The following is a 142,532-nucleotide window of genomic DNA, read 5'->3' as shown; positions in this document are numbered from 1 at the left end:
AAGAATCCCTGCCCTGCTCCTGCTGGCCACACCATTCCTGATCCAGGCCAGGAGCCATTGGCCTTCTTGCCCACCTGGGCACACTGCTGCCTCATGCCCAGCCTGCTGTCCATCAGTCCCTGCAGTTCCCTTTCTGCCTGGCTGCTGTCCAGCCCCTCTGTGCCCAGCCTGTAGAGCTGCAGGGGTTGTTGTGGCCAAAGCGCAGGACCGGCACTTGGACTTGTTAAACCTCACCTTGTTGGATTTGGGCCCTGGATCCAGCCTGTCCAGGTCCCTCTGCAGAGCCCTCCAACCCTCCAGCAGATCCACACTCAGATCCAGCTTCGTGTTATCTGCAAATTTGGTGATTTTCTATTCTTTTTCACACATGTGATAATCATTTCCCCAAAATCATTAACATATTTCCCCTCCCCTTAACCCATGTGTCCTTCTCTCCTGGGGGTCTCTCTTGTGGTCCCTGGTGCTCGTGGACCCCAATGTTCCCGTGGGCCTGGCTGAGCTGGGAGGACACTGAGGCTGCTGAACTTCCAGTTCCCTTCTCACACAATGGGCATTGTGTGGATTCCACAGGCCTGGGGCTTTGGAGAACAAGCTCCAGGTGTCAGCTTACTGGGTGTAGACAATTTGTCATCTGGTAACATGGAGTCACAGAGCGGGCGGTGATATCACAGATTGGGGATGTGAGGTCATGGAGGAGCTGTGACATCATAGGCCATCTCTGTCACATCACAGGGCAGAGGTCTGACATCACAGAGCAGACTATGACATCACAGAGTTGTCTGTGACATCAGAGACCAGCTGTGTGACATCAGAGAATGGGCTGTGACATCACAGAGCAGGCTGTGACATCCCAGAGGGGCTGTGTGACATTCCAGCAGGCTGTGTCAGGTCACTGGGTTGGTCACTCCGCCCCAGCTCCCCCTCACAGTTTCTCCCAACAAGTCCAATGCTGTTCAGGCCGAGCAGGGTCCCTGTCCCCCGGGGATCCCCCCGCCCCAACTGGAGCCACAGCCTCCACCAAAGGATGTTCCACAGGATACAACCCAGAGCCTGACAGGGGACAAGGGGCCAGGGCTGTGTGACCAGGACAGCAAGGACTGGGATTATCCAGGTCACTATGGCCTGGATTGGATTCCCCAGAGCAGGAAGGATGCCTGGCAGCTGGTGGATGGTCTGGGAAGGGCCTCCAAGGTGGGGCTGGAGCCCTTGGGCTGTGAGCAGAGGCTGAGGGAGCTGGGCTGGTCCAGCCTGGAGCAGAGAAGGCTGAGGGGCTCCTCATCCCAGCCTGGCAGTGCCAGCGAGGAGGGGATGGAGAACACAGAGCCAGGCTCTTCACAGGGGGCCTTGGGGAGACAAAAGCCAATTGGTGGAAGGGAAAAGAGGGGAGATGAGCCAGGACAGCTGGAGATGAAATGAGTCAGGCTGCTTTAAGCATTTCCTCAGCACCAAAAGCAGCCTGATCTCCTTTGTCCATCCAGGATTGACAGCTTTGCAAATCAGAAATTGTTGGAGCTGTTTTGCCCCCACTCTAGGATGAGAATCCTGATAGAATAACTAATTGTTTTTGTATCTATCATAGAACCATGTTTGTCTGAAAGTAGTTTTAGTATGGCCCCAGAGCCGAGCTCTCTTGTCCCAGAAAGTCCCTTGCGATGGAGGGATGAAGGAAACAGACAGGCTGTGGGGATCACGGGCAGGGTGGAACCAGGGAGAAGAATGACTTTTGCATTTGATGGAGCTGTGCCTTCCCTTGACTTTGTTGGCTGACAAGAAATGAACATCCCTCTGTGTCTCGGGCAGCTCCTTCTCCAAGGAAAGGCAGGTGGGAGTTGGAGCCAGGGAGCTGAAAGCTGCAGGTGCAGCCTGGGCTGGAGGGAGTTCAGATTTGCACAAGGCTGCTCTGAGTGCCAGGACTTGGATGGGGGAAATGGTGGGGTGGGGGTAGGGACAGAGTCTGATTGATTGTCAGCCATGAAGGGTCTTGATTTTCATATCTATTCAAACTGCATGAGGAGGTACTGGGATTCAGTGTCAATTGGAGACTGCACATATCAATGAATTAACAGGAAAACAAACCTAAACAGGATCTAAAGAATCTCTTCACACTGTCTTTTTTAATATCATGTATTCACATTGAATACACTACTGAGATTTACCTAACCACAAATGATTTGAAAATTAAAATCAAATTATCCCCAGAGGCTTTGCTCGGTCAGGTGTTCTGAATGTTAATGAGCGCTGGGACACTGAATTCCTGCACTGAAGAGCTGAAGGCTGAAGAAGCCTTTAGAGCAGGAAAATTCAGCAGCAGCCTCCAAGTTGCTGAGGATGTCAGCAGCCCCCACTGAGGCCATCCCTGCCCAGAGACCGTGGGGGAATGGGCAGACAAGGAGAGCGTCCCTGGGGCTGGGGCAGCACAACTCAGAGGCACCAGCGGCTCCAGCTGGGAAATGGAGTGTGGAATGTGGCTGGGAAAGCCCTGCCTGGGCTGTGCCAAGCAGGACAGACAAGCCCTGACTCTCATCTCCGAAACAACTCTCTCAAGGAGACATTTAAAAGGAAACTCAATTGTTTGTGTCCTCTGAGTTTCATGAGGCTCAGCAATGTCACAGTGCTCTCCATGATTACATGAGGCCCCAAAGTGTTACAATGGTCCCTTGGTTCCATGGCTCTGTGCTGCTGCATTCCCCCCTCCCCTTCTCAGGCCACCCTGCCAGCTGAGAAATGCTCCTTGGGCCTCGGCCTTGGCCAACAGCCCCTGGGCTCAGCTCCTCTGCAGCTCATCACAAACACTGTCTGCTCCAGCCACTGTCTGCTGCCATACCAGCTCCTGGTTCCTTTAGGAGCAGCCCTGGGAACTGTTTTTGTTCCCTCAGTGGCACAACATCCCTCTTCTCACACTGCCAAAGAAGGGTGTTGGTGCCAAGTGTGGCCAGGATGAGCCATTGCTGTGACTGAAGCCCCTCTCTTGGGGCCCTGCAAACAGCGCTCCAAAAGGAGCCCTTGGAGCTCTCCTGGGCCAGCCACTCCCTCTGAGTGGGGCCTCTCCCAGCAAGGAACTCTCCCATTTGCTGCATTCAGGGATCCCCAAAAACAACAGAGCCTGGGCTGATCTCCCTGATCCTCCAGGCTCAACCCTTCACTCACTGAGGAGGTGCCAAAGGATCCACAGTGAGCATTCCCTGCCCTCATGGGGATTTCTCACAGGTGCCTTGCACTGACTCTTGGGGTCTGTGTGCACACAGGAGTGCCTGTGCTGGGGAAATGTGGCAGAAATGCTGCTCTCTGAGGGGCTTGAGTGCCTTGGATAGCTGAGTCAGTCAGGCATAGAGGTAAGGTTAAATCATGAGGTCTAAGTGAAGTTAAATGCTGCTAAGAGTTGTTCTTTTTCTAGGTTGTTAAGTTTAATATAAGTTATAAGCTAAGTTAAATATTGTTAAGTATTATTCCTCTTTTTAATTGCTAAGTCATAGGTTATAAGTTAAGCTAAATACTGTTAAGTGCTGTTCTTCTGCTAAATTATGAAGTCAAAGGTAGAAGGTCAGAGTATAAGTTAAGTGCTGTTAAACTTGAGCTCTGAAATGTTTTAGGCCATATTCCCTTTATCATTGCCCTCACTGTACTTGTGTCACACACACACACAGGGACAGTTCTTGGTTCATTTCTGGTTTGATTGCGTGGATTTGGTTTGGTTTTGTTGTTGCTTTGTTTCCCTGGTGTGCCTGAAGTGTCCAGTCAGGAGCAGAGTGACTCTTGCCAAGGAACTTCGCAGTGCTGTCCCTTTATATTAAATCTGGTTTTTGCTGATCCCTTGCTGGGGATTTTTTCAGCGCTCTCAAGGCCTCATTGGTAACAGGGTGAAGGAGCCCTGTCCCAGGCTCTGGCCCTGGGGGACACGGGGACGCTGCCTTGGGGTCCCTGTCCCCCTGTGCCACCCCCAGGGCCCCAGCCCCCCGTCCCCGTGTCAGGCTCTGGGGTCGATCTCGTGGAACATCCTCTGGGGGAGGCTGCGGCGCCGGGGGCGGGGGGACCCGGGGGGACAGGGGACCCCGCTGTGCACGGGCAGGGTTGGACTGCTCTGGGGGGAGCTGTGAGGGGGGCCGGGGCAGAGGGACCTCCCCAGTGCCCTCACACAGCCCCTGTGATGTCACACAGCATCCTGTGATGTCACACAGCCCCTGAGATGACACATTACCCCTGTGATGTCACACAGACATCTCTGTGATGTCACAGCCCCCTATGATGCCACACAGCCCTTTTGCTATGTCACACAGCCATCTGTGATGACACATCCCACTCTGGGACATCACACAGTGCCCTTGTGATGTCACAGAGCCAGCTCTGGGATGTTACCCTGGAATGTCATGCCGCTGCACTGCGATGTCACAGAAGACTCTATGATGGCAGAAAGTCATGATGTGATGGCACAGTCTGTTCTGTGATGTTGCAGCCTGCTCTGTGATGTTACACAGCCAGCCAGTGATGTCACAACCTACTCTCTGATGTCACAGAGCCACCCTCTATTATGGGAGGGTCTGCTCCATGGCCTCACTCCCTACTCTATGATCTCACAGACAGCTGCGTGATGCCACAACCCTTCAGTGAAGTCACAAAACCCCCTCTGTGATGTCATACTGCCACTCTGTAATGTCACAGCACACACAGTTTGACTGCAAAGCCAGCTCTATGATGTCATCCAGCCATGCCATGATGTCACTGCCTGCTTTGTGATGTCACAGAATCCCCTCTATGATGCTGTAGCTGCTCAGTGACCTCACACAACAAACTCTGTGCTGTCATAGCCCTACCTGTGACCTCACACAACCCACTCTGTGCTGGCCTTGGCCTCTTGGTGGCCACCTCTCATCTGCTTTCAAAACACTGGGGGCCTGTGCTTTTCTTCTCATGGAAAAAAACATCTCTCAAATCCAGGCATCCATGGCCAAAACTGAGAATCAGCCTCCAAAATTCCTTATACCCAAGGATATATCCCAGACAAAAGCTGCCAGGCCTGTCCAGGTTCTTTTGGTTTCCTGAGGGCCAGATCTCATCTGCCTTTGAAACACTGGGGTTCTGCACTTTCCTTCCTATGGAAAAGAACTGTCCTTCTTGTCGTGATGCCTGTAGATAAAAATGGGCTTTGGCACCCCGAATTCTGTCTATCCAAGGATTCCTCCCTGACCACAGGTCTGGCTGGCCTTGGCCTCCTTGGGGCTGCCTCTAATCAGCCTTTGAAACACTGGGGCTCCACCTTTCTTTCCTATGGAGAACAGTCATGCCAGTCCAGGAACCCATGGCTAAAATGGAATTCCACCCCCAAAAGTCCCTATATACCCAAAGGCTGCTTTCAGACAAAAGCTGCAAGGACAGACAGGTCTGGCTTGCCTTGGCCTCTGGTGACTTCTTCTCATCTTCCTTCAAACCCTGGGATTCTGTGGTTTCCTTCCTACGGAAAAGAACTGTGCCTCTTGTCCAGGCACCTATGGCCTCAAGCACATGACCACTGTATAGGGACACAGGAGCTCTGCGGGCTCTCACAGGGGTGGAGACTGAGGACAACAGAGGAGAGCCCTGGGAGGGACTGAAGGGTGGTTTCAGGGATGGTGGATCTTTCTGACATAGTAGAGAACTGCCAGCGAAAGAAAGATTTATTCCATAGGCAGCTGGGGAGGCCCAGCCTGGGCAGCAGCAGAAAGGAATTTCCCTCCCAGGGCAGGGCTGTGGTGCAGCCATCCCCCAGAAGGAGCCTGGAGCAGCCCAAGGCTTTGTGTGGGCAGGTAGGGGCAGGCAGGAGGCAGAGCTGTCAGCAAAGGAAGGGGCCAGCCAGGTAGGGCAGCTGGGGGATGCCGACAGCCTGCAGGGACAGGGGCACAGGTTTTCTCAGCATCAGAAACACCTTTCCCCTGCTTGCTCCAAATTGTCATCACTGCCACCAGTTCTCTCCTCTAACTGGAACCTGGGGACCCTTTGTCAATCTTGTGCCTCACAGGGATCTACTGAAACTACAAGAAACTTCAGTGTTTCAATCTCACTTTGAGCTCTTGAGAAAATTTTGGAGCCCTCTCTGAGGGACTGAGTCTGATGCAAAGAGCACCAAAGCCCCAGAGGCTCATTAAGTCCCTCTGCTGTGTCTGTGCTGCTGAGCTGGGCCGGGCTCCTGGCCCAGAGGCAGCTCCTGGCAAGGGCAGCGCTGCAGAGAGACAGCTCTGGCCAGGAGCAGCTCCTGTGCACAGCCCAGCAGGGCTGGGACGCTGCCAGGGCCCCTCAGGGACACCAGCAGGACACAGACAGAGCTCACAGGGGCTCAGCACTGGCAGGGGCTGTGGGATGGCCCCGAGGGGGCTGTGTCACAGAAGCACCTCTGTGGCTGTGTCACAGAGGCACAGAGCAGCTGTGATGTCAGCAAGGGGCTGTGTGACAGCACAGAGTGGGCTGTGTGAGGTCACCAAGCAGCTACAGCAACATGGAGGGCATTGTGTGACATCACAGCAAGTTGTGACATCATAGCATGGCTCTATGGCTCCATGGAGCAGGCTGTGATGTCAAAGTGTGTGCTGTGACGTTACAGAGTGGCAGTATGACATCATATAGAGGGTTTTGTGACATCACTGAGGGGATTGGTACATCACAGAGCTCGCTGTGTTGTCATGGAGTAGGATGTGATGCCGTAGTCCAGACTCTACCATCATAGAGGGTGGCTCTGTGAAACCAGAGAGTGGGTTGTGACATCACTGGGTGACTAAGTAACATCACAGAACTGGCTGTGACATCACAAAACAGACTATGATGTCACGGTGTGATTGTGTGATATCACAGAGCCTTCTGTGGCATCACAGAGTGTCACGGACATATTTTATGAAAAATCCTTTGCCAGGATTTTTCTCCTGAGAAGCTGAGAGACCTTAGAAACAAAAGGTAAACAATCGTTATCTGCTGCTGTGGAATGCAACAGGTATATCTTTGGTCTCACGAGGTTGTTTCTAATTATTGGCCAATCACAGGACTGTCTCAGAATCCCTGGTCAGTCACAAGATTGTATAATCATTCCATTCCTTCCTACTCCTTGCTAGCCTTCTGATGAAATACTTTCTTCTATCATTTAAGAATAGTTTTAATATATCATTTTCTTTTAATATAATATATATCACAAAATAATAAATGAACCTTTTGAAATATGGAGTCATGATTCTTGTCTTTTCCCTTGTCCTTGGGACCCTTGTGAACACCACCAAATCAGAGCAGCTGTATCACATCACAGGGTGACATCTCAGAGTTGGGTCTATGACATCACAGGGGCTGTGTGAGGTCACAGAGATGGCAGTGTGACATCACAGGGGCTGTGTGAGGTCCCTGGGGAGGTCACTCTGCCCCAGCCCCCTCACAGCTCCCCCCAGAGCAGTCCAACCCTGCTCGTGCACAGCGGGGTCCCCTGTCTCCCCGGGTCCCCCTGGGTCCCCCCGGCCCCGCAGCCTCCCCCAGAGGATGTTCCACGAGATCGACCCCAGAGCCTGACACGGGGACGGGGCACCGGGGCCCTGGGGGTGGCACAGGGGGACAGGGACCCCAAGGCAGCGTCCCTGTGTCCCCCAGGGCCAGAGCATGGGCCAGGGCTCCTTCACCCTGTTACCAATGAGGCCTTGAGAGCGCTGAAAAAATCCCCAGCAAGGGATCAGCAAAAACCAGATTTAATATAAAGGGACAGCACTGCGAAGTTCCTTGGCAAGAGTCACTCTGCTCCTGACTGGACACTTCAGGCACACCAGGGAAACAAAGCAACAACAAAACCAAACCAAATCCACGCAATCAAACCAGAAATGAACCTCCCTCTGTGTGTGTGTTACACAAGGACAGTGAGGGCAATGATAAAAGTAATATGGGCTAAAAGCTTAACAGAGCTCAAACTTAACAGCACTTAACTTACACTTTAACCTTAACTGGTACCTTCAGCTTCACAATTTAGCAAAAGCACAATGCTTAAAGTATTTAACCTAACGTAGAAGGTATGACTTAGCAATTTAACAGAGGAATAAGAGCAATATTTAACCCAGCTTACAATTTATATTAAACATAACACCTTAGGAAAAGAACAACTCTTAGGAACATTCAACTTAGCTTTGACCTCATGTTTTAACCTTTCCTTGCAGGCCTGACTGACTCAGCTATCCAAGGCACTCAAGCCCCTCAGAGAGCAGCATTTCTGCCACATTTCCCCAGCACAGGCACTCCTGTGTGCACACAGACACAAAGAGTCAGTGCAAGGCACCTGTGAGAAATTCCCCTGAGGGCAGGAAATGCTCCCTGTGGATGCTTTGGCATCTCCCCAGCAGGTGAAGGGCTGAGCCTGGAGGAGTGTGGATATCGGCCCAGGCTCCATCGTTGTTGGGGATCCGCGAGTGCATCAAAAGGGAGAGTTCCCAGCTGGGAGAGGCCCCACTCAGAGGGAGTCGCTGGCCCAGGAGAGCTCCAAGGGCTCCTTTTGGAGCGCTGTTTGTAGGGCTCCAAGAGAGGGGCTTAAGGCCCAGCAATGGTTCATCCTGGCCGCACTTGGCACCAACAGCTTTCTTTGGCAGTGTGAGAACAGGGATGTTGTGCCGCTCAGGGAACACAAACAGCTCCCAGGGCTGCTCCTACAGAAACCAGGGGCTGGTTGGGCAGCAGCAGTGCCTGGAGCAGAGAGTGTTTGTGATGAGCTGCAGAGGAGCTGAGCCCAGGGTCTGTTGGCCAAGGCTGAGGCCCAAGGAGCATTTCTCAGCTGGCAGGGTGGCCTGAGAAGGGGAGGGGGGAATTCAGCAGCACAGGGCCCATGGAACCAAGGGACCATTGTGACACTTTGGGGCCCTGTGAGACCAAGGGACAATTGTGACACTGTGGGGTCCTGTGAGACCAAGGGACCATTGTGACACTGTGGGGCGTCATGTAATCATGGAGAGCACTGTGACATTGCTGGGCCTCATGGAACCAAGGGGTCCATATTGATGCTGTGTGGCTCCATGGAATGTAGGGATAATTGTGACACTGAGAGGCTCCATCAAACCAAGAGACCACTGTGACACTGCGGGTCCTCATGGAAGCATTGAGGCCATTGTGACACTTTGGGGTGTCATGGAACCAAAGGACCATTGTGACACTGCGAGACTCCATGGAGCCAAAGGTTCATCATGACATAACAAGGCCTCATGGAACCATGCAGACACCATTAAGAAACTTCACAGCCTCATGGAACCAAAGGTCCATTGTGACATTGCAGGGCCTCGTGTCATCAGTGGTCCATTGTGACACTGTGGAACCAAAGGAGACTATTGTGACACTGCAGGGATGCATGGAACCAAAGTTTCAGGGTGACACAGAGGGGTCTCCTGTCATCAATGGTCCATTGTGACACTGTAGAGCCAAAGGAGACCATTGTGACCTTGCAAACCCCCAGGGTCCAAAAGTCCATTGTGACATTGCAGGGCTCATGGACAGAGGAGTCACATGACATTGTGGGGGTCTGGGGTACCACAGACACCATTGTGACACTGCAAGGCCTCATGGAATCATTGGGACCATTGTGACACTGCAGACCCTTCTGGAACCTAGGGGCCATTGTGGCACTGTGGGACCGCATTGCACCAAAGGTCCGTTGTGACACTACAGGACTTCTTGTAATCAAGGGACCATTGTGACACTGTGGGACCCTATGGAAACAAGTCACCATTTTGGCACTGTGGGTTCTCATGAATCCATTTTGGCTCTATGGGGCCCAACAAAACCAAGGGAACACCGAGCAGATCTGGCTGGTTTGGCCTCCCAGGAGCCACTGGACCGGTCCAGCTGACCTTGCCATGTTAAGGGTCTCTTCTCATCTGCTGCTGAAACACTGGGATTCCATGCTTTTTTTGCCATGGAAAAGAACTCTTCTCCTCCTCCAGGCACCCATGGCCAGAATTGAGATTTTACCTCCAAATTTCCTTATATCCAGAGATTGTTCCCATAGGAATATGGCCAGGACAAGTCTGGCTGGCAGTGGTTTCACAAGGGTCACCTCAGATCGGTCCTCGAAACACTGGGGAAGGCTGCAAGCTTTCCTTCCTATGGGAAAGAACTATCCTGCTTCTCCAGGCACTCATGGCCAATATTGGGCTTCCACCTCCAAAATTCCCTATGTCCAAAGAATGCTTCCAGACAAAATCTGCCATTCATGACAAGTCTGGCCGGCCTTGGCCCAGTGAGGCTCTCAACTGCCTTCTAAACACTGGGGCTCTGTGCTATGGAATAGAACTGCCCTTCTCATCCATGTGCCCAAGGCCACAATTGGGATTTCGACCTCCAACATTGTCCATTGTGAGAGACTGGAGGAGATTGTTGGCTGAAAACGTTTCATGTGAGGGGGAGGAAGAGGCAGGTCCAGTCTTGCCCTGCCCTGGAACCCCAGCCCTGCCCTGCCCTGGAACCCCAATCCTCACAGAGCCTCTATCCCAGCCCAGCAGTGTCTGCCAGTCCCTGGCACAGCACAGGCAATGCTCCACAGCCACCTCTGCAGCCCCCAGCCCAGCTCCTGAGGGACCAAATGAGCCCAAGTCCCACCTGGGGGAAGGGCCCAAGAAGACCAAGGGGTATTGAAGGCTGACCACAAGGCAAGCACACATCTTGACTCTACCTCTTCTTGGAATTTCCATCTGAACAGTGCTGGAATCCAGGAGTTGGCAGCTGTGTGTGTGCCTCTCTGTATCTTTTTTGTATTTCTCTCTTTCTGTGTCTTCTTCTGTTTCTGTGCTCCTGCAAATTTTGATTAACAATCCATTGAACAGGCTTAGAGTTTGTGAAGTTGAATGGGCCAAGTCAATGCTTTGAGAAGTGTTTTATGTTGATTGAATGTCTGTCGTAGTTTGACATGAGAAGAATTTTAAAAAGTAGTACAAAACTTTTTGTGTAACTGACAATCTGGTTAACCACTGAGACACTGAATACCCCTCTGTGAATCACAAATGTTTAAAATGAAAAAACCGAGGAACCTCCTCTTTCTTTTCCAGTCAACAAAGAAGTAGTGAGCCCTGGTCCCACCTCCCATCTCAACCAAACCAAACCAAACCAAACCAAGCCAAAGCAGGCAACCCCAGCCCCTTCCCCCCTCCCCTGGCTGAACCCCCTTCCCATCGGCCCCACTCTAACCAAACCAAAACCAAACAACTACCAAACAGGAAAACAAGAGACTACAAAACCCCAACCAGAAATAAGGTAGCCACAGCAACTGTGAGGCTGCACAGACAGCCCTGCCCCGGGCCCTGCCGGCCTCTGGGCCAGCAGAGAGGCAGCCAGGGCTGGCCATGGACAGGAACAGGCCCTGAGCCATGCAGGAGGATGGAGCTGGGCCACAGACAAACTCAGCCCAGGCCAAAGCTGGGCTCAGCAGCCAGGGCTGCCAACACATGGGCACAGAGGCTGGTGCTGACAAATGTCCTGGGTCCCCTCCCTACTCTGTCCATGCCTCCAAGGACACAGAGCAGCCTCCTCTCTGGGCCACTTGCCTGTTTGCAATGCCTTGCACAGGCGCTGGCCCTGTCCCACAAGGCCTGGCCTGAGTCCTGCCCCTGCACGCTCAGCCAGGCTGAGATGGACACTGATGGTTTCTGGGCCAGGCTCTCTGAGCCCAGCCCAGCTCCCTGCAAGCTCTGCCAGCTGCTCTGAGCTCTGGGCAGCACCAAGGGCCTCTCCCCAGCCCAGCCCAGCCGGCTCTGGCCCCACAGCTCTGCTCAGGCCAGGCTGCTCTGGGCACTGCCCCACGGCCTCAGCCCCTGGCAAGGGCACAGCAGCAGCTGCAGCTGCCACAGGACTCAGCCCCAGCCATGGGGGAAGGTGCTTGGCCAAGGCCAAAGGAGGCTCCCTGGCTGCCCTGCTCCCCTCTGCCTAAGGTGCTGAGAGCTCTGCAGCCCTTGCTGCCATCCCATCTGCCCAGGGCAGCACAAGAGCCCCGGCCTTGGGGCCCTCAAGAGCTGCTCCTGCTCCAGGCCCAGGGCCCATACCAAAGCTGGGGCAGCCACAAAGCTGTGCCCATTTTTGTTCATTGCTGCTCTGATGGGGATGGATCCTCAGCCACTATGGGTTGCTGATCAGTTTTCCTACTCCGGAGGCCTTTTCTTTCTTGAGCTCTTCAGTTCAGGAATTCAGTGAAAAAGGCTCATAAACATTTGTTCAAAATACTCAAAGAAGAAAAGCCCATGGAAATAATCTAAGTTTTCAATTCTTCTGTGGTTAATTAGACATATTTTAGAAGTCTATTCAACTTGAATCTGCTATATTTAAAAGAAAAGCAGAGAGAACATTTTTCACCTGTTTTCTTTTCCTGTTTATAATTTGGTTTTACCAATATCCAATTGATATTGCTCCCCTTCAACTTCTAATGTAGTCTAAATAGATAAGAAGATCAAGACCCTTCATGGCTGATCATCAACCAGACTTTTTCCCCACCCCCTCCTCACCATTTCCCTCATCCAACCCCTGGCACTTCTATGGATCAGAAATGGTGTGGCCAGCAGGACTGTCACACTAGGATCTTTTCTCCTGAGAAGCTGGGAAGCTTCAGCTTCTCTGTGTTTTGCTGCTTTGAAATGTGATTTGGAGAATTGTTTACGCAGCAGGTGAAATTGTTTCTACTTGATGACCAATTACAGGTCCAGCTACATTGGTACTCTGGTCAGTTACAAGATTTTATCATTCCATTTCTTTACTTTCTAACATACTGATGAAATCCTTTCTTCTATTCTTGTAGTATAGTTTTATTTTAATATAATATATATCTTGAAAAAATAATGAAACTTATGAAACATGGAGTCAATATTCTCATTTCTTCCCTCATCCTGGGACCCCTGCAAACATTTACACTTAGGAGCAGGGCAGTGATTCTTCCTCTGTGCTTGGCACTGCTTGGGCAGCACCTCAAGTGCTGTGTCCAGTTCTGGGTCCCCTAATTTAGGAAGGACATGGAGGGGCTGGAGAGTGTCCAGAGAAGGGCAACAAGGCAGGTGAGGCGTCGGGAGCACAAGTCCTGTGAGGAGCAGCTGACGGAGATGGGATTGTTTATCCTGGAGGAGAGGAGGCTCAGGGGAGACCTCATCACTCTCTACAACTCTGTGACAGAAGGGTGCGTCCAGGTGGAGGTCAGGCTCTTTTCCCAGGGAACAGGGACAAGACAAGAGGACACAGACTTCAGCTGCACCAGGGGAATTTTAGGATGGACATTAGGCAATATTCTTCCCAGAAAGGGTGATTGGGCATTGGAATGGGCTGCCCAGGGAGGTGTGTGAGTCACCGTCCCTGGAGGTGTTTAAGGAAAGACTGGATGTGGCGCTCAGTGCCATGGTCTGGGTGACAAGATGGTGTTGGGTCCCAGGTGATGGGAGAGAGCCTTGATGCTCTCCCCGGTCTTTTGCAGTCTGGTTGATTCTCTGATGATTGTGACAGTGCAGGGCCCTGAGGAGGCAAGGGGTCATTGTGACACTGCGGGGCCTGGTGGCACTAAGACCATGGTGACACTGCGTACGACATGGCAGCACACAGCCAAGGGACCATTGTGACACTGTGGGGCAGAATGGAAGCAAGGAGTCCATGGTGACAGTCCGGGTCCTGGTGGAACCACAGAGGCCACTGTTAGCCTGCGGGGCCTTGTTAAACCAAGGGGCCATGGTGCCACTGTGGAACCAAGGAGACCCTTGAGAGAGCCTGGGGACAATGGAATCAAGGGGTCATTCCTCCAGTGCAAAGACTCTGGGAACTGAGGGAACAATTGTGACTCTGTGGTGCCCCATGGAACCAAGGGTCCCTGTAGACACTGCAGGGTCTTGTGTCACCAGGGCTCCATTGTGACATTGCAACACCAAGAAATTCATTTTGGCACTCTGAGGCCTCATGGAACCAAGAGGCCACTGTGACCCTGCAGGGCCTTGTGGAACCATGCAGAGCATTGTGACAGAGCCAGACCTGGTGTCATGATGGGGCCATTGTGACACTGCAGGGCCCCATGGAACCAAGGGGTCAGTGCTGCTCCTCAGGGACTCCTGGAATAAAGGAAACATATTTGACACCGTGGTGGCCCTTAGGACCAAGAGGCCATTGTGACACTGTGGAACCAAGGAGAGCATTGCTGCACTGCCTGACCTCATGGAACCAAGGATCCATTTCAACACTGCAGGGCCTTGGGGGACCAAAGTGCCATTGTGATACTATGAGGCCCAAGGATCCAAGGGACTTTGTGACACCAAAGAGTCTCATAGAACCAAAGGGACACTGTGACACTGGGAGGCCTCATGGAATTGTGAAAACCATTGTGACATTTTGAGGTGTCATGAAACTGTGGTGACGTCAAGTTGGCTGGGAGTGTTGACATGCTGGAGGGTAGGAGGGCTCTGCACAGGGCCCTGGACAGGCTGGATCCAGGCACCAAATCCAACAAGGTGAGGTTAAACAACTCCAATTGTCAGGTCCTGCCCTTTGGCCGCAAAAACCCCTGCAGCAATACAGGCAGGGGACAGAGTGGCTGTAGAGTGGCCAGGCAGAAAGGGACCTGCAGGGATGATGGACAGCAGGCCGGACATGAGGCAGCAGTGTGCCCAGGTGGGCAAGAAGGCCAATGGCTCCTGGCCTGGCTCAGGAATGGTGTGGTCAGCAGGAGCAGGGCAGGGATTCTTCTGCTCTGCTAGGCACTAGTTGGGCAGCACCTCAAGTGCTGTTTGCAGTTCTGGGCCCTCCAATTTTGGAAGGACATGGAGGAGCTTGAGCATGTCCAGAGAAGGACAACAAGGCTGGTGAGGGGTCTGGAGAACAAGTCCTGTCAGGAGCAGCTGAGGGAGCTGGGGTTGTTTATCCTGGAGAAGAGGAGGCTCAGGGGAGACAAGGCAGTTTCACGGCACAGGTTGGACTTCATGATCTCCAAGATCTTTTCCAGCCTTGCTAATTCTGGGATTCTTTGGAACTACCCTTGGAGCAGTTGCAGGAGGAGCCCTGGGCCTCCTCTTCAGGAGCTCCAGCAGCCCAGGTCCCTCAGCTTCTCCTGCCAGCCCCAAAGCCCATCCTGTCAGTCCTGCAGAGCCTCTGCAGCTCCTCCTCACTGCCCAGAATAGGGAGCCCCAGAGCCAGACACAGCAGCCCAGATGTGCCCCCCTGCCCTGGGGTGCCTCTGGCAAGGGAGCAGCACCAGGCACTGCAGGAGCCTGCAGACAATTCCTGCAGCACTTGTAGGAATTGTCCTGCTGCCCAAGGGATGTTCCCATGGTGCCAAGTCAGGAACTGCAATGGGGAGTGGGGCCAGAGAGGAAAGGGCAAACAGGGATGGACTGTTTGCAGGGCAGGGAACAGGGGTGGGCAAGAGGAAGAAATTTGTATCAGGAAGAGGAAAGAAAGCAAAGGTGAAGCCAAGGAAATGGTGAGGGCAGTTTGGGGGTGGCTGCCAGGCAGCCCTGGCTCTGAGCAACAGTGTCTGCATTGGGACAGGAAACTCCCAGCTGATAGGAACAAACTTTCTGGCTGACTGCAGAGCCCAGGACAAAGCTGAGTGGTTTCCCTGGTGTCCCCCAGCCCTTGCTGGCCCCAGGGGCTGATGGCATTTGTGCTCCCTCAGGTTCATGTCCCCACACCAACAGCATGGGGGTGCCCCTGCTGTGTGCAATGCAAACAGGGGCTGCTGAGCCAGTGCTGCCGTGTCTGTGCCTGCAAGGATGGGGCACCTGTGTGAGCTGGGGGAGAGGCCAGGGCTGCAGAGGGGGGATGTTGTTGGCAGCTCCATGAGGACGCTCTGGGACACTGCCCTGGGCTGTGCAGCGCACTGGGGATGGATCAGCCCCTGCTCTCCTGCTCCTTCCTGTCTGCCCCAGGGCCCTTGCAGAGCCCCAGCCATGCTGCCCACAGCCAGCCTGGGGCTGCTCACGGGGGTTTTCTGTGCTGAGCATTGGCCTGGCCGTGTTCTTAAGAGAGCCTGGACAGGAAGCCTGAAGCCCCCAGGCCCTGGCCTGAGGCGTCAGCACTGCCCCAGCAGTGCCCATGGCCTGTCCCTGCTGCAGGCCCGGCACTGCCACCCCCAGCACTATGCCTGGCCCCGAGAGCACTCAGGCCCTACAGCAACACCAGGGCCACCAGGGCAGCGGGGCAGGGCCATGGCAACACCAAGTGCTGCTGCTGGGCACAGCTGCTGGGCCAGCACTGCTCTGCCCCAAGCTCTGCACACAGACGTTGCTGCTGCAGCTCCAGAGAGGCAACAAAACGGCATCTCTGCAGAAAACTTTGCTGGGACATCCTTTGCTTCCTTTAAAGCCACAGAGAGCGCAGCCCCTTATTGACACAGTCTGTGGCCACAGGGAACGTGGAGAGATTCAAAATCAGAAGTGGCACAAACAATGACATTTATATGAGGACAAGATTAAAAAAATAAAACAAAGGAAAAAAACTAACCAAACCAACAAGAAATTTTAAGTATTAATTTTATTACAAGTGATTTGTCGAAATTGGCCAGCAGTTAAATATTCCTGAAACCATCCAGTCATGAGTGTCCTCACTGCAGCCTTGAGTTCCTGGTTCCTCAGGCTGTAGATCAGGGGGTTCAGGGCAGGAGGCACCACCGAGTATAGAACTGACAGGGCCAGATCCAGGGATGGGGAGGACATGGAGGAGGGCTTAAGATGAGAAAATGTGCCAGTGCTGAGGAACAGGGAGATAACGCCCAGGTGAGGGAGGCAGGTGGAAAAGGCTTTGTGCTGTCCCTGCTCAGAGGGGACCCTCAGCACAGCCCTGAAGATCTGCACATAGGAGAAAACAATGAACACAAAACAGGCTAATCCTAAAAGGGAGCTGACAGTCATGTGCCCCAGTACCCTGAGGTTGGAGTGTGAGCAGGCAAGCTTGAGGATATGAGGGATTTCACAGAAAAACTGGCCCAGGGCATTGCCATGGCACAGGGGTAGGGAAAATGTATTGGCCGTGAGCATGACAGCATTGAGAAAGGCACTGGCCCAGGCAGCTGCTGCCATGTGGGCACAAGCTCTGCTGCCCAGGAGGGTCCCATAGTGCAGGGGTTTGCAGATGGACACGTAGCGGTCGTAGCACATGACAGTCAGTAGATAAAATTCTGCTGAGATGAAGAACAGAAAGAAAAAGAGCTGTGCAACACATCCTGTGTAGGAGATGGTCGTGGTGTCCCAGAGGGAGTTGTGCATGGCTTTGGGGACAGTGGTGCAGATGGAGCCCAGGTCGCTGAGGGCCAGGTTGAGCAGGAAGAAGAACATGGGCATGTGCAGGTGGTGGCTGCAGGCTACGGCGCTGATGATGAGGCCGTTGCCCAGGAGGGCAGCCAGGGAGATGCCCAGCAAGAGGCAGAAGTGCAGGAGCTGCAGCTGCCGTGTGTCTGCCAATGCCAGCAGGAGAAAGTGGCTGATGGAGCTGCTGTTGGACATTTGCTGTGCCTTGGCATGGGGATCTGTAAACAATGAAATCCTGGAATAGCTGGGTTTGGAGACGACTTTAAATATCCCAGAACAGCTTGGGGGCACTTTCCCCCCACTGCCTGCCCAGGGCTCTGCTGCCTGGAGCTGTCCCTGCCAGCAGCTTCTTCCCTGTGCCCAGGGCTGGGCCCTGCCAGTGCTGCCAGAGCCCAGCCCAGCCCTGAGGGCTCAGCTCTGCCCTGCAGACCCCTCCCAGCTCTGGCACTGCCTAGGGGCAGCTCTGGCTCTGCAGGCTCTGATAGAAACTTCAGAGCAACCCTGAGGAGGCTGGAAAAGTGACACTGATGCTGCCTGTAAAGGGCCCTGTGCTGATTTCTGTCACTGCCTGCTTTATTCAAATCTGTGAGAAATTTTTTGTTTTTTAGTTTTTCAACTTGAACCGCAAGATGAATATCTATGTGCAATTTCCCATCCAGGCAACCCAGAGCATTAAAAAACAAAGGCAAGTTTTTCCCATTTATGCAGTCCCTGCCTTGCTGTGCTCCCTGTATAATCTACTTGGAAATGTTCTGCAGTTAAATGCCATCCGAAAAGCAGTCCTGAGCAATGCAGCATCCTCCCCACAAAAGGAGAACACTTCCAAGCCTTACCAGCTGTCTCCTCCCACCCAGATCTTGTTCCCCAGTGCTGGGAGCAGCTGCCAGGGCTGGCTGAGAGCTGTCCCTGGCAGGCAGCAAAGTCCCTGCCCCAGCACAGCACCCTGGGCTGCAGGACCCTGCTCTGCAGGACAGCCCTGGACACCTCTGGCTGCTCTGCACAAGAGACAGAGAATGTACTCACAGAGTCTGTAGGCAATGGGATGTTCCAGCTTTAGGAGATGGCTCCAGGAGCTGCAGCTGCACTGTCCTACAGCCAGAGGTTCCTGTGCCAAGGGCTGGCAGTGATTCTGCCCCAGGCACTTCTCAGCACCTTCCCAGCCCTGACTGATTGAAGCTCTCTGTGCCTCTGTGCTGTGCCCAGGGCGGCTGAAGGCAGTGCCCAAGCCCTGCTGGGCTGGCAGAAGAGCTGCTCATCAAGAGAAATGTGCTTTTGAACCTCTTCTTGGTTACCAGGAGCTGCCTTGGTGCCAGGAGCCCAGCCCAGCTCAGCAGCACAGACACAGCACAAGGACTTTAATGACCCTCCAGGGCTTTGTGCTCAGGCCCTGAACATCAGTCCCTGAGAGGGAGCTGAGGAAACCTCTCCAGAACTCCAAGTCAGAATCCAACTCCAAAGTTTCTTGGACTTTTAATGGGTGCCACTGAGGGACACAACTGAGAAAGTGTCCCCAGGCCCCAGGCAGAGCAGAGAACTGGAGGCAGTGATGACAGGTGGGGACAAAGAGAAGCCAAGTCTTGGTGCCCTGGGGCAAAGCAGGGTCTGTGCCACCAAGGGCTGTGAGGAGACACCTTGTTCTGAGGCACTGGAGCCTCCTGGCACAGCCCCAGCCAGGCTGGGCACTGTCAGCCCCTTGTTCTGCCCTCAGCATCCCCCCCTAGCCCACATGCCAGTGGCCTCAAGGATCTGCTGGAAGGAGTCCCTGGGGAGCCTTGCTCAGCAATGGCCCTGGGGCCTCCTTAATGCTCACAGAGTTTTTCAAAGGACTTTGGGTTTTGCTTTTGCCTTGGAGTTTCTAGGAGGTTTATTGCAATCATGGCCTCCAATTATCTGCTGTAATTAGTCCCTGGAGAGTCTTTGTCAGTAACAACAGTCAGTGGGCTCATTAATGCTTTAAGGTACTTCAGTTATTTTAAAATATTTGGTGTTTCACTTTTCATACAAACTCTATGACAAGTTTGTGCAATCATGGCCCCAATTTTCTGCTTTAATGAGTCCCTTGAGAGCTCTGTACTGACACTCAGTGGGGCTCATCAATGATTTGAGATACCCAAGGTTTTAAAGGTATTTTGGAATTTCCTTTCCACATTGAGTCTCTGAGAGCATTTAGTGCCATCCTGGCCTCCAACTCTCTCCTCCAAGGAGTCCATGAGGAGTCTGTGTTGGGGATGGACCACAGTGGGACCCATTCATGCTTTGAGACACTTCGGGTGTTTCCTCTGACTTTGGCTCCTGGAAAGATTTGTGCAATCTCTTCTCAGGCCCTGAACTTCCAGGGCTCAGTTCCAAATGCACCACGGGGCTCATCAGGATCAAGCAAGTCCTGACAAACCATGGCTCTGCCTTGATTTCCCTCTGCTCTCATGCAGTTCATCAGGAAGTTCTCTGCAGTGGTTTTGGATCACCAATATGAGATTTCTTAGCCAATGCATTAGTGTGGTGGGGTAAGTGTGGGCTAATTACCTGTGCACTCACTAGAATATTCTTATTGATTTTCTGCTGTGAGATCAAATTAGGAGGAAGGCAAAGTGGGCTCAAAACTTTAAAAGGGTATAAAGAAAAGATTATTAATAGTATCTCAAAGAAAGAGAAATAAGAATCAGAACAAAACTCTTAGAATACTTCTCCTCTCCCTTCAAACTTTTCTTTGTTGCTGACGATGTAATGAGACAAAACCTAAAAGTTTAAGTCAGTTACCACTTCTGTAAGAGCCTTTCTTCAGTTCTCCTTGGGAGAGGAGTCTGTCTTTCATTCTATGGAGACTTCTTCATAAGAAAATAATTCTCTCATTGCTCTCAATTTCAGTCAATAGCAGCTGCCCAGCAAATCTGCAATTGTGAAGTCCCTCTCATTTTTTCCACAACTTTTCCCACAGCAGTGTTCATGGGCCATGTCTGCTTATGGGGTATTAGTTTAAAGATGAGCTGTTGAAGAGCAAAGGTCCTCTTCATGTATTTCTGAAATTATCTTCATCTCTGCATACAGAGATGATCTTCGTTTCATGAGGGCACAGGGTGTCAACACTCTTCTCTCTTTCTCTGTTCAAACTTCTCATGCGATCACAGCTACTTCAACATGTGCTTACTTTAGCATGGAGGCCTGTCACGTTAAGGGCTCCCAGCTGGGTAATAATAGACATTGACTCAATGATTCACAGAAGGCTGATCAATAATCTTTATTAAGAAACCCATACTTTTATACCCTAGTTTGCTACAAGTTGACCTAATTGATCCTCCAATCCAAATACCATCACAATTGGCTAATTAAGAACCCACCCTTTGGTAAACAAATCTCTGCAACACATTCAACTTGTTTAAATACCAGGTACAGCAAGTCAAGCTGAGAATTTTTTCTTTTTTCTGATCTTCTCCAAAGGCTTTTCCAAAACAATGCCTGGGAAAGTTTTGTTTCTCTCTGTGGCCAGAGAGCTGCTGCCATAGAAGCTGAACAAGTCATTTCCTCATACTTTTCAATGCCTTATAGAGAAAAAGAGAGTCTGATGTATCAATTACATCCTTCTCCATAGCTTTACAAGAGGATTTCAGCCCCAAGATTGGGACATCTCCTCATCCCTCCCATCAGGGACTTGACTTCCTCTTCACTGATCTTGGTGTGTTCATGTTGCTCCTCTATGTGTCTGCACTTTGTCCTTTTCTCTCACTCGAGGGAGGATGGAAGCACTGAAAGAATTCATATCTCACCCGGGGCCTGCAGCTGGTTCCGTGACCCCGGCCGGGCTCGGTGCTTGTGGCCGGAGCTGTTTTACAATGGAGGTCTCTGCAGTGGCTGCGCTGGGGCTGTGTCAGGATGGGCTGCACTGGGGGGAGGGCCAGGATCTCAGCAGCCAGGCCAGAACACAGCAGCAGCAGCACGGCCGGGGGCTGATGGCTTCTCTTCCCCCTGCCCGGGGCTTGCAGGCAAGCACCAGCGGTTTTTTCATCTTTAAAATGTGTTTCCACAGAGGCATGTAAATTTTCCTTAGTGGTTTAGCAGACTGTCAATTCTGCAAGCTATTACTGATTGGATTTTTGTCAGACACGGAGGACATTCCTAGCATCTTCTCTTAGAACATCACTTCTGTGATGCAAAACCGCCACAAGAGCACAGAGCTCCTTTGTCCATATGTAGTGGTCATGTGCCCGAGGCCTCCAAATCCCTCCTTAGGAGGTCTCTGGGCCCTCTCCAAGGTGTTTTCAAATGAAAACATTCAGCTTTTACTCTAAGAAAATCACCAGAGGACAGGGCCAGCCCGACCTCTCTGTCCTGGCTACTTTTGTCTGGGAGCAATCCTTGGATATACAGAATTTGGGAGGCCAAATTCTAATTTTGGCCATGGTCCCTGGACAAGAATGCCAGTTCTTTTCCATAGGAATGAAGGAAGAGAGCCCCAGTGTTTCAGGGGCAGATGAGAGGTGACCACCAGAGGCCAAAGCCAGCCAGAGCTGGCAGATTTTGTTCTGAGAGATACCCTTGCATATAGGAAATTTTTAGGGAGAGTACCAATTTTGGCAATGCATATCTGAAAAGAGGAATGGTTCTTTTCCATAGCAAGGAAAGCACAGAGCCCCAGTGTTCCAGGAGCTGATGAAAGGCAGCCTTTGACATCCCAACATCAGCCAGACCTGTCAGGCGGCCCCTGGGAGGCCAAGTCAGCCAGACCTGTTCCATGTTCCCTCGGTTCCATGGGGCCCCACAGTGTCCCAATGATACCTTGCTTCCACAAGGCCCTGAGGTGTCATAATGCCCCCTTGGTGACACCAGGCCCTGAAGGGTCACAGTGGTCTCCATGGTTCCATCAGGCCCCACAGAGTCACAATGGTCTCTGGGTTCCATGAAGCCCCACTGTGTCACCATGGCCTCTTGGTTCCATGGGCTCCAGTGGTGCCACAATGATCCCCTTGGTTCCATCAGGTCCCCACAGTGTCACGGTGATCTCCATGGGAAGGAAAGAACCCAGCCCCAGTGTTGCAGGGGCAGCCACCAGAGGCCAAGGCCAGCCAGACTTGATTGTACTGGCAGATTTTGCCTGGGAGCAACCCTTGGAATTTTAGAGGTCCAGTTTCAGACATGGACACCTAGAGAAGAAGGATCGTTCTTTTGATAGGAAGGAAAGCACAGAACACCAGTGTTTGAGGGGCAATGAAAGGCGGCCACCAGAGGCCTAGGCCAACCGGAGCTCTCTGTCCTGGTAGCTTTTGGCTGAAAGCAACCCTTGGATATAGGGAGTTTGGGAGGTGGAATCCCATTTTTGGTCATTTCTGCAGAGATAAGAAGGACTGTTCATTGCCATAGGAAGGAAAACACTATGCCCCAGTGTTTGGAAAGCAGGTGAGAGGCAGCTCCCGAGAGGCCAGGGGCAGCCAGACCTGTCTGTCCTGGCAGTTTTACCTTGGGAGCAATTCTTGGATGTACAGAGTTTTGGAGGTAGAATGGCAGAGTTGGCCATAGGCACCTGGTCAGGATGGATGGCTTTTTCCTATAGGAAAGAAAAGTGAAAAGTCCAAGTGTTTTGGAAGAAGATGAGGGGTGGCCAACCTTAGGCCAAGGGCAGCCAGACCTGTCTCTCTTGGCACCTTTCATCTATGGGCTCTCCTTGGACATTGGGCATTTTGGAGGTGGAACATAAATTTTGGCCATGAGCACCTGGACAGGAAGAAGAGTTCTTTATATTTGGAAGGAAAGCACAGAGCCCCAGTGTTTCAGAGGCAGATGAGTGCCAGCCCTCAGGAAGCCAAGGCCAGCCAGACTTGTCAGTACTGGCAGCTTTTGTCTGAAGCTGTCCTTGGATATAGGGAATTCCAGAGGCAGTTTCCCAATTTTGGCCATGGGCACCTGGTCGAGATGGATGCTTTTTTCCCCTAAGCAAGAAAAGCACATGGTCCCTGGGTTTCAAAGGCAGATGAGAGGTGGCCCCTGGGTGGCCAAGGCAGCCAGACCTGTCTCTTCTGGCAGATTTCATCTGAGAACAATCTGTGCATATAAGAAATTTAGAGGAGGAATACCAATTTTGGCCATGGTCCCCTGGAGGAGAAGGACAGTTCTCTCCCATAGGAAGGAAAGCCAAGAGCCCCAGTGCTTCAGGGGCTGATGAGAAGCAGCCCTCCACATGCCAAGGTCAGCCAGACCTATCAGGTGATCGCCAGGAGGCCCAGCCAGCCAGACCTGTTCCATGTTCCCTTGGTTCCATAGGACTCCTCAGTGTCACAAAGGTCTTCTTGGTTCCATGAGGCCCTGGAGTGTCACAAAGTTCCCTTGCTTCTGCAGTGTCACAATGGCCCTGTGCCACCATGAGGCCTTGCAATGTCACAATGGCTTCGTGGTTCCACAAAGCCCTGATGTGTAACCATGGCCCCTCGGCTCCATGCGCCCTCGCTGTGTCACAGTGGCTCCTCCATGACACTCCGGGCTGTACAAGGTCACCATGGACCCTTGGTTCCTTGGGGCCCCCGAGTTTCACAATAGTCTCCTTGGTTCCATGAGGCACCACAGTGTAACCATGGCCCCTTGGTTCCAAGAGGTTCCATAGTGTCACCACGGAGGAGACGAAGACAAGGACAAGGAGGAGGAGGATGAGGAGGAGGAGGAGGGGGAAGAGGAGGTGGATGAGGACGAGGAGAAGGAAGATGAAGAGAGGGAGGAGGAGGAGGAGGAGGAGGAAGAGCAAGAGGAGGAGAAAGAGGATGAGGAGGAGGGTGAGGACTCTGTTCTTTGTCTCTTATGAACCAGTCTTTGTTTTAACTACCATTACGTATGTTTTATAAGATTAGATAGAATGCTTATCAATATGTGTTGTTCTATGTATGATTAGCTAAAATCTAAACTGAGATAGTTTATGTCATTCTGTAATACCCCACCTTCCCAAACATTCCCTGTAGATCAGCGAGCTGTTAACATCCTGTCTCCATTGTCTAACAATGTCTTGAAACTGATGTGCTGAAAATAAAAAAAAAAAGCTCTTCACTAGTCTAATTTGTCCAGTGTTGTCCATATCTGGACATTCTGCCGCGACAAGTGAGTTCCTTTTTTAAAACGTAAGTTCCTGACACAATTGGACATATATTTTCCCATATATTCCTAACCCCCACAGAAGAGGAAGAAGACGAGGAGGAGGAGCAGGAGGAGGAGAAGGACGAGGACGAGGAGGAGGACACAAAGGTGGACAAAGAGGAGAGAAGGAAAAGGAGGATGAAGAGGAGGAAAAGGAGGAAGACGAGGATGAGGAGAAGGAGGAGGAGGACAAGGAGCAGGACAAGGAAGATGAAGAGGAAGAGTAGGAGGAAAAGCAGGAGGAGGAGGAGGAGCACGAGTAGGACGAGGAGGGGAAGAACAAGGAGGAGGAGGATGAGGAGGAGGAGGATCAGGAGGAGGAGAAAGAGGTGGAGGATGAGGATGAAAAGGAGGACGAGGAGAAGGAGGACGAGGGGGAGGAGGTGGAGAAGGAGGAGGAGGAGGAGGATGAGGACGAGTAGGAGGACGAGGAGGAGGAGAAAGAGGTGGAGGTCAAGGAGGATGAGGACAAGGATGAAAAGGAGGAGGACGAGGACAAGGAAGAGGAGGATGAGGTCGTGGACGAGGAGGACGAGGACAAGGATGAGAAGGAGGAGGAGAAGGAGGAGGCAGATGAGGAGGAGGACCATGAGGACAAGTATGAGGACTAGGATGAGGAGAAGGAAAAGGACGAGGAGGAGGAGGAAAAGTACGAGGAGGAGGAGGAGGAAGAGTAGGAGAATGAGGATGAGGATGAGGAGGAGGAAGGAAGAGGAGGACGAGGACAAGGACAAGGAGGAGTAGGAGAGGAGGAGGAAGAGCAAGAGGAGAAAGAAATGGAGGAGAAGGAGAACGAGGAGGAGGAGGATAAGGAGGACTAGGAGGAGGAGGAGCAGAAACACGAGGAAGAGGAAGAGGACAAGGGGGAGGAGGAGGAAGAGTAGGACAATGATGTGGAGGAGGACAAAGAGAAGGAGAATGTGGAGGAGGAGGTAGAGGAGGATAAGGCAGACTGGGAAGAGATCAAGGACGAGGAGGAGGAAGAGGAGCTAGAGGAGAAGGAGGAGGACAAGGATATTGAGGTGGAGGAGGAGGATGATGACGAGGAAGGGGACAAAAAGGAGGAGGAGCAAGAGGAGGAAGAGAGGGAAGAGGACGAGGACGATGTCGAGCAGGAGGACGAGGAAGAGGAGGAGGAGGATGAGGACATGTAGGAGGAAGATAAGGAGAATGAGGAGGGGAAGAACGATGGGGAGGGGAGGAGGATGACAAGGAGGAGGAGGTCAAGGATGCAGATGAGGAGGAGGCAGTGGACGAGGAGGAGGATGAGGATGTGAACTAGCAGGAGGAGAACGAGGACAATGATTAGGACAAGGATTAGGAGAAGGACCAGGAGTAGGAGAAAGTAGATGAGTAGTGGGACAACGAAGAGGAGCAGGAAGATTTGGCGGATGAGGACGAGCATGAGGAGGATGAGGACAATGAGAAGGAGGAGGACAACAAGGAGGAGGTGGAGGATGACGAGGAGGATGGGGAAGAAGAGGAGAAGGACAAGGAGGAGGACGAGGATGAGGAAGACGACGAGGACCATGAGGAGCACAAGGTCGACAAGGAGTGGGATGATGAAGAGGAGCAGGAGGATGAGGAGGAAGAGGACGATGATGGGGAGGATGAGGAGGAGGAGCAGCAGCAGGAGCGGGAGAATCGCAGCGCTCGCAGCGCCCGCACGCCGAGCCTGCAGCACCCTCTGCCCTGGGAGCATCGCCCCCAGCCCCGAGCGCAGGGGAGGGCGGAGGCCGAGCTCGCCCCGGCTCCAGCCAGGGGTCTCCAGGAGGATTTTTGGAGAGTGTTCGGAGCCGGCAGATCCCGGACTCGAGCCCCGGATATCTCCGGGCTCCCTAAGAGGAGCTTTTTCAGGGGAAGAGGAGCCGTGATCTCCCCTCAGGAGGGTCTGAGGGGTCCACGTGGGGATGGCCCGGTACCGACGGGGCGGGACATTGGTTTTGGGGATCCCCGTGAGAGCCAGGGCTGTGGAACGGGGACCCCCGGGGCGGGGAGAGGAGAAGGGGCAATACCGGAGCTGGGGGACCCCCGGCAGCCCGGAGATGAGGTGGGGACGGGACCCCCTGACCCTGACAGGGACGTGTCCTGGGGTGACTTCATGATGCTCGTACCCCATCGGTCTGTTTAGCCCAGAAATGAGTTCTGCACCTTTAAGGCTGGTTCTGAGAGCGAAGGGGAGGAGGAAGAAACAGCAGTTTGTTTTCAGATACTGCACTCACTCCTCCACATTATGGCTCCTGGACTGTTGTGATGCTTTAAGGAGCTGAACAGAGGCCAGACAGAGCTAAGAGGAATAAAGTGAATTTTTACTAAAATGCCTTCAAAGGCCACACTCTGGCATTACCAGAGCCACAGCTGAATAGCTCCAAGATGGGAGCAAAAGAAGGCTTGGTCATGAGATCTCACATTTTTATAAGTTTTAGCCTATTTACATATAGGAGTTAACTGCCCAATTAATAGCTCCAAATTATGAAGTTTAATCCTCCTTGCTTGCTTGCCCGCCCTCCTCTTTTCATGTTGTTTATGCTTTTGGCCTGAAGTTTGAAGAGCTTGTCCTTGAGTCTCCAGCTAGAACAGGATTGTTTTGTCTTCAACACTCTGTGAAAAGATCCCAGTAACACTTAATATAAAGCTAAAAGCTGCACACCAAAACAAAACAGAAAACCTTAAATCCTAAGGTATCAGTTGTCTGCGGATGGACAGACAGCAGGGCAGAGCTCTCCTTTGCTTTCAGTTAGTTTTTAGATCTCTGAGGCAGAGAAGTTCCCTGGACTGTGATTTTTCTTTTTTCTTTGGAGCTGTTTAAACCTGCTCTGGACTGAACACCCAGAACACCACTGGCACCTTGCACCTGTGGCCCACCAGGCTGAGCCTGGACCAGGCATTTCCAGTGCCAGAGGGACTGATAAGAGACTGATAAGAGACTGAGTGAGCCGAGCTACAGCCCAAAGAGGGACTTTCTGAGTTTATAATTTCTTTTGGAGTGGCAAGAGGTTTTATTGTTTAATATTGTCCATTTTTTTTTTTTTTGTGCTGGTGAATGCTTTACCTGTTAAACAAACAGTTTTTTTCCACTTTTCTCTAAGGAAATATTTTCCTCAACCAGCTAGGGGAATCTGCTTTCAATCTTCTTTCTAGAGGAAACTCCTTTTGGGTTTTTTTTCCAAAATTTGCCCTTACATAGGACAGGGTAGTGGAGAGAAGAAGGAACCCCAAGTGGCTGGACTGGGGGGAGGCTGGAGAGGGGGACTGTGGGACCCCAAAACCCCCCAGAATCCCTAAGTAGGACCCTGGAGAGGGGAGATGCCCAGGACCACTGGGATCCCCAGCAACCCTGAGATGGGGGACCACCAGCAGCCCAGAGGGATGAGACTGGAAAGAGGGAACTCCTGGTGGCTTTGTTTTGTTTACTCTTGATTTTTGGAGGTTTTTATGGACATCAGGTGACTTCTGGAGATGGACTTGGGTGGGAGAAATCCCCAACCGAAGGCATTCAAAGCTTGTTTTTCCCCAAACCAGGATTTTCCCCAAACCATCACACAGTGACATCCCCCCGGTTCCACTCTGGGTGAGCTCAGTCCCAAACCTGATCTAATCCTAGTCTCAATCTCACTCCACGTTTAGACACACTCACAGTTCTGTATTTAATCCCATCCCAGTCCCAGACTCATCTAGCTCCAGACCCAATCCCAACCTAAAGCCCTAAAGCCAATCTCATATCAACCCTTAACCCCAATCCCAGCTCTATTCCAGGTCTCAGCCCCAACTCCAACCCAGCCCCAATTCCAGTCCCTTCCTAAATCCTCAGCCCCAAACTAAATCCCAGGTTCAGCCCTTCTGGGGGTTTGGGGGTGTCTCTGTCCCTCTCACCCTGATGATGTTTGGGTGGGGTCACAGCAGGGCTGAGAGGGACAGAGACCCCCCCCGGCCTCCCCAGGTGTGAGAAGGTCGCAGAGCCCCCCCAGCCCCGAGCACCCTCAGCGGTGAGAGGGACACAGAGCCCCTGGTCCCCAGCCCTGCACAGGCATTGCCTGAGGCCAGAGGGATGGAGACTCCCCGAGCATCCCCCAGGGGAGGGGACAGAGAGCCCCAAGCATTCCCTGGGCTAAGAGAGACAGAGACTGCCCTGAGCACCCCCTGGCACAGGGGTGAGAGGGAGGGAGACCCTCCAGGCATTCTCTGGGGTGAGAATGATGGAGATCCCCTGGGGAATGGCCTGAGGTGACAGGGACTGGGACAACCCCCTCCAGCCGCTCCCAAGCATTCCCAGGGCATGAGGTACAGAGACTCCTCGAGCATCCACTGAGCACTGTGTTATAAATAAGAAGCTTGACTAGGCCAATATTCAAGCAGCAATCAATTTATTAATTAATATGGTAAAGTATGAGCAATACAGCGCTGGGTACAGTGGGGGAAGTTTTCCCTCCAACTGCACACCAATAGTTGAGTCTTACAGGTATTTAGAGGGGTACTTGTGATAGAAGTATTCACTAAATTTAAGAATCGTATAATTATCTTTATTATTATGCAAGCGAGAGTAAGCAAGGTTCAGCGCTGGGAAGCCAGGAGTCTCCGCTCCTCTTAGACATGCACTTTCCCCTCCTTAAAGTTTGCTTTTTATTGTCTTCTTCTCTCGGATTCCTGGATGATGTGGTCTGTCTTCTGTGCTTGCTCCTCCGGTTGCTAGGGGGTCTTTTTCTGCATTCTGGTGGTCGTGGGATGAAGGCCCCAAGTCTTCTTCTTTGGCTGCTTTCCTTATAAGGCATATCTATAAGGCGAAGTTCTACAAGCCAAGCAATTCTTGCGAGGCTAAAGATTGTTACCATATGTGGTGATATCTAGTTGCATGGGGTATCCTATATCTATAGGGTAGAATTTGCAAACAAAGCAATTCTTGTGAAGTTCAAGATTGGTACCATATGTGACTGCACATAGGTACATATTATATCCTGCTAAACAAGCGGTTTAGCTATTGTTTTTATAATTTAAATTATCTAGCTATTAATGAACAAACGTATTGCTACTTATTACAGTACTCATAAGTTTTCTCAGCAGTTTCTATTCCACTTTTTACTCATCAGCAGTTTCTATTTCCCAATTTTTATGTCAAAATTCTATACACTATTGTGATTTAGTTTTCCTTAGGATGTTTCCAGAAAAGGAATATCCCAGATCGTGGGAGTCCAGCTTCCAAAAAAAGGAAGAAGTCTCCCAGATGGTGAGGTCCAGCTCTCCAGATGTGGGTCCACCTTTTAATTGCAAGGACTATAACTCTCATAACAGCAATGTCCAGCTTCCATTGGTCAAAACTATAAATCCTTGAGTTGATGTTCATTTTCCTTTCTCATGCTGCTTTTCACTGTTTTGTTAAGGTGTGAGATACACGTTTCCTTTTATATATTATAAAGCTATAGTTTCAAAGATCCTTACTACAAGCAATATTCTAAAATTGTACTTCAAAAGGTTATTATTGCAAAACTCTTTCAGGCTTAGCTACAAGCAGAAAGTTCCTGTCCAAAGCAACATCTTCAATGCTTTAATTCAAATGCTCCTAAATCAACTTAAGACTTATAAATGGTAATTATGAACAAAAGATAGGTTCAAAGGCCTTCTTCCATGCTTTACTTTCCTCAGTAATTATTAGAATTTGTCTTTATAACTGTCCCATGGTCGGTTTCCACACATCAATTACAATCACAAATACACATGTTGTCTGTATGTACCTGACACAAAACACAGCTTTGTATTTCACAGGGGGGAACAGGGACGGCTCCTGTGAGAAGCTGCTGGAAGCTTCCACCATGTCTGGAACAGCCAATTCCTGGTGGCTTCAAAGATGGACCTGCTGCTGGCAAAGGCTGGGCCAGTTACAAATGGTGGCAATGCCACTGCGATAACAGATTTAAAAAGAAATCAAAATAGAGATTGTGGCACAGTTTTAACTCCAGTCAGAGGAGAGCAGAGGGAGAACATGTGAGAAGAACAACTCTGCAGACATCGAGGTCAGTGCAGAAGGAGAGGCAGGAGGTGCTCCAGGCACTGGAGAGCCAGGCACCCTGTAGGAGAGCCATGGAGAGAGGGGCCCTGCTCCCAGGCTGGAGCAGCCTGTCCCTGGAGGAATGCACCCCCTGGAAGAGTGACCCATGCTGCAGCAGTTTGGGAAGGACTGTTGTCTCTGGCATGGACTCACACTGCAGCAGTTTGCAGAGGGCTGCTGCCCCTGAAATGGTTTTACATGGGAGAAGCTCCTGCAGAACTGTCTCTCTTGGGAGGCACCCACGGTGCAGCAGGGGAACCACTCCTCTCCCTGAGCAGGGGCAGAAGCCATGGCTGATGAACTGACCATAACCCCCATTCCCTGTCTCCCTGCACTGCTGGGGTGGGAGGCAGAGCTGGAAGGAGGGAGCTGAGGGGCTTATTTTATTTCCCCTTTTCCTGCTCTGACTTTGTTAGTAATAAATGAATTTCATATCTCTAAGCTAAGCCTGTTTTTTCCAGGACAGTATTTGATGAGTGATCTCGCCCAGTCCTTATCTCAACCTACAAACCCTTTATTAAATTCTGTTTGTCCAGCTGCAGAGGGGAGTGAGTGAGCAGCCCACATGAATGCCTGGCATTTGGCGTGGGTCAACCCACGACACCTTGGTACCACAGGGTCACAATGGACCCTTGGCTCTATGGGGTCTCATTGGTTCCACTTAATTCAACAAGGCCCCAAAGTTTCACAGTGGTCTCCAGGATTCCATGATGCCCTGCAATGTCAAAATGGACCTGTGGATCCATGAGGGCCCACAGTGTCACAATAGGCTCTTTTGGTCCTACAACTTCACAATGGCCCCTTGGTTCCATGTGTCCTGCACTGTTCCATGAATCCTTAGGTCCATGGGGTCCTGTAGGGTCACAATGGTCTCCTTGGTTTCATGGTGCCACAGTTGCCATAATTTCCATGGTATCAAAACAGCCCTTGGATCCCAAGAGGCCCCAGAGTGTGACAATGGCCCCTTGCTTCCATGACACCCTGTTGTGTCACAATGGTGTCCATGATTCCATCAGGCCCTGCAGTGTCACCATGGGCAGTTGGTTCAATGACACTCCACAATGTCACCATGGCCCCCTGGTTCCACAAAGCCCCACTGTGTCACTGTGGTCCCTTTGCTTCCAAGGCTCAGAAGTGCCAGAATGACCCTTTGGTTTCATCAGGCCTTGAAGTTTCAAAATGGTTTCTATGGTTTCATGAGCACCTTCCACTGTGTCACAAGAGACTCTTGGTTCCCTGAAGTTCTTCAGTGTCACAATGGGCCCTTGGTTCCATGAGGTTTGGTAGAGTCACAATTGACTCCTTGGTTTCATGAAGCCCTGCTGTATCACAATGCCCATGGTTCCATGAGTTTCCATGGTGTCACCGCGGTCTCCTTGGATCCCCAGTATCACCATGGTCTCCTTGGAACCATCCAGGCCTTGTAACAAGAGATAGGGAGCCATTTTGTGCCTTATCTTAAAGGCTGCAGAACTCATGGTTGTGAAGCTGTGTCACTGATAAGAAACAAAAACCACCTGAATCTGAACGCGAAATATCATCTCAAGTACCTTCAATCTCAGCCTCAACAGAGGTAGAAAATACAAACAGAGATTCCACAGTAAATCAAAAACAGGGACCATATTTTGAATGCAGGCAAAATGCATTCAAGTGCATTCAAATGCACTCTCTGTGATGGGGAGGTGATAATCCTCTATTCCAAGAGTGAACTTAAGAAGGGCTGACTATTGAAGGAACTACAGAGAACCACAATATAAGAAAAGCAGGTGGCAAAGGTAATTCTGGGATAGGCAGGCCAGAAAGCAAGAGCAGATGAACCAGTGCAGTCGCCACCAAGAAGATCACGTTCACACACTGTGGGCAGCAACCCCATCAGGCCGTGCCACGATCCCCTGGTACAAGGGGGATCACGATGGTTCGTTTCACTGATCTCAGGATGCAAAGACACACTGCAGGACACTTTCAGTATTAACCAAAACAAATGCACCTTTTATTGAGTGCCCACAACAGATGCAACACAAGGATTAGAAAGAAGATAAAGGATAGAGAGACAGAGAAAAGGAGGGGGAGAATAGCTACCAACAGAGAGATTAAATCCTCGTGCTCTGGCCAATAGATCCGTCTGGTCACATTGGGGAGAGTCTCAAAGCCTTTGGTTAACTCAGGGCTCTTTTATAATCTACCGCCAGGAGGGGACCAGGATGGCACATGGAGGGAACAGTGGAGAATAAATCCATTGGGAACAGGTACAGACAGTCCAGTTCTGAATAGCACAAACCGGTGCCAGCAGTGAGCGGGGCCCGTTGTTTCAGGACTGGTTCCTATGGGAAACATCCCGCTTCCCATGGCAGACATCCCGCTCCAGTCAGGCCAGCACCCCTGGGTTAGAATTTGAAGGGTCTCAGTCTCAGTCCTTGGGGAGGGCTCCAATCTCCATCCTTGACGGCGGCTGTGAGGCAGAGGAGGGATCTTTGGACCTCGTACAGACTGACATCCCAAAACATAAAAATAATTATGCATTTCCCCTTAAAAATAAAATTTACTGAATTAATAAAATTATAATTATTTTTCTTATTTAGTAAAGAATTATTCGACATTTGTATTACCAAATTTGAATGTTTATATTAAAAATCCATACCTTTTTAGCAAGCAAAAAATATATTGGTCATTGGTTCTAAGTAACACAATTCCCTTCATTACTTCATTGACCAGTGTGGCTATTGATTTCTCCTTCTTAATGCTAATTGTTACCATTTAAAATACTTTTGTCATCTTTTTATCATTTTCACAGACAGGGTTAAAGGGGCCACTTTGGGGTTCCTGGAGAACTTTCTGGGGCACATTTGGGGCAGTTCTGGGTCTGGGGAGGGAATTCAGAAAGAACTTGAGGGCCTAGAGGATACTTGGGGGAGCCAGGTGGGCACTTGGAGGGGCACAGGGATTCTGAGGGACAGTTTGGGGTCCGGGACAGCACTTGGAGGTCCAGGGGGAGCCCTCAGAGGTCAGGGAGGGGAATTTGGGGCCCTTCGGGGTCTGAGCTGGCCCTTGGGGGGCCCTGACGGGCTTCTCTGGGGCGCGGGGGGTGATGGGAGTTGTAGGCGCGGGTTTAATACTGTTTAACAAGGCCGCGGAGCATCACAAGAGTTCGAGGTGCAGCTGCAATAGCTCTCGGTGGGAAGCGTGGGGCATGACCTGAGATGAAGTCCCGGCTAGAACGGCACAGGACGTGTGCCGCGAAATAAGATGGGAGCCATAGTCCCGGAAGTGGCTTCAACAATTTGTTTGGGGGTCTGGGAATGCTCCTGGGGGACACTTCTGTGTCCGAGCCAAGACTTGAGGTCCACAAGGGAACGTAAACATTCGGGAGAACTTCAGGGAGCTCGGGAAGCTCTAACTGGGCTCTTTAGGGCACGGGGCATGGCAGGAGTTTTAGGCACCCAACTGTGTTCTGAGGGGCTCTGGGGCTGCGGGGGAGGAGATGAATTCCCAGAAGTGGCTGTACCGGGCATCTGTGGGGTCAGGAGCACTCAGGAGATCCGGGGACACTTTTGGGGCATCCCGAACGGGCACTGAGGGGGCACTGAGGGATCCTGGAGGGTCTGGGGGATATTAAGGGACAAAGGGGTGGCGGATCCCGGCGTTCTGTGGAGCACGGGGCATGAAGGGCATTGTAGTCCCGGCTCCAATGGGGCTCAATCGGGCCCCGGGGCATGACGGGAGTTGTGGCTACCGTAGGCACCATCCCCGAGTCTCCCATCTCTGGCGCTCATTGGCTTTGGGCGATGATGGGCGGGAGTCTCGGCAAATGGGATACATTGGAGGCGGGAACAGCTCATTCAACTTCTCCAGTCCCTCCCAATACCGCCCAGTTCATCCCCAGTACATACCAATACAACACCAGTATAGCTCAGTTCATCCCAAGTAGAACTCAGTTCAACCCCGGTGCCCCTCCAATCCCTCCCAGTACAGCCCAGTCTCTCCCAATTCACCTGAGTTGATTCCCAGTCCCTTCCAATTCACCCCAATGTCATCCACAGGATGCCCCAGTGTCCCCAGTCTTCTCCGCAATGGCCCCAGTGTTCCCCAGTATGTCCTAGTCGTCCCCACTGTCACTCCCAGTATGTCCCAGTGTCTCCCACAGTGTTCCCAGTCTCCCCAGTATGTCCCAGTCCTCCCCACTGTCACTCCCAGTATGTCCCAGTGTCTCCCACAGTGTTCCCAGTTTGTCCCAGTCCTCCCCAGTGTTTCCAAGGACAGTTTCATTTCTCTCGGTGGCCGTGGCAACCAAACCCAGCAGTGGGGTCAGTGCAGTGCCCATGGCCACAGCCCCTTGCAGTGGCCCAGTGCAGCTTGGGCTGATGATCCACCCTCACAGCTGGCCCAGGGCAGCTCTGCAGTGGCTTTGGTGGCACCTGGGGCTGGCACACACCTGAGCAGTGTGTCTGTTTGTTGTGGTGTGGAGAGTCTGGTTCAAGCATGGCTTAAAGAAAGAGGCCATGAAGGTATACAGCTGAGGGAAAAGTAAAAGGTAGCTGTAAAGCAGCATTTCCCAGGCTTGATTCTTTAAATAATTAGGCTCTCAAGCACCACTTTATAAACAATAAGATTCTCAGATGGTCTTCCCATAACAGGCAAAACATTCTGTCCTTGGGCTCTCTGGGAACAGATAGCTGCTCTGGGAACAGATATGAAGGTGTTGAGAACTTTTCATATCACAGTGAGAACGCTGGTCCTGTTTTCAATGAACAAACCACAGGTATTGTAAAACAAAAGGAAGGGTTAGAGTTTTCTCTGTAACCTATCGTGAGCTCAGATTTTGCAATATGCATGAAGTTAATTAACACCATTATAAAAGATGACTGATTTGATCAATAAATCGGAGTCAATGCTCATCAATCAGATGGTTGTCTCCCTTCACTTCAATATATGGTGACCTCGCCGTGATACTGCGACACCATGGGAAGTGAAGAACAGGTCGGGTTCCGAAGTTCGAAGTAGCAGCCGGGACAGCAGAAGCGCGAAGGAAAAAAAAGCGCAGAAAAAGCTGACGAGACGCGCCATGCTCTGGGTGATCGTAAAGACGAGCCTGGCCAAAATGTGCAGCCGAGACCTTGAGGAGCTGCAAAGCGCGCTTACGATTTATAGGTATGGAAAGGCAAGCCGCATATGATCTTTTTATTGCTTTCTTGCAGAAAAGGCAGATTAAGGGGATAGATTTACAGAAAGAATTACCGGGACTTTTGGCTTATGGTTTGGAAAGGGGAATTTTTGTAAACCCCCACATGGTTCACAAGCTGTCGGAATGGCGTAAATTCGGTGATATATTTTGCCAGGCTACATTAGAGGATGATAAAGCTGCCAAGAAGTTGGGTAAATTATGGCGTGTCATTAATACCGAATTATTGCAGTTTCAGGCTGAAAAAAAGGCTGCTCACCAGGCTACTGCCGCTCATGACCGTAATAAAGATTACGACCAAGGTAGGGAATTTGATAAGGAGTCGGAAACTCCTCTCAGCCCGGCAATGAGGATGGTTTTATTACCTGCCTCACCACCCCCCCTCGACAAGCCAAGCTGCAAGCCAGGCTACAAGCCAGGCTTCACAGACCGCTTTATTACCCGCTTCGCCAACCCCTTAACGAGCCAAGCTGCGCAGGGTGCCTTATTGCCCGCCTCGCCGCAGGCTACACAGAGCACTTCTGAGTCTCCTGTATCTGCTGTATCACAACAGCCATGGCCAAAAACGCATACTCCGTTCCCGAAAAGCAATCAGTCGATCCCTGGGGCGGAAAACGACCTAGCGGCGGCTATTGCGAGGGAAAGACGAGACGCGTGGGCTGCCTTGACTAAAGATGCAATGGAAAAGGGAGATCAAGAGCTTATAAGTGTGGCTAGTGAGCTGGCTTGTCCGGTTACCTTCAATCCTCAGGACGGGGGGGGCATCCAGACAACAATCACTGCTATTGATTGGAAATTGTTGTCTCAATTACGAGCTACTGTTAGTCAGTTTGGAGTTAAAAGCGAACCAGCCAAACAAATGCTCGATTATATTTTTGACACTAGCATCCTTCTCATTAATGATTGTCGTGGATTAGCCAAATTGATTTTTACCCAACATCAGCAATTGCTGTTTAATGCTCATTGGCAAGCGCTTGTTAACGAGTGTGTGGCAGTTCAGAGGCAGCCGGGTGACCCTCTCTATGGCATTACTGTTAATGAGCTTATGGGCCTGGGACCTTTTCTTCGTACTGAGGCACAAGCTCTACTGGGCCAGGAGATATGCCGAGAGGCTATCAGGTTAGTTAGGCTCGCTATAGAAAGGGTGAAAGAACCAGGAGGGATACCCATGTATATGGGAATTAAGCAAGGGGCAGAAGAATCATTTGGCTCATTTATTGATAAGGCTGCTGCAGCAATTGAAAGAGCTGGGGTGCCAGAATATCTTAGGGAGGCATTACTCAAGGAGTGTGCTCTCCAAAATTGTAACTCTACTACTAGGAGAGTACTTAATACTCTGGGTGCCAATTGGACTATAGAGGAGGCATTAGAGAGGATGGCTTTGGTGCCAACAGGAGCAGAAGCCTTTGTAGTAGATGCAATCAAACAAGTAGGGCTAGACCTACAAGAACGGGCAAAATTCTCTCAAAGTAAGGTATTAGCTGCTCTTGCACCTCTACAAACATCAGCAGCACTGCCTCCGATTGCTAATTGGGGCCAAAAATGCCGCTCGGACACCCACAATACTAGTGCCTGCAAGCAGAGACCGGGAAGTACGAACCACAGTGACCAGGCACCAATAGAAGTCGTCGCTGCAGCATCGGCACCCTCTCCTGTCTCCAACCTGACACCACAGGGAGCCGCTGCAGGGGGAGCGGGGCCGCCGCAGAGGGAGTGACCTGCAGCGCAGAGCAGGGGGGGGCCCGCCCGCTCTGGCACAAGCGGCGGGGGACCGGAGTGCTTTTCCAGCACCAGAGCTTGTCTCTCCACCCCGCAGCTGTCAAAGAGCCTCGGTTTTGGACCTAACAGCCTAATGGATGTGACCTTTTGTCAACAAGGGAGGGGACCCTGCTGAAAGTGAGAAACCAGTGATGGTAAACAAGTGAAGTTAAAGGCACTTTTGTTCTTCCTGGCAGAGACTGAAACAGGAATCAGCGTACTGAATGCGTGGGTCAAATTTCGGCCGGCATTGGTTATGCTGTCAGAATCACCTGCATTAACATAGACTTTAACATCAGAAGCCCGGATGGCTCAGTTGGTGGAACATCAGACTCTAAAATTATATTTTGAGAAATTTAAAAATGTTAAGATGTGTGGAATGATTGTATGAGTGAGATATTGTGAGTGTGCTTTTTGGTATAGAAATGCTATAGCAAACAGGTGAAGAAGGTTTTTTTAGCTTAATATTTTAGAATCAGGCCTGTAAGTAAGTTATAGTAAATGCTATATTTTATGTCTATAGTAAGTTTTATCTGTTATTAAGTAGTTTAAGTTAAATTATCTATTAAGTGCCATTAAATGCTAAATACTATTAAGGTTAAGTTTGTTAAGTTTATTTTCTGTTAAGTTCGAGGTCTGTTAAGTTTAAATTGTATTTAGGTTTAAGTTATGTAGGATTTGAAGCCGGTTAAGTTCTGTTGATTTGAAAATAAGTCTGCTAAGTTAAATATTTTAAGTGCTTTAAGTGCATACTACTTTCCCACCACTCCAAATCAACAAAGGACTGAGAATCACCCCGCTGATGCCATTTGAGCCAAATGACTAAAGGATTACAGACTGAAAACTGATTTTGAACTTTTCTGAGAAACCCAAGAAAAGGGTGGATGTGAAAATCTCAAGGACAGAAAGGATCATTTTCAGGCTTGCCGTTCGCCTCCTCTCCAGGTTCACATGAATGAAAACAGCTAACAGCCTTATTTTCTTAGTCCAATTACCACCTACCATGCAATGCCTGATAAGGCCGGACATTATGGCTCAGCTGGGGGTGGTTTTAACCCTTTGGGGTAAAAGCCATTGCTCGGACCGTGGCTGGGGAACCTTATAGAGATACTGAGTGTGCTTTAAAATACTTTTATTTGTTTTACCTTGTTTTTCTGGTTGTATCCAAGATATGGTTGGTGGGATGATGGGGAAAACTTGGCAGGCTGGCCTCCTTTCTCAAAAAGAAAAAGACGGGGGAAGTGTGGAGAGTCTGGTTCAAGCATGGCTTAAAGAAAGAGGCCATGAAGGTATACAGCTGAGGGAAAAGTAAAAGGTAGCTGTAAAGCAGCATTTCCCAGGCTTGATTCTTTAAATAATTAGGCTCTCAAGCACCACTTTATAAACAATAAGATTCTCAGATGGTCTTCCCATAACAGGCAAAACATTCTGTCCATGGGCCATCTGGGAACAGATAGCTGCTCTGGGAACAGATATGAAGGTTTTGAGAACTTTTCATATCACAGTGAGAACGCTGGTCCTGTTTTCAATGAACAAACCACAGGTATTGTAAAACAAAAGGAAGGGTTAGAGTTTTCTCTGTAACCTATCGTGAGCTCAGATTTTGCAATATGCATGAAGTTAATTAACACCATTATAAAAGATGACTGATTTGATCAATAAATCGGAGTCAATGCTCATCAATCGGATGGTCGTCTCCCTTCACTTCTATACAGTGGGGAAACTCAGCAGTTTGAGATTGCTGCAAAAAGTACAAAAAGGGAAAATCCCTCTTAGGCTGGGTGCAGCCAGCTCAGTGGGACCCATTCAAACTTCAAGAAAATTTGGGGTCTAAATTTAACTTTGAGTTCTTGACTAGTTTTTTCAAGACACTCTCAAGGACTGAGTCTGATGTAAACAACAGCAAAGCCCTGAGAGGTTTATTAAAGTTTTCCTAGTCCTGTTATGGAGAAAGATTTCAAAGAGCAGTAATAAAAGATACATTCCTATTTTAAAGGGTGTCTTTTATTAAATTTCTCTTTAGCGCAGAGGTGGTTGCAGCATTCTGTGATTGATATTGACCCAGGGTCTCTCTTCAGCAGCTCTGGCCTGCCCACAGAAGCTGTGCCTGGAGTTCTGACCCCATGTGGACAACCTTGCTCCACATTGCTCAGCCCCATCCTGTGTGTCCTCACTGCCCTGGGACCTGCTGTGCTTGCAGAGCTGGCTGCACCCAGCCTAAGAGGGATTTTCCCTTTTTGTACTTTTTGCAGCAATCTCAAACTGCTGAGTTTCCCCAGTGCAAACAGACACACTGCTGAGGTGTGTGCCAGCCCCAGGTGCCACCAAAGCCACTGCAGAGCTGCCCTGGGCCAGCTGTGAGGGTGGATCATCAGCCCAAGCTGCACTGGGCCACTGCAAGGGGCTGTGGCCATGGGCACTGCACTGACCCCACCGCTGGGTTTGGTTGCCGCGGCCACTGAGAGAAATGAAACTGTCCTTGGAAACACTGGGGAGGACTGGGACAAACTGGGAACACTGTGGGAGACACTGTGACATACTGGGAGTGACAGTGGGGAGGACTGGGACAAACTGGGGAACACTGGGAACGCTGTGGGAGACACTGGGACATACTGGGAGTGACAGTGGGGACGACTAGGACAAACTGGGGAACACAAACTGGGGCCATTGCGAAGAAGACTGGGGACACTGGGGCATCCTGTAGATGACATTGGGATGAACTGGGAGGGACTGGGAATCAACTCAGGTGTATTGGGAGGGACTGGGCTGTACTGGGAGGGACTGGAGGGGCACTGGGTTGTTACCGGGTTCTACTTGGGATGAACTGCCTTTAACTGGGGATGTACTGGTCTGTACTGGGGATGAATCGGGCTGTACTGGGAGGGACTGGAGAAGTTCAATGAGCTGTTCCCACCTCTGCCGCATCCCATTTGCCAAGGCTTCTGCCCATCACCGCCCAAAGCCAATCAGCGCTGGGATTGGGGCCTCCTGAGCAGTGCCTAGGATGGGTGACATATTTTCGCCTACAGCTTCCATCATGTCCCGTGGCCCGATTCAGCCCCATTGGAGCCGGGACTACAACGCCCGGTATGCCCCGCACTGCACAGAACGCCGGGATCCACCACCCCTTTGTCCCTTAATATCCCCCAGACCCTCCAGGATCCCTCAGTGCCTCCTCAGCACCCGTTCAGGACCCCCAAAAATGTCCCCAGACCCCTGAGTGCTCCCGACCCCACAGATGCCCGGTACAGCCACTTCTGGGAATTCATCTCCTCCCCCGCGGCCCCAGAGCCCCTCAGAACACAGTCGGGCGCCTAAAACTCCTGCCATGCCCCGCGCCCTGAAGAGCCCAGTTAGAGCTTCCCGAGCTCCCTCAAGTTCTCCCAAACGTTTACGCTCCCCCGAGGACCTCAAGTAGTGGCTCGGACACAGAAGTGTCCCCCAGGAGCATTCCCGGACCCCCAAACAAAGTGTTGGAGCCACTTCCGGGACTATGGCTCCCATCATGCTCTGCGGCGCACGTCCTGTGCCGTTCTAGCCGGGACTTCATCTCAGGTCATGCCCCGGGCTTCCCACCGAGAGCTATTGCAGCTGCGCCTCGAACTCTTGTGATGCTCCATGGCCTCGTTAAACAGTATTAAACCCGCGCCTACAACTCCCATCACCCCCCGCGCCCCAGAGAAGCCCGTCAGGGCCCCCCAAGGGCCAGCTCAGACCCCGAAGGGCCCCAAATTCCCCTCCCTGACCTCTGAGGTCCTGGACCTCCAAGTGCTGTCCCGGACCCCGAACTGTCCCCCAGAATCCCTGATTTCCCCTCCAAGTGCCCACCTGGCTCCCCCAAGTGTCCTCCAGACCTTCAAATTCTCTCTGAATTCCCTCCCCAGACCTGAAACTGCCCCAAATGTGCCCCAGAAATGTCACCAGGGACTCCAAAGTGCCTCCCTTGACCCTTTCTGAGAAAAAGATGATAAAAAAGATGACAAAAAGACTCAGATATTACTAGTTACCATAAAGAGGAATAAATAAATAGCCAATGGAGATTAAGGAACCAATAAAGACAATTGTGTTACTTAGAACCAACGACCAATAATATTTTTGGCTCCTAAAAATGTATTTTTTTTAATATAAACTAAATAAATCAGGCAGGAGTTCTTTCTCCTTTTTAATGTCTTCATTAAAAATCAGCTCAGGTGGGGTGATCTGATGGGTCTCACACTGCCACTGCCCCCAGGATTGGCACAGAGGAGGAGAAAGAATCCAATTTGTCCACTGGTCTGCAGGCAAAGCTGGGGGTTCCTTCCTCACCACAGCACCAGGAGATTCCCAGTATTTTGGTTTGACATTCGAGGTCCTCTTTCCAGCCAACATGTTTATAGGTTAGGATGAGGGGTAAAAAGGGTCTTAGTGGAACTTGATTCTGTTCTTCAGAATCACTTTGATCCCTCAATTCCATGTTGGTTTGTTGTTTTTAGGGGTTTTTGGCTAGGTTTCATGAGGGGCTTCCTCATTTGCATGCCAACCCCGATGTCATTTGCAAGCTAACTTGGTTGTCCCCTCCTCTTCAGCATCCTGAGTGCCATCCTCCTGAAAGCAGCAAGGTGCCACTCGACAAAAAGGGGAATTCTCAACCATCAACAACAGGTAGTAAACGAAAAACTCTTAAAAACAACAACAAACAGTTTGATTACAACAACAAACAGTTAGAACTCCTCCCTGGCAGGAAATGGCCCAACCTGTGAACTCTGCAACCTTTTAATAAAATGGGCAACTTTTCTACTTATAACAGTATGACATCACAGAGAGGGTTTTGTGACATCACTGAGAGAGTTGTGACATCATACAGCTTCTGTGACATCATAGAGCAGGGTGTGAGGCCATAGAGGAGATCCTGTCATCATAGAGGGTGGCTCTGTGACATGAGAGAATGTGTTGTGGCATCATTGGGTGGCTGTGTAACATCATAGAGCAGGTGGTGACATCACAGAACAGATTCTGACATCACATTGTGGCTTTCAGACATCACAGAGTCTTTTATGACATCACAGTGCAACTGCCTGACATTCTAGGCTGACATCCCAGAGGTGGCTGTGTAATATCACAAGGGTGCTGTGTGACATGCTAGAGTGGGCTGTGACATCACAGTTGGCTGTGTGAGATCACAGGTGGCTGTGTGACACCGCAAAAAAGCTGTGTGTCATCACTGGGGGCTCTGTGACATCACAGGATCTGTGTGACATCACAGGGGCTGTGTGAGGTCACTGGGGAGGTCATTCTGCCCCGGGCCCCTCACAGTTTCCCCCAGAGCAGTCCAATCCGGCTCGTGCAAAGCAGGGTCCCCTGTCCCCCCGGGTCCCCCCGCCCCCGGACCCACATTCCCCCAGAGGATGTTCCACGAGATCGACCCCAGAGCCTGACACGGGGATGGGGGGCCGGGGCCCCGGGGGTGGCACGGGGGACAGGGACCCCCCAGCAGCGTCCCCGTGTCCCCCAGGGCCAGAGCCCAGGCCAGAGCTGCTTCACCCTGCTACCAACGAGGGCTTGAGAGTGTTGAAAAAATCTCTGGCATGGGATCAGAGAAAAACAGATTTAATATTAAGGGACAGCAGCACAAAGTTCCTTGGCAAGAGTCGCTCTGCTCCTGACTGGACACTTCAGGCACACCAAGGAAACAAAGCAACCACAAAACCAAACAAAATCCAGTCAAGTAAACCAGAAATTAAGTGAGAACTGTCCGTGTGTGTGTGTGTGTGTGTGTGTGTATGTGTGTGTGTGACACAAGGACAGTGAGGGTAAGGATAAAAGGAATATGGCCTAAAGCTTAACAGAGCTCAAACTTCACAGGACTTAACTTATACCTTAACTTTAACTGATACCTTTAACTTCACAATTTAGCAAAAGAACAGCACTTTGCACTATTTAACCTAACTTAAAACCTATGACCTAGCAATTTACCAGAGGAATAACATTTTACAGTCCTTATCACGTAACTTAAATTAAACTTAACAACTTCGAAAAGAACAACTCTCGGAAGCATTTAACAGCTTATACCTCATGACTTAATCTTACTTACTGATATCTGGATAGCTGAGTGACTCAGCTATCCAAGGCAATCCAACCCCTCAGAGAGCAGCATTTCTGCCACATTTCCCCAGCACAGGAACTCCTGTGTGCACACAGACACAAAGAGTCAGTGCAAGGCACCTGGGAGAAATTCCCCTGAGGGCAGGAAATGCTCACTGTGGATCCTTTGGCATCTCCCCAGCGGGTGAAAGGTTGAGCCTGGAGGAGTGGGGGGATTGGCCCAGGCTCTGTCATTGTTTGAGATCCCCGAGTGCAGAGAATGGGAGAGTTCCCGTCTGGGAGAGGCCTCACTCAGAGGGAGTCGCTGGCCCAGGAGAGCTCCAAGGGCTCCTTTTGGAGCGCTGTTTGTAGGGCCCCAAGAGAGGGGCTTCAGTCCCAGCAATGGCTCATCCTGGCCACACTTGGCATCAACAGCTTTCTTTGGCAGTGTGAGAACAGGAATGTTGTGCCACTGAGGGAACAAAAACAATTCCCAGGGCTGCTGCTAAAGGACCCAGGAGCTGGTTGGGCAGCAGCAGTGCCTGGAGCAGACAGTGTTTGTGATGAGCTGCAGAGGAGCTGAGCCCAGGGGCTGCTGGCCAAGGCTGAGGCCCAAGGAGCATTTCTCAGCTGGCAGGGTGGCCTGAGAAGGGGAGGGGGAATGCAGCAGCACAGGGCCCATGGAACCAAGGGACCATTGTGACACTGTGGAGCCCTGTGAGAGCAAGGGATCATTGTGACACTGTGGGGCCCTGTGAGACCAAGGGACCATTGTGACACTGTGGGGCCTTGTGAGACCAAGGGACCATTGTGACACTGTGGGGCCTGTGACACCAAGGGACCATTGTCACACTGTAGAGCCCTGTGAGACTGAGGGAACAGTGGGACACTGTGGGGCCTCATGGAGTCATAGAGAGCCCTGTGACATTTCTGGGCCTCATGGAACCAAGGGGAATGTACTGACGCTCTGTGGCTCCATAGAGTGTAGGGATCATTGTGACACTGAGAGGCCTCATGGAACTATGGAGAACATTGTGACACTTTGGTGTGATGTGGAACCAAGGGGCCATTGTGGCACTATAAGACCTCATGGGCCATAGGTCCATTGTGACATTGCAAGGTGTCATGGAATGATGAAGACACCAATAAGACACTTTCACAGCCTCATGGAAGGAAGTGGCCATTGTGACACGGAGAGGACTCATGGGATCATGGAGACCATTGTGACACTGTGAGGCCCCAGGGAATAAGCAAAGCATCATAACACTATGAGGCCTCATGGAACCAGTGAGACAATTGTGACCCTGGGGTTCCTTACAGAATCAAGAGGACCATTGTGATACTCTGGGGCGTCATGAAACCAAGAGGCCTTTGTGGCACTGCAGGGCTGCATGGAACCAATGCTCCAGGGTGACACAGAGGGGCCTCCTCTCATCAATGGTCTATTGTGACACTGTGGAGCCAAAGGAGACCATTGTGACACTGCAAACCCCCAGGGTCCAAAAGTCCATTGTGACATTGGAGCACAAGCCGTATGAGGAACGACTGAGGGAGCTGGGGTTGTTTAGCCTGGAGAAAAGGAGACTAAGGGGTGACCTTATCACTCTCTTCAACTTGCTGAAGGGTGGCTGTGGTGAGCTGGGGGTCGGTCTCTTTCTCCGGGCAACAACTGACAGAACAAGAGGACACAGTCTCAAGCTGCGCCAAGGGAGATGTAAGCTACAATTAAGGAGGAAGTATTTTACAGAAAGAGTGGTCAAAAACTGGAATCATCTACCCAGGGAGGTGGTGGAGTCATGATCCCTTGAAGAGTTTAAAAAAAGACAGGATGTGGCACTTGGTGCCATGATCTAGTTGAAGTGTTAGAACATGGGTTGGACTTGATGATCTTACAGGTCTCTTCCAGCCTAAAATTTCTGTGATTCTGTGATTGCAGGGCTCATGGAACAGAGGAGTTCCATGACATTGTGAGGCCTGGGGAGCCATGGAGACCATTGTGATACTGCAAGGAATTATGGAATGATTTAAGACCCCTGTGACACTTTGGGGCCTTCTGGAACATAGGAGCTATTGAGACACTCTGGGACTCCATTGAACCAAGGGTCCATTGTGACACTGTGGGTCCCCATAAAACCAAGGGAACACAGGATAGATCTGGCTGGTTTGGCCTCCCATGGACTGCCTGACTGGGCCAGCTTACCTTGGCATGTTGAGGGTCTCTTCTCATCTGCTCCTGAAACACTGAGGCTCCATGCTTTCCCTCCTACGGAAAAGAACTGTCCTTCTTATCCAGGTGCCCATGGCCAGAATTGGGAATTCACCTCCATCCTTCCCTATTGTGACAGACTGGAGGAGATTTTTGGCTCAAAACATTTCGTGTGTGGGGGAGGAAGGGGCAGGTCCAGCCTTGCCCTGCCCTGGAACCCCAATCCCCCCAGAGCCTCTCTCCCAGACCAGCAGTGTCTGCCAGTCCCTGGCACAGCACAGGCAATGCTCCACAGCCAACTCTGGAGCCCCCAGTCCAGCTCCTGAGTGACCAAATGAGCCCAAGTCCCAGCTGGGGGAAGGATCCAGGAAGACCAAAGGGGTATTGAAGGCTGATCACAAGGCAAGCACACATCTTGACCAACCTCCTCTTGGAATTTCCATCTGAACACTGCTGGAATCCAGGAGTTGGTAGCTGTGTGTGTGCGCTTCTCCAAATCTTATTTTTCTTTCTCCCTGTCTGAGAGAGACAGAAAAATACTTTTAATATTTTTGTCCTCTTGCAAATATTAACTTAAAATTGAGTAGGCTTAGAATTTGTGAAGTTGAATGGGCCAAGTTATTACTTTGAGAAGTGGTTTTGTTGATTGAATGTCATATTAAACATGTTGCCAAAGTTTCTTTGATTTTCTAAAGTTGCCAGTCAAGTTCCTGGTTTGTTGTTTTGAGCTTCTGAGAATCTCCTGTTGGTATTTCTCAAGTACATCCAACTCAGAGCACACAACGAATAGTAACTTCTTTTAAATGTCTCCTTGACAGAGTTGTTTGGGGGATGGGAGTCAGGGCTTGCTTGGCACAGCCCAGGCAGGGCTTTCCCAGCCCCATTCCACACTCCATTTCCCAGCTGGAGCCGCTGGTGCCTCTGAGTTGTGCTGCCCCAGCCCCAGGGACGCTCTCCTTGTCTGCCCATTCCCTCATGGTCTCTGGGCAGGGATGGCCTCAGTGGGGGCTGCTGACATCCTCAGCACCTTGGAGGCTGCAGCTGAATTTTCCTGCTCCAGAGGCTTGTTCAGCCTGCAGATCTTCAGTGCAGGAATTCAGTGTCCCAGGGCTCATTAACATTGCGAACACTTTAACAAGCCAAGCCTCTGGGAATAATTTGATTTTAATTTTCAAATCGTTTGTGGTTGGGTAGATCTCAGTAGTGATTCAAAGTGAACATGATATTTAAAAAGACAGTGAGAAAAGATTATTTTAGGTCCTTTCATTTTTGTTTCCCTGTTAATAAATTGATATGTGCAATCTCCAGCTGACACAGAATCCAAGTACCTCCTCAAGCAGTTGGAATATGCAAATGGATATGAAAATCAAGACCCCTCATGGATGACAATCAATCAGAATCTGTCCCTACATCCACCTCACCATTTCCCCCATTCAAGCCCTGGCGCTCAGAGCAGCCTTGTGGAAATCTGAGCTCCCTCCAGCCCAGGCTGCACCTGCCGCTTTCAGCTCCTTGGCTCCAACTCCCACCTGCTTTCCTTGGAGAAGGAGCTGCCTGAGACACAGAGGGATGTTCATTTATTGTCAGCCAACAAAGCCAAGGGAAGGCACAGCTCCATCAAATGCCAAAATCATACCTCTGCTGGATATTAAGTCTACTTTCCACAGCAGACAGTCTCAGAGCAAGGGAAAACACCTTCTGTGCCAGCACAGATCCCAAGGTCCCCCCAAACCCTTCCTGCCCCAATTCCACCCAGATTTGCACTTTGCACACACAAGTCACAGGCTGAAGTCAGGAGCTCCCTCCATGTCCAGAGGGAGGAAAAGAGAGAAAGGGGATGAAGAGCTCTCCTGTGCAGAGCCAAGGTCCAAGTGCAGCTCCTGCAGTGGGAACCACAATTCATCAGGTTTGTGTCCTTTGGGCTCAGGGACTGGTGACACTCAGAGGCACAGAATGGTGTCTTGCACACAAACACAAATTGAATATTTGAACAGTTTAATAACTATCACAGCTCTTCCCTCAGCTCCCTGGGATGTCCCAGCAGCATATGAAGTGTCCCCCATCCCCCAGGGATTTCCGTACAGGAAGAATTTTAGACAAAGACATTAAAAAAAGTAGTTCTAGGATAGATATAAATGTAATTAGGATATTGAGTAATGTGATATTAATTGGAATTTTAGAACGATTGGGCAACTTCCTGAAGTTCAAAGCCTGAAGCCAGTCAGTTGGGAGGCACTCAAATGACCAGAAAGCATCTGGAGGAGGAAATCTGGGAGAAATGAAAGGGAAATAGATCCAGCTGGTCAAGTGAAGAGATGTCCTTTGACATGGCCATTTATCCAGGAGACCTGGAAACATCTGAAGGAAGGAGTGTCATGAAATACTAGACTGAATATTGATGGCAAAGGCAGAGGTGAAGATCAGTATTTCTTCTCCTGCCATCACTAAAAGGATCCAGTAGATCCAGGAAATTCCTGTTCCTGGCGGGAAAAATTTGCCATTTCTTAAATGTATTTAAATGACCTAGATAATAAAAATATGCTTGTATATTATGAAACCAGCCAGGGCTGCCAAGGGCTGGGCACAGAGGCTGGCACTGACAAATGTCCTGGGCCCCCTCCCTGCTCTGTCCATGCCACCAAGGGCACAGAGCAGCCTCCTCTCTGGGCCACTTGCCTGTTTGCAATGCCTTGCACAGGCGCTGGCCCTGCCCCACAAGGCCTGGCCTGAGTCCTGCCCCTGCACGCTCAGCCAGGCTGAGATGGACACTGATGGTTTCTGGGCCAGGTTCTCTGAGCCCAGCCCAGCTCCCTGCAAGCTCTGCCAGCTGCCCTGAGCTCTGGGCAGCACCAAGGGCCTCTCCCCAGCCCAGCCCAGCCGGCTCTGGCCCCACAGCTCTGCTCAGGCCAGGCTGCTCTGGGCACTGCCCCACGGCCTCAGCCCCTGGCAAGGGCACAGCAGCAGCTGCAGCTGCCACAGGACTCAGCCCCAGCCATGGGGGAAGATGCTTTGCCAAGGCCAAAGGAGGCCCCCTGGCTTCCCTGCTCCCCTTGGGCTGAGGTGCCGAGAGCTCTGCAGCCCCTGCTGCCATTCCATCTGCCCAGGGCAGCACAAGAGCCTCGGCCTTGAGGCCCTCAAGAGCTGCTCCTGCTCCAGGCCCAGGACCCATCCCAGAGCTAGGGCAGCCACCAAGGTGTGCCCATTTCTATTCATTGCTGCTCTGATCAGGATGGATCCTCAGCCACTTGGAGGCCGATGATGAATTTTACTGCTCCAGGGGCCTCTTCTTTCTTGAGCTTTTTGGTTCAGGAATTCAGTTAGAAAAGCTCATAAATATTTGTTCAGAATACCAAAACAAGTCACATCTCTGGGAATCATTCAAGTTTTTAATTCTTCTGTGGTAATTAGTCACATTGCAGAAGTGTATTCAAAATGAATATACTATATTGAAAACAATGAAGAGAGAACTGTTTTGTCCTGTTCAGTGTCTTTTCCAGTTTAGGTTGATATCAGCAATGTCCAATTTATATTGGCCCCCAACACCTTCTAATGCATTTTGAACAGATATGAAAATCAAAACTCCTCATCGCTGACAATCAATCACACTTTGTCCTAATCCCCTCCCCAACATTTCCCTCATCCAAACCTTCTGCCCATTGTCTCCCACCAGGCCCTCTGGTTAAGAGCCTGGCTCTGTTCTCCATCCCCTCCTCGCTGGCACTGCCAGGCTGGCATGAGGAGCCCCTCAGCCTTCCTTGCTCCAGGCTGGACAAGCCCAGCTCCCTCAGCCTCTGCTCACAGCCCAAGGGCTCCAGCCCCACCTTGGAGGCCCTTCCCAGACCCTGCTCCAACTGCCAGACATCTTTCCTGCCATGGGGAACCCAATCCAGGCCACAGTGACCTGGATAATCCCAGTCCTTGCTGTCCTGGTCACACAGCCCTGGCCCCTTGTCCCCTGTCAGGCTCTGGGGTGGATCCTGTGGAACATCCTTTGGTGGAGGCTGTGGCTCCAGGTGGGCCGGGGGGATCCCGGGGAACAGGGACCCTGCTGGGCATGGACAGCATTGGACTTGTTGGCAGAAACTCTGAGGGGGAGCTGGGGTGGAGTGACCAACCCAGTGACCTGACACAGCCTGCTGGGATGTCACACAGCCCCTGTGGGATGTCACAGCATGCTCTGTGATGTCACAGCCCATTTTCTAATGTCACACAGTTGGTCTCTGATGTCGTAGCCAACTCTGTGATGTCACAGCCGGCTCTGTGATGTCAGACCTCTGTCATGTGATGTCACAGATGCAGTTCTATGATGTCATAGTTCTTGATGACCTCACATAACCCACTCTGTGACCTCATGTTACGAGATGATCAATTGTGTACACCAGGTGAGCTGACACCTGGAGCTTTTTCTCCAAAACCCCAGATCTATGGAAACCACACAATGCCCATTGTGTGACAAGAGGAACTGGAAGTTCACCAGCCTCAGTGTCCTGCCAGCTCAGCCAGGTGTCACAGACATATTTTCATTAAAATCCTTTCGTTAAGATTTTTCCAGCTGAAGCTGAGATTTTTCAGCAACAAATGTAAACAATGGTTATCTGCTGCTGTGGAATGCAACAGGTGGATCCGTGATTGGTCTCCTGTAGGTGTTTGGATTTACTGACCAGTCATGGTAGAGGTGGGTCTCGCTCTCTCTCTGAGACACAGATCTTTGTTATTAATTCTTTTTTTTTTCTATTCTTAGCTTAGCTAGCCTTCTGAGAACCTTTCTCTTCTATTTCTTTTAGTACAGTTATAATGTAGTATATATATCATAAAATAATAAATCAAGCCTTCTGATCATGGATCAACATTCTCGCCTCTCTCTTCACCTGCAACCCTTGTGACCAACGTCACAGCCAGGCCCACTGGAACATTGGGGTCCATGAGCACCAGGGACCACCAGAGAGACCTCCAGGACAGAAGAATGCATGGGTAAAGGGGAGGAGAAATATGTTAATGATTTTGGGGAAACCATTATCATATTTATGTTTAGTCTGGGAAAATCAATGAATATGTGTGCAAAATACAGAAAATTAACAAAAACTTTCCTGTTCTCAGCATGCACGGCTTTGGGAGGAGCTATCCCCCATGCATCCAGCTGAATAAAGAATGCAGCTTCTTAATGCTACATTGGTGTTAAGGAGTTTTCTGTTTTACCAAATTTTTGGTAACACTCCCACTGCCAAGGAAAGCTCTGTCTGCTGCTGTTTACAAACAGAGAAGGGCTGGTGGCAGATGTGGGGCTCGGAGGCTGCCTGGGGCACAGTGACCATGAAATAATGAAGTGTTCAATGTTCTGTGAAAGAAGGAGGGGCAGCAACAAAACTTCTACACTGGAATTAGGAAGGGCAGACTTTGGCCTGTTTAGGATGCAGATTTGGGGAGTACCAAATCAGGTCCTGATTTATTGAAGGGAAACAGCCCTTAAAAACAAAGGGGTCCAAAAAGGATGGACACATTTCAAGAAAGTAATCTTAAGGGGGAAAGACCAGCCTGTTCCAGTGTGGCAAAAGATGAGCTGGTAAGGAAAATTACTGACCATGTGGGAATCCATAAAATCAGAGGGTTTTTTGAAAGTGTCAAAAGGCAGGCCACTGAGACAGTGGAATTGTGATTTGAGCTAAGCAGTTACCGTGAAATAGGTAAGCAGGAAAATTATCTAAAAAGTAGAAAACTAAAGACAAATAGAACAATGGTCTGTGTATTAACACTTGTCTAGAATAACTCCCTAAGCTACAGAGAAGTTTATCTAGCAAGATAGTAGGAAGTTTGAAGCTTAATAATGGAGCTCTATGCATTGTGTTTTAAGGCTTACATGCAGGTATTGTATTTGAAATAAGCAAGCATTTTTTTAACCAAAGGTACGTGTGCTTAAAGTGATTGGATAGAACTACTGTCAATATGCTTTTGCTTTGTGTGATTGGTCAAAACACTTTTAAAATAAGTTGTAACATTAAGTTCTCTGTCTGCTTCCTGGGCTGTGAACTGATGGCATCTTCCCATTGCCATAACCATGAATGAGACTGATGCTGAAAAATAAAACAGCTTAAGGAAAGTTGCTAGCAGTCCCATCCTATTTGTGAATTGTAAATAGCCCCTGGCTGGCAATATGGCCTGGCTGCCCATGGAACTTTTGTGGGAACTCAGGGTAAAAAGGACCAGCAACTCAGGAAGTGTTTAAGGATGTCCTTACGTTATGCAGAAAGAAAAGTTGAGAAGTGAAAGCTCAATTAGAGCTTAACCTGGCCACCTCTGTAAAAATAATAATATTTGTCGTGGTTTGACCGGAAATAGGACATCTGGGATATGTTGTTTTGCTGTGGTTACCAATGGGTGTTCGGATTTTAAGATGGGCACCTGGTTTGACCAGTGGGGCATTGGATCCGCCTCTTGAGACTACAAACCCAAGGAGGTAAAAGCAGGGCTCTTGTCCTTCAGAACCCTCTTGGGATTTCCGGCGTGAAGGGTTGGGCCTCCCTCCCCCGGCCCAGTTGCTGGCTGGGCTGGGGGAGGGGAAAGCCACGTGGCCCATCTACGGTAGGCCCGGATTCGGTGGAAGGGTGGGGGAGCATCGAGCGACCTGTTTACCCCCCCCCCCCCCTTTTTTGGAGACGGAGAGAGAAAATGCAGCCTGTGCTGGAATTTTTACCTTGAAACTTGATATCATGTGCTGGCAGCACGGCTGGGAGGAGGGGGGGGGGGGCAGCGAGCAGCCCAGCTGCCTGGATGAGCTTTTAACTCTTGTGGATAGTGAGAACTTCACGGAACATTACCTTTCCTAGGAAAGGGACAAGGGTGGAAGATGAAGAAAGAAACAGGCCAGTAAGGGGGTCTGGCAAAGAGAAAGAGAGATGTTGAAGAAATGGGGGAAGATGGAGTGGCAACTTTGCTGGACTCTTTTGTTGTAGATCCATGGACTGTCTCCTAGCGATACAGAGGCTGCATTGCAGGGGGAAGCGGAGGCTCGGAGCCAGGAGAGTTTGGTGTTGAGACCCCTCGGCCCCAGGGGGTATAGAAGAAATGGGGGGGAGAAAGGTCCCAGAGATGAGAGTGTGCTCTGCTTGGAACGAGACGAGGCATCCTTAAAAAGGCCCACCCTGAAAGCAGGCCTCTGCCCCATCCCATGCCTGGTGGTGAGAGCACCTTGGCATGGAAAGAAGATGTCATGAGATAGCAGGACTCCGGGCGGTGCTAATTGTGACAAGAAGTCCGTGGTACAAGGAAGGACTCCGTCTACTCTTCATAAGCTGAAGATTTGATTTTCTAAAGGGTGGTGCCAGACCGAGTGTGGATAATTTTGGGAGATGAATTGTATTGGGATCTGGAGGAGGAGGGGGAAGTGTTTCTGTGTAGTTTTCATTCTCCTTATGATTTCTTTTTTTTTGTGTGTGTGTAGTTTAGTAATTGTGTGTAGTTTAGTTAATAAACTTTTCTTTATGTTTAAACTGGAGCCTGCTTTGCTTATTCCTGCTCTCATCTCACAGCAGATATCAGGTAGAGGGTATACTCATGGGGGTTCTGGCTTTCCCAGGCCCAAACCATACCAATATTAAATTGTTTAAATTTAAAAAAAATAATAGCAAAAGTAGGGAGAAGGAGAACCTCTACTCTTTTTTGGATGCATTGGAGAATATAGAAACCAAAGTAAGGAAAAGGAAATATAGTAACCAAACATAAGGAAATGGCTAAGTTACTTAACACAGTGTCTGTCTCAACTTTCAATAATAGAACAGGTTGCCCTCAGGACAAGAGTTCTCCTGAGCTGGTAGATGGGCACAGGGAGCAGAACAGCCCCCTGCAATCCAGGAGGAAGCAGTGGGTGACCTGCTGAGCCACTCAGATGCTCACAGGTGTATGGGATCAGATGGGATCCATCCCAGGGGGATGAGGGAGCTGTAGATGAGCTCCCAAAGCTGCTCTCCATCATTTACCATCAGTGCTGGCTCAGCAGGGAGCTCCCAGAGGACTGGAGGTGCCAGTGTGAGCCCATCCCCAAGAAGGGCTGGAAGGAGAAGCTGGGGAACTCCAGGCCTGTCAGCCTGACCTGGGTGCCCAGCAAGGTTATGAAACAGATCACCCTGAGTGCAATTACGGGGCACCCACAGGATGGCCAAGGGGTCAGAGCCAACCAGCGTGAACCTCAATATCTGCATTGATGATCTGCATGAGGGGATTGAATCCATCATGAGCAAATTTGCAGATGACACCAAGATGGGTGTGAGTGTGGATCAGCTGGAGGGTAGGAGGGCTCTGCAAAGGGCCCTGGACAGGTTGCATTCAGGGCCCAAATCTAACAAGGTGATGTTTAACAAGTCCTGCCCTTTGGCCACAACAACCCCTGCAGCACTACAGGCTGGGGACAGAGTGGCTATAGAGCAGCCAGGCAGAAAGGGACCTGGGGGAAGTGATGGACAGCAGGCTGGACATAAGCCAGCAGTGTGCCCAGTTGGACAAGAAGGCCAAATGCTCCTGGCCTGGATCAGGAATGGTGTGGCCAGCAGGAGCAGGGCAGGGATTCTTCCCCTGTGCTGGGTACTGGTTGGGCAGCACCTCAAGGGCTATATCCAGTTCTGGGCCCACTGGAGTGGGCAATAGGAAGAAATTTGTGGCAGGAAGAATAAAGAAAGCAAAGGTGAAGCCAAGGAAATGCTCAGGGCAGTTTGAAGGTGGCTGCCAGGCAGCCCTGGCTCTGAGCAACAGCACCTGCAGTGGGACAGGAAACTCCCAGCTGATGGGAACAAACTTTCTGTCTGACTGCAAGGCCAGAACAAAGCTGAGTGGTTTCCCTGGTGTACCCCAGCCCTTGCTGGCCCTAAGGGGCTGATGGCATTTGTGCTCCCTCAGGTTCATGTCCCCACACCAACAGCATAAGGGTGCTCCTGCCTGCTGTGTGCAATGCAAACAGGGGCTCCTGAGCCAGTGCTGCTGTGACTGGGCCTGCAAGGATGGGGCACCTGTGTGAGCTGGGGGAGAGGCCAGGGCTGCAGAGGGGGGATGTTGTTGGCAGCTCTATGAGGACGCTCTGGGACGCTGCCCTGGGCTGTGCAGCGCACTGGGGATGGATCAGCCCCTGCTCTGCTGCTCCTTCCTGTCTGCCCCAGGGCCCTTGCAGAGCCCCAGCCATGCTGTTTGCCCCCAGCCTGCCCACGGCCAGCCTGGGGCTGCTCACGGGGCTTTTCTGTGCTGAGCATTGGCCTGGCCGTGTTCTGGAGAGAGCCTGGGAGAGAAGCCTGGAGCCCCCAGGCCCTGGCCTGAGGCGTCAGTGCTGCCCCAGCAGTGCCCATGGCCTGTCCCTGCTGCAGCCCCGGCACTGCCACCCCCAGGACTGTGCCCAGCCCCGAGAGCACTCAGGCCCTACAGCAACACCAGGGCCACCAGGGCAGTGAGGCAGGGCCATGGCAGCAGCACTGGCAATACCAAGTTCTGCTGCTGCTGCTTGGCACAGCTGCTGGGCCAGCACTGATCTGCCCCCAGCTCTGCACACAGACATTGCTGCTGCAGCTCCAGAGAAGGTAACAAATGGGCATCTCTGCAGAAAACTCTGCTGGGAGATCCTTTAGTTCCTTTAAAGCCACCAAGAGTGCAACCCCTCATTGATACAGTCTGTGGCCACAGGGAACGTGGAGAGAAACAAAATGAGAAATGACACAAGGAATGGCTTTTCTTTGTGGACAACATGAATACCTAAAATGAAGGAAAAAATACCACCACAACCAAACCAACAAGAAGTATCAATGATGACTTTTATTACAAGTGATTGGCAGAAATTGGCCAGCACATTTAATGTTCCTGAAAGCATCCAGTCATCATTGTCCGCACGGCAGCCTTGAGCTCCTGGTTCCTCAGGCTGTAAATGAGGGGGTTCAGGGCTGGGGGCACCACGGAGTACAGAACTGACAGGGCCAGATCCAGGGATGGGGAGGACATGGAGGGAGGCTTCAGATGAGCAAATGTGCCTGTGCTGAGGAAAAGGGAGAGCACAGCCAGGTGAGGGAGGCAGGTGGAAAAGGCTTTGTGCCGTCCCTGCTCAGAGGGGACCCTCAGCACAGCCCTGAAGATCTGCACATAGGAGAAAACAATGAACACAAAACAACCAAATGTTACACAGATGGAAAACACAAGAAGCCCAAATTCCCTGAGCTTTGAGTGTGAGCAGGAAAGCTTAAGAATGGCGGGGATTTCACAGAAGAACTGGCCCAGGGCATTGCCATGGCACAGGGGCAGGGAAAATGTATTGACTGTTTGCAGAAGAGCATTGAGAAAGGCACTGGCCCAGGCAATTGCTGCCATGTGGGCACAAGCTCTGCTGCCCAGGAGGGTCCCGTAGTGCAGGGGTTTGCAGATGGACACATAGCGGTCGTAGCACATGACGGTCAGGAGAAAATACTCTACTCCCATGAAGAAGATCAGCAGAAAAACCTGAGTAGCACATCCTTTGTAGGAGATGTTGCTAGTGTCCCAGAGGGAATTGTGCATGGCTTTGGGGACAGTGGTGCAGATGGAGCCCAGGTCGCTGAGGGCCAGGTTGAGCAGGAAGAAGAACATGGGCGTGTGCAGGAGGCGGCTGCAGGCTACGGCGCTGATGATGAGGCTGTTGCCCAGGAGGGCAGCCAGGGAGATGCCCAGCAAGAGGCAGAAGTGCAGGAGCTGCAGCTGCCGCGTATCTGCCAATGCCAGCAGGAGGAAGTGGCTGATGGAGCTGCTGTTGGACATTTGCTGCGGCTGGGCATGGGGACCTGTTCATGGAGAAACAACAGTGACAAGTCAGAAGGGGCTGCTTTGAGCCAAGCCTGGGCCATTCCCCGCAGACTGTCCCTGTAGCCTTGTTCCTGCTCTGGTAAAACCTTCACCCATGTCCCAGCCTGAGCCCCAGTTGTTCTGGCTGAGTTTGCTGGGAGCAGCCAGGCCTGTGCTTAGGGGTTCTCAAGGAGCCATCCCTGCCCTGGTCCCCTGGATTTGTGGCCATGGGGCAGAGGGACAAGGCTGAATATTCAGGATTTGACAGAGGAATCGCTTCTAATGCAGACAGGCTTGCTAGCATCTGCATTCACGGTCCCATAAGACATGAATAGCAGGACGTTTTTTTAGGAATTGTCTTCCTCCCCACCCTTCATTCCTGGCTCTCTGACGTCAAAAATCCCCAGCATTTCTGCTGCACTCAGAGTTTGCCACTGAGAGATGGGAGAGGCAAAGGATTCCCTGTGGCTGAGGGAAGGTGAGGGGCTGGATGGGCTTGTTCCCACCTGCTCTGGCTTTGCACCTTAGGCTGCAATCAGAGCACAATCACACTCCTGGGTCATCCTGGGATAAACCAGACCCTGCCCAGAGCAGAGGGATCCCTGAATATCTCACCCTCTCTCAAGGTCTCTGGGCAAGGTCTCAGCACCCCCTTGTGCCAAGGACACTCACGGCTCCCTGGGCAAACCCAGCAGCATTTCCTCAGCTGTGGCAGCTCTGCCCTTCCCTGCGGGACATTCAGGGAACTCCCAGAGGCTCTGGCACAGATTTGCACCAGGAGGGCAGCTCAGAGCTTGGAGGGGCACAGCAAGGAGATCCCTGGCTGTGCCCAGGATGGGATCTCAGGGAGGGGGCTCAGCTCATTCCCCTTTCCCATGGACTGCTTTGCCCACAGCCCCACAGGTGCCAGGAAAGCTTGGACACCCCATTCCCATGGACAGCCCTGCCTGGCAAGAATGCCAAGGGCAGAGCCTGACTCAGCTGCTGCAAAAGCCAGAGCCTCCCTGAGAGCAGCAGATAACAGTGACAATATCAGGGCAGGGCAGAACCACGAGAAGATGTTGTGGTGCTGTGCCTGAGAGAGCAGGGCAGAGACAGCTGGGCACTCAGGACAGTGTTCCCATGCCCAGCTGTGCCCAGCACCTCCCACACACCAACAGTGCCCTCATCCTGCCCCCAGCACTGCTCTCTTCAGCCCCTTCTCCTTCCCTGAGCATCTCCCTGGGCCTGGACATTCCCTCCTGAGAGGAGCCTTGTCCCTGCCAGCGCTCACAGAGCCCATCCCAGCCTGTGTGCCCTGGCTGGGGCCCTACAGAAACCTGCCTGTGCGCAGGGCCCTGGCTGGGGCAGGCTCTGTGTGCAGCTGGGCAAGGGCAGCTCAGGAGAGCCCTGCTGGGCCCTGCAAAGGTGATGCTGCTGCTGTCCAGGGCTGAGGAGTGGCTGAGGGCCCTTTGGGAGGCTCCCAGCAGAGAGACTGACCACCCAAAGTTACAGTTCTGGACTCTCTGTAAATGTTCAAACATTCCTTTGATGATCCTGTGTGGCCCTTTCAACTCAGAATGTTCTGGGATTCTGGGATTACAATTCCTCTTCTGCTTTTCTCACCCCCCTGTTGTCTGTAATCCAAAAACAAAAAAAAAAACCCTTACAACAATGTTAGAACAGTAAAGTAAAAACCAGACATTAATTGGAAACTTCCAGGTGTCCCAGTGGGGATTTAGCACATCCCATCCTGGCCCCTGATTTCAGCAATTTATTAAGGTTGATTAATTAGGATATTTAACAGGATCATCCAATAGCAGATTCGGTTGCCCTGGTTACACATCCCTGGGTCAACCCATTGGAGTAGGTCCAAAGGCTTCTTTGCCTTCCCTGTTTATTATGACTGCTCATATTCTGGTCAGAAACCAGAATGTTCTTCTTGTAGGTCCTATTCCTGATAATAAGACTATAAAGTGTTTCAGGAATGTATTTAGACAGCTTATTGTTCTAAAATCTAAGAGAAAGGTTGACAAATATTAAAGTTAATTAAAGATTATAGTTATGGAAGAATTAAAGGTTATAGTTCTAGAAGTATATAATAGTAATTTGACCTAATTAAGAGTTTAATAGAGTTAGGGAAATATTATAGTTTTATAACTATATAATAGTAATTTGCAGAGCTACAAAGAGATGAAAAATGTATAAAAACAAAAATCTTTATGTCATCACCCTAACCTTCCCACTCTACTCCAAGCAGGAAATTGAAAACACTCTCATGAAAGCTCCTGATCTTTCCAGCAATCCCATGCTTACCTTCTTTGGGAAGTGTCCTCCGGAGCTGTGCCCAGGCTGGTCTAGAGCTGGGAGCAGTCCTGCCCCACCCAGCCCCTCTCAGCAGCAGCCCCTGCCCTGCTCAGGCTGGCTCCTTCCCCCCAGAGCTTCTCCCCACTGCTGGGAGCAGCTCCCCGGTCCGGCAGAGAGCTGTCCCTGGCAGGCAGCAGAGTCCCTGCCCAGCACAGCGCCCTGGGCTGCAGGACCCTGCTCTGCAGGACAGCCCTGGGCACCCCTGGCTGCAGCCCCGGCTGCTCAGCCCTGCAGCAGAGCCTGGCAACAGGAGCTGCCTTGGGCTGTGCCTGGGCTGGGGCAGCAGGGAAAGCCAGCCCTGCCCTAGGGCCACAGCCCTGCCCTGGAGCAGCCCTGAGAGTCCTCCTGAAAGGTCCTGAAAGCTGTGGGATATGCCAGCTCCAGGAGATCCCTGCAGGAATGGCAGCTCCTCTTCCCACAGCCAGGGAATGACTGTTTCAAACCTGGGATGATTTCTGCTCCAGTGAGCCCTGAGGTAGCTCTGCTCTGTGCTCCCAGCCCAGACTGAGTTTAACTCCTCTGTGCCTCTGAGCAGTGCCCAGGGTGGCTGCAGGCAGTGCCCCAGCCCTGCTGGGCTGTGCACAGGAGCTGCTCCTGGGCAGACATGTCTCTCTGCAGCACTGCCCTTGCCAGGATCTGTCTCTGAGCCGGGAGCCTCTCCGCAGGTTTTTCAAAGGACTTTGATTTGGCTTTTAACTTGGAGTCTCTGGGAGGTTTGTGCAATCATGGCCTCCAACTATCTGCTGTAATTAGTCCCTGGAGAGGCTTTGTCAGTAACAACACTCATTGGGGCTCATTAATACTTCAGGGTACTTTAGTTTTTTTAAGGTATTTGGTGTTTCCCTTTTGATACAGGCTCTGTGAGAGCTTTGTACAATCATGGCCCCAATTATCTGCTTTAACGAGTCCCTTGAGAGCTTTGTACTGACACCCAGTAGTGCTCATTAATACTTTGAGATACTCAAGGTTTTTAAGGTACTTTGGATTTTCCTTTCTACACTGAGTCTCTGAGAGGATTTCATGCCATCCTGGCCTCCAATACTCTCCTCCAAGGAGTCCATGAGGAGCCTGTGTTGGGGATGGACCTCAGAGGGACACATTCATGGCTCAAGACATTTTGGGGTTTTTGTCCGTCTTTGACTCCTGGAAAGGTTTGTGCAATCTCCTCTCAGGCCCTGAGGTTTCAGGGCTCAGCTCCAAATGCACCATGGGGCTCATTATGATCAAGTACATCCTGACAAACTGTGGTTTTGCTTTGATTTCCCTCTACTGTAGTGCAGTTCACTAGGAAGTTCTTTTTCTATTGTTACAGAGAAATATTTCAAATAGCTTCCAATAAATCCATATTCCTGTTTTAAGGGTGTATGGTTCTCTTTAGAGAAGAAATGATAGCAGCATTCTGTGACTGATAGACCCAGGGGCTTTCCTAAGGAGGTCTGTCCTGGTCAGAGAAGCTGTGTCTTGAGATCTGACCCAGTGTGGAGAGCCTTGCTCCACATTTCCAAACCCCATCCTGTCTCTCCTCACTCACCTGGGGTCAGCTTATCTTGGAGAACTTGCTGCACTCAGGCAGAGTGGGGTTTTTCTTCTTTTATTTTAGTAATCTAAAACTCCTAAGCTCCCTGTTGAAAACAGACATCCTCCTCAAGTGTGTGCCAAGCCCAAGCTGCCACCAAGACCAGTCCAGACCTGCCCTGGGCCAGCTGTGAGGATGTGTGGAGGCCCAGAGCCCTGCCATCAGAGTCTCAATCCCCTAGACATAGAGGACCTGTTCCAGATAAGAGGAATAGGCTTTCAGGTTAGGGTGAGACGCTTTCTTCTCCCATAGATCTTTGCAAGCACATGATTTATGGAATGGTATGTTACCCCATTGGTCCATTTGCTTAATTATCCTAGTTAAACTCCTATTGCCCACGTTTGTTTAGCCCTAGAATGTTCTTCTCTCTCTGTCCCTCCATTGGCCCTAGTTTGCTGCATTCCTCCACTTTTGTTTCCTTATTGGCTGACCTGAGATCTGACCCCTCCTCTGCACCATTTCCCCCATATCCATTGGACCCTGACCCTCAGCTCCACCCTCACTACCCCATATGACTTTGTTCCTTCAGCCTGCACCCTGTCTTCATCCGCGGACCCTGTTCAGCTGTGTACCCTGTTCCTGTACCAATAAACCCAGTTTGCAGGAGATCATATGAAAACCCATCCTGCCTGTTCTGTCAGCTTACTAAGGTAGCGGTGAGCTTTGGGCTCATGAGTGCTGGATGCTACAAGGGCCTCAGCAGAGCAATGATGCTACACATGGCACCCGAACAGGGACCTGATTTGTTAAGGTCCCCGGTAGCATCTCCAGCAGTGATCCTGCCAGCCAGATGTCACTGGAAGCTGTACCCCTTCAGGTCAGCCATAACACTGAAATGAGACTTGAGTTTTATTGAATCTCACTGAAGAAGAAGTCGACAATCCCCTCAACATCTATGGGACCAGCTTTGCTGACAGCCCCACAAACCCCACTTTGGCTGAAGAGTGTGAGACTGAGAGTGAGTGACTGAGTTGCAGAGAGCTCCCAGGGGTTTGGGCTTTTGATTTTCTGTTCCTGTGGATGGGCATTTCCTCTTTCATTGGGTGCAGCTATGGGAAATACTCAGTTCCAAGCTGCAAAGGATGTTTTTGTTAAGTTTTGGAGAGTTTTAAATTTAGAGGGGAGTTCATTTTCTGAGAGGAGTTTTAAAGGTATTGTTTATGGTTATTTGAGGAGTTTCCCAATATTTCTGTTGATTCTATCTCTCAGTTACCGTTTTGGGATGCTCTTGGGAAAAAAACTTTATATTTTACAAACACAAGGGGTTTTAAAAGTTGGGAAATTTTATCTGTTGTTTCATTCAATTTATGGGATCATGTAACGAGTTCATGGTTCCAACCCATTGTCCTGGTTTATTCAATCCTCCCCCCTCCACGTTCCCAAACCCATGTTCCCTGAGAACAGGATGGGAGATGGAGCCCGCTCTTTGGCACAGACAAGCCATCTGCTACCTGTCGTCTTCCCTCCTTTTCTGTCCTCTCCTCAGGGTGGTAGTGGCCATGCTGCCCTGAGATATTCCCTCACCCACATTCCTTCATCTCCTGATCCTAATCCCCCTTCCTATAAATCACAAGATGGCAATGCTCCTGTTAGAGAGACCGCCTTTTTAGATTCCCTTCAGCCTTCATCCCCATTTCCCGCCTTTGCTCCACATACCTCCCCTGTGACGGGCCCCATCTTGATGTTGAGTTCCGACCCTGGAACTGGACATGGGGCCAACTGGAAGGAAGCCATTTTGGCTATCAAAGGCCTTCAACACAAGGTGTTGCCAGTTGGCTGAATGCCCTACGCCCCTCCCAGCAGACCTGCTTCCTCAGCAGAGGAAGAGAGCGATAGCTTATCTGAGAGTGAGGATGAGCCCAAGCATTCTTGGCAGAGGATGTGGAGAAAAGCTGCAAAGGAGGGGGACTGGGAGGTGGTATCCAAGATTCAGGTGGCACCTGTGCAGTATAAGCAGGGGCCAAAACCTAAATCTATTCCCTATGGATTCCCATTTAGGTTTTGGCCCCTGCTTATACTGCACAGGTGCCATCTGAATCTTGGATTCTCTACCTCCATAGGGAAATTAAGGACTTAGTTAAGGCTGCAAAGGGCTATTGGAGGAGTTCTCCCTTTTTTAAGAATTTGCTGGATGCACCATTTACTGCCCACACGATGGTACCATAAATTAATAGAGTGTATAAAAATTTTATTGTCACCTGCTGAGTTTATTTTGTGGAAACAAATTTGGATAAATAAATTTAATGAATTACCAAAAGGTTTATGTTGAGGAAGAACGGTGACAACACCTCACATTGGACTGCATTACTAGGGAAGGAGACTATACTAGACTGCAATATCAGGCTGAAGTCCTCCCCTGGTCAATACTGGAAGATCACAAAGGTGCTGCATGGTCTACCCTCCTCCACCTGACACTTCTACATCCCACATTGACTTCACTGACATTTGCCAGGGCCTGGATGAGAGCTATATCAAGTTTGTCGATCACCTTATTAAAGTGCTGGAAAAACAGGTAGACGATGAAAAGGTCTGGGATTATCTTATTAGCAAATTAGCTTTCTGTAATGCCAGTATTGACTGCAGAAAGGTTCTGGACACCCTCCGCCTTGTCCATGAGCTGACCATCGCTCAGATGGTTGATGCTTGCATTTGTCAAGCGGTCTCAGACTGTGACTCCAGCCTAGCCAAGGCCACCGGCCAGGGTGCAATGGAAGCGCTGGTTGCAGCAAATGTGCTTCTCCACAATACAAAATGTAATAAAGGCAGTGGAAACTGTTATAACTGCGAGAAAACTGGACATATAGCAAAAGACTGTAAATACAAGACTAACAACCATTCTCATTTTTCACCCAGCCCTCAGTCCCAGAGCCATTGCCCAAATTGTTCCTGAAGCCAACAGCACTACCAGACCTCGGGAAACTGCCAGCAGAGCTCAAAATGACCTCAAATATGAAGTTATTCCATCCCACCCTTCCATCAGTGATAGATGTCTTAGGTTACAATGTAAAGATGTATTCTATTCCAATCCTCAAGAGCTGTTGAAAGCAGGAAGGGCATTGTTTTTTCCTTATCTCCTGTAAATGGGCTGATCAATGCCTTGCCACATGACTCAGAGATAACTCCCTCTGGGAGCCATTTCTGCACCCACCCCATGACTTATAGAATGATTTTAGCTCATTGGGAGATGCTTCGCCCAGTGGGGAGGAGTTAAGCATCCCCAGCTGAATATAATCTGGGGTTTGGGACAGCACAAGCTGCCTTTCCACTGGATTTCCCAGGGAACAGCTGCCATTTCCATTGGATCTTCAGAGGAAAACTACACCCTACTACAGGATCATTGCTCCAACATAACCACATCTGGCATTCCAGGAGGACTGCAGCCACCATTCCAACTGGACTGCTAACAACACCCTGACCAACAGGGTGTCAAGTTGTATTCTGACTTTGTCAATGTTTTTTCTTTTGTATTACTGAATGCATTTTGGGGTTTTTTTTTTCTTTTCCTAATAAATTGTAAGTCTGACTTGGAGTCGCTCACTGGTTTTGCTTTCAAACCAGAAAAAATGGAAAAGTCTGAGCAGATTTCCTGAACAACAAACCCCACTCAGGAGCCACCTGCTCAGTCCAGGCTGCCTGGAATGGTGTCACATTTCTCCAAGGGACTTTGTGAGCAGAAATGATCTCTGGGAGCAGAATTCTTTGAGTCTTGCAGCTGAATTCTCCGTCCCTATCCTTTCCCTGGATCTCTGTTGCAGATGGAGGCTGCTGGTGCCACCCTCACCATTAACATCTCTCTCTTGAATGCAAACAGATGTTCCCAGGACCATTTTGACACTAAGAGGGTGATATGGAAGCAAGGAGTCAATTGTGACCCTGGGGTCCCATGGAACCAATGGGCCATGGTGACACAGCAGGGCCATGTGGATTCAGTGGTCCATTGTGACACTGTGGATCCATGGAGACACTCCCGGAACCTCATGGAACCAAGGAGTCCATGGTGACCCAGCAGGGCTGCATGGAGCCAATGGTCCATGGTGACACTGCCCCTCCAAGGAGGCCATTGTGACACTGCGGAAGCTCATGGAGCGAGGGAGGCCATTGTGACACCGAAGAACTTCATGGCACTAAATATTCATGGTCACACATCAGGGCATCATGGGAACCAAGGAACCTCTGTTGGCAGTATGGACACTCAAGGAACCAGGGGCTGTTGTGGAACTGCAGAACCAACAGAGCTGCTGGACCTTGTTCCCTGGCACTGCACAGCTCCTTGGGAGGCACGGCAGGAGCAGCACCCTAGGAGCCTTGGGAATGTCCCTCTGGCATCCATGGCATACACTCCCAGGGGCTGGAATTCCAGTTCCCAGCCAGGAAAAGATGTTCCTGCCCTCAAAGGCAAAGACCTTAAGAAGGAGCCAAAAGCCAAGTGCAGCAAGATCCTACAATGACATTTCACTGCCAGCCTTCAGAACTTTACCCATGGCTGCTGTAGCTCCTGCACTGGGAATTAAATCAGGGCAGGATCTTTGGTGGGAGCTGCCCTGGGTTAAGGGAGACACTGAGAGAGAAACAGAGCAGGCAAAGTGAGGCAGGAGAGAAAGGAGGACACCAATACAATCAGCTGAGAAGATGGCACTCTAAAAACAGAACTGGAACTGATGGAAAATGAATGGGACAGAAATCGATAGTTCGGAAAGTTTTAATTACTATCAAAATAGATCACACACACCCAGACCTACACAATCCTGATCCCACACTCTCAAATTTTGATCTCACTTCTCCCAATCTCCTTCCAACACTATCTCACCCTGGAGATTGTGGAATCAAATAGATATGGCATGGGACTGAGTTTTTCTGAGGTGGGAACAAGGCAATTTGACAAGGATTGAGCCATTTTGGGGTAAAATTGAGGTGTTTTCAGTGGGATTGAATAATTTTGAGGTGACAGACCAATTCATCTTGAATTCTGGAGTGCAAGGATATGGAGAATACTTCCTGAAATCCCGCAAGAACACACAAATCTTCCAGAATATGTTCCCAAACCATAAATTCCACCTCAAACACCTGTTAAATAGTAGGATTTTAGATATTATTGATCAATTACTTTCTTTTTTGTCATATTTCAGGTGTTTTTAAGTGATAAAGAAAAATCAGAAGAAAATTAGGGCCAAACAAAAAGGATAACCAGCCAGGTGTCCTCCCAACATGGATCACAGGAAATGTGGGTCACCAGGCTCTGACCAATGTGGATCCTCCCATGGGGCATGAAGCTAGAGCGGTGCACGAAGCTCTTCGGCAGTTGGAGCACTTGCAGGGCTTCCCTTACCGGGGCCTCCGTTAGTGTCTAGTCAAGTGAGAGCTGCCGAAGAAACTCTTCCCACACTGGGGACACTCGTAGGGCCTCTCCCCAGTGTGGATGCGCCGGTGGGTGACGGGGATGGAGTTGCCCTTGAAGCCCTTCCCACAGTCAGGGCAGCAGAAGGGCCTCTCCTCAGTGTGAATCCACTGGTGGCCGAGGAGATTGGAGCTGGTCTGAAACCTCTTGTGACACTCGGGACACTCATAGGGCCTCTCCTCAGTGTGGATTATTTGGTGGATGACCAGCTGGGACCTACGACTGAAGCTCTTCTCACATTCCTCAAACTTGTAGGGCATTCCCTGGTGTGGATCCTCTGGTGGCAACTAAGGCTGAAGCTCCAGCTGAAGCTCATCTCACATTCCCCACACTCACAGGGCCTCTCCCCAGTGTGGATACGCTGGTGCCTGATGAGGTGGAGGTTTTGCTAGATACCCTTCCCACAGTCAGGGCAGTGGAAGGGCCTCTCTTCTGTGTGAATATGCTGGTGGCTGAGGAGATGGGACCTGACGTGAAAACTCTTCTGACACTGGGGACACTCATAGGGCCTGTCCCCAGTGTGGATGCATTGGTGGGTCATGAGGGTGGATCTCTAGCTGAAGCTCTTCCCACATTCCCCATACTCATAGGCCCATTCCCTGGTGTGGATCCTCTGGTGGCTGATCAGGGTGCTGCTCTGCCTGAAGTTCTTCCCACACTCCAAGTACTTGTAGGGCTTCTCCCCATCATGAAGCTCCTCATGGACCACCAGCTCCAAACTCTGTCTGAAGCTCTGTCTACCTTGCTGGCTCAGGGTGGGTCTTTCCTCCTCAGACCACCCTGGGCTGGCTTTGAAGCCCATCCTCCTGCAGGATCTCTGGGGATTTTCCTCCCCATTGGAATTCTGCACTGTGGAGTCACTCAAAACGACCTCTTCAATGAGGTTCTGCCATGGAGAATTTTCCTCCACTGTCTCTGAGCTTTGGCTTAAGCTCTGTCCACCTTCCTGGCACAGGGTGGGTCTTTCCTCCTCAGACCACCCTGGGCTGGCTTTGAAGCCCATCCTCCTGCAGGATCTCTGGGGATTTTCCTCCCCATTGGAATTCTGCACTGTGGAGTCACTCAAAACGACCTCTTCAATGAGGTTCTGCCATGGAGAATTTTCCTCCACTGTCTCTGAGCTTTGGCTTAAGCTCTGTCCACCTTCCTGGCACAGGGTGGGTCTTTCCTCCTCAGAGCACCCTGGACTGGGTTTGCAGCCCCTCCTCCTGTTCTACCTCAGAGGCTATTCCTCCCTGTTGGATTCCAGACCATGGAGCTGCTCAAAATGGCCTTTTCTACCATGTCCTGCCATAGGGATTTATCCTCCCTCCTCAGCTCCTTGTCTGGGGGAGAAAGCACAAGGAGAGGATGTGATTTCCCTCCGTGCCACAGGGAAGGAGAAGGAGATCCCCTCAATGCATCCCCGGGACAAGAGCAGGACAGCGTTGGCACCGGGGTTGTCCTGCAGCCAGGGGCCATGCTGGGCTGGGAGATGGAGTGGGAGAGAAGGGGAAAGGGAACTGACTTTCTCCTCACCTGCTTGGGGGTCCTGGGGGATCCTCATTTGTTGGAAAAGAAATGAAATTTAGCAAAATGTTTAATTATAGTGAGTTGTGTGTGAACTGTTTTGTTAAAAAGTAGTTTTGTAGCCGTTGAAAGTGTGTTGGGTTTTGTGTGTAACCTAGCAGGTAGTCTTAGGGATTTAATAAATATTTAAACTAGTGCAGGAAAGTAAGAATGCTAACCTGTCTGGAGGCAGCATACAATGCTCTTAGAATAAGATAAGCAGAAGATTAATGATCTTGTTTGTGAACCAAGGAATGTATCACAAGGGGTCTGTGACTAGGCAAGGGGAACAGGGAACTGTTTCTTGGAGACTTTGTTGTGAATCGCATGTATAAGAGGGAAGCACCCATACGTGAATTTGGGGGCTCGGGTTTTAGGGAGGTGAGTCCCCCAGCTCCCCGGGCCCTTAATAAAGCACCCACAAAACTTATCCGAGTTTTGTGTCATTTATCAATCGGGCAACAATTTTCCTCACAGCCTTGTGTTCCATCTGGTGAAGGGTTGGGGATGGGAAAATCTGTTGTGGGAGGAAAACAAGGGATAAGCGCATTGAATTTTGTCCTGGTTTGAAGGCAAACCTGGGGGAGAGTCTAAACCAGAATTGCAATGATACAGAAACACTGCCTTAAACTGACAGAGTCAGGATATAATCTGACACCCTGTTAGTCAGGGTGGTGGCAGCAGTCCCAGTAAATGGTGGCTGCAGTCCTGTTGGAGTGATGAATGTGATTCTGTCAAAGCAGTGATCCTGTAGAAGGGTCTGGTCTTCCTCTGAAGGTCCAGTGGTGGTTCTGGAGCTCTTGTCCTCTGAGAATCCAGTAGGCAAGGTCCTGCTGGTGTAGCAAGGCTCAGCTTATATCCAGGTAGGAATGCTTGGATCCTCCCCCTGGGAAGAGCATCCCACAATGGGATAATGGAATTTTATCAGTCCTGCAGTGACACTCAATGGCCCATTAGCAGAAGATATCTCCCCTGGAGGGTGTTATCACGGGTGAGTCATGGAAGAGATAAAGAACAATGCCCCACCTGTTTATAGCAGTTGATGAAGATGGGGATTGAAAACATGCAATTGGTTACATCTTCCATTGCAACCTGAAACAGTGGGGTAATCCCTGCTCAGGGGGTGAACACCACCCCCCTTACCCAAACTGGCTCAGGTGTAAAACCCCCACCCTGGGAAGGCCACACACACAGGGGACACTGTCACACTTGCCCTGCTCCAGGGGAGGTCTCTGTCCCTGTCACTCCCTTGCTCTCCCCCCCTTTTCTCTTTCCATCTCTCTCTCTACCTCACATTTAGTGTTCAATAAAATCCACTTTGGATTTGGTCTCATTAGCACATTAATTGGGGCAGAGGCATCTTTCTAAGAATTTTCTTAACCCAATTGCGACATTATTTTGGCACAGTGAATTCAGGGCACTGTTGTCTGACCCCAAGTACCTTTGACAACAGCATGGTTCCCTCCTTTGAGGAGGTTGTGCTTCTCTCTGGAGGAACTCTTGGAAACTTTGACGCAGCTTCCTCAGAGAGACTTATGGGAGAAATGATGAGGAAAATGGCTGTTGTGGCTGGCCAGTCTAAAGAAAATATTTTGTTGTCTTTCCTTGAAAAGTTTACTAAAATCACTGCAGAAAAGGGATCATGTGATACGAGCGAGACTGACAGAGTTCATTCACCCCAAGGTGAGAAACACAAGGGGCTGCTGGAAGTCCCACAGGAAGCCCTGCTCAAGTAGCTAAATTCCCAAATAACTCCTGAGTTCATGCCCTTGGAGGCTTTGCCAAATGTGAGAGTCATTATACTCTTCGCCCCTGTCACCTTTGTGACAGCTACACAGAACTTCTCCTTCTTTTTAATAATCTGTATTGGGCCAAATTTGCACTTTTCTTTAATTGGAACCTGCAAGAAGCTGAGTTGGAGCTGTGCTAGAATTGATCTGACTTGTAATTGACACAGAATTGCTTCTATTTTCAGTGTAATCATGTTTGGGATTTGTTTGCATTGTCATCATGTGACTTGTGGGAAAATCAAATATTCATCAAGTGATTTATGCAGAGTAAAGCTTGATTGCTGCCAAATTTATTTTGCCCAGTTCCCAGGGGATTCTCAAGGGTCTCTCTGCCTCTCGCACTGGGAGATGCTTGTGAAGAGTTTGGGGGGGTTGTCCCTGTCACCCCAGGCCATTCCCCACGGGGTCTCCATTATTCTCACCCCTGGGAATGCCTGGGGGATCTCCCTCCCTCTCACCCCTGTGCCAGGGGGTGCTCAGGGCAGTCTCTGTCCCTCTCAGCACAGGGGATGCTCAGATGTCTCTGTCCCCTCACCCTGGGGGATGCTCGGGGGGTCTCCATCCCTCTGGCCTCAGGCAATGCCTGTGCAGGGCTGGGCACCAGGGGCTCTGTGTCCCTCTCACTGCTGAGGGTGCTCAGGCCTGGGGGGGCTCTCTGACCTTCTCACACCTGGGGAGGTCGGGGGGGTCTCTGTCCCTCTCAGCCCTGCTGTGACCCCACCCAAACATCATCGGGCTCAGAAGGACAGAGACACCCCCAAATTCCCAGAAGGGCTGAACCTGGGATTTGGTTTGGGGCTGAGGATTTAGGAAGGGGCTGGAATTGGGGCTGGGCTTGGAGTTGGGGCTGAGATTTGGATTAGAGCTGGGATAGAGGTTAAGGCGAGACATGGGATTGGCTTTAGGGCTTTAGGTTGGGATTGAGTCTGGGGCTAGACAAGTCTGGCACTGGGATGAGAATAAATACAGAACTGTGAGTGTATCTAAACATGGAGTGAGATTGAGACCAGGGTCAGGGTCAGGTTTGGGACTGAGATCACCCAGAGTGGGACAGGGGAGTTGTCACTGCAGGATGTCCCTGGCGTTGTCCCAGCCCTCCTCAAGCAACTCCAAACATGGCAGGCATTTGGGTGCTCCACGATCCAGGTGCTCCCACGCTGCCCCTCAATACCAGGCAAGCATTCCCTGAGGGCAGCCCTGACTGTGACCCTTGGGGCTCTGGGATCAGCCCTCACATCCCTGTGGGAGCAGCTGCAGATGGGACGAGAGATTTCCCCCCCTCTTACCTGTGGGAGAATGAAGCCCAGCTTCCCTTTTCTTCTGATGCCTCCTCCTCTCCTCAGCTGAGGGTGTCAAACTTCCCAGGAGCAGGAAAATCCCCATTCTCTGTTTGCTTGTGGCTGCAGCTTGGAACATCCACCCAGAACAAAGAAATTTCTAACAGCCCTGCTGAATGTCACCAGGGGGAGGTTTGTGACAAAGGGAGGAAATTGTATTTTGATAGTAAAGAAAGTTACAAAATTCTTTCTTTCTTTCTTTCTTTCTTTCTTTCTTTCTTTCTTTCTTTCTTTCTTTCTTTCTTTCTTTCTTTCTTTCTTTCTTTCTTTCTTTCTTTCTTTCTTTCTTTCTTTCTTTCTTTCTTTCTTTCTTTCTTTCTTTCTTTCTTTCTTTCTTTCTTTCTTTCTTTCTTTCTTTCTTTCTTTCTTTCTTTCTTTCTTTCTTTCTTTCTTTCTTTCTTTCCCATTCATTTTCCACCAGTTCCAGTTTGTTTTTCAGAGTGCCACCTTCTCAGATGATTGTGTTTGTGCCCTCCTTTCTCTCCTGCCTCTCTTTGCCTGCTCTGTTTCTCTCTCAGTGCCTCTCTTGAGCCAGGGCAACTGCCACCAAAGACCCTGCCCTGATTTAGTTCCCAGTGCAGGAGCTACAACAGCCATGGGTGAGGTTCTGAAGGCTGGCAGTGAAATGTCACTGTAGGATTTTGCTCCACTTGGCTTTTGGGTCCTTCTTGAGAGCTTTTCCTTTGAGGGCAGGAACATCTTCTCCTGGCTGGGAACTGGAATTACAGCCCCTGGGAGCAAGTGCCATGGATCCCAGAGGGGCATTCCTAGGGCTCCCAGGAAACGGGGAAAGGGAATGAGGATTTTCCTGCTTCTCGTGAGTTTGACATCCTTGCCCAAGGAGAGGGCAAGGCACCAGAAGAAAAGGGCAGCTGGGCTTCTTTCCGGAAAGAGGGGGGGAAATCTCTCGTCCTGTCTGCAGCTGCTCCCACAGGGATGTGTGGGCTGATCCCAGAGCCCCAAGGGTCACAGTCAGGGCTGCCCTCAGGGAATGCTCGCCTGGTACTGAGGGGCAGCGAGGGAGAACCTGGATCATGGAGCACTCAGCTGCCCCCCATGTTTGGAGGTGCCTGAGGAGGGCTGGGACGATGCCAGGGACATCCTGCAGTGACATCCCCCCTGTCCCACTCTGGGTGATCTCAGTCCCAAACCTGACCCTGACCCTGGTCTCAATCTCACTCCATGTTTAGATACACTCACAGTTCTGTATTTATTCTCATCCCAGTGCCAGACTTGTCTAGCCCCAGACTCAATCCCAACCTAAAGCCCTAAAGCCAATCCCATGTCTCACCTTAACCTCTATCCCAGCTCTAATCCAAACCTCAACCCAAAATCCAACCCCAGCTCCAATTCCCGTCCCTTCCTAAATCTTCAGCCCCAAACCAAATCCCAGGTTCAGCCCTTCTGGGGGTTTGGGGGTGTCTCTGTCCCTCTGAGCCCGATGATGTTTGGGTGGGGTCACAGCAGGGCTGAGAGGGACAGAGACCCCCCCGACCTCCCCAGGTGTGAGAAGGTCGGAGAGCCCCCCCAGGCCCGAGCACCCTCAGCAGTGAGAGGGACACAGAGCCCCTGGTGCCCAGCCCTGCACAGGCATTGCCTGAGGCCAGAGGGATGGAGACCCCCCGAGCATCCCCCAGGGTGAGGGGACAGAGACATCTGAGCATCCCCTGTGCTGAGAGGGACAGAGACTGCCCTGAGCACCCCCTGGCACAGGGGTGAGAGGGAGGGAGACCCCCCAGGCATTCCCAGGGGTGAGAATGATGGAGACTCCCGGGGGAATGGCCTGGAGTGACAGGGACAGGGACAACCCCCCCCAAACCCCTCCCAAGCAACCCCAAGTGCGAGAGGCACAGAGACCCCTTGAGAATCCTCTGGGCACTGGACAAAATAAACTTGGCAGAAATCAAACTTGACTATGCAAAATCACTTTGAAGAATATTTGCTCTTCCCAAAAGTAACTTGGGATGAAAGTGCAAACAAATCCCAAACATGAATAAACTGACAATCCAAGCAGTGATGTGGCAATTCCAATATTCATTGCTTCCTGCACTGCTCCAGCTCAGCTGCTGGCCAGTTCTGATAACAGGGAAGTGGAAATCTGCCCAATACAGATTATTAAAAGGAAGGGAAAGCTCTGTGTAGCAGTCACAAAGGTGACAGGGATAAAAAAGGAAAAATTATTCTCACATTTGGTAAAGCCCCCAAGCCTGAGAATTTAGGACTTATTCAGAAATTTATCTACTTGAGCTGTGCTTCTTCTGGGACTTTTAGCCGCCTTGTGTTCCTCATCATGGGGTGAATGAACCTTTCAGTCTCACTGGTAACATTTGCTCCATTTCCTCCAGTGATTTTAACAACTTTATAAGGAAAGACAACAAATTATTTTCTTTACACTGGCCACCCATAAAAGCCATTTTCCTCATCATTTCTCCCATAAAGAAAAAAAGCTTTTATAAGCTCCATAAGCTCCCCAGGAGGAAGGAGGGACTGTGTCCAAGTTTGCAAGAGTTCTTCCAGAAAGAACCACAACCTCCTGAGTGGAGGGAATCATGCTGTTGTGAAAGGCACTTGGGGTCAGACAACAGTGCCCTGAACCCACTGTGCATAAATATTATGGCAATTTGATTAAGAAAATTACTAAAGAGATGCCTCTGGCCCAATTAAGGTGCTAACGTGACCAGATCTGAAGTGGATTTTATTGAACAGTAAATGTGAGGTAGAGAGGTGAAAAGAAAGAGAAAAAAATGAGTGACAAGGGACAGAGACCTCCCGTGGAGCAGGGCCAAGTGTGACATTGTCCCCTGTGTGTGTGGCCTTCCCAGGGTGGGGGTTTTACACCTGAGCCAGTTTGGGTAAGGGGGGTGGTGTTCACCCCCTGAGCAGGGATTACCCCACTGTTTCAGGTTGCAATGGAAGATGTAACCAATTGCATGTTTTCAATCCCCATCTTCATTAACTGCTATAAACAGGTGGGGCAGTGTTCTTTATCTCTTCCATGACTCACCCGTGATAACACCCTCCAGGGCAGATATCTTCTGCTAATGGGCCATTGAGTGTCACTGCAGGACTGATAAAATTCCATTATCCCATTGTGGGATGCTCTTCCCAGGGGGAGGATCGAAGCATTCCTACCTGTCTCTGTGTGTGTCTGTGTCTGTGTGTGTGTCTGCGTGTCTGTGTGTGTCTGTGTGTCTATGTGTGACTGTGTCTGTGTGTCTCTGTGTGTGTGTGTCTGTCTGTGTGTCTGTGTCTGTGTGTCTGTTTGTGTGTCTGTGTCTGTGTCTGTGTGTCTGTCTGTGTGTGTCTGTGTGTCTGTGTCTGTGTTTATGTGTCTGTGTGTCTGTCTGTGTCTCTGTGTCTGTGTCTGTGTGTCTGTCTGTGTCTCTGTGTCTGTGTCCGTGTGTGTGTGTGTTTGTGTGTGTGTGTCTGTGTGTGTCTGTGTCTGTGTGTTTGTGTCTGTGTCTGTGTGTCTGTGTGTCTGTGTGTGTGTGTCTATGTGTGTGTGCTGGTGCTCTTGTGGCTCCCTCCTGTTACCACAAAACACTCTGAGGGAAAGTTGATTGCACCACCACAGACCACAACAGTGCCCCTTGGAACCAAGAGGCCATTGTGACACTGTGGAACCAAGGAGAGCATTGCCGTACTACCAGATCTCATGGAACCAAGGATCCATTGTGACACTGCAGGGCCTTGGGGGACCAAGGGTCATTGTGACACTGCAAGGCCCAAGGATCCAAGGGACTTTGTAACATCAAGGGGTCCCACGGAACCAAGAAGACATTGTGACACAGAGAGGCCTCATGGAACCATGGTGACACCAAGTTGTCGGGAGTGTTGATCTGCTGGAGGGTAGGGTAGGAGGGCTCTGCACAGGTCCCTGTACAGGCTGGATCTAGGGCCCAAATCCAGCAAGGTGAAGTTTAACAAGTCTAAGTACCGGGTCCTGCATTTTGGCCACAACAAGCCCTGAAGCAATACAGGCTGGGGACAGAGTGGCTAGAGAGCAGCCAGGCAGAAAGGGACCTGCAGAGACTGATGGACAGCAGGCTGGACATGAGGCAGCAGTGTGCCTGGGTGGCCAAGAAGGCCAATGGCTCCTGGCCTGGATTAGGAATGGTGTGGCCAATAGGAGGAGGGCAGTAATTCTTCCCCTGTGCTGAGCACTGGTTAGGCAGCACCTCGAGTCGAGTACTGCATCCTCAATTTCTGGGCCTCATGGGTGGGCAACAGGAAGAAATTCGTAGCAGAAAAGATTAAAGAAAGCAAAGGTAAAGTCAAGGAAATGCTGGGGGCAGTTTGGGGGTGGCTGCCAGGCAGCCCTGGCTCTGAGCAACAGCGTCTGCAGTGGGACAGGAAACTCCCAGCTGGTGGGAACAAATTTTCTGTCTGACTGCAAGGCCAGAACAAAGCTGAGTGGTTTCCCTGGTGTCCCCCAGCGCTTGCTGGCCCCAGGGGCTGATGGTATTTGTGCTCTCTCAGGTTCATGTCCCCACACCAACAGCATGGGGGTGCTGCCCCTGCTGTGTGCAATGCAAACAGGGGCTCCTGAGCCAGTGCTGCCGTGTCTGTGCCTGCAAGGATGGGGCACCTGTGTGAGCTGGGGGAGAGGCCAGGGCTGCAGAGGGGGGATGTTGTTGGCAGCTCCATGAGGACGCTCTGGGACGCTGCCCTGGGCTGTGCAGTGCACTGGGGATGGATCAGCCCCTGCTCTGCTGCTCCTTCCCGTCTCCCCCAGGGCCCTTGCAGAGCCTCAGCCATGCTGTTTGCCCCCAGCCTGCCCACGGCCAGCCTGGGGCTGCTCATGGGGGTTTTCTGTGCTGAGCATTGGCCTGGCCGTGTTCTGGAGAGAGCCTGGGCAAGGAGCCTGGAGCCCCCAGGCCCTGGCCTGAGGTGTCAGTGCTGCCCCAGCAGTGCCCATGGCCTGTCCCTGCTGCAGCCCCGGCACTGCCACCCCCAGCACTGTGCCCAGCCCCGAGAGCACTCAGGCCCTACAGCAACACCAGGGCCACCAGGGCAGCGGGGCAGGGCCACGGCAGCAGCACTGGCAACACCAAGTGCTGCTGCTGCTGGGCACAGCTGTTGGGCCAGCGCTGATCTGCCCCCAGCTCTGCACACAGACATTGCTGCTGCAGCTCCAGAGAAGGTAACAAATGGGCATGTCTGCAGAAAACTCTGCTAGGAGATCCTTTAGTTCCTTTAAAGTCACCAAGAATGCAGCCCCTCATTGACAAAATCTGTGGCCAAAGGGAAGGTGGAGAGAATCAAAATGAGAAATGGCACAAACATTGGCGTATCTTTGTGGAGAAGATTAAGAAACTAAAACACAGACAAAAATTTTCAAAATGAAAACAACAAGAATTATCAAAGATAACTTTTATTACAAGTGATTTGTAGAAATTGGCCGGCAGTTTAATGTTTCTGATACCATCCAATCATCAGTCTCCTCACTGCAGCACTGAGCTCCTTGTTCCTCAGGCTGTAGATGAGGGGGTTCAGGGCTGGAGGCACCACTGAGTACAGAACTGACAGGGCCATGTCCAGAGGTGGGGAGGACATGGAGGGAGGCTTCAGGTGGGCAAATATGGCAGTGCTGACAAACAGGGAGACGACAGCCAGGTGAGGGAGGCAGGTGGAAAAGGCTTTGTGCCGTCCCCGCTCAGAGGGGATCCTCAGCACAGCCCTGAAGATCTGCACATAGGAGAAAACAATGAACACAAAACAGCCAAATGATAAACAGACAGCAATGAGCCAAATTTCCTTGAGGTTGGAGTGTGAGCAGGAGAGCTTCAGGATCTGGGCGATTTCGCAGAAGAACTGGCCTGGGGCATTGCCGTGGCACAGGGGCAGGGAAAATGTATTGGCCGTGTGCATGAGAGCAGTGAGAAAGCCACTGGCCCAGGCAGCTGCTGCCATGTGGGCACAAGCTCTGCTGCCCAGGAGGGTCCCGTAGTGCAGGGGTTTGCAGATGGACACGTAGCAGTTGTAACATGTTGAAGTGAGGGGGAGAACGACCATCCTATAATGCATCGAACTCCAACTTTATTGATCGATCCGTCACCTTAAATAATAGTGTTAACGAACTTCATGCATATTCCAAAATACAGCTTTATGATAGGCTAACAGAGAAAACTCTAACCACTCCTTTTGTTTTACAATACCGTTGATTGTTTACATCAAACAAAATCAGTGTTCTCACTGTAATACGAACGGTTCCCAAAACTTCCATAACTGTTCCCAGGGTGCCATCTTTTCCCAGAGAGGATGTTACCTTTGTTATGGGAAGACTGCCTGAGAACTTTATTGTTTATACAAGGATGCCTGAGAGAGACTAATTGTTTATAGAAGTCAGGCTGGAAGCTGCTTTGAAACTGCTTCACAGCTACCTGTTACTTTTCTCTCAGCTGCATGGCTTCGTGGCCTTTTTCTTTAAGCCATGCTTGAACTAAACTCCCGACATTTCCCCCGTCTTTTTCTTTAAAAGAAAGGAGGTTAGTTTGCCACATTTTCTCTATCATCCTACTAACCATCTTTTGGATGCAGCTACAGAAACAAGGTAATATAAGTAAAAGCAATAAGAGTACCCCTAATATCCCTATAGCATATTTTACAAGGTTTCTTAGCCATGGTCCCAATCCTAAACTTTTAAGGCACTCATCAATACCCAATCCTTCTTCTTCCTTAAGGCTGTTAAGCCCTAGCCGTAGCTCTTTCAACTAAGCATGAATAGATACAGAATGATTAGACAGGTTCATGCAACACATTCCTTTAAACTCTTCACACCCATGGCCTTGAGCTAATAACAAGAAATCTATAGCAGCTCTATTTTGTAAATCAGTGTGGTTAACACTTTGTACATCTGAAGATAACATATCTAATATCTGTGAAGTTTTATTTAGTTCACCCTTAGCCCAACACCCTATTTGTTTTGCTAGAGTCAATGCTTTGCTTGCAGCACCCCAGGGTAGGAAAGCTGAAACCATCACTTGTTTAAATTTACTCCAGAACCACGGATCTCCTATTTGACTACAGTCTAAATTGTGTAAGCTACGCTTTTGCCTGCTTACCTGATGACTTAATTGCATCAGCACAGATATATTAGGGTGAAATAGTGATAACTTGCCTAAATAACAAGGTCCACCCTGAGGTTGGGCTGGTATTCCATTCCAGGCTCTATCTCCACAAACCAGAAATATTCCTGTAGGTAATTTCTTAGGTGTCATGATGCTAGAGCCTTTACAATGGCTGTAGAGTTGTTTAGACACTATGTTTGGCTTTAGGGCTGAATCCAAAGTTGCCCATGTTTGTTTATATGGATTCATCTTTTGAGGATTAGAATAATCAAAGCTAAACCATCCACTGTTGGAAGTGCTGGTCATGCTAGCATTTGCACTTCCAAAAAGCTCCAACTCCTCAGGTGGAGAATGCAAAGGAGTATTAAGTGATTGAATTAACAGACATTGTCGGTAGCCATCACTCTGACTGGCAGTATACCCTTTCTGTGCAGGCAATTTAATATTTACCATATTGTGCATACATAAAGCACGATTATTAATAAGACTGCAGAATTCTTGAGGAGACGATACTGGCAATGCTGAGACAAAGCGACGACTGATTAATCTGTCTAGCAAGTGTTATTCATACATTATCTCTAGGTTGATTAAACTGTATTACCCTTAATTCTTCAGCTACTACTACACCTAGCAATATAACAAAAGTAAACCTCATTTTTCTGTTTTTACTTTGACCTTTTTTTTTTTTTCTTATCAGTTTTTAACCTTTAACCCTTTTCAAAATACACTGTACCTCCCACCGATAATAAGCCAAGATTTTCTGCTCATGTGTCTCATAAAAATCTAAAGCTGAGGCAGTGTTTAGTCCTGATTCGTTCGGTAGAGCCTACTCCCAATTATGTTCCCAGTTACGTCTATGATTACAGGTATCACACCATAAACGAAAAAGTGACAACTGATCCACCCAAAAGGTCTCATCACAACCTCCACAACACAGTGCAACCCAAGCAGCACAATGTGGGCTGTGACATTCAAGGCAGTTCTCTTTTGCCGGTCCTTTTATATGGAAAGATGATAATGATTCAATAATGTCAATCAGTTCCCCGGTCGTCCGGCAACAGCGTTTTATCCCAAAGGGTTAAAACCACCCTCAGCTGAGCCACAATGTCCGGCCTTATCAGGCATTGCACGGTAGGTGGTAATTGGACTAAGAAAAGAAAGCTGTTAGCTGTTTTCATTTATGCAAACCTGGAGAGGAGGTGAAAGGCAAGTCTGAAAACGATCCTTTCTGTCCTTGAGATTTTCACATCCACCTCTTCCTTGGGTTTCTCAAAAATGTTCAAAATCAGCTTTATAGTCTGTAATCCTTTAGTCATTTGGCTGAAATGGCATCAGCTGGGTAATTCTCAGTCCTTTGTTGATTTGGAGTGGTGAGAAAGTAGTATGCACTTGAAGCACTTAAAATACTTAACTTAGCAGACTTATTTTCAAATTAATAGAACTTAACTGGCTTCAAAATTCTATGGGCTAACTGTGCTACACTCTTTGCAACATAAGAATAGGCAATTCTAATAACTAAATAGTATTTTCAGCTAGCAAGGTTTCTCTGATGTTCACAACAACACTTTGAACACAAGTCATAAAACAAACACCTATCGTAAAAGCATAAATCTATCTAACATCACTTAAACTTAATAGCACTTATACTTAAAATACTTAAACTTAAAATATTTAGACTTAATAGAACTTAACATTACTTAAACTTATCTTTACTTAAACTTAATAGAATTTTAAATCAACAGAACTTACATGTAAAATCTCTTAATTCTAACAAAACTATAACAAAATCTAACTGATTTTAGACTTATTTGTAAATAATGTAAGATCAAACTTAACAGAATCTAACTTATCTTAAACCTAATATGATTTAACCTTAACAGACCTCGAATTTAACAGCAAATAAACTTAACAAACTTAACCTTAATAGTATTTAGCATTTAATTTAACTTAAACTACTTAATAACAGATAAAACTTACTATAGACATAAAATATAGCATTTACTATAACTTACTTACAGGCCCGATTCTAAAATATTAAGCTAAAATAACTTTGTTCACGTGTTTGCTATAGCATTTCTATATCAAAAAGCACACTCACAACATCTCACTCATACAATCAGTCTAACATATCTTAACATTTTTAAACTTTTCAAAATATAATTCTAGAGTCTGATGTTCCACTGACTGAGCCATCCGGGCTTCTGATGTTAAAGTCTCTGCCAATACAGGTGATTTCAAGACAGCATACCAATGCCGAGCCAAACCGGCCGAAATTTGACCCATGCATACAGTACGCTGATTCCTGTTTCAGTCTCTGCCAGGAAGAACTAAAGTGCCTTTAACTTTCCTTGTTTACCATCACTTGTTTCTTAATTTCAACAGGGATCTTTTCCTTTTGTTGACAAAAGTTACATCCATTAGGCTGTTAGGTCTTAAACTGAAGCTTTTGCCGGCTGTGGGGGGGAGGGAGAAACGCTCCCGCTGCAAAAAGCGCTCCAGTCCCGCAGTGCGTGTGTCAGAGCGGGCGAAACCCCCCCCCCTGCGCTGGGCTCTTTGTTTACTCGCCGGCAGGCTGACTCCGCTGCAGGCACCGCTGCACCTGTGGCTCCCCCCGCGGCGGCTTCGCTCTCCCCCCGCGGCAGCTTCGCTCTCCCCCTGCGGCGGCTTCGCTCTCCCCCCGCGGCGGCTTTGCTCTCTCCCGGGGCGGCGCACCTCGGCTCCCGCGGCGGCGGCTCCGCTCCCGCCGCTATAGCGCAGCATTTTAAGCGGTCGCTCACCGCGGCTGCTCGCCATGGCGGAGCGCCCGTGCCGAGTTCGGAGTAGCACAGACTCGGAAGCGCCACGAGCTGCTGCCGCTGTCTTGCACTCAGAGAGATATTTTACTAATAGTGCACCATATATCACTCGCCATGGCCTGCTTAGCTTCTTGGCAGTTTTACCACTCTCTAAAGCAGCCTCTGACAATAAATCACCGAATTCACGCAATTCCGTTAACTCGTAAACTGTGTGGGGATTCACAAAGACTCCCCGTTCCAGACCATAAGCCAAAAGACCTTGCAATTCCTTCCGTAAGTCTATTCCCTTAATTTGCCTTTTTTGCAAAAACATAATAAAAAGTTCATATGCGGCTTGTCTGTCCATACCTCTTTTTAAGTGCGCACTTTCACCTAGCAGCGTTTTCCCAGACTTCTCTGCCGTACGTATCAGCTGGCCCATCTAATATGGTCGCCAGGGCACGGCGCGTATCGGCGGTTTTCCTTTTTTCCTCCGCTTTAATTTCGCGCTTATTGCCGCTCCCGCTGCTTCGGAGCCTGAACCATTCCTCACTTATCCTTTGGTGTTCGCAATCCCCGTGATGGCCGCGATCGTCGTGGTGTCCGCTATCACGTCCGGGTGTCACCAATTTGTTGAAGTGAGGGGGAGAACGACCATCCTATAATGCATCGAACTCCAACTTTATTGATCGATCCGTCACCTTAAATAATAGTGTTAACGAACTTCATGCATATTCCAAAATACAGCTTTATGATAGGCTAACAGAGAAAACTCTAACCACTCCTTTTGTTTTACAATACCGTTGATTGTTTACATCAAACAAAATCAGTGTTCTCACTGTAATACGAACGGTTCCCAAAACTTCCATAACTGTTCCCAGGGTGCCATCTTTTCCCAGAGAGGATGTTACCTTTGTTATGGGAAGACTGCCTGAGAACTTTATTGTTTATACAAGGATGCCTGAGAGAGACTAATTGTTTATAGAAGTCAGGCTGGAAGCTGCTTTGAAACTGCTTCACAGCTACCTGTTACTTTTCTCTCAGCTGCATGGCTTCGTGGCCTTTTTCTTTAAGCCATGCTTGAACTAAACTCCCGACAGTAACACATGACAGTACGGAGGGAAAGCTCTGCTACAATAAAAAACAGAAAGAAAAAGCTGAGCAGCCCATCCTGTGTAGGAGATGTTGCTGGTGTCCCAGAGGGAATTGTGCACGGCTTTGGGAACAGTGATGCAGATGAAGCCCAGGTCACTGAGGGCCAAGTTGAGCAGGAAGAAGAACATGGGCATGTGAAGGTGGTGGCCACAGGCTACGGCACTGATGATGAGGCCGTTGCCCAGGAGGGCAGCCAGGGAGATGCCCAGCAAGAGGCAGAAGTGCAGGAGCTGCAGGTGCCGCGTGTCTGCCAATGCCAGCAGCAGGAGGTGCCTGATGGAGCTGCTGTTGGACATTTGAGCTTGTCATGGGGATCTGTAAGAAAAGTAATCACGGAATACTTGAGTTTGGAGCAAATATTCCAGCACAGCCTGGGGGCAGTTTCCCCCCACTGCCTGCCCAGGGCTCTGCTGCCTGGAGCTGTCCCTGCCAGCAGCTTCTTCACTGTGCCCAGGGCTGGTCCTTGCCAGTGCTGCCAGAGCCCAGCCCAGCCCTGGGGGCTCAGCTCTGCCCTGCAGACCCCTCCCAGCTCAGGCACTGCCCAGGAGCAGCTCTGGCTCTGCAGGCTCTGATAGCAACACAGCAACCCTGAGGAGGCTGGAAAAGTGACACTGATGCTGCCTTTAAGTTGCCCTATGCTAATTTCTCTAACTGCCTGGATACATAAGATTGGAGAAAAAATAAAAGTTTTTTTTCTCAACCTGAAAAGAGAGATAAATATCTATGTGCAATTTCCTATCCAGGCAACCCAGAGCAGTAGATCAAAAAAGCAGGATTTTCCCATTTATGCAGGCCCTGACTCTCTGTGCTCCCTGTATAATCTACTTGGAAATATTCTGCAGTTTAATGCCATGCTGGGAGCAATCCTGAACAAGGCAGCATGCTTACCACACAAGGAGAACACTTCTAAGTCTTACCAGCTGTCTCCTCCCACCCAGATCTTGTCCCCCAGTGCTGGCAGCAGCTGCCAGGGCTGGCTGAGAGCGTTCCCTGGCAGCAACAGAGTCCCTGCCCCAGCACAGCGCCCTGGGCTGCAGGACCCTGCTCTGCAGGACAGCCCTGGGCACCCCTGGCTGCTCTGCACAAGAGACAGAGAATGTACTCACAGGGTCTGTAGGCATTGGGGTGTTCCAACTTTAGGAGATGGCTCCAGGAGCTGCAGCTGCATTGTCCTGCAGCCAGAGGTTCCTGTGTCAAGGGCTGGCAGTGATTCTGCCCCAGGCACTTCTCCGCACCTTCCCAGCCCTGACTGATTGAAGCTCTCTGTGCCTCTGTTCTGTGCTTGGGGTGGCTGTAGGCAGTGCCCCAGCCCTGCTGGGCTCGGAGAAAAGCTGCTCATTAAGAGAAATGTGCTTTTGAAGCTCTTCTTGGTTACCAGGAGCTGCCTCTGTGCCAGGAGCCCAGCCCAGCTCAGCAGCACAGACACAGCACAAGGACTTTAATGAGCCTCTGGGCTTTGTGCTCAGGCCCTGAACATCAGTCCCTGAGAGGGAGCTGAAGAAACCTCTCCAGAACTCCAAGTCAGAATCCAACTCCAAAGTTTCTTGGACTTTTAATGGGTGCCACTGAGGGACACAACTGAGAAAGTGTCCCCAGGCCCCAGATAGAGCAGAGAACTGGAGGCAGTGATGACAGGTGGGGACAAAGAGAAGCCAAGTCTTGGTGCCCTGGGGCACAGCAGGGTCTGTGCCACCAAGGGCTGGGAGGAGACACCTTGTCATGAGGGACTGGGGCCTCCTGGCACAGCCCCAGCCAGGCTGGGCACTGTCAGCCCCTTGTTCTGCCCTCAGCATCCCCCCCTAGCCCACATGCCAGTGGCCTCAAGGATCTGCTGGAAGGAGTCCCTGGGGAGCCTTGCTCAGGAATGGCCCTGGGGGCTCCTTAATGCTCCCTTCAGGGACTGCAGGTTTTTCAAAGGACTTTGGGTTTGACTTTTGCCTTGGAGTGTCTGAGAGGTTTGTGCAATCCTGGCCTCCAATTATCTGCTGTAATTAGTCCCTGGAGAGGCTTTGTCAATAACAACACTCACTGGGGCTCATTAATGGTTCAGAGTACTTCAGTTATTTTAAGCTACTTGGTGTTTCCTTTTTGATACAGACTCTCTGAGATGTTTCTGCAATTATGGCCCCAATTATCTGCTTTAACGAGTCCCTTGAGAGCTTTGTACTGACACTCAGTAGTGCTCATTAATACTTGGAGTTACTCAAGGTTTTTAAGGTACTTTGGAATTTCCTTTCTACACTGAGTCTCTCAGAAGTTTTTTGCCATCCTGGTCTCCAGTTCTCTCCTCCCAGGAGTCCATGAGGAGCCTGTGTTGGAGATCGACCTCAGTGAGACCCATTGGTGCCTTGAGACACTTTGGGGTTTTCCACTGACTTTGACTCCTGGAAAGATTTGTGCAGTTTCCCGTCAGGCCCAGGGTTCATGAGCTCAGCTCCAAATGCACAACAGGGCTCATTAGGATCAAGCAAGTCCTGACAAACCCTGGCTCTGCCTTGATTTTCCTGTGGTCTAGTTAAGTTCAGCAGGAAGTTTTCTTTTTGCAGTTATGAAGAAATATTTCAATGAGCTTCTAAGAAATATGTATTCCTTTTTTAAAGAGTGTATTTTATTACTGTTCTCTTTAGAGAAGAGGTGATTGCAGCATTCTGTGATTGATATTGATCCAGGGTCTCTCCTAAGGAGGTCTGGCAAGGTCAGTGAAGTTGTACCTTGGAGCTCAACCAGTATGGACAACCTTGGCCCATATTCCCCAGCCCCATGTGAGAAGCTATTTTCACTTTCAAAAATGTAAATGCTTTATTAAGACCTTATCAAAATACAACAGAAGACTGAATAAAGAAAAGAATACAGCACCAAGAGCAAAGAATTCAGTCACTGTGTGCTCATCTACAAAATGGGTGTTCTGTCTTTTATACCTCTAGCCCCTCCCAAAATCTTGTCAATCGACTCCTTCTTCACTGTCCAGTGGTGGAGATCACTGTCTTACACCTTGATTGGAGGTCAGGTGCTGCCATAGTAACAAGCCGACCCTCCCAAATGCCCTGACTATTGAGGCCATCCTGTGATAACAATGCAAGGGGGAGGGGAAGGATAACTATACATCTACAAAATGATCCTTAACATATATTTAATATTCCCCCCTTAATCGTGAGAGCCAACCATAGAATTGCTCATCTATAACAAGCCTCCCTTTTCTTTTTTATAAGTCATTTTGCTTGAACAATTAAGTAAAAAAATTTATCTCTCTCTTGAATGAGTCATACCAGCATCTGTTGATGTGGGCAAGGACAGTGGGAATGGGAGAAAAAAATCTCAGGATTTCCTTAGACACACTTATTTGGAATGGACAAAAGGGCATCCAAGAGGTCCAGTATGGCTTTGAGTCCCATCTACCGTGCCTATGTGGCTGCTATCCATAGTTGGTGTATCTTAGGGGTGAGAACAGAGGCCAACTCGGTCCTGCCCTCCAGTCCCTGCTGAATTAAAAGACAACTGAGCAATGATAGAGGTCTGGTATGGCCTTTTGTCCTTACCTTACCATGCCTACAGGGTTGCTACCCGCAGCAGGGCTATGGAGCCTTCTTGGTAGCAAACAAAGGGGCCAACCTGGGCTTGCCCTCCTTCCTTTGTCTTATTTTCTAAAAGAAGCTGTCCCATTACCTTTTACTGTCCTTTTAGTGCTTCTCTGCTGGGATTCATAAAGTTAGAGGGTTTTGAGAAAATGGTTAAAAAGGATAGGCCCTTGAGAGAAGTTTTGTGAACATTGCTAATACAGCGAAAAATTTTCTAAGCAGTAGAGCAGACGTGACAAATAGCGCAGTAGACCTCTGTAGAACTGGCATTATAGATTGTAACAAGGTTATTTAATGTATATCTTTAGAAGGTTAGTATGAATGGATCTCTGTGCTTTTTCTCTTATGAATAAGTCATTGTGTTAACTACCATTATGTGTGTTTCATATGATTGGATAGAATTCTTGTCAATATGTTTTGCTCTATGTGTGACTGGCTGAAATCTAGGCTGAGATGGTTTTATGCTATGCTGTAATGTCACACCCCCTTGGCATTTCCTTTGGATCAGAGAGCTGTTAACATCCTGTCTCCATTGTCTAACAATGTGCTGAGACTAATGTGCTAAATAAATAGCTCACGACACTGGTTTGGATTTGCCCCGTCTCGGTTCGTTTGTAAATATCGGCCAGCAGCACTTCTCCTCAACAGATGCTGGTAATTCTCACCCATTAAAACTGGAAGTCAGTTCTCAAGCTGGTTGTTGAAAGCTTGACTCTACTTTTTGGGCATCTTCATGTTTTTCTGGTTGTCTCTCAGTCTCTGCTTGAGAGTCAATCTTGTTTCACCTGACCTGGATGTTATAGTCCATTCTTTGGGTTCTTCTATTGGGCCTTTGACTCTGTTGGCATGAGTCTATCCCCGCTCTGCAGTTCACACGGCTGATTTGGTGGTGAGCAGTACGTGAAAGGGACCTTCCCACTGAGGAGTTAGAGGCTAATCTCTCCATGACTTAATCATCACCCAATCCCCAGGATTAATATTATGGATTCTGAAATCCAGGGTGGTAGTCTGAGGAATTGCCCCTTTATGTCTTAGTCCGTCTAATGTTTGTGCTATGGATATAACTTATTTCTTGGCATTGGCTTCCCCTTCCTCATAGGTGGCAGCCTTCTGGGGTGAGGCCAGGAAGGGCAACCAAAGCATCATTTCATGGGGTGACACCCCCGGATCTGACTGGGGTTGGGTTCTAATTCTTAATAAGGCCAAAGGCAGACATTTTATCCATGACATTTGGGTTTCAATCATTAGCTTAACTAGAGCTCTTTTAAGACTTTGATTCATCCTCTCTACACAACCAGAACTCTGTGGATGCCATGGAGTGTGTAATTTCCATTTTACTCCCAGGCCTGAACAACTTTCTGCAATATTTTCAATGTGAAATGAGTTCCCTGGTTGGAATCAATCCTGTTTGCCATCCCACATCAGGGAATGATTGATTCTACGAGTGTTTTACTCACAACACTGGCATTGGCTTTCACAGTGAGTACCACCTCTACACAATGAGTCACGTGATCTACTATCACTGGTAAAAACTTCCACCATTGTACCTGGGGAAGCTCAGTAAAGTCTACTTGGATGTTTTGAAAGGGCCCTAAGTCTAGTTCTCACCCTGCCCTGGGTGTTTTCCTCATTATTTTCTTATTCACTTGTTCACATATCACACACCCTTCAGTTACTTGCTTAGCTATTCTGAAAATTCCTATGCATCCCCAGAAATTGATCACCTAGCACTTGTGTACCCCACTGTGTTGTTCCATGTATGCCTTCCAGCATTTTCTTGGCAGGGGGTTTATTCAACATTTGCCTCCCATCTGCTAATTTCCACTTCCCTTCATTATCTTTCTTGGCTCCCATTTTAAGGAGTTCTTCCTCTTCTGTCCCACCCACTACGGGGACTTTTTTCATTTCTTTCATGGATGTTAATACTATTATTAGTTTTTCTGTCTCTGATTCAGTTGCATTTTTAGCTTCTAAATCAGCTAAATTGTTCCCTTGTGCCCCTTTTTTATGTCCTTCAACATATCCCACCACTAGTTTCTCTGGCAATTGTAAGCTTTCTAACTCTTCTAAGACAAAATTTTCGTGAATCAGTCCCTTTCCTTTTGAATTTAATAGCCCCCTCTCTTCCCAGATTTTTCCAAAGTTATGCACTATTCCAAAAGTGTATTTTGAGTCTGTATATATTGTTCTCCATTTCCATGCTAATATTTCCAGAGCTCACTTTAGGGCATACAACTCACACGCTTGGGCTGACCAGTTGGAAGGTAACTTTCTCTTTTCTATGGCCACCAACCCTTCATGCACTATAGCATACCCTGATACCCTGTGCCCCTTTATTACCCGGGAAGATCCACTGATGTACAATTGTTTTCCACCTTGGAGTGGTTGATCTGTTAGGTCCTCTCTTCCTTCAGTTTGATAGTTTATAACCTCTAGGCAATTATGTAGTAGTTCCTCATCTGGTTCTCCATCCAAAAACTGGGCAGGGTTGTGTTGGTTACACATGATTAGCTCTAAACCATTATCTATTAAGATAGCTTCATACTTTACCACTTGGGAATCAGTGAGTCATTTCTCAGCCTTTTGGCTTAGGATACTCCTTAATGAGTTTGGGATATATATCTTCAATTTTCTCCCAAAGGATAATTTTTTGCTTTATGCTATGCGTAGGTCAGTCACTGCCACAGTCTGAATGCAGGTTGGCCACCCTCAGCTGACAGGGTCTATAATTTTGATAAACTGGCCACTGGTTTCCTGGATTCTCCCCAGTCTTGTGCTAACACTCCATGTGCCACCCCTTTTTCTGTATCCACAAACAATAGAAGGGTTTGTCTAAGGCAGGAAGACTCCGTTCCAGTGCACTGACTGATTTTTCCTTTAAAGCTTCAAACTTTTGTTCATCATCTTTTGTCGACGGAAGGAGACCCAGACATCAATTTGATCATCACAGGCCCAATTTTATTGATCAGTATGGCGGGTTAAATACAGTTAATAATGAGCTTCATACATATTGCAAAAGTTGAGCTCAGGATTGGTCAGTTACATATCAGCACCTACGCCTACTTCTGCATTCCTATGGTTCTACTTTTGATACTTTTCACATATTCTCAGGATATATTCAGGACTAATCTCTACTCCCTCTCCTCATGTTGCAGCAAGGTCACTGCTGACCTTTCCTTTCAGCTTGCTGACTGCTGACTTTCTTCCTTCAGCTTAACCAGCGGCATGATGTCAGTATGGCCTTTCTCAGCTAACCAATTATTAATAAATCTCTCCACAATCTTTTTCCCACCTAATCTCTTCTTCAACTAACTTTTTATACAAGAATCAGATGGCCTGTGTGTATCCTTCAGTCAATAGGCTACAATATCCCAACAGGCCTAAAAACCTTCTGACTTCCCTCTGAGTTTTTGGCTGTGGGAGTGAACCTATCCCCGCAATTCTCTCAGGGTTTAGCCACCAGCTCCCTTGACAAATCACATGTCCTAGGAATTTTACTTCCCACTCTACAGATTGGAGAATCTCTTTTAATATTTTAAGTCCTTGATTCCCCAGAAAATTTAACAAAACTATGGTGGATTCCCAAACTTCTTTTTCTTCCCATCCTGAGAAAAGCAAATAATTTACACATTGGATGAGCTTCATCTCAGGTTTAATGAAGAAGAGTTGTGTTACTTCTCCTAGGGCTTGACCAAACAGGTTTGGGGATTTGGAAAACCCTTGGGCTACCCTAGTCCACCAAAGCTGTTGCTTCCTCCCGGAAGCGGGGTCCTCCAATTCAAAGGTAAATATATCCCACTTTGCCAGTGGGCACACCCAAAAAGCATCTTTTAGGTCTATCACACTAAACCACTGGTGTGCTGGGGGAATATTACTCAGTTGTATATAGGGGTTAGGCATTACTGGGTATCAATTCACAGTTCTTTTGTTCATTTCTATCAAATCTTGGACAAGCCTGTAAGTCCCATCTGACTTCTTTACTGGTAATGTGGGTGTATTATGGGGGGACATTCCAGGGAAAGTGGAGATTGTTCTACCCTAACTGGATGGTTTTCATTAATTATTTTTATTACTATAGGTTTCATATTTAATTTACCTCAGTTTTTCAGTTTTGCCCACACCATCTCATGAATTTTCTCCTCATTTTCTTCCCTTAATTGGAGAAGCTTAACTACCATTTTCCCTTTCTATGAGAGCATTCCCATGTCAAGCTGCACCTGTAAATCCTGTTCTAATAAATTTCACCCTGCTTCTGGAACTAATAGAACACCCCCAGTTCCTATTTTATTTGGTCCTTCAAACTTTATTTGCATTAAAACAGAGGCTTTGAACCTTTCCCCTTGTCTTGCTTTGAAAAGACAGGTGTCTGCTAAGGAAGGCAGGAGCTGCCCCTGAAATGGAAAATGTAATCCCCCTCCCTCCGAATTGGTATAATTTTGAAATTAAGGGGTTCTCAGGCACATATTTGGGAGCAGGAATAACAGTTCTTCATTAGAGAAGAAAACTAAAGAAATAAACAATGCAGTAATACAAACAGCCCTGACAGAGTCAGAATACCACCTGACACCCTGTTAGTCAGGCTTTTGGTAGCAGTCCTATTGAATTCTGGCTGCAGTCCTCCTTCAGTCTTCCTGCAGACAGGTGTGGTTCTGTTGGAGCAGTGATCCTGTAGAAGTGTGTAGTCTTCCTCTGAAGATCCAGTGGTGGTGTAGATGGGCCTGGTCTTCCTCTGGGAATCCAGTGGAAGGGGTAGCTGCTCCTCTGGGAATCCAGTGGAAAAAGCTGTTCTGGTGTCCCAAAATCTCAGATTATATCAAGTTAGGAATGCTTGGCTCCTCCCTCTGGGCAGAGCATCTCACAATGGGATGATGCAATTTTATCAGTGATGCAGTGACACTCAATGGCCCGTTAACAGCTGATGTCTCTCCAGAGGGAGGATTGGTTTGTGGAAGAGATAAAGAAAAACTGCCCAATTAACAGAACATAACTGGCCCACCTCTTAACAGATGGGAATAGAACACACACATTGCTTTGCAATCCAGGACATTATCCACCCCTTATTCTATTTCCATCTGCATCACAATTAAACCTTACACACAGTTCTCACTTAAGTCTAGGTTTCCCTGTGGTACACAATGGCTCTCTCCATCTTTCTGCATTACCCACCAAGTGTAACCAAGTCCTGGAGCAAAACCAATTCCACGGATGTGTTTGTCTTTGCCTGAAGTGGGATTAATCCAAACAGTCTTTTCTAAAACACCTTTCATGTGTACAACAGGGACTTTATCTCCATCCTCTGTGTGCAGGGGTTCAGACCGGGCAGGACCAGCTCGATTGATGGACCCTCTGGTGTTGACCATCCAGGTGGCTTTTGCTAAGTTCATTTCCCAATTTCTAAAAGTCTTTCCCCCACCAAGTGCTTAAGGGTAGTTTTAAGTAGTCCATTGTACCACTGTTGAACTTTCCTGGCAGCTGGTGCATGATAGGGGATATGATTAATCCATTCAATGCCATGTTCCCTGGCCCAGGTGTTGCTAAGGCCATTCTTAAAATGAGTCCCATTGTCTGATTCAATTCTTTCAGGGGCGCCATGTCTCCACAGGATTTGCTTTTCCAGGCCCAGGATGGTGTTCCTGGCAGTGGAGTGAGGCACAGGGTAGGTTTCGAACTATCCAGTGGTGGCTTCCACCATGGTCAGCACATAGCACTTGCCCTGGCGTGTCTGGGGCAGTGTGATGGAGTCAATCTGCCAGGCCTCCCCAAACTTGTACTTGGACCACTGCCCACCGTACTACAGGGGCTTCACTCGCTTGGCCTGCTTGATGGCAGCACACGTCTCACAGTCATGGATGACCTCAGAAATACTGTCCATGGTTAAATCCACCCCTCGGTCTCGTGCCCACTTATAGGTGACATCCCTGCCCTGATGGCCTGAGGCATCATAGGCCCATCGAGCTAGGAATAACTCTCCCTTGTGTTCCCAATCTAGGTCTATCTTGGACACCCCTATCTTTGCAGCCTGGTCTACCTGCTCATTGTTTCAGTGCTCCTCATTGGCTCTACTCTTGGTGACATGAGCATCTACATGGCGGACTTTCACAGGTAGCCTCCCTACCCTGGTAGCAATGTCTTTCCATTCAGCAGCAGCCCAAATTGGTTTTCCTCTACGCTGCCAGTTAGCCTCTTTCCACCTCTCCAGCCATCCCCACAGAGCACTGGCCACCATCCATGAGTCAGTGTAGAGGTAGACCTTTGGCCACTTTGCTCTTTCTGCAATGTCCAGGGCCAGTTGAACAGCTTTGAGTTCTGCAAGTTGACTTGATCCACCTTCTCCTTTGGTAGGTTGTGCAACCTGGCATGTGGGGCTCCATATGGCTGCTTTCCACTTCCGGTTCATCCCTACGATGCAACAGGAACCGTCAGTGAAAAGAGTGTAGCGTGTTTCCTCTGCTGGTAGAAGGTTGTATGGTGGAGCTTTCTCGATCCTCATCACTTGCTCTTGTTCCTCTTCATCAGCGAGACCAAAGTTTTCACCTTCGGACCAGTTTGTAATTATCTCCAAAATCCAAGGGTAATTCAGGTTTCCAGTATGGGTGCGCTGTGTGATAAGAGCAATTCACTTGCTCCATGCGGCACTGGTGGCATGGTGGGTGGTGGGAACCTTGCCTTTGCACATCCACCCCAGCACCAGTTGTTGGGGTGCCAGAAGGAGTTGCGCTTCTGTACCAATCACCTCTGAGATGGGTTGGACTCCTTCATAGGCAGCTAAGATTTCCTTCTCTGTGGGAGTGTAGTTGGCTTTGGACCCTCTGTAGCTTTGACTCCAAAATCCCAGTGGGTCAGCCTTGAGTCTCCCCAGGCACCTTCTGCCACAGGCTCCAGGACAAGCCATGGTTCCTGGCTGCAGAGTAGAGCAGTTCTTCACCTCTGGTCCTGTCCTGACTGGGCCAAGAGCTACTGCATGAGCAACATCCTGCTTGAGTCCCTGCCCTACCCCTGGCAGCTGCTCCCAGCACTGGGGGACAAGATCTGGGTGGGAGGAGCCACCCTGAGCAGGGCAGGGGCTGCTGCTGAGAGGGGCTGGGTGGGGCAGGGCTGCTCCCAGCTCCAGAGCAGCCTGGGCACAGCTCTGGGGGACACTTCCCAAAAGAAGGTAAGCCTGGAATTGCTGTAAAGATCCAGAGCTTTCTTGAAAGTGTTTTCAATTTCCTACTTGGAGAAGGATGGGAAAGATGGGGTGATAAAAAAAATATTTTTGCTTTTTATACATTTTTCATGTATTCGTAGCTCTATAAACTTCTTTTATATGGCAATAAATCTAAAATCCTTACTTAACCCTATAAAACTCTTAATAACTTTATTAAATTACTATTATATATATATTATATATATATATAAAATAACTATATTAAATTACTATTAAATTACTATTATATATATATATTAAATATATAATATTATATATTTCTAAAAGTATAATCCTTAATTAACTTGAGTACATTTCCTAACCCTTCTCTTAGAACATCTGCCTGTCTAAACACATTCCTGAAATGCTGTATAGTCTTATTATCAGGAAGAAGACCTACAAGAAGAACATATTGTTTATTGACCAGAATGTGAGCAGTCATAAGCAAAAGTGAAAGCAAAGAAGCCTTTGGACCTACTCCAAAGGCTGTGGGTTGAGCCAGGGGTGTGTAACTAGGGAAACTGAATCTCCTATTGGATGTTCCTGTTAAATATCCTAAATTAATCAATCTTAATAAAATGTTGAAATCAGGGGCTGGATTTGCCCCATCCCCACTGGGACACCTGGAAGCTTCCAAATATTGTCTGGTTTTTACTTTACTGTTCTAACATTGTTGCAAGGGGTTTTTGTTTTTATTTTTTTTTTTTTCTGTTTTGATTATAGACAGCAGGGGAATGAGAGAAGCAGAACAGGAATTGTAATCCCAGAATCCCAGAACATTCTGAGTTGAAAGGGACACACAGGATCATCAAAGGAATGTTTGAACATTTACAGAGAGTCCAGAACTGTAACTTTGGGTGGTCAGTCTCTCTGCTGGGAGCCTCCCAAAGGGCCCTCAGCCACTCCTCAGCCCTGGACAGCAGCAGCATCACCTTTGCAGGGCCCAGCAGGGCTCTCCTGAGCTGCCCTTGCCCAGCTGCACACAGAGCCTGCCCCAGCCAGGGCCCTGCACACGGGCAGGTTTCTGTAGGGCCCCAGCCAGGGCACACAGGCTGGGATGGGCTCTGTGAGCGCTGGCAGGGACAAGGCTCCTCTCAGGAGGGAATGTCCAGGCCCAGGGAGATGCTCAGGGAAGGAGAAGGGGCTGAAGAGAGCAGTGCTGGGGGCAGGATGAGGGCACTGTTGGTGTGTGGGAGGTGCTGGGCACAGCTGGGCAGGCACTGAGTGCCCGGCTGTCTCTGCCCTGCTCTCTCAGGCACAGCACCACAACATCTTCTCTTGGTTCTGCACTGCCCTGATATTGTCACTGTTATCTGCTGCTCTCAGGGAGGCTCTGGCATTTGCAGCAGCTGAGTCAGGCACTGCCCTTGGCATTTTTGCCAGGCAGGGCTATCCATGGGAATGGGGTGTCCAAGCTTCCCTGGCACCTGTGGGGCTGTGGGCAAAGCAGTCCATGGGAAAGGGGAAGGAGCTGAGCCCCTCCCTGAGATCTCATCATGGGCACAGTCAGGGATCTCCTTGCTGTGCCCCTCCAAGCTCTGAGCTGCCCTCCTGGGTGCAAATCTGTGCCAGAGCCTCTGGGAGTTCCCTGAATGTCCCGCAGGGAAGGGCAGAGCTGCCAGAGCTGAGGAAATGCTGCTGGGTTTGCCCAGGGAGCCGTGAGTGTCCTTGGCACAAGCGGGTGCTGAGACCTTGCCCAGAGACCTTGAGAGAGGGTGAGATATTCAGGGATCCCTCTGCTCTGGGCAGGGTCTGGTTTATCCCAGGGTGACCCAGGAGTGTGATTGTGCTCTGATTGCAGCCTAAGGTGCAAAGCCAGAGCAGGTGGGAACAAGCCCATCCAGCCCCTCACCTTCCCTCAGCCACAGGGAATCCTTTGCCTCTCCCATCTCTCAGTGGCAAACTCTGAGTGCAGCAGAAATGTTGGGGATTTCTGACCTCAGAGAGCAAGGAACGATGTGTGGGGAGGAAAACAATTCCTAAAAACAACTCCTGCCATCCATGTCTTATAGAACTGGGAGTGCAGATGCTACCAAGCCTTTCTGCATTCAGAGTGATTCCATTGACAAATCCTGAATATTCAGCCTTGTCCCTCTGCCACATGGCCACAAACCCAGGGCAGAGGGGCAGAGATGGCTCCTTGAGAGCCTCCAGGCACAAGCCTGGCTGCTCCTGGCACACTCAGCCAGCACAACTGGAGCTCAGGCAGGGACCTGGGTGAAGGATATCCCAGAGCAGGAACAAGGGTGAGTGAGTCCCAGTGTAACAGTCTGCAGATAATGGATTAGGTTTGGCTCAAAGAAGTCTCTCCTGACTTGTCACTGTCCCTTCTCCATGAACAGGTCCCCATGTGCAAACCCAGCAAATGTCCAACAGCAGCTCCATCAGCCACTTCCTCCTGCTGGCATTCGCACACACGCGGCAGCTGCAGCTCCTGCACTTCTGCCTCTTGCTGGGCATCTCCCTGGCTGCCCTCCTGGGCAACGGCCTCATCATCAGCACCGTAGCCTGTGGCCACCACCTGCAGATGCCCATGCTCTTCTTCAGGATCAACCTGCCCCTCAGTGACTGGGCTCCATCTGCACCACTGTCCCCAAAGCCATGCACAATTCCCTCTGGGACACCAGGAACATCTCCTACACAGGATGTGCTGCTCAGGTCTTTCTGATTGTATTTTTCATTGCAGCAGAGTTTTCCTTTCTCACCATCATGTGCTACGACCGCTACGTGTCCATCTGCAAACCCCTGCACTATGGGACCCTCCTGGGCAGCAGAGCTTGTGCCCACATGGCAGCAGCTGCCTGGGCCAGTGGCTTTCTCTATTCACTGCTGCACACGGCCAATACATTTTCCCTGCCCCTGTGCCACGGCAATGCCCTGGCCTAATTATTCTGTGAAATTCCCCAGATCCTCAAGGTCTCCTGCTCCAAGTCCTATCTCAGGGAATTTGGGCTCCTTGCATTTTCCATCTCTTTATCATTTGTTTTTTTTTTGTGTTCATTGTTTTCTCCTATGTGCAGATCTTCAGGGCTGTGCTGAGGATCCCCTCTGAGCAGGGACGGCACAAAGCCTTTTCCACATGCCTCCCTCACCTGGCTGTGCTCTCCCTATTCCTCAGCACGGCAACATTTCCTCATCTGAAGCCCCTCTCCATCTCTTCCTCATCCCTGGATCTGGCCCTGTCAGTTCTGTACTTGGTGGTGCCTCCAGCCCTGAATCGCCTCATCTACAGCCTGAGGAACCAGGAGCTCAAGGCTGCTGTGAGGAGACTGATGACTGGATGCTTTCAGGAACATTAAACTGCTAGCCAATTTCTGCAACTCACTAATAATAAAAGACATATATGATGTTTCGTGTTGGTTTGCTTGTCGGGTCTTTTTTCCCTTATTTTAATTTTTCATATTATCCACAAAGAAATATCAATGTTTGTGCCACCTGGGGGTGGCAGTGCTGGGGCTGCAGCAGGGACAGCCCATGGGCACTGCTGGGGCAGCACTGACACCTCAGGCCAGGGCCTGGGGGCTCCAGGCTTCTCTCCCAGGCTCTCTCCAGAACACAGCCAGGCCGATGCTCAGCACAGAAAACCGCTGTGAGCAGGCCCAGGCTGGCCGTGGGCAGGCTGGGGGCAAACAGCATGGCTGAGGCTCTGCAAGGGCCCTGGGGGAGACAGGAAGGAGCAGCAGAGCAAGGACTGATCCATCCCCAGTGCGCTGCACAGCCCAGGGCAGCGTCCCAGAGCATCCTCATGGAGCTGCCAACAACATCCCCCCTCTGCAGCCCTGGCCTCTCCCCCAGCTCACACAGGTGCCCCATCCTTGCAGGCACAGACACGGCAGCACTGGCTCAGCAGCCCCTGTTTGCATTGCACACAGCAGGGGCACCCCCATGCTGTTGCTGTGGGGACATGAACCTGAGGGAGCACAAATGCCATCAGCCCCTTAGGGCCAGCAAGGGCTGGGGTACACCAGGGAAACCACTCAGCTTTGTCCTGGGCTCTGCAGTCAGCCAGAAAGTTTGTTCCTATCAGCTGGGAGTTTTCTGTCCCACTGCAGATGCTGTTGCTCAGAGCCAGGGCTGCCTGGCAGCAACCCCCAATCTGCCCTGAGCAATTCCTTTGCTTCACCTTGGCTTTCTTTACTCTGTCTGGCAAAAATTTCTTCCTGTTGCCCCACCCCTGTTCCCTGCCCTGCAAACAGCCCATCCCTGTTTGCCCTTTCCTCTCTGGCCCCACTCCCCATTGCAGTTCCTGACTTGGCCCCATGGGAACATCCCTTGGGGATCAGGATCATCCTACAAGTGCTGCAGAAATTGTCTGCAGGCTCCTGCAGTGCCTGGTGCTGCTCCCTTGCCAGAGGCACCCCAGGCCAGGGGGGCACATCTGGGCTGCTGTGTCTGGCTTTGGGGCTCCCTGTTCTGGGCAGTGAGGAGGAGCTGCAGAGGCTCTGCAGGACTGACAGGATGGGCTTTGGGGCTGGCAGGAGAAGCTGAGGGACCTGGGCTGCTGGAGCGTCTGAAGAGGAGGCCCAGGGCTCCTCCTGCAACTGCTCCAAGGATGGTTTCAGAGAATCCCAGAATCAGCAAGGGTAGAACAGGCTATGGAGAGCATCAAGTCCAACCTGTGCCCTGACACTGCCTTGTCTCCCATGAGCCTCCTCTTCTCCCAGATAAACAACCCCAGCTCCCTCAGCCACTCCTCACAGGACTTGTGTTCCAGACCCCTCACCAGCCTTGTTGCCCTTCTCTGGACACGCTCCAGCCCGTCCATGTCCTTCCTAAATTGGGGGGCCCAGAACTGGACACACCACTGGAGGTGCTGCCCAACCAGTGCTGAGCACAGGAGAAGAATCACTGTCCTGATCCTGCTGGCCACACCATGCCTGATCTATAGGAGTGCCAGGGGTTGGATGAGGGAAATGCTGGGGAGAGGGTGGGCACAAAGTCTGATTGATTATCAGCCATGAAGGGTCTTGCTTTTTATATCTGTTCAAACTGCATTAGGATGATCTGGGGATCAATAAAAATTGGATATTGCTGATACCACTCTACAAACAGAAAAAGAAAACTTAACATGAGAAAACACTTCCCTATGTGTTGTTTTCCATATAGTATATTCACTTAGAACACACTTCTGAAATCTGTCTACTTATTCAAAGAAGAATTTCACAGGAAGAATAATTTTTTCCAAAGAATAATTAATATAGATTATTCCCCGGAGCCTTTTTTTCCCCTGTGTTTTTTGCGCAAATGTTTATAAGCCTTTCTCACTGAATTCCTGAAGCGAAGGGCTCCAGAAAGAAGAGGCCACTGGAGTAGGAAATTCATCAGCAACCTCCAAGTGGCTGAGGATCCATGCTCATCAGAGCAGCAATGAACAGAAATGGGCACAGCTTTGTGGCTGCCCCAGCTTTGGCACGGGCCCTGGGCCTGGAGCAGGAGCAGCTCTTGAGGGCCCCATGGCCGCAGCTCTTGTGCTGCCCTGACAGATGGGATGGCAGCAAGGGCTGCAGAGCTCTCAGCACCTCAGCCAGAGGGGAGCAGGGCAGCCAGGGAGCCTCCTGTGGCCTTGGCCAAGCACCTTCCCCCATGGCTGGGGCTGAGTCCTGTGGCAGCTGCAGCTGCTGCTGTGCCCTTGCCAGGGGCTGAGGCCGTGGGGCCAGTGCCCAGAGCAGCCTGGCCTGAGCAGAGCTGTGGGGCCAGAGCCAGCTGGGCTGGGCTGGGGAGAGGCCCTTGGTGCTGCCCAGAGCTCAGGGCAGCTGGCAGAGCTGGCAGGGAGCTGGGCTGGGCTCAGAGAGCCTGGCCCAGAAACCATCAGTGTCCATCTCAGCCTGGCTGAGCGTGCAGGCGCAGGACTCAGGCCAGGCCTTGTGGGGCAGGGCCAGCACCTGTGCAAGGCATTGCAAACAGGCAAGTGGCCCAGAGAGGAGGCTGCTCTGTGCCCTTGGTGGCATGGACAGAGCAGGGAGGGAGCCCAGGACATTAGTCAGAGCCAGCCTCTGTGCCCAGCCCTTGGCAGCCCTGGCTGCTGAGCCCAGCTTTGGCCTGGGCTGAGTTTGGCTGTGACCCAGCTCCATCCTCCTGCAGGGCTCAGGCCCTGATCCCGGCCATGGCCAGCCCTGGCTGCCTCTCTGTTGGCCCAGAGGCCGGCAGAGCCCGGGGCAGGGCTGTCTGTGCAGCCCCACAGGTGCCAGGGGCTCTGCAGGAGCTGGCAGAGGCTGCCCAGCAGGGAGGCCATGGGGCACAGAGCCCCAAGGCTGCTGTGGGCACCACGGCACAGGGGCCGTTCCCAGCCGCAATGCTCCTGGCCTGGGCTGGGCCTGCACAGGGGCTGGGCCACCATGGCTGGGCCAGCACAGGGCCACAAAGGGGCCACACAGCCGCTGCCGGGGCTGACAGCAAGGCCAGGCACACACAAGCAATTGCTGAGCATGGCCTGTGCTGGCCAGGCCTGACTGTGCCAAAGGCAGAGCTCAGCTGCCCTTGGGGGCTGCAGCAACAGTCCAGAGCCCAAAGAGCCTCCATAGCTGTGCTGGAGATAAGGCTGCAGGAGGCAAATGCAGGGCTGCTGCGGGATGGGGAGGGCATTGAATTTCAGCACACACCTCAGCTCTCTGATGATCCTGGCAGCAGGCGGGGGCCTGTTTGAGACTGGAGCAGAGCAGATGTTGATGGGACAGGAGCCCTGCGAGGCTGTCAGGGACCTGCAGCTTGCAAGGTCTTCTGCTCTCCCTCAGGTGCTCTCAGACAGATCCAATCTCAACTCAGCACCTCAGGGCACAAGTGGCGCTGCCTGTTCATGGGCACACAACTGATGTCTGCCTGCAAAGGAGCGCAGGTTTTAATATCTGTTAGTTTCATAATGTACAAGTACATTTTTATTATCTGGGTACCTTGACTACTTTTAAGAAGTCGCAAAGTTTTCCCACCAGGACCAAGAATTTCCGAGAAGTGTGCTGATGGCAGAATGTGAAGAAATACTGATCTTCCTCTCTTCTTGTCTCACCAATAATCAGTGTATTACTTCCTCTCACTCTTCCTTCAGGTGTTTCCAGCTCTCCTTTTTAAATGGCCATGTCTAAGGACATTCTTCAGTAGACCAGCTCAATCTATGTCCTTCCCATTCCTCCCAGTTTTTCTCCTCTGGATGCTCTCTGGTCATTCAAGTGCCTCTCAACTGACTCATTTCATGCTTTGAAACTCAGGGAGTGCCTCAATCTTTCTGAAGTTCAAATAAATATATCAATATTCAACATCTTGTTGTGTTTATATCTGTCAAAGAATTGCGATTTCTTATGTCCTTGTCTAAAACTGTTCCTGTACAGAAATCCCTTGGGCATGGGGAACATGTCAGATGCTGCTGGGACATCCCAGAGAGCTGAGGGAAGAGCTATGATGGTTATTAAACTGTTCAAATGTTCAACTTGTGTTTGTTAAGTAAACTTAAAATTTCTAGTTAGCTTACTATTTCTAGAATAGATTTTTTTAGTTTACTTAGGGAGAGAAGTTTTCTTGTTATGGTTATGGACATTTTTTTACAAGAGGAAAAAATAGTTTTTGTGGTTCTTTATTTTGTCATGGCTAACAGCTGTCTGGGAAATTTGTTATTCTGAAGTTGTTTTTATAGCTACAAGATTGTTTGCATCTTGTTGGTGGGCCAGGTCGACTAATGAGGTATTATTTTAAAGATGAGTTGTTCAAAGATAATTTTTTTTTATTGTTTACTTTTAAAATATCTTTATCTCTGGGAATAGAGATCTTCTCTTGAGGGTACTAGATTACTTTTTATTTCTGTTTAAACTTTTTATGGAATTACAGTTTTGGGGTATTTTTCTCTTAGTATGGAGGTTTCACTTTGATAATAATTTGAATATTTTTTTATAGTTTTAGGTGTTATAAAGAAAAAGAGGGGTTTTTATGGTTTATAAGAGGATTTTAGTTTTAAGATCAAGGTATTTTTTCTTCTTTTTTAATTGGGATTTTTTTTCTTCTTTACTGACCTTGATGGTTTGTCTGTTTTTTTAATATATGTTTGTATTTTATTTTTCTTTTACTTGGAAGAGGATTGAAATATGGAAAGGGTTAACACCTGACCCAAGAGTAACTTGTGGTGGAAGTAATGGTTAGGTTGTGTTAGGATTGGTTTTATAGCTGGTTTTTGGGGTTTTTTATGTTTAATTTTAGTTGTAGGGTTATTTTTTATGGGTTATAGGTTGTAGGGGTTTTTGGTTTCAGTTGTGTTGGGGAGAGGGGACTTAATGGTAAGATTTTAATAGCTCTGGCTAGCTTTGTTCTGGTTGGGGTTTTGTGGCCTCTTTTATTTTCCGTTTGGTAGTTGTTAGGGTTTGGTTTGGTTAGAATGGGGCTGATGGGGACAGGGGATGGCCTGGGGAGGGGAGAAGGGGCTCGGCCCATGGTAGGGTTGCTTGGTTTGGTTTGGTTTGGTTTGGTTTGGTTTGGTTTGGTTTGGTTGAGATGGGGGCCAGGGCCAGGGCCAGGGCGCGCTATTTCTTTGTTGACTTGAAAAGAAAGAGGAGGTTCCTGGGTTTTTCATCTTTAACATATGTGTATAACAGAGGCATGTTCAGTATCTTAGTGGTTTAATAGATTGTCAGTTACACAAAAAGTTTTGTATTACTTTGTATAATGCTTCTCATGTTCAAAATACGACAGACATTCAACCAACAAAAAAAAATTCTCAAAGCACTGACTTAGCACTTGCAACCTCACAAATTCTAAGCCTGTTCAATTTAATGTTAATCAAAATTTGCAGGAGCAAAGAAAACAAGAAGAAAACAGAAACACAAGAAGAAGACACAGAAAGAGAAAAACACAAAAAAGATACAGAGAAGCACACATACAGCTACCAACTCCTGGATTCCAGCACTGTTCAGATGGAAATTCCAAGAGGATGTAGGGTCAAGATGTGTGCTTGCCTTGTGGTCAGCCTTCAATTCCCCTTGGTCTTCCTGGGCCCTTCCCCCAGCTGGGACTTGGGCTCATTTGGTCCCTCAGGAGCTGGGCTGGGGGCTGCAGAGGTGGCTGTGGAGCATTGCCTGTGCTGTGCCAGGCACTGGCAGACACTGCTGGGCTGGGATAGAGGCTCTGGGGAGATTGGGGTTCCAGGGCAAAGCAGTGCTTGACCTGCCCTTTCATCCCCACACATTAAATGTTTTGAGCCAACAATCTCCTCCATCTATCACAATAAGGCAATGTTGGAGGTGAAATCCCAATTGTGGCCATGGGCACCTGGAGGAGAAGGACAGTTCTTTTCCATAGCAAGGAAAGCACAGAGCCACAGTGTTTCAATAGCAGATGAGAGGTGACCCTCAACTTGCCAAGGTCAGCTGGACCAGTAAGGGGGCCCAGGAGGCTGAACCAGCCCAACCTGTTCCATGTTCCCTTAGTTTCATGGTGCACTATGGTGTTACAATGACACCTTGGTTTCATGAGGTCTTGCAGTGTCACAATCGTCTCTGTTGTTCCCCAGGCCCCACAGTGTCACAGGACTCCTCTGTTCCATGTGCCCTGCAATGTCACAATGGACCTTTGGACCCTGGGGGTTTGCAGTGTCACAATGGTCCCCTTTGGCTCCACAGTGTCACAATGGACCATTGATGACAGGAGGCCCCTCTGTGTCACCCTGGAGCTTTGGTTCCATGCAGTCCTGCAGTGTCACAAAGACCTCTTGGTTTCACAAGGCCCCACAGTATCACAATGGTCCTCTTGGTTCTGTGGGGACCCCCAGGGTCACAATTGTCTCACTGGTTCCATGAGGCCTCACAGTGTCACAATGCTTTCTTTATTCCATGGGGCCTCATAGTGTCAAAGGGTCTCTGTAATTCCATGAGTTCCATTCAGTGTCAGAATGGTCTCCTTGGTTTCATGGTGCCCCTCAGTGCCACAATGGCCCCTTGGTTCCATGAGGCTGTGAAGTCTCTTAATGGTCTCTCCATGGTTCCTTGAGGCATTGCAATATCACAATGGACCTTTGGTTGGATGGGACCTCACAATGTCACAATGATCCCTACATTCCATGGAGCCACACAGTCGTCTGTACGGTCCCCTTGGTTCCAAGAGGCCCAGCAATGTCACAGTGCTCTCCATGACTCCATGAGTCTCAGCAGTGTCACAGTGGTCCCTTGGTCTCACAGGGCCCCACAGTGTCACAATGGTCCCTTGCTCTCACAGGGCTCCACAGTGTCACAATGGTCCCTTGGTTCCATGGGCCCTGTGCTGCTGCTGCATTCCCCCCTCCCCTTCCCAGGCCGCCCTGCCAGCTGAGAAATGCTCCTTGGGCCTCAGCCTTGGCCAACAGCCCCTGGGCTCAGCTCCTCTGCAGCTCATCACAAACACTGTCTGCTCCAGGCACTGCTGCTGCCCAACCAGCTCCTGGTTCCTGTAGGAGCAGCCCTGGGAACTGGTTTTGTTCCCTCAGTGGCACAACATCCCTGTTCTCACACTGCCAAAGAAAGCTGCTGATGCCAAGTGTGGCCAGGATGAGCCATTGCTGGGACTGAAGCCCCTCTCTTGGGGCCCAGCAAACAGCGCTCCAAAAGGAGCCCTTGGAGCTCTCCTGGGCCAGCGACTCCCTCTGAGTGGGGCCTCTCGCAGCTGGGAACTCTCCCGTTTGCTGCACTCGGGGATCTCAAACAACGACGGAGCCTGGGCCGATCCCCCCACTCCTCCAGGCTCAACCCTTTGCCCTTTGCTGGGGAGATGCCAAAGGATCCACAGTGAGCATTTCCTGCCCTCAGGGGAATTTCTCCCAGGTGCCTTGCACTGACTCTTGGGGTCTGTGTGCACACAGGAGTGCCTGTGCTGAGGAAATGTGGCAGAAATGCTGCTCTCGGAGGGGCTTGAGTGCCTTGGATAGCTGAGTCAGTCAGGCCTGCAAGTAAGGGTGAGTCACAAGCTGTAAACTATGTTAAATGCTCCTGAGGGTTGTTCTTTTACTAAGTAATGAAGTTTAGTATAAGTTATAAGATAAGTTGAATATTGTTAAGTGTTATTCAACTGTAAAATCATTAAGTCCTAGGTTATAAGTAAGGTTAAATACTGTCAAGTGCTGTTCTTTTGCTAAATGCTGAAGTCAAAGGTATCAATCAAGGTCTGTTAAATTTGAGCTCGGCTTAGCTTTTTGGCTGCATTCCTTTTATCCTTGCCCACACTGTCCTTTAGTCACTCACACATGCACGCACACACACACAGACAGTTCATTGTTCATTTCTGGTTTGACTGCCTGAATTTTGTTTGGTTTTGTAGTTGCTTTGTTTCCTTGGTGTGCCTGAAGTGCCCAGTCAGGAACAGAGTGACTTTTGCCAAGGAACTTTGTGCTTCTGTCCCTTAATATTAAATGTGGTTTTGGCTGATCCCTTGCCAGGGATTTTTTCAGCGCTCTCAAGGCCTCGTTTGTAACAGGGTGAAGGAGCCCTGTCCCAGGCTCTGGCCCTGGGGGACACGGGGACGCTGCCGGGGGGTCCCTGTCCCCATGTCCCACCCCCAGGGCCCCGGCCCCCCGTCCCCATGTCAGGCTCTGGGGTCAATCTCGTGGAACATCCTCTGGGGGAGGCTGTGGGGCCGGGGGGACCCGGGGGGACCCGGGGGACAGGGGACCCCGCTGTGCACGAGCAGGGTTGGACTGCTCTGAGGGAACTGTCAGTGGGGGCCGGGGCAGAGTGACCTCCCCGGTGACCTCACCCAGCACCCGTGATGTCACACAGCTCCTGAGATGTCACACAGCCCCTGAGATGTCACACTGCCCCTGTGATGTCATACTGCCCCTGTGATGCCACACAGCATCCTTGTGAGGTCACACAGCCCCTGTGATGTCACAGGCTACCAGTGATGTCACACAGCCTGCTATGATGTCACACAACCACTCTGTTATGTCACACAGATTCCATATGATGCCATTCAACTGATATGTGATGTCACAGAGCAGATTTGTGATGTCACAGTTACCCAGTGATGTCACAGCCTTGTCTGTGATGTCACAGCCTTATTTGTGACATCACACAGCTGCCCTATGATATCATACTCTATGTCACAACCCACGTTGTGATGTCACAGAACCACCTTCTAGGATGTCACAGCTGGCTCTGTGATGTCACTCCCCCCTCAGTGTTGTCACACAGCCCACTCTGTGCTGTCACACAGCCCCTTGCTGACATCCCAGCTGCTCTGTGCCTCTATGACACAGCCACAGAGGTGCTGCTGTGACACAGCCCCCTCGGGGCCATCCCACAGCCCCTGCCAGTGCTGAGCCCCTGTGAGCTCTGTCTGTGCCCTGCTGGTGTCCCTGAGGGGCCCTGGCAGCGTCCCAGCCCTGCTGGGCTGTGCACAGGAGCTGCTCCTGGCCAGAGCTGTCTCTCTGCAGCGCTGCCCTTGCCAGGAGCTGCCTCTGGGCCAGGAGCCCGGCCCAGCTCAGCAGCACAGACACAGCACAAGGTCTTCAATGACCCTCTGGGGCTTTGGTGCTCTTCGCATCTGACCCAGTCCCTCAGAGTGGGCTAAAAGAACTTCTCAAGAGCTCAAAGTGAGATTGAAACACTCAAGTTTCTTGTACTTTGAATAGATCCCTGTGAGGGACAGAACTGAGAAAGTGTCCCCAGGTTCCAGGGAGAGCAGAACACCGGAGACAGTGATGACAGCTGGGGACAAGCAAGGCAAAGGTGTCTCTGTGCTGAGCACACCTGGATGTGTGTCATGAATGCAAAGGGCCAAGGCCTGAGCCCCAGCCCCTGGCCAGGCAGATCCTGTCCCTCCCTCCTTGCTCAGGGCTCTTGCTGGGATGGGCACTGGCATGTGGGGATGTGCAATGCCAAGGGCAGGAGCATGGGGCGGCCCCTGCCAGGCTGCTGAGTAGGGACAAGGAGGCAATGAGGCCCCAGGCCTGCAAGGGTCACTTGTCCCCTCGAGGCCTCAGGTCCAGGGCCAGCAGCCATGGCCAAAGTGCTGCCCAGGTTGGCTCTGGCAGGGCTGTCTTGCAGCTGCTGCCCATCCCTGTGCCCTGTGCAGCCCAGGCTGTCCCACGGTGTCCCTGCCCTGCACCTCTGTCCCTGCAGGCTGTCGGCATCCCCCGGCTGCCCCACCTGGCTGGGCCCTTCCTTTGCTGACAGCTCTGCCTCCTGCCTGCCTCTGCCTGCCCACACAGAGCCTGGAGCTGACCCAGACTCCTGCTGGGGACGTGCTGCACCACAGCCCTGCCCTGGCAGGGAAACTCCTGTCTCCTGGTGCCAGTCTGGGCCTCCCCAGCTGCCCTTGGCATTAATTCTTTCTTTCTTTCCCTGGCTGTTTTCCATTATGTCAAAAGGATCCACCATCCCTGAAATCTCCCTTTAAACACTCTCATGGCTCTGCTCCACTGTCCTCAGTCTCCACCCCACTGAGCACAGAGCTCCTTTCTCCCTGTACAGAGCTCATGTGCCCAAGGCCTCCAAGCCCTTCCTTGGGACATCTCTGAGCCCTCTCCAAGGTGTTTCCAAATGAAAACATTCAGCTCATAGTCTAAGAAAATCACCAGAGGACAGGGCCAGCCGGACCTGTCTGTCCTGGCTACTTTTGTCTGGGAGCAATCCTTGGATATACAGAATTTGGGAGGCAAAATTCTAATTTTGGCCATGGTCCCTGGACAAGAAGGCTGGTTCTTTTCCATAGGAATGAAGGAACAGAGCCCCTTGATGAAGTGAAGGGAGACGACCATCCGATTGATGAGCATCAAACTCCAGATTTATTGATCCAAAAGGCACGTTTTTATAACCGTGTTAATTAAGTTCATACATGTTGCAAAACTCGAGCTCACCATAGGCTACAGATCAAACACTAACCCCTCCCTTTGTTTTCAATACATGAGGTTTGTTTATTGAAACCGAGATTTGTGTTCTCACCCTGATATGAAGGGTTCTCAAAACCTCCATGTCTGTTCCCAAAACAGCCAAGGACAGAATGTTTACCTGTTATGAGAAGACTGTCTGAGAATCCTGCTGTTTATAAAAATGTGCCTGAGAACCTAGTTATTTACAGAAACAGGCTTGGGAACTGCTGCTTAGCTGCCTTTTACTTTTCCATCAGCTGTATATTTTCATGGCCTTTTTTCCTTCAAGCTATGTCTGAGCAAAATTCTCCAACAGCCCCTCTGTTTCAGGGGCAGATGAGAGGTGACCATCAGAGGTGTTGCCTTCTGGTATAAGGCAAGGCGACCTGGTTCTGAGGAAACGGCACGGCCACCCACTCTCCAGGGTCGCTTGGGCCAAGGACACACGCAGACACCAATGTGGTGGACGGTCCAAAAGCCTTTATTATCTCATCTCTTGGGGTTTTATAATCTTGGGGGTCTTCTACGTCACAGTGGGTCTGTCTTTACCATCTATGGTTAGTAAGGAGTGGAAAGTTACTGGGTAGGGGATGGAAAGTTACTGGTATTCAGTTAAGGGAGGCTACACTCCTATGTTAATTTCTTATCTATGGGGAACAGAGGGTCTTATCTAAGGGGAACAGAGGGTCCTGCCTTTCTGTCACATCACGAGATCTTCTGAACGCCTGTCCCTGTCTACTACACAGAGGCCAAGGCCAGCCAGAGCTGGCAGGTTTTGTTTTGTGAGATACCCTTGCAAATAGGAATTATTTTAGGGACAGTACCAACTTTGGCAATGGGCATCTGAAAAGTCAGACAGCTCTTTTCCATAGGAAGGAAAGCATGGAGCCCCAGTGCTCCAGGAGCTGAGGAGAGGCAGACTTTGACATCCCAACATCAGGCAGAGCTGTTCAATGTCCCCTGGGAGGCCAAGCCAGCCAGAGCTGTTCCATGTTCCCTGGGTTCCATGGGGCCCCACAGTATCCCAATGGTCCCTTGTGTCCATGACACCAAGGTGTCATAATGCTCCCTTGGTGACACGAGGCCCTGAAGGGTCACAATGGTCTCCAAAGTTCCATCAGGCCCCACAGAGCCATAATGGTCTCTGGCTCCATGGAACCCCTTTGTGTCATCATGGCCCCTTGGTTCCATGGGCTCCAGCAGTGCCACCATGATCCCCTTGGTTCTATGGGCTCTAGTGGGGCCACAATGATCCCCTTGGTTCCATGAGGTCCCCACAGTGTCCCAGGGATCTCCATGGGAAGAAAGAACCCAGCCCCAGTGTGGCAGGGGCAGCCACCAGAGCTCTCTGTCCTGGTAGCTATTGTCTGAAATCAACCCTGGATATAGAGAATTCCAGAGGTAGAACCCCAGTTTTGGCCGTTTCTGCATGGATAAGAAGGATGGTTCTTTTCCACAGGAAGGAAAGCACCCAGCCCCAGTGTTTGGACAGCAGGGGAGAGACAGTCCGCAGGAGCCCAAGGGCAGCCAGACCTGTCTGTTCTGGCAGCTTTCACCTGGGAGCAATCCTTGGATGTACTGAGCTTTGGAGGTGGAATCCCAATTTTTGCCATGGTCAAGATGGGTGGTTTTTTCCAAAGGAAAGTAAAGCACTAAGTCCAAGTGTTTTGGAAGAAGATGAGAGGTGGTCAACCTTAGGCCAAACCAGTTAGACCTGTCTCTCCTGGCATCTTTTGTCTAGGGGCTTTCCTTGGACAATGGGCATTTTGGAGGTGGAATCTCAGTTTTGGCTGTGGGTGCCTGGACAGGAAGAAGAGTTCTTTTCATTAGGAAGGAAAGCACAGAGCCCCAGTGTTTCAGAGGCAGATGAGGGCCAGCCCTCAGGAAGCCAAGGCCAGCCAGACTTGTCAGTCCTGGCAGCTTTTGTCTGGGAGCTATCCCTGGATATAGGGAATTCCAGAGGCAGTTGCCCAGTTTTGGCCATGAGTGCCTGGTTGAGATGGATGTTTTTTTCCCATAAGAAAGAAAAGCCCATGGTCCCAGTGTTTGAAAGGCAGATGAGAGGTGGCCCCAGGTAGCCAAGGCAGCCAGATCTGTCTCTCCTGGCAGATTTCATCTGGGAACAATCTTTGCATGTAAGGGAATTTGGAGAAGGAATCCCAGTTTTGGCCATAGGGCCCTGGAGGAGGATCAGAACAGTTCTCTCCCATGGCAAGGAGAGCCCAGAGCCCCAGTGCTTCAGGGGCAGACGAGGAGCAGCCCTCGACATGCCAAGGTCAGCCAGACCTGTCCAGCAGCCTCCGGGACCCCAAACCAGCCACACCGGCTCCCTGTCCCCTTGGTTCCATGGGGTCCCACAGTGTCCCAATGGTCTCCTTGATTCCAGGAGTCCCTGCAGTGTCATAGTGTTCTCCTTTCTTCTGCAGTGTCACAATGGCCCCTTGGCTTCCCTGAGCCCTTGCAATGTCCCCATGGCCCCTCGGCTCCCTGTGGCCCCGCTGTGTCACAACAGCTCCTTGGTTCCATGGGCCCCACAGCTTCATCCTTGGCCCTTGGCTCCACAGGGGGCCTGAGTTTCACAATGGTCCCCCTGATTCCATGAGGCACCAGAGTGTCACAGTGGTCTCTTTGTTCCCATGAGGTTCCATTGTGCCACCGTGGTGTCCTTGGATCTGCATGGTCACAATGGCCCCTTGGTTCCATGAGTTTCTGGACTGTCAGCAATGGTTTCTTTGTTCCAGAGGGGCCCTGATGTGTCACAAGGGCTCCATGGCTGGGGTTTGTGTCTCACCCATGCTGGAACCCCAGCAGTTGGTAGCCATGGGCATTTCTTTCTATAGAGCTTCTGCCCTCCTGCCTCTCTGTCTTCTCCTTCTAATGCTCTTGATATGGAACATTTTTTGATACCTCAACAACTGAAGTGTTTAAATGTTTCCAGGTGCAACGGGCTGAGTTAATGAAGGTACTGCTATGGTGTTTTATGTTGAATTGCATATTTTATTAAATCTTTTTCCAAAGTTTCTTGATTTTCTGTACTTTGCCAGTAAAATTTTGTCACCATTTTGACCTCTTGAGAATATATGGCTGGTGTTTCTCCTGTGCACCAAACTCCAGTAAAGGAACCCTTGGTTACTGTGAGAAATGACTGCTGACGTTCAATATTTTAAAAGGTTTATTCAACCTTAACAAAAATGCCAGCAAAAGGACTAAATAAGGAAGAACAGGCCTGGGAGCTTCCCTCATGGCTGCCTACCACGTGCCTGCCTCATCCTCAAGATGGACACTTCACCTTTTATACCCCAGGGAATTGCATCAGCCAACCTTGGCCCCTCCCACAGTCTGTCAGTCAACTCTTCTTTGCTGTTTATTGGTGGACTCTGCTTTCCTGCTGCTTGACTGGAGGGTCAGGTGCTGCCATGCCACGCCCCCTCTGCTAGGAACAAGTGTTTGTACTCGCCTTCTTTCCCCCTGTCCTGGATGGCTCAGGCTGTCTGATGGTAACAATAGGGGGGAAAGGGGGCTGTGGGGAGAACAGAGGACATCTAAACAACAGACTGCAATAACATAATCACACATCAATAAAGCTTCTCTTAACATTCACACAGCATTCATCCCTTAATTGCGAGAGCCAATCATCTCATTAGCCATCTATAACAGAAATGGATCCAAAATCACCGTTAAAAGGCTTGGTTCAACTTAAAATTACCTAAAGAGGCCTAAAATGCACCCATATGAGCCTAAAGTTATCCAAAGAGATCTAAAATCCACCCTTAAACCGCCCAGTTTTTTCTAAAATCACCCTTAAACTGCCCAGTTTAAGGCCAAAATGGGCCAAATGGGCCTAAACCCTACCAGATTTTCCTAAAATCATCAAAAGGCATCTAAAATCCACCCTAAAACTGCCCAGTTTATCCTAAAATCAGCCAAACAGGCCCAAACCTCCCCCAAATGGGCCTAAAATCATCCAAAGGGATCCAAAATCTACCCTCAAACCTACCACATTTGGCCTAAAATCAGCCAAAGGGGCCTAAAATCCACACCAAAAGGCTTGAAATCCCTGCAAGGGATCTGAAACACACCCTAAACCTGCCCAGTTTGATCTAAAATCACCCAAATGGACCTAAATTCTCCGGACCAAGACCAAACCCAGCAGCAGAACCAGCACCAGCAGCAAGACTGAGACCGACACTGGAACTGGGATTGGCAGCACTACGGGACCGGCACCAGGACGAGGACCAAGACCCAGACCAGAACCAGCACCAGAACTGGCACTGGGACCAAGACTGGGACCAAGCCTAACACTGGGACCGGCACCAGGAGCGCTTTGGAAATGGGACTGGCACCGGCAGCGCTCCAGGACTGGGATCAGGACCGAGACTGGAACCTGGCACCCGCACTGGGACTGCTCTGGGACCAGGACCAGGACCGAGACTGGGAGCCCTCCAGGACTGAGACTGAGACCGTCACCAGAACCAGCACCAAGACTGGCAGCGCTCTGGGACCGGGACCGAGACTGAGATTGGCACTGGGAGCACTCCCGGACCAAGACCAGCACCAGTAGCAGCACTGGGTTCAGAACTGCTCCGGGACTGAGACTGAGACCAGCACTGAAACCAGCACCACCACCGGCACCGAAAATGGCACCACTCCCGGACCAACACTGGGACTGAAACCGGGACCGGCACCACTCCGGGATCGAGATCAACAAGAGCACCAGAATCAGCACTGGGAGTGCTCCGGGACTGATACGAAGACTGAGGCAGGCACCAGGACCGGGATCAGCGCCAGGATCACTCTGAGACTGGCACCAGGGTCAGAAACGGGACTGGAAATGGGATTGGCACTGGGATCCCCCCCAGACCTCTGCGTTCGTTCCAGGGAGCTTTGGCTGTGCCCCCAGGCAGGATGGGAAGGAACCCCTGGGCAGGGCAGGACCCCCTCAGTTCACATTGATCCGGTGCAGCCATCCCGGTCCATACGGTCCAGTTTGTATGATCCCAGTCTCTGGTCCTAATCCCTATGGTCCCAGCCTGTGAAATCCTGGTCCACGTAATCCCAGTCTGTACAATCCCAACCCTTACAATCCCAAGCCATACAACCCCAGTCCGCATGACCGCAGTCTGTACGGTCCTGATCCATATGATCCCAGTCTGTATGATCCCAGTCTGTATGATCCTGATCCATATGGTCCCAGTCTGTGCAGTCCCAGCCCATATGATCCCAGTCCACATGACCCCACTCCGTATGGTCCTGCACAGCACACACTCCAAGGGTCTGGAATTCCAGTTCCCAGCCAGGAAAAGATGTTCCTGCCCTTGAAGGAAAGCTCTTAAGAAGGGGGCAAAAGCCAAGTGGAACAAGATCCTACAGTGACATTTCACTGCCAGCCTTCAGAACTTCACCCATGGCTGTTGTAGCTCCTGCACTGGGAACTAAATCAGGGCAGGGTCTTTGGTGGCAGCTGCCCTGGCTCAAGGGAGACACTGAGAGAGAAACAGAGCAAGCAAAGAGAGGCAGGAGAGAAAGGAGGACACAAACACAATCAGCTGAGAAGGTGGCACTCTGCAAACACAAATGCAACTGACTGAAAATGAACGGGACGGAAATCGGTAACCCTGAAAGTTTTGTTTACTATCAAATATATCCAACCCAGCCAACCCCACACAATCCCCATCCCACTGCTCCAAATTGGGATCCTACTTCTCCCAATCTCCTTCCAACCCCATCTCACCATGCCATCGGTGGAATCAAGTGAGGTTGGCATGGGATTCAGTTTTTAAGATGGGAACAAGCCATTTTGATGTGGGATTGAGCCCGTATGAATTAAAATTCAGTTGTTTTCAGTGGGATTCAGTTGTTTTGAGGTGACCCTCTTGGCTTTTGGAGCACAAAGAGATGGAGAACATTGCCCAAAATCCCCCCACAGAACCCACAAATCCTCCAGAATATTGTCCCCACACCATCAATTCCAGCCTAAAAACGTCTGAAATTGTGGAACTTTAGACATCTTTGATCAATTTATTTCATTTAACTCTGTCTTGGCTGTTTTTTCGGGATGAAGATGAAGCAAAAGAAAATTGAGGCCAAACCAAAAGGAGAAGCAGCCAGGTGTGTTCCCAGCATGGATCACAGGGAGTGTGAGTGACCAGGGCTGTGCCCAAAGTGCCTCCTCCAGTGGGGGATGGAGCTGGAGCAGCGCACGAAGCTCTTCCCACACTCGGGGCACTCGCAGGGCTTCCCTTAGTGGTGCCTCCGTTGGTGTTTGGTCAAGTGACAGCTCCTGGAGAAGCTCTTCCCACACTGGGGACACTCGTAGGGCCTCTGCCCAGTCTGGATGCGCTGGTGTCTTATGAGGTTGGAGTTGCACCTGAATCCCTTCCCGCAGTCGGAGCATTGGAAGGACCTCTCCTTTGTGTGAATCCGATAGTGCCAGAGGAGATGGGAGCTGGTCTGAAACCTCTTCCTGCATTTATCACACTCGTAGGGCCTCTCCCCTGTGTGGATGCGCCGGTGGGTGACGCGGGTGGAGCTGTACTTGAATCCCTTCCCACATTCGGGGCAGTGGAAGGGCCTCTCCTCTCTGTGACTCTGATAGTGGCAGAGGAGATGGGAGCTGGTTGGAAACCCCTTCCCACACTTGGAACACTCGTAGGGCCTCTCCCCAGTGTGGGTCCTCTGGTGCTTGATCAGGTGGCAGCTCTGGCTGAAGCTCTTCCCACATTCTCCACACTTGTAGGGCCTCTCCCCGGTGTGTATCCTCTGGTGCAGGATCAGGGTGGAGCTCAGTGTGAAGCTCTTCCACACTTCCCACACTCGTAGGGCCGTTCCCCAGTGTGGGTCCTCTGGTGCTGGATCAGCTCGGAGCTCCACCTGAAGCTCTTCCCACACTCCACGCACGTGTGGGGCTTCTCCCCATCATGGAGCTGCTCATGGAGCACCAGCTCCGAGCTCTGGCTCCATCTCTGGCCGCCTTCCCGGCCCAGGCTGCCTCTTTCCCCCTCAGATCCCGCCAGCTGCGTTTGCAGCCCCTCCTCGTGCGTCATCTCTGGCCTTTTCCTCCCCGTTGGCTTCCTGCACCGTGGAGCTGCTCAAAACGGCCTCTTCCACCAGGTTCTGCCGTGGACATTTGTCCTCCCTGCTCTCCATGCTCAGCTCCTGCTCTGGGGGAGGAAGGACAAGGACAGGATGGGATTTGCCTCCCTGCCACAGGCAAGGGCAAGGAGATCCCCCCAGGGCTGAGCTGCAGCCGGGGCCATGCTGGGCTGGGAGATGGAGCAGCACAGAGGGGAAAGGGACACTGACTTCCTCCTCACCTGCATCAGTGTCCTGGGGCATCTTCCTCTTCCTCACAGACTGCCAGGGGTTGGGAATGGGAAATCCTGGTTTGGGGAAAACAAGGGCTGAGCACATTTGTAGGAGCGTCGGGGGTAGGACGGTGGCAACAGAGATGAGAGATCTCTGAAGCCAGGGCGTGGAACTTGCGGTTTCTTGCAAAGGGCCTGGGTGCAGGGCCCTGCCTGGAGCTGCCAGCCACAGCTCAGAGCAGGCCTGAGAGAGGAGAGGGGCAGAGAGGATGAGAGGGTGAGAGAGTAAGAGGGTAAGAGCGTAAGAGAGTTAGGTTCCTTTTACAATACAATAAATATTCTTCTGGGTTGAATATTCTATTTCTCACAAACCAATGTAGTACAAGATACAAATCCTACAGCATTTATATACAGCCTATAAAAATAATTACATCACCATACTGTGTTACATTTTAAACCCTTAATACTACTCTTTGGACCCCTTCTGCTGAGCTAGTAGGGTCTGCTCTGACACTTGAATCTCTCTGCAAGCAGAGGGAATTGTTTCATCAAAAGGGGATTACCTTCAGTCAGGCCACACCATTGTTTTCCAGTTGTTCACTAACTAGGTATCTAAAAACTTGGTTTCATCTCAATCTTGCTTATACTTTCTATATTCTCAAAATCATTTGCCAGACAATCATATTTATAAGGCTTTCCTGTTTCATCTTCCCCAACACACGTTGAGTTTCAAGGTCCCTCTGCCCGAGTCCATCTCTACAAGTCACCGGACACCTGGACTCCAGAAAAACCTCCCAAACACCAAGATTCAGCCCTGAAAAAGCCTCCCAGGAGTTCCCCATCCCTGGTCCCTCCCTTCTGGTGTTCAGGGGTTCCCCCCTGTCCCAGCTGCTGGGGTCACGCTTGCATTGGGGGTCCCCATTCTCCTCGGTGCCCGCCCTGCCCAGGCTGCTGGCAGTCCCAGCAATGCCAAAAGCTCCCCCTCTTCGCTCTCCCCATTCCGGGATGCCGGGGCTGTTTGGGCTCCTGGGCTCCCTTCTCCCCTCGTTCTCTGCTCTGGGCTGCAGCGGCTCCAAGGAGTCCCCCCTGCCCCTCTCCAGGCTCTGGAGGCTCCCGCCCACGGTGGCGCTTCCCCCTCTCTGGGCTCCCCACTTTGGGCTCCTGGGGCACACAGGGCTCTGCTCCTCCAGGCTGCCTCTGCCAGCAGCCGCCACCGGCACCCCCGATGTCCCCCCAAGGGGCCTTTTCCGCTCAGCCTTGGACTGCTTCATTCTCCAAACATCCCCACAAAAACCCAACTGGGAGCAAATGGGAGTGACTGGGAACATGCTGGAGGGAACTGGGATACACTGGGAGATACTGGGAGTGACTGGAACAAAAGTGAGGGTGAAAGAGAGCAACTGGAACCATGTGGAGCACAACTGGTTCATACTGGCAGTGACTGGGAGCAACTGGGAGCACACGGGCAGCAAATGGAATCATACTGGGACTGATAGGCTGATCTAGGAAGCAACTGGAACCATGCTGGAGGCAGCTGGGATCATACTGGGAGAGACTGGAAGCAACTGGGTTTATACTGGGACCACACTGGGAGGGCTGGCATGTGACTGGGATCAAACTGGAGCTTACTGGGATCATACTGGGGCTGAAGGGGAGCAACTGGGATCACACTTTGGGCTACTGGGAGCAACTGAGAGAAACTGGGATGATGCTGCAAGCAAACTGGAGGAACTGGAAAGGACTGGATGCAGGCTGGAAGCAACTGGGATACAATGGGCATGACTGGGGAATCATACTGGGAGAACTGACACCTTACTGGGGCCACTGGCAGTGCCTGGAAATGGCTATAGACATGCTGGGTACAACTGGGATATACTGGGAGTGTCTGGAACCATACTGGGGGGACTGGAACCACACTGGGAACAACTGGGACCATGCTGGGAAGGACTGGGATCATCTGGGGAGTGACTGGGACTAGAGCAGGGGCAACTGGGTCCAACTGGGACCATACTGGGAGTGTCTGTAACCATAGGGGAGTGATGGAAGCACATTGGGAACAGCTGGGCCATGCTGGGAGCAACTGGGATCACACTGGGGGCACTGGCATCAGACTGGGAGTAACTGGGAGACACTGGGATTAGACTGGAAGTGACTGGGATCATACTGAGAGTGGCTACACTCATACTGGGATTATACTGGGTGTGAATGGAACCTGACTGGGGCTTGCTGGGAGCTACTGGGCCATGTTGGGAGGAAAATGTGACACACTGGGAGCAACTGGGAACAGCTGGAAGGAACTGGAACCATGCTGAGAGGACTGAGACTATAACTGGGGCAACTGGGATCATACTGGGAGCAACTGGGGCCACCCTTTGAGCAACAGATGGAAACTGGGATTATGCTAGAGGAAACTGGGAGTAACTGGGCAAGACTGGGACCATTCTGAGGTAACTAAAACAAACTGGGAGTGTCTCTAACCTTACTGGGGGGACTGGAACCTCACTGGGAACAGCTGGGATCATGCTGGGAGCAACTGGGATGATGCTGGGGGAAAACGAACCTACCCTGGAGGCAACTGGGCACGACTGGGACCCTGCTGGGAGGGACTGGGAGTATTCTTGGAGCAACTGGGATCATAATGGGAGGAACTGGGAACATCTGGAATTATGCTGGGAGCAACTGGGATCACACTGGGATCACAGTGAGAGCAGCTGAGTCCATACTGGGTTACACTGGGATCACATTGAGAGTGACTGGAATCATACTGGGATTGACTGGGAGTGGCTGGTTTCGTGGATTTTGGGGGGTTTGGATTTTTGGGGGATTTTATTGGCATTTTGAGGGGGAGTTTTTCTGGGGGCGTTTGGGGGTTTATTGGAATTTTTGGTAGCTTTTTTTTCAAATTGGGTGGTTTTCCTGGGATTTTGTTGGGATTTTGGGGGATTCTCAGAAATTCTGGGGGTTTTATTGTGATTTTTAGGAGATTTTGGGGCATTTTATTGGAATTGTGGTGGCATTTAGTGGGATGCATTGGGGATTTGGGGTTTTTTGGGATATTTGGCGGGATTTGGGGGGGTATTGTGGGGTTTTTTGGGTGTTGCCAGGATTTCTTTGGATCTTGGGGGAGATTTTGTGGGACTTTTTATGGTTTTGGGGACATTTTGGGGGGATTTGCAGAGTTTAATCAGGATTTTTGGGGTTATTGGGATTTTAAAGGATTTTGTGGGCTTTTATTGGGATTCTAGTGTGTTCTACTGAGATTTTGAGAGGTTTAATTGGGATTTAATGGGTTTTATTGGGACTTTTGGGAATTTTAAGGAGATTTTGGTGGCTCTGAGGCCTTCCCCACACCCAGGGAATGCCCCAAAGCCCCCCTAAAATTCCACTAAAACCCCACAAAATCCCCAAAAATTACAAGAAAACCCTCAAAAACCCCAGAGAATCTCCAAAAAACCCAGTGGAACTCATAAAAATTTAGAAAATTTCCCAAAAATTGCAATAAATCCCACCCCCCCAAGAAACCCCTCACAACGCCAATAAAATGCCCCAAAATCAACAAAACCCCCCAAATCACATAGCTCCCACCGAAAGCCAGTAATTCTCCCCCAATCGACCCAATAATTCCTCCTAAACTCACAATAAAATCCGCCAAAGCCCAAAAAAGCCACCCTGAAATTCCCAAAAACCCTCTCAAAGCACTAAAATCCCCACAAATGCCCCCAAAATCCCCCAGGCTCAGTGGGGCCGTCCTGGATCGGGGGCACCGGCCGGTGGAACAGGAGCCACTTCAGGGGGCCCTCGGAGCTTTTTGGGGAGGGGGCACCGTGGGAGACCCCCAAAAACCGGGGGGGGGGGGGGAACCCTGCTGTGCCCCCTCCCCCCGAAACCCCCAGACCCCGGTTCAGGGTGGGCCTGGGACCCCCCAGTGTTATGAACAAAAATTCGGTTAATGTTTTTTTTATGAGAAAAAGTTTCAAAAAGGCAGCCAGATCACTGGCCCTGCCCAAGTTCTGCGTGTTTTGTTATTGTAATCACGGGTCGTTGAGGCTAATCGCTCCTTTTGTATCAGCAGAGCCTTGCCCGAGGCTAAGTTGTACCTTTCTCATAGTGAAGACACCTGAGAAGGTGGGGGGGGTTATGCAAAGTGACTCCAAGACCACAATGCAGCATGGGGTCCCCCACTGTACTGAGAAGACCCCAAAAACAACGAGCCAAATGAGAGTTGAGAGACTGGAGTGATGTCTAGATGTGAGGAGCGGAGTGCTGGGCCTGCAAGAGATGCTAGAAACCTTCATCGTTCCTCGCCCTGTCTTCGAGATCCCCCAGGCCAGGTCTGGGAGGGGAGCGAGACTCGGTCCAAACTAACAACTGGAAAGGGATCAGCAGGCCCTAAGGGCGCCCATGAGGACTTGATCCCCCAGCTCTGCCCCTTGTGGACAAAGCTGTGCGTATCCTCCTCCTCTGAGTTGCCCTGGGAGAGACGACCGGAAGCTGCAGACCTGCTGACCTGCCCAATTCTGAGCTGATCACTTTTAATTAAGGCATTAAAAAGGAGAAGAAGTCTCCTGGCCCTGTTTATTTCACCCAGGACCGCCAAATCTTCCCCCAGGACCCCTCCAGGAACCCCAAACCCCCCAGAGCTCCCCCACGGTTGGCCCAGAGCCACCCTGGACCCCAAAACCTCCCCACGACTCTCGGACCCCCCCATTTCCCCACAAAATTCACCCTAGACCCACCTGAGACCCCCCCCCCCCAAATCCATCAGACTGCCCCGCATCCCCCTCAGACCCCCAATCTCCCCCAAACCCTATGAAATCTCCTCGGACTCCCCAAATTTCTCCCCGGACCAACCTCAGAACCCCCAGACGCACTCACAACCCCCCCAGTTCCTCTCACAATCCCCCAAAATCCCCTCACACCCTCCCAATTCCCCTCAGATCCCCCTAAACCCACCTGAGAACGCCCCAGACGCGCTCAAGGTACCTCCGCCGCGTGCGCGGGCTCCCCCAGCCAATAGCAGCGCGCTCCGCCAAACCGACCAATCACCGCGCTGCACGGCCCCGAACTAACCAGTCACGGCGCAGCTCCCTGACACCACAACCGCGCGTCCCCTGCGTCTCCCTGCCGCAGCCGATTGGGGCTGTGTGGCCGCTCCTGACTCGCTGCCTGTGTCTGACGCTCTCGGTCTGAGATTGGGTCTGAGACCCCTCTCCCGGAGCCCCGCGAGCCTTGCCCCTCGCTCCCGGCGCTGCGCTCGCAAAAGCCGCACCAGAACCCGTGTCTCCCATCGCCTCCTCACGCGCGCTCCCCCTGCCGCCGCGCCGCTGTGCTCGCCTCGAGAAAGCGCTTCCCCCGACCCCTTCTCTCCCCCTCGGACCCCTACTTCGCCGCTTTTCCCGTCCCTTCTCCCTCTGGCTCATGAGGAGAAAACCTCGACTCTTCTGGGAGTAGGATGGTATCTTCTGAGCCTGAGTCGGAGCCTTAAACCCCTTTACTCTCTGGGGTTTCAGGGCGTTTTAGGGATCTCTTGGGCTTTCTGGGTGGTGGGGCTGGAGGCAATGACATTGCTCCCTGCTCCCTTTCCTCAAGAGCCTTTTCCCCCTGGCTAGCTGGGGCCAGAGCCAATCTCCACTTCGAGCCTTTCTCTCCTCCCCCTGCCTCTGAGGGACTCACAACAAGTTGTTGCCTGGCCAACCTTTTTGACTACACTGAGATACCTTCTAACATAATTCTTGCCGGAGACAGCAATTTCAAGGCTGTCTCATCCTTTTTCGTGGCTAAGAGATAAAGATGTCTAATAATTTCTTGCCAAAACCCCACTTCAAACAACAGACGCGTCTCCGAAAACGGGTTATTAAGTCTCACCCACAACAGAAGGTCTTTAAGCTCCTTCTTTGGGATCCCTACTGTATGGGTGTCTGCCACGCCTTGTAAGGCGGACAAAATTCCCAGCTGTTCTTGGGAGAGTGTACCCCCAATGTTCTTAAATTTGACCTTCTCACCGAATCTCCATCGTCAGAGCAGTCTGAAGGCTCCCGATCTCCGTCCAGCAGGTCACAGGAGATGGATCCAGAGGCGCCTTTCTGGTTCCGGTCCGGGCTGTTCCGCTGCGAACCTTCTTCGGCAGAAGCTGAGTGTGATGGTCTTCTCAGTGGCTGCTGCTTTTTTTCTTTCAGACTCTCCTGGCCGCTTTCTGGCTTCTCTCCCAAGGAGTTATCAGTGCTCTCCTGGGAATTCGTCCAAGTCAGGAGCTGCCCTCTCGGATGTTCAGGGCTGTAACCCCCCCTTTGGTGGGGGTCGCCTGGACAGAGACGCCAAGTCTCCAATCTCGGCCTGTTGTCCCGGCCCGGTTAGGCGTAGAATGGCCTTGGGACAGCCCGCGCGCCAAAGGACAAGTGCACTCTTCAGATTTTTCGGTCTTCAATATTGTTTATTAATTCTTATCTATAAAGTCATCTCCCAGCCTGACAGAGGTCTGCCCAGCAAGACAGCCATGGGCACAGTGACCTCCCACTGGATAGTCGTCTATTTTTATACTAAAAACTACGTATAAGATATTTACCTTTACCTTCCAATACCTTTTACCCTTATTAACAAGTGCACATTTAATGTGAACCAATCCCAAAGTGCCAGCATCACCACCAAAGATGGATGACAAGAAGAAGAGAGAAGGACAAGACACGCCCAAATTCCTCCATCTTGTCTCCTAAAAACCCCCCTGTACCAGAATCCCAAAACCTGTATTTTCACCTTGTGAATAATCAATTCCTTCACCACCCTTCATCCTCTTGTCCTCATACAGGTGGCACATCCCGTGCAGGGTCAAAATCCAACCAAGCACTTCTGGCAACATTCCAGGATTTCTGAGCCCCCCAAGGGTTACCTCGGCAACTCTGGACATCAGGAGTGATGTGCTGAGTTCCACAAAACACACCCTGAAGGAGCAACTGTGAGGGAACCTGTCTGGAAATGCAGCAATTGATCATTTTCTCCCTGTACCCAAGGGTCTGAGAAAACCACAAAACTACTGCAAATTCCACAACAATCTGCTCAACAACCTGACCTGGACCCTCCTTGAACAAAACCTGCAGCCCTTAGGAACCTCATGGAAAGAATGTTTAGGTTTTGGATGTGCACACCAGAAGAGAGGGAAAAGTGTGGAAATATTGAGCAGGGGCTGCACACGAGGGGCTGGGGAACAGGGGTGTCACAGCAGGAGCAGGGAGTGGCCAGGCAGGGGAATTCAGGGCAGGCTGGAGTGGATTTACCAGGGAATCAGAGCCTGAGGCACACACGGGCATTTCCACAGATTCCTGTGCACTGTCCCAAGGATGGGCAGAGCTTCTCCCCTTCCTCCATGGGAAGTCAATCAAGTTTCAGTGTGAGAATGAGCAAAATGGGGAGAGTTCCTAAATGTGGCCCAAGAAAAAGCTTCCTTAGGGGCTGTTTTGCTGCCCAACAGTCAGGGAACAATCCCATGGAGCTGTTGGACACTCAGGGAGATTCCACACTCTCTATTATCCACAAGCAAACTCTGCTGTGGGATGCACCAATGGGCTCCTAAAGGGAACAAAAAAGCCTAGTTTCTTCAGGATTTGTTTGTTTTTATTTTGAGTGGCTTAGTGGGACAACAACTGCTAAAAGGATTCTATAAACTGGACCAATGACCTCTTCTTTCTGCTGCAGGAAAGAGAAAATCAAAGTGTTTGAGGTCCCAGCCAGAGGGACCCATTCCCCCCCCCCTCCCAGCCCCCCAACCACTGCCTGCATCCCCCACCCCCTCATTTTCCTCTTTCTGGGATCCACCCTGCTGTTACCTGCTCAGGTGCTCCCTGGGATGGCTGAGCCAGGAAATTGGAGGGGATGGGCAAAAGCCCAGGGGTGTCTGGGACAGAGACACAGAGCCTCCCAGGACAACCCTGGGGTGCCTCCCTGGCCATAAGCACTGGGGGGCTGTGCGGGGCTCTGATTCATCCCAAAATCTGAGGCACCCCATGGAGGAGTTGTGCCCCCTGTGCCCATCCAGCCATTCCCCATCCCTGACACCTCCCTTCCCCTGGCAACCCAACCATGGGACCCCCCTTGCCTTGGTTTCTCCTCCCTGGGGACCCCCATCCCAGCACCACCATTGCCCAGCACCACCATTGCCTTGATCCCATCCCATGGGCTTCTTCTTCCCACAGAAGCCCTATTCCTGAGGCTCCCCTTTTTCCCCCTGCACCCCCAATCCTGGCACCCACATGCCATGACCCCAAATCTCTGGGGACCATGTTCCCACAGCACCCCCATCCTTGAATCCCTCAAGGCATGGAGACCCCAATTCCCCTGGACCCACATTCTCCTGGGCACCCATCCTTGGTTCCCCACATCCCCTGAGCCCCCCACTCCTGGCAACACCATCCCTCACCATGTCCCCAGACTATCCCACCGTGTCCCCAGCCTGTGCCCAGCCTGTGCCCCCGCCAAGGGCCACCTACACAAGAGGGCGAGATGTGACCTCGCTTCCTTCCTCTTTGACCAAAGAGCCGCCAGCCAGGGGAGCTGTGGCCACAGCAGCGAGTGACAGCCAGTGCACATGGCTGGGGACACCGGGATGGCCAGGAAGGTGGCGCTGCTCCTGTGGGGTGAGTGCCCTGGGCACGGGCCTGACACCCCAGGGATGGGGAGGGGAGGGGTCAGAGGGGGCTGCGCGGTCCCCTGAGGTCCCCAATGGCAGCAGTGCCAGTCCATGTTACCCACAGTGGACCTTGGTGGGACTGGGCATATAGGGCAGCTTTGGGGACAGGCAGAGGGGGTCAGGAATTCAGGGATGGGGGGCCAGGAATGTGGGGACTGGCACCTTTGGGCTCAGGAAGCTCTGGGTATGGGGACAAGGAAACTGGGATGCATGGACAAAACAGGGAAAAGACCGGTGAGGATGCAGCCATGGGGATGAGTGCACGGGTGGCAGTGACATAGACGTGTCCCCCTGCCTCTCCAAATCCTTTGGCACCAGTCCCATGCACTTTATCAAAAGAACTGCTGACCCCATGGGGACAGTTAGGGACAGTCCCCACACCCAGTGCCCCTGTGCTGCTGTCCCCACGGTGCAACTGCCACCCAGCCCTGTCCCTTCTCCCTTCCAGCCCAGACCCTCGGCCTCGCTGGTGAGTCCTTGGGGGATGCCATTGCCCCACCCCACTGTCCCCAGCCCCACGCTGGCCCTGGCAGGCTGGTGTGCCCTGTCACCTGCAGGTGCCCAGACCACCCAGCTCCTGGTGGAGCCCCCCTGGAGGCCGGCGGTGCTGTGGGACCGGGTGACACTGATCTGCCAGGGTTCAGGGAACACCGGTGCCACCAACCTGGTACAAGGAGGAGCGGCGCTTGTGGCAGGAGGGACGAGACCACTTCACTGTCACCAAAAGTGGCACCTACACATGTGAGAGACCCGGCAACGGGCTCAGCCTCCCCCGTGACAGTCTCAGACGGTGAGGGGGGTTTGGGTTCCCCCAGCCTGGCACCCACAGTGACCCCAAGGGCTCTGGGTGGGCTCTGCTCCATGGGTTACCTCCTGTGTGACTAGAGCCTGTGCCCTGCTCTGAGGACATCCAAGAGCTTCCCAGAGTGAGGAGACTTGTCTCTCACAATGGCTGGCTCCTGGTGTCACCTGGTGCCATCATGACCCTCCTGATGCCCCTGGTGTGACAGGTCCCCTCTGTCCCCCAGACTGGCTGGTGCTGCAGGTGCCAGCATGGGCGCTGCTGGATGGGAACACACTGACACTGCGCTGCCGGAGCTGGCAGAACAAACACCTCACGCACGTGCACTTCTACCATGGAGAGAAGCATCTGAAGGGGCCCCATGACAGACCGAGCTGTCCCTGTCCCCCCTGCAGCTGCACCACAGTGCCCACTGCACCTGCAAAGGCTATGGAGTGTCACACTGGAGTGAGTCGAAGCCTGTGACAGTGACAGTGCACAATGAGTACAGGGATGGGGACAGGGAAGCCCAACATCCTCCGAGGCCTTCCCCTCTCTGCCAGAAACCTTCATCCCTCCCTTTACTCCTCCCTGGCTCACCCAAAATTTCCCAAGTCCCTCTTGGTTTCCCCCAGGACTGCCCAGTTCCCCCCGAAGATCCCTCATCCCTCCCTTTGTCCTCCCCATCCCTCCATGGATTCCCCACCTTTTCCAAGGTCCCTGCTCCACCCTCTCGCCTCCCTTCCTTCCCTGGGTCCTCCTCCCCATCTCTAAACCCCAAATCATTCCCTGAGTCTCCTCAGTCTCTCGCCTGGTTTCCCATCCCTGCCTGGGTCTTTCCCTATTTCCACGGTGTCTCGCCATTGTCCCCAGGTCCCAACATGCCTCCCATGGTCCCCTTCTGCTCACTGGCATCCTCTCTGCTCCCCTCTAATCCCCCTCTTTCCCCTCCCGTGTCCCCCACCCCTCCTGAGTCCCCAATCCCTCCTGTGTCCCCCTGCAGGGGTCCCGCCCTCAGGGGTGTCCTTTTCAGCACAGCCCCCCGGGGAACAGGTGGCACTTGGGGACTGCCTGGTGCTGAGCTGTGCAGTGGCCATGGGGACAGGTCCCCTGTCCTTCTCCTGGCACCGGGAGGGCTCGGGGACACCACTGGGCACCAGCCCCAGCCTGGAGCTGCGCCACGTTGGGGACAATGACAGCGGCCAGTACCGGTGCCGGGTCAGCGACGGGGACAGTGTGGCCAAGAGTGATCCCCTGAATGTCACCGTACTGGGTGAGCAGGACCCTCGGGCTGGGGGTGACCCCACCCATGGCACCCCCATCCCACCTCGCCATGTGCCAGCCCTGTCTGTGTCCCCGCAGTGCCCGTGGCCAATTCCACCATCACCCCCGGTGCCCTGTCACACCAGGTACATGCAGGTGACAATGTAACCCTGTGCTGCTCACTGCAGGTGGGCTCAGCCCCTGTCACCTTCACCTGGCTGCACAACGGGCAGGAGGTGGCCTGGGGTCCCCTCCTGGAGCTCAGGGACATCAACGTGGGACATTCGGGCACCTACCAGTGTGTGGCCACCAACCAGCTGGGACAGGACGGGCACCATGTGTTCCGGGCACTCAGCCCTGAGCTGGCACTGGAGGTGACACCTGGCTCACCCTGGGTCACAGGTGGGGTCACATGGGGTCACCGGGGTGTTCAGGACTCCTGCAGTTCAGGATGACCCCAATGTGTCCCCTCTGTCCCCAGCAGTGGCTGTGAATGTTGGCAGGACCCTCCTGTTCCTGCTCCTGCTCCTGGCTGTCATCAGGGGCTGTCACTGGTGGCACCGCCAGGGTGAGTGACATCGGGGGGGCATGGGGGTCCTGGAGTGAGGGGGAGACCCCAGAGTGGGGGCAGAGTTCAGCAGCACCCAGGGTCCCTGAGCTGAGCTGGGGGACACTGAGCCTGCAGTGACCTCATCTGGGGGTCCTGGGGGATTTGGGGGGAATTTGGAGGGTCTTGGTTGGGCTCCAGGGCCATCCCTGGGTGGACTTTGAAGAACATTGGTGTGGCACTGGGAGGTCCTGCAGAGTTTGGAGGAGCTCCTGGAGGGCTGTGAAGGGATGTTGGATGATCTTTTTGGGTCCTGGGGGAGTTAGGGGGTGCCTCTCCTTCCAGGTTTGCTGTTCTGCGAACTCAGAGGGTTTGGGACACCAGGAGGAATATGGGGCCCTGTGGTGTTGCAGAAGTTCTGGGGGCTTCAGGGGTTCTTAGAGTGTCCTGGGGGAATCAGGGGTCCATTGGGGATCGGGGCTGCAGTGGAGATTTGTGAGTCCCATGTGTGGTTGGAGTTGCCGAGGTCCAGGAAGGTTCAGGGGTCCCGGTGTCCCCTTGGTCACCCCCTCCCCTTTTCCTTGCAGCCACCAAAAAACCCCAGGACAGGTGAGTGGGGGGCTCATGCTTGGACTCCCCTTTCCCTTTCCCCAGACTACTGAGCCCCCCCCCCTTATCCCCCAGGCCTCCCCCGGAGGAGGAGGCCATGCTGGACCCCCACATCATGAGCACCCGTTGGGCAGTGGGAGAATTTGGGGGGGAACAAGGACACGTCACTCACGAGTGTCACCCTCGCCCAGTGCCACCGGTGCCACTCTCAGGGTCCCCACAAGTCTCCCCCAGCCCTGCACCACCTCGGGATCCAAAGGTGACCAATGCAGAGCTGTCGGGACCCCAGGAGGGACAGTGGGACTCCCGTGACAATGAGAACATGCTGTGACACTGGGGGGTCTGGGGGTCCCTTCCCCAGTGTACCCCCCGTCTGCCCCCCACCCCCCCTCGGATCCCGTGTTCCCGTGCCCGGGGGGTGGCAACGAGTGGGGGATCCCATGGGGGCCTGCCCAGAGCTCCCCGTTCCAGTGCTCCCAGTATACCCAGGAGCTCCCCTTTACCCTCCCCCCCACCCCAGTGCCAGAGAGCACTGGGGCCGTGTCCCTCTTATTGAACCCAAAACGCAGGTTTTGTTGAAACCGGGTTTTTTTTTTTAGTTCAGTTCTTCCTGGTCAGCTCGGGAACGAACAAGGAGGGTCCTGGTAAGGTTTTTGAGCAGATTGTTGTGGGATTCGCAGGATTTTTGGGGCTCCCTCAGTCCCATGGGAGTCACTTCACAGCACCGCTGCAAACAGCGCCCCCTGTCGGTACCCAGGGAAACCGCACCCCCTGTTTCCATGGCAATACACACCCCTTTTTCATAGCAACAGTATCCCATCTCCATGGCAACCGTACCCCGTTCTCATGTCAGCGGTCCCCTGTCGCCATGCCCTCAGCCCCCTAATCCCATGGCAACAACACCCTTCTGTTGCCACAGCAACCATCCCCTCCCATTCCCATGCCTACACCCCCCATTCCCACGGTAACAGACCTCCAGGCCCATGGCACCTGTAGCCCCCATTCCCATGCCCACCTCTAACCGTTCCCATGATAACAGCCCCTCGGTTTCCATGGCCATACCCACACCTTCCCATGACAACAGCCCCGTTCCCATGGTAACACCCCCGTTTCCACGCCCAAAGCGCATGCGCCGCACTCTCCCCGCCTCTGCGTCTCTCTGACTACATTTCCCATCACCCCCCACGGCCCGCGGCGCGCTAATGGCGCTCGACAACTCCGCGGACTCTATTTCCCAGCACTCCCCGCAGTACGGATGGAAGGGGTGGGTTCCTACGGCAGCGTCGCAGGCCCGTTCTCGTGACGCGCACCGTGCGCGGATGCCAAGATGGCGGACAAGGAGGGCGAAGCGCGGCCGGGGGTGCGGAACAGGGCTGGGGAAGGACCCCCGGGTGGGCCCTGCATCATCCGCATTGTCAAGTCCAAGTTGGGTTACGGCTTTAACGTCCGCGGGTAAGTGAGCGAAGGAGGGCAGCTGCGCAGTGTCATGAGTAAAAAAAGGCTACCCATTTTTTTTGTAAAACGGTTGCAAAGTGAACAGGTTGGACCGGTTGCTGCCAAGGTGGAGTTCTACCTCTTTTGTTATTGTAATCATCTGTCGTTTTCGTTAACTACTCCTTTTGTATCTGTAAGGCCCTGCCTGTGGCTAAGTCGATAGCCCTTCTCCCCAGACTGTGAGAGGAAGGGACATGGTAGGGCGCATCAGAGGGCACGCAAAATAACTTCAGAACCAGCATGCCATGGGAAGCCACTCCACCAAACTTAACAACAAGACCCCCAAAACAACGAGCCAACACAGAATTAAGAGATCAGAGTGATGTCTGGACGTGAGGAGCAAAGTACCGAGCCTGCAGAGATGCTGAGAATTTTTGTTGCCCCTCGCTCTGAGCGAAGACCTCAGGTGGAGCCAAGATCCCGAAACAGCAAAACCTGGAAGCTGAGAAAAGCACCCCACTGCTCTCGTGAGGTTAGGACCCCCAGCTCTGCTGCCTAGGGGACAAAGTTGCACATTTCTCCTCCTCTGACTCCCCCTGGGAGCGATGAGGGAGGAGGTCCCGAGGACCCATCGAGCCTCCCAACCTTGAGCTGATCACTTTTCACAAAGGCATTAAAAGGAGAAAAAGTCTCCTGCCCTGTTTATTTCACGCAGCATCAATGGCGAGCTGTACGTGCCGCTGCAGCGCGTCGGCGCCGTGCTGGGCAGAGGGGGCCGCCGACCGCGCCGGGGTGCGCAAGGGGGACCCGGCATCCTGGAGGTGTGAGCACGGGGGGGCCGCCCAGCCACAGCCCCCCGGCAGCCGGGCCCGGGAACGCGCCCCACACACACGGGCAGTCCCGGGGGAGCGGGAATGGGGGTCCTGAGGGGGCTCTGAGGGGCCCGGGCTGAGGGGACACTGAGCCCTTGGTGCGGTGTTGGGGTGCTGAGGGGCTCTGCGGGGCCTTGGAGAAGGGGGTCATGAGGGGGATTGGGACCCCTGGCCATTGGGGGGTTTTGGGGGTCGTGAGTGGGCTGAGGATCATGTAATGAGGAGAGACTGGGACCCCCAGCCCTTGCTGGGTGTTGGGGAGGATGGAACAGGAAAGCCTTATAAATATGATTGCCTGGCAAAAGATTTTGAGAATATGAAACTATAAGCGAGATTGAAATGAAAGCAAGTTTTGAAATCCCTTAGTTACTGTACAACTGGAAAACAATGATGTGGCCAGCCAAAGGTAATCCCCTCTTGATGAAACAATACCCTCTGCAAGCAGGCAGGTCCAAGGGTCAGAGCAGACCCTGCAGCTTGGCAGATAGGGCCCAAAGAGTAAGATTTAGAGTTTAAAATGTAACACAGTATGGTAATGTAGTGATTCTTGTAGGTTGTATGGAAATGTTATAGGATATGCATGCTGTAGTAGATTGGTTGATGAGAATCTGAATATTCAACACTGAAGATGATTTATTGTATTGTAACGGGAACTTCGTGCTTCCTCTCTTTTCTTGCTCACTTCTTCGTCTTCTCCTCTGTACTTCTTCACCCCCTCCTTTCTACATGCTCTCCGCTCTTAAAGCTTTGTCTTTAACTCTCTTACACTTTAAGCCTCTCTTCTCTTGGGCCTGCTCCGAGCTGTGGCCGGCAGCTGCAAGCAGGGCCCTGCACCCACGCCCTTTGCAATAAACCACAAGTTCCACGACCTGACTGCAGAGATCTCTTGTCTCCATCTGTCCTGACCGTGCGTGACCCCCGTCACTCCTACAGACGCTCTTACAGCTGGAGATTTGGGGGGAATCCTGAGGAGCCTGAGGGCCCTTTGGTGAGGTTTGGGGGTATTGGGGGCTCTGAGGGTCCCCTGGGGAGGAGGGGGAGCCCCGGACCCTTGGTGGGGATCTGGGAGGTCGTGAGGGGGATGACGATCCCTTGGTGAGGGTGGCATGAGAAGGGGTTGAGACCCCCAGCCCTTAGTGGGAATTTGGGGGGGCTCCTGAGGAGGCGCCAAGGGGGCAGAGGATCCCTTGGTGAGGTTTAGGGTCTCCGAAAGGGGGGTCTTGAGGAGGGTGAGGGTGCCTTGCTGAGGCCATCATGAGCCCTTGAGGGGAATTTGGGGGGTTCTGAGGTGGGGCTGAGCCCAGACTGAGCCCCATAACTCTCGCTGGGGGTTTTGGGGGGGGTCTTACAGGAGCCTCTCAAGGGGGAACGCTTGGATTCCAACATGGGGAGCCTCTTGTGAAAGTTGGGGAGAGTTTCTAGAGATAAATCCCTTGGATTTCAACGTAGAGAAGGGCAGGTGGCATTTTTAGGGATAAACCCCTCGGATTTCAGTGTGAGGACCATCCTGGGGAGGGCAAAGGAGCATTTTTAGGGATAAACCCCTTGGATTCCAACCTGCTGACACTTCCCTCCCATTCCTGGTTCTTGTGTTCTCCAGCTGCTGCTTTTTCACACCCAAAATTGTAACTTTGCCCCAGAAAACATCTTCCCATGGGAATATATTCCTGCTGTGTGGAAACTCATCTTCCTTTCCCCAAAAAAAGTCCCTAAACTTTGTTGCTGAAATCCCGCAAACCCCAGCGTGGGTTTGGTTTTCAGGGATCCCTCCAGATCCTCCCACTGTCGCACTTCACTCTGGGTCAGTTAAGTCCAATTACTGATTAATTCCAGGGATTTCTGAGCTGCAGGAATGTTTTGCTGGCAGTTCTGGAAGTCCAAGGGGTGTGAGGAGCTGTCAGGACCTGCCCATGGCCGGTGAATCCCGCAGAAATCCCAGCTGGGATGTGGCTCTGTCCAGCTGACCCAAATTCCCGATTCTTTGATTTTTCAGTGCAGGAGAAGCGCGGGGAGCAGGAGAAATTCTGGATGTGCCAATTGGGGGAGCAGCGTTCCCAGGCTGAGGGGGGGAGGGTTTTGTGGGCACTGGGATGAAATTTTCCCTCCTTTTTGAGTGTTTAGGGGAACATTAAGAAAGCTGGGTTTGGCATGAGAGAGAGGTTTGGAGCTTGGTGCTGGAATTTTGGGGTTCAGTGGCCGGTCCCAGGTGAGGACTGGAGGATGATGTGTGAAAAAATTAAGCCCTGGGATTAATGAGTGTTAATGAAGGGGGTTTGCTTGTGGTCTCTCAATCCTGGTATCCCTATGAGAGGTGGAAGGATTTGGAATTTCCTCTTGGTTTATCCGTTTATTTCCTGGGAGTGGTGGCTTTAATTAGTCCCTCTGTCCCGTAGGGCTGCCAGGTTGGCTCTTGCCCTATTCCAGTATTTATGTATCCCAATATTCAATATTCCAATATTTATGTATCCTAATATTCAATATTCCACCAGTATTCCTGTATCCCAATATTTCCATAATCCAGTGTTCATGCATTCCGGTATTTCAATTTCCCAACAGCTCTGTTTTCCAATATTTCAATATTCTAGTATTCCAATTTTCCAATAGCCTTGCATCCCAGTATTTCAATATTCCTATTTTTAAGTATTCCTGTGTACCAATATTTCAAGATTCCTATATTTCAATATTTCAGTATTCCTGTGTTCCAATATATCATTATTCCAATATTCCTATATTTCAGGTTTTTTAATAATCCTGCCTTCCAATATTTCAATATTCCCGTATTTTGATATTCCAGTATTTTACTATTTCAATATCCCAGTATTCCAACACTGCTGTATTCCTATTTGCCTATATTCCAATATACCAATATTCCCATAACTCAATGTCCCCATATTCCAATATCCCTATTTTTCAATATTCCAAGATTACCCAGTTCCCACAGCCCAGCATTCCCATCTTTTTCTGCAGAAACCACCCCAAAATTCCTGAGTCCCATCCCTGTTCTGGCAGCATGAAAGCCCCCTCATTTTCCTCAGCTCTGTGAAAATCCCAACTCCTGGAATTCCTGGAGGAGGAAAAATAACCCAGGAGTCCCAAAATAGCTCTGATTTCCCTTCCTTTCACAGGAGCAGCGGGATCGGGGTGGGAAATCCACTCTCCCGGCCATCTCGGTTCCTCCAGAGGGAACTCCCCAGAATCCAGGCCCTGGAGCTCCGGGAGGAGCTGCCTGGGTGGATTTGGGATGTTCAGGGTGTTGATTCCGTGCAGGATTTCCTTCCCACCTTGTGGAATTCCCAGCAGACCGGCCCCGTGGAGGGGAATTTTTGGGGAGGAAGAGCCTGAAGCAAGGAGGTTGTTCTGCTCCTGAGGGATTCCTGCTGGGATTTATGGGGGATATTTGGGATGTGGACACTCACTTGTGGCTCTGGCACTCCACAGCTCATCCCTATCCTGGAAAACCCTGGAGATCACCCATCCAAGTGTGTTTTCCATAAAAAGTCCACTCTTCCCCGTCCTTATCCAACACCAACAAATGCTCCATGTCCTTTTTCCATCCTTCCCTCCCAGATCCAGCATCCAGCTCCTCCTTGTGCCATTCCAGGCTCTGGAATACTCTGGAATCTGCAGGGACAGACAATGGGAGCTAATTGAGCTCTTGAGTAATGCCCGGAATGTCGATCATCACCAATCCACCAGGAAGAGAAGCTCTGGAGCTGTTTGAGGAAGGACAGAATGGAGGAAAAAGGGATTTATCCCTAACTCTGAGTGGGAAAATGGCCGGATTTAGGTAGGGTGGGCAGGACTGGGGCATCCTGGATCCCACCAGACTCATTCCTGCTGCAGGGAAACCTCTGGAACAGGTGCAGCACTGGGAAGGTGTCAGGTTTTGATGGAATAACCTCTGGAATTGGTGTCTTCCCAACATTCATGGGTGAGGCCAAAGGCTTTTCCCTTAGGAGGTTGGACTGTCCCTCTCTCCATGGGCTCAGTTTCCATTTTGTGGGATGGGAGAAGTCAGCTCTGCCTTGGAAAGGTCTGGAATGGTCTCTGCACTGCAGTGGGAGCTGCTGGCTCGGCACATTGTCGGTGTTCTGCTCACCAAAGGCACTGCTGGGAATTCACCCCAGGAACAGGCAGTGGGAATTTCCTTGTCCAGAAGCTCTGAGGGGTCTTTAACCTTGGAAAATTTAGGAAATGGATTGGAAGTGGAAGCTAAGATCCCTTTGATCGCCAGCTGATTCCTCTTCCCATTCTTTCTTTCTCTCTTTCCCCTTTCTCCCCCTTTTCCCTCCCCTTCCCTTCCCTCTGGAATTTCTCGGATCCTTCATGCACCCCATCCATTCTGAGGGGTCTCCATCTCCAGGATGCTCCTTGCCCACCTCCTCACAGTGAATTCCCCTGACAGACCCCAAGTCAGGGAATTTTCCCAAATCCTGGTGGAAAATGACTCAATCCCTGTCAGAACAGGAACCCTGGAATGTTTTCCGTGTCATGAGGCCCTTGCTTATCTGTGTTGGCGTGATGGGAATTCTGCTTCATCCTCACGCTTTGCCAGCAGCTCTGCTCTTCCCAGTGAAAGATTCCCAGATCCCAGGATCTCCCAGCCTTTGCCAGCAGCTCTGTTTTTCCCAATAGAAGAATTCCAGATCCCGACCCCGCTGGTGAATGAGATGTTTTCCACACTACCTCCATTATATCCGGGGAATATACAGGAATTCCCCCACAGAATTCTCACCTTTGCAGCAGCTCTAAAGCTGCCAGAATCAAAGCCAAGGGGTCGGGGGGGACCCTCAGGTGCTGGCTGCCACCTGGGGCTGGGCAGAGCAGGGCTGGGCAATGGCCATCCCTGTGCAGTGGGGCTGGGCCATGGCTGGGCCCCACCCTTGGATGGCCACCACAACATCAGCCACTCCACAATACACATCACTGTCCCAACAACATCACAATATTTAACCAACCAAATAATCAATAGTGTAATATCAATTCGTATAATGTCCAGAAAAAGTCAACTTCTATTAACTTGTTTCTCACAATACATACCACTAAAGAACTGTTATTCCTGTTCCCACATCTTTGCCTAAAAGCCCCATAATTTCAAAGTTACAGTAGTTCAGAGAGAAGGGGGTCATATTGCCCATTCCAAGGAAGGTTACCACCTTGTTCACCTTCCTTGACAAAGCTGAACAAAGAAACACAATATCTGCCAGGTTAACCAAAGAGCTGCATTTTTGTCCCAGGAGCAGGGAACCAGGTTCTGTGCCACCTTGGAACTGGGATCGGCACCAGTGAGCCACCTTAGTGGGAGCACTGGGAGGGGGACTGCAGAGCCACTAAGCACATGGGGATTAAGAGGAACAAATCTGGTTTGGATTTATGTCTCAACATGTGCTGCTACACATGAGGTGAAAAATGACTCTGTGGGTTGTACATGTGCTTGGAACGCTCTCCCTGGTGAGGCTTCATGCAACAGAGAATCAGGGGAGTGAAAGCTTCAGTCCCACCACTGCCTGGTGGGACAGATGCCCGGGAAAAGTGTCTGGGAAAAAGCACCAGGGAAATCGGGCTATGAGAGGAGCCTTTGCAAATAAAAGCAGCAAACTGTGACACAACAGGAGTGTTTTGCTTTGGGTTTCCTGGAGGGATCAGGGGCTCGCTCAGATGGTTGGCTTGGCCCTCCTCCCCTATGGGATTTGCATTCTCTGAACCTGGGAGAAGCAATGAGAGAAGCAAAGAATGATCCAAACAATTCTCATCTCATTTACTGCTCCTGTGTTTTTCACAAGTGGATTGCATTGTGGACGATTCTTTACCTGAAGGGAATTGGTAATTGGATTCTGGTGTGAGTGTTTTGATTCACTGACCAGTTGAATCCAGGTGTGTGTGTGTTGGGATTGTCAGCTGAAAGTCATGAGATTGTGTGCAGTGGAGTGCAGTTGAGTGCTTGGCAGATTCAGTTTATATGTAATGTAATATAATACAGAATAATACAGTATAATAAAATAATTAATTAGCCTTCTGATAAGATGGAGTGAGATGAATCATTCCTCCTGGACATCAGGAAAAATATCACTGGTACTTGACCCCCCTCACCTTTTCCTCCCGGTGGTCCTTCTTCCCTGTCTGCACCTGTTCTTCCCTGCTTCACTGCTTCCCCAAGGCAGCTCATTCCTGCTCGTTCTGGACGTTCCTTCATTGCTTTCCCCAATGGAGAGGATGCTGCCTGCACCCACCCGCCGCCTCTGCCGCGTTTCCCATGCTGCCCACAGCACCGAGCCTGCTGCACCTGCCCACCGCAGCCCCAGCCCGCGGCAGCCAGCCCAGAGCCACCAGTGCCGCAGCACCAGCCCGCAGCCAGCCCGCAGCAGCCAGCCTGCAGCCATCGCTCGCCCATGCCAGAGACACGCAGGTGCCGTCCTTGGAAATCACGCCCAGCCACTCACAAAAGCCATGTGGGCTCACCCTGGCTTGCAGCACACACACTCCATCTGCCCAGCTGATGCCCACAGAGTGCCCGGGCTCCTTGCAATAACGCTGTCCCTGTCTTCTGTTTCTCTCTCTATCCTTTTCCCTTTCTACTCCCTTCTGTCCCCCTTCGGTAAGAACACTTACCCTCCTTTATCAAGAAACAGTTCTCAGATATAATATTGCCATGTTTGTCCTTCATTTTCATCAGAAAAACCTTTCAGCAAGAATTTTCCCTGACTCCCCCTTTTACAGCGGGATGGGAGAGGGGTAGTGGGAGGGGGAATGTGGAAGCTCTGGGTGTACTGCAAGCACTGTGGGGAGAGAATGGGGCAGTCCCTGAGGGTACTTGGGCACTTGGATGGGGCTGGGGAGCCCCTGCAGGTACGAGCAAAGAGATGGGGGAGCCCTTGGGGGTACAGGGAGAGGAAATGGGGAGCACAGGGTGCCCTGTGTAGCCTCCCCCTGACTCATGACCACCTCCCTTGGAAGGATGGGCAACCACAGGAGCCATGGAGGGAGCACCCCCAGTGTCACCCAGTGCCTCCCGCTTCCCAGAGCATCACAACTTTTGGTGTAGATTGTCATAGATGTCACTGGGTTCCCACGGTTCCCTTTGCAGCTCCATGTACATCGCCTGAGGATCCTCCACTGGGGGTGCCAGGGGGTCTCGGGGGGCCCTGTGGGAATAAGGGGGTGTGTGGAAGGGAATGGGAGGTGCTGGGGGTTTGGGTAAAAGGTGTATCATGTCTGGAGCCTGCACTCACCTTTCCTGGTGCTTCCTGGCATCTGCAAAGAAAACTGGACAGGTGACTTTGGAGACCCAGGGTCCCCCATCCACCCTTGGAAATGCTGAACCACCACCAGCCACACAATTCTCCCCAGGCCCCCCCAGTATCCCTGACCCACCCCACTTGCACCAACACCCTGAGCCCCCAGATCCTCGAGCCTGGCAGGAGGGGGACCCCTGATAGAGCCCCCAACATCCCTGCAGGACCCTCCAACAGCTCCCCAGGGCTCTGAGCCATGGTCACTGGGGCTCAGCCCCTCCCAAGTCAGGGGCTGTCGGTTCTGCCCTGGGGCCCCCCTTCTCTGGGAGCCTTCCCACCTCTCTCCATGTCCCCTGTCCCCCAATTGTCACCCACCCACATGGTGCCAAAGGTCCCAGGCCACAATGACAGCCATGAGCAGGAGCAGGAACAAAATGGCCCCGCCGATCCCTGTGGCCACTGCAAGAAACAGAGGGGGACATCAGGGTCACCCATCACCCCAGGGTTTCTGCACTCCCTGGTGACCCCATGTGACCCCACCTGTGACCCAGGGTGAGCCAGGTGTCACCTCCAGGGACTGCTCAGGGCTGTGTGCCCGGAACACGCGGTGCCCGTCCTGTCCCAGCTGGTTGGTGGCCACGCACTGGTAGGTGCCCAAATGTCCCACATCGATGTCCCTGAGCTCCAGGAGGGGACCCCAGGCCACCTCCTGCCCATTGTGCAGCCACGTGACAACAGCCTGCCTCTCAGTGGGGAACAGGGATCCTGGGGCAGAGGCCATCTGCATGCACAGGAGAAGGAGACAGCCTTTGCTCCCTGAAACGTGTCAGCTCAGGGTGGAGGAAGCAAATCCTGTTTCATGGAGGCACAAGCAGCTCCACTGATGGGAGAAGGAGACTGTCCTGGAGGGGATACTGAGCCCTGAGCATCCCAGCCCTGGCTCTGAGCACGAGATCCCTGACCATGTGAGCTCTCAGCAGTGCAGGGAACAGAACATGCTCTTGGATGCTTGCAGGCAGCTCTCTCACCATGCAGGCAGTGGCTCCTGCCTTGCCTGGCCAGTGCACATTGAGCTGTCCTGGCATGGGGCTCTTTTCATGCCTCAGGCTTGAGCTTTTGTATTTTTCAGGTTCTGTGCTGCTTTAGTGTGTGGGTCTGAGCTTCACATCAGGGGATGGTGAGCTCTGTGCACAGAACAGGGAGACAAAACAATTCCTGCTATAGCTGGGCACCAAGGACAAATGATCCAAATGTGTAGGAGCAGTGGTGGGTGGGAGGGTCGGGATGGATGAAGAGCAGAGATCTCTGAAGCCAGGTCATGGAATTTGTGGTTTATTGCAAAGGGCCTGGGTGCAGGGCCCTGCTGGGAGCTGCCAGCCACAGCTCAGAGCAGGCCCGAAAGAAGAGAGGGGTAGAGAGGATGAGAGGGTAAGAGAGTAAAAGGGTAAAGAGAGTAAAAGGGTAAAGAGAGTAAAAGGGGTAAGAGAGTGAAGTTCCCGTTACAATACCATAAATCTTTTTCTGTGCTGAATATTCCAGTTCTCACTAACCGACCTAATACAAGATACAAATCCAACAGCATTTACATACAGCCTATAAGAATCATTACATTACCACACTGTGTTACATTTTAAACCCTAAAAACTCCTCTTTGGGCCCCTTCTGCCAAGCTGTGGGGTCTGCTCGGACCCTTGGAGCTGTCTGCAAGCAGAGGGTGTTTTTCCATCAAAAGGGGATCACCTTCAGCCAGCCACACCATTGTTCTCCAGTTGTTCACTAATTAAGGTATCTCAGAGCTTGCTTTCATTTCAATCTCGCTTATAGTTTCTATATTCTCAAAGTCTTTTGCCAGGCAATCATATTGACAAGGCTTTCCTGTTTCGTCTTCCCCAACACAAATCTCAGGCCCAGGAGCACAAACAACATGGGCTGGAGACAGAAAAACAAGAAGAATGGGACTTGGGCTAAAGCTGGAATTGGACAATTAACCCTAATGTACAAATGGAGCAGAACTTGCAAAAGTGACAGACCCCGTGACCTGTTGTCCATTTTGTGACCATTTTGCTTCATCTTGGGTGCAGCCCTGGCTGGGCTCTTGTGCTGCCCAAGGTGGATCCATTGAGGCCTTTTAATAAATCCCTACTTTATTCTTTAGCTCTGTCCAGCCTCTGTTCCAGCCCAGCCTTCCCAAGGCATCACTTTGCATGCCTGCCTGGCTGCTGGGGCCTTGTGTTGGCCAGGGGGACACTTCCCATGGCTGCAGGGATTGCCATGGAACCTAAAAATCTCTGCACAGACAATCCAGGTGCACCCAGCAGTCACCTGAGCTCTGTGTGGTCACATCTGGGTTGTCACAGTGCTCCGGGTGCTGGAAGATGAAGGGAAGTGGCCAGGAATGCCACAGAGATGGCCCAGGAATGTCACACAGAGATGGCCCAGGAATGCCACAGAGATGGCCCAAAATGTCATAGAGAGATGGCCCAGGAATGTCACACCAGCACCAGCCCTGCCTGGTATTGCTCTCCTGGAGTTTCCTTGACTTTGCTGAAGAAAACACCATGGTCTAACAGCATCTTATCCATTTAATTCCCTGTCTGCATGCCCTGGTATGCTTTACCAATGTCTGGGTTGTTCCTCCCAGCACTGCAGTGCTGGGGTGGCACTCTGAGCCTGCCACACAGGCTGGCCCTGCCCTGCCTGAATCCCTCACAGTTTCCCAGCTTCTCCTTCCATCCTCTCCTTTAGGGAGATGTTTTCCTGTCTTTTTCATTGCCATTTTACAGCCAGGCTCTTGTTCACTGCTGATCTCTGGAGGGGGCTGGCTGGGAACGTCTCCATGGGGGTGCCAGGAGCTCCTGTGGCCACTGAGGATGGGCTGGGGGCTTGTCACCCTCAGCCACCCTCACCCCTCCAGGAGGGTGGGGGCTGCTGGCTCTGCAGGCAGCTGAGGCATCACTCGATGCACAAGGACAAGCCCTTGTGTTTTCCTCTCTCATTTCCATCTTTGTCTCGTGTAATTTTCTTAGCAAGTCTCTATGGAAGCAGGTGCTTTTTGTAACAAAGCCTCTGTTTTTCACTTTGCTTTGTTGCTGTCAACAAAGGAGGGGGCAGAGACCTATGAAGGGCAGATGAGGTTTGGGTAGGGAGAGGAGAGATGATTCACCTGCCTCAGCCCTTGGCACAGATGGGAGCAGTCTCAGCATCCCTTCATCCTGTCCTCGCTGATGGGAGTGGGGGCTGAAATCATCCAGACCTTTCCTGGCTCCCTCAATTTTGGTGGGGTCTCACTGATCTTTGAAGACCTTTCCAACCCCAGCCATCCCAGGGTTCTTGTCCCAGCTGTGGAACAGGGGTAAATCATTCCTGTCGAGAGCTGACAACACACATCTGACATGTCCCCATTCCCAGAGCCTCACCTGGCTCTCCTGAAGGTCGCCCAGTGCCAGCTGTGTCTCAGTGCCCTGCCAGGACCTGCTGTGACACTGCATGTGACAAGTGACATTGTGTGCAGGGAGCTGAGCTGTGGGGGTGGCACAGAGGGGACAGAAAGCACCTGATGCCTTCAGAAGGCTGACCTGGAACAGAGGCTGGGCAGAGCTAAAGAATAAAACAGGGATTTATTAAGAGATCTCCACCTTGGGCAGCATCAAAAGATGGTTGATAAGAGCTCTGGAGAATGAGGAGCAGGAGGATCAAGAGGAAATGTCCAGGAGTCCACAAGCAGCATCTTGGCAGGGCTGGAGGAGCACCAGCTCAGGGTGAGGTGGCTGCAATTTTCATGCATGAATTCAGTGCAAAAAAGGAAGCAAGACAGGGATCTTCCAGCCATCCTTCCTGGCAGGGAGAATTCTGGGGAGCCCAGCAGAAAACAGGCACTGCCTTTCAGACTGAGATTCTCCACACAGCCAAGGAGGAGTGGAGTCCAGGAAAGGAAGAGTTTGCATCAGTGACCAAGAGGGACCCCATGAGAATTGCACTTTGCTGCTCCTCAGAGCAGAGATCTTGGAGGTTTCTGAGCAGCACAGCTGTGCCCAGACACCACTTCCCCACGGAGTGAAGCACAGGCAGGCACAGGGAATGAAATCCATCTGAGCAGGATTGAGGCCTTGGGAAGGCTGAGCTGGAACAGAGACTGGACAGAGCTAAAGAATAAAGTAGGGATTTATTAAAAGGCCTCAATGGATCCACCTTGGGCAGCACAAGAGCCCAGCCAGGGCTGCACCCAAGATGAAGCAAAATGGTCACAAAATGGACAACAGGTCATGGGGTCTCTCACTTTTATAAGTTCTGCTCCATTTGCACATTGGAGTTAATTGTCCAATTCCAGCTCCAGCCCATGCAGTCCCACCCTGCTTGTTTTTCTCTCTTCACCCCACATTGTTTGTGCTCTCGGGGCTGAGATTTGGATCATTTGTCCTTGGTCTCCAGCTAGAGCAGGAATTGTTTTGTCTCCCTGCTCTGTGCACAGAGCTCACCATCCTCTAATAAGAAGCCCAGAGCCACACACTGAAGCAGCACAGAATCTGAAAAATGCAAAAGCTCAAACCTGAGGCATCAGAGCAGGGTGAGCCAGAAGGATTTAGGAGCCCCCGCCTGCCGTGGGACACTGCAGCTCTGTCAGCGCTTCCTGCCTGCAGCTCGTGACCTCCTCACTTGTTTGTTTATTTTGGGGAGGGAGGGGGATGCTTCAAAAGCTAGAGAGGAATATTTTAAAGGAGGAATTCAGTGCCAGATTGGCACCCTCTGCATCAGAGTGTGCTGGGAGCTGCAGGAGGGAGCTGCGTGTGTCAGCTCCTTCTGCTCAGAGTCACCCGTGGTATTCAGCCACCCTGGGCCTTTCCAGGGGCTGGGGGGCTGCCGAACCCAGAGAAACCTGGAGCACACTCACACCCAGGTCCTGGGGTGTGTTTTGGGGTGTTCTAAGCTTTTTCTGCTTTGCACCAAGTCAGAGTGAGCCCGGCCCTGAGGCAGAGGTAATTGGCACAAAGAAGAATCCATGGTGGCACCTGGCTCTCAGGGGTCAGAATGAACATCTTCCACCCTGACTGGGAACTGGTGTCTTCTTCCCACTGAGAGCTGGTCCTTTCAGCTTGGGAAAGACCTCTGAGGTCGCTGAGACCCACTGCTAACCCAGCACTGCCAAACCCACCATGAGACAGGCCCAGGGCTCCCCAGCCCACTGAGGATGCAAGGATGTGCTTTGAGAGGTCCCTCTCCCACCCCTGCTTTCCTACAATGGTTCTTTGTGCTCATCCCAAGCCAGCCACACGTGGCCACCCTGCGGCTGAGGCTTTCTCCAGGGGAAACCTTCCTCACCCGTTCACAGACCTGCTCTGCCCTAGGGGGATGCTCAGCAATGATGCTTGAGGATTGTCAGGGTGCTCCAAGGGCACTGAGCTGGAAAACATCCCATTCCCACTGCTCTTTCTGGGAGAGTTTGCTTTAAGAGCAGGGATCCAGACTATAATGTTAATTTTGCTGCTTTCCAAGAGGAGTCAATATTACAGAGTTGTTGTGATTCTGCTGGAATTACAATATGTGATTACTGGGGTTGAGCCGCTGGTTAATTACCTGCTCATTTGCTGTAATGCTTCTGAATAGCTTGTGAAAGTGTTGCAAATGCATTGCTTCTGCTTTTAATGCCTTATTCACAGATAGTAGAAGATAAACAATGTTCTGTGTCACATTAGGGTGCTGCAACTCTTCCCTGGAGGCCCTCCTCAGCCTGGGGAAGGCAGAAACTCACAGGTGAGATGAGACAAGAACCTTCATGTCCCTGTGACTGTGATCACATCCCCTCGGATGGGGACCCTGACCAACCCCAGGGCCACACCAGCAAGGTGGGATGGCCCAGCCTGCTGGGGCAACTGGCTGGGAGTGTGAAATAAAAGCTGTGTTTTGTGTCAGGTACCTACAGACAATGTTTGTATTTGTGATTGCAATATGTGCAGAGACTAACAATGAGACAGTTGCAAATTCTAATAATAACTGAGGAAAGTAAAACATGGAAGACCTATCTTTTGTTTGCAATTAACCTTAGTTGATTTAGGAGCATTGGAATTAAAGCATTAAGGATGTTGCTTTTTGCTTGTAGTAAATCCTTAAAGAGTTCTGCAATAATAACCTTTTTGAAGTATAATTTTAGAATATTACTTGTATCCTTGAAACTATAGCTTTGAAATATATATAAAGGAAATATGCTTATCTCACGCCTTAATTAAGCAGAGAAAAACAGCTTGAGAAAGGAAGATGAACATCACCTGAAGGGTTTATGGTTTCGACCAAAAGGAAGCTGGACATCACTGTTATGTGATTTATAGTCCTTGTAATTAAAAGTTGGACCCACATCTGGGGAGCTGGACTTCACCAGATGGGATTCGTCTTTCTTCTTTCGGAAACCGGACCCCCCACCATCTGGGATACTCCTTTTCTGGGATACATCCTGAGAAAAACTAAATCACAACAGTGTATAGAATTGTGAAAATTAGGAATGGAAATTGCTGATGAGTAAAAAAATTGGAAATAGGAACTGCTGAAAAAGCTGATGAGTACCCCTATAAATACCTGTAAGCCTCAACTATCGGTGTGCAGTGTGAGGGAAAACTTCCCCCACTGTTCCCAGCGCTGTATTGCTCATACTTTACCATATTAATTAATAAATTGATAGCTGCTTGAATATTGGCCTAGTCAAGCTTCTTATTCATAACAGGAGGAGTTCCTGCAGCAGTGCCAACCTTCCTGAGCCTCGTTGAGCCTGCTTGTCGTGGCCTGTTGGTGTCAGGGAAGGGGTTTTGTGCCCCAGGAGAGGGGTCAGCCTGCCCCCAGCCCCTTCCTGCTCCTGCCAATGCAGAGCCTGGTTCTGTGCCCACCTGAGAGGCAATGTTTGCTCATACCAGGGCCTGTTTGCCCACACAGCTCATTTGGACATCTGGCTTGGCAGATTGGTGCACATGGAAAAATGGGCAAGGAAACACTGAGGCCTGGATGGCAAATTGGGACTGGTTTTCTCCTTTTTTTTTGGTTTTGGGGCTTTTTTGTGAAGGTGCTGCTTGCAGTGTCCTGGTTACGGCTGCATGGAAATTTTCCTTTCTGAAAATCTTTGCCTTCCTGATATTGCACTCCAACCATCTAAATTTTATCTCTGTTTGGTGCAGCCATTTATCTCTATTTTTGGTGCAGCCCATCTGAAATATTTGCCAGCTTTTTAACCACAATTCTTTCTCATGATCCTGTCCTGGACTTTGCCACTCAGGACACATCCCTCCTGCAAAGGCCTTTGGTTCCTTCCCCAAACCACTCCAAAGAAAGGGGTCTATCAGCACCAGCACAAATTTGGGTCCTAGACCAAGCCTGGCATCTTCATGGGACAGAGATTTAAACAAGCTGCTCTGCCCAGGGCTGCCAAGAGGTTGTTTTTAATCTTGGTTGTGTGTCTGGATTCAAGGCAACAAGGAACCAGAGCATCTCCTCCAGCTCATTGAGTGCCACAAGGAAGATCTGGCAGGGCCAGCACTGCTTTAAAGGTGTTTCTGGACATGGCTTACTCCATCCTACTCCATGAAGGTTGAGGGAATTGGGATTGCTCAGCCTGGAATGGAGAAGGACTTGGGGTGACCCAACTGCAGCCTTGAAGTACCGGAGGAGAACTTACAGGAGAGGTGGGGCAGCACTTAGTGACAGGACAAGGGAGAATGGGTTCAAATTGAAAGAGAGGATGTTTAGATTGGATTTTAGGAAAAAAATCCATTATTGTGAGGGTGGTGAGGCATTGGCACCAGAGAAGCTGTGGGTGCCCCATCCCTGGATGCTCAAGGCCAAGCTGGATGGAGCTTGGAGCAACCCAGCCCCATGGCGGGGGGCTGGAATGAGATGATCTTCAAGGTCCCCTTCCAACCTAAAAACTTGC

At 51.0% G+C, this 142,532-nt stretch overlaps 2 protein-coding genes, 1 long non-coding RNA gene and 1 pseudogene across 3 annotated transcripts; 2 read left to right on the top strand and 2 right to left on the bottom strand.

Moving 5' to 3' along the window:
- Positions 1–55,388: 55,388 nt before the first annotated feature.
- LOC131570651 (olfactory receptor 14J1-like) lies at positions 55,389–56,321 on the bottom strand. The gene has a single exon (XM_058823023.1). It carries the CDS (start codon positions 56,319–56,321, stop codon positions 55,389–55,391), a length of 933 nt encoding a protein of 310 aa, XP_058679006.1.
- An 8,458-nt stretch (positions 56,322–64,779) lies between these two features.
- Positions 64,780–112,992, bottom strand: LOC131570585 (zinc finger protein 420-like; annotated as a pseudogene).
- On the top strand, positions 94,108–95,409 carry LOC131570611 (uncharacterized). The gene is made up of 3 exons (XR_009275891.1): positions 94,108–94,343; positions 94,440–94,755; positions 95,118–95,409. It is a non-coding gene; the product is annotated as an uncharacterized LOC131570611 (long non-coding RNA).
- Positions 112,993–121,804: 8,812 nt separating the features above from the next.
- On the top strand, positions 121,805–126,391 carry LOC131570584 (low affinity immunoglobulin gamma Fc region receptor II-like). Its single transcript, XM_058822949.1, is given in 14 exon segments — positions 121,805–121,835; positions 122,337–122,357; positions 122,446–122,549; positions 122,551–122,668; positions 122,917–123,054; positions 123,057–123,170; positions 123,673–123,942; positions 124,032–124,334; positions 124,414–124,500; positions 125,067–125,088; positions 125,164–125,396; positions 125,688–125,732; positions 126,008–126,052; positions 126,339–126,391. Coding segments are annotated over 14 exon segments (1,584 nt in total).
- Positions 126,392–142,532: the final 16,141 nt, after the last annotated feature.

Source organism: Ammospiza caudacuta, chromosome 36 (genome assembly GCF_027887145.1).
Source record: "Ammospiza caudacuta isolate bAmmCau1 chromosome 36, bAmmCau1.pri, whole genome shotgun sequence".
In the NCBI taxonomy this organism is placed as follows: Eukaryota; Metazoa; Chordata; class Aves; order Passeriformes; family Passerellidae; genus Ammospiza; species Ammospiza caudacuta.
Note: the sequence above shows the minus strand (reverse complement) of the source record. Positions and strands in the feature narration are given on the sequence as shown.

Excerpts from the sequence above, each read along its gene's own strand:
- LOC131570651 (XM_058823023.1), bottom strand. The coding sequence starts at position 56,321 with ATGTCCAACAGCAGCTCCATCAGCCACTTCCTCCTGCTGGCATTGGCA.